General features: G+C 37.5%; 3 protein-coding genes and 1 long non-coding RNA gene across 18 annotated transcripts in view; 1 reads left to right on the top strand and 3 right to left on the bottom strand.

Moving 5' to 3' along the window:
* The window catches only part of LOC764448 (hemicentin-1), a 92,828-nt gene extending 37,613 nt beyond the window's left edge, over positions 1-55,215 (bottom strand). For 7 of the 10 annotated variants that reach the window (XM_030973536.1, XM_030973538.1, XM_030973539.1 and 4 more), the window contains exons 1-23: positions 55,145-55,215; positions 45,300-45,476; positions 42,167-42,284; positions 40,795-40,973; positions 39,924-40,229; positions 30,717-30,822; positions 30,069-30,250; positions 29,538-29,678; positions 28,814-28,972; positions 27,125-27,221; positions 26,340-26,527; positions 25,095-25,197; positions 23,712-23,890; positions 22,620-22,925; positions 16,847-16,952; positions 15,620-15,807; positions 15,093-15,233; positions 14,260-14,418; positions 9,437-9,573; positions 5,805-5,964; positions 3,869-3,983; positions 3,089-3,267; positions 2,252-2,554 (exon numbers count right to left, since the gene is read on the bottom strand). In XM_030973536.1, coding sequence (XP_030829396.1) covers positions 2,252-2,554; positions 3,089-3,267; positions 3,869-3,983; positions 5,805-5,964; positions 9,437-9,573; positions 14,260-14,418; positions 15,093-15,233; positions 15,620-15,807; positions 16,847-16,952; positions 22,620-22,925; positions 23,712-23,890; positions 25,095-25,197; positions 26,340-26,527; positions 27,125-27,221; positions 28,814-28,972; positions 29,538-29,678; positions 30,069-30,250; positions 30,717-30,822; positions 39,924-40,229; positions 40,795-40,973; positions 42,167-42,284; positions 45,300-45,357 — 3,610 coding nt within the window. In that variant the 5' untranslated portion in view covers positions 45,358-45,476; positions 55,145-55,215. Of the gene's footprint in view, positions 1-2,251; positions 2,555-3,088; positions 3,268-3,868; positions 3,984-5,804; positions 5,965-9,436; positions 9,574-14,259; positions 14,419-15,092; positions 15,234-15,619; positions 15,808-16,846; positions 16,953-22,619; positions 22,926-23,711; positions 23,891-25,094; positions 25,198-26,339; positions 26,528-27,124; positions 27,222-28,813; positions 28,973-29,537; positions 29,679-30,068; positions 30,251-30,716; positions 30,823-39,923; positions 40,230-40,794; positions 40,974-42,166; positions 42,285-45,299; positions 45,477-55,144 lie in introns of those variants that run through there. The other 3 variants (XM_030973542.1, XM_030973545.1, XM_030973546.1) reach the window with 3 other exon arrangements.
* Positions 9,437-27,391, top strand: LOC115919507. The gene is made up of 2 exons (XR_004061883.1): positions 9,437-9,474; positions 27,293-27,391. It is a non-coding gene; the product is annotated as an uncharacterized LOC115919507 (long non-coding RNA).
* Positions 55,216-59,919: 4,704 nt separating the features above from the next.
* Positions 59,920-133,035, bottom strand: LOC105441352 (neurofascin). 4 transcript variants are annotated; one of them, XM_030973465.1, is made up of 29 exons: positions 132,941-133,035; positions 118,437-118,613; positions 114,826-114,928; positions 113,853-114,031; positions 108,286-108,591; positions 102,885-102,990; positions 101,485-101,672; positions 100,894-101,034; positions 95,840-95,998; positions 95,098-95,234; positions 91,155-91,314; positions 84,261-84,375; positions 83,496-83,674; positions 82,656-82,961; positions 77,173-77,278; positions 76,382-76,569; positions 75,843-75,983; positions 74,737-74,895; positions 74,008-74,144; positions 73,203-73,362; positions 72,642-72,790; positions 68,957-69,089; positions 68,333-68,493; positions 67,248-67,469; positions 66,508-66,763; positions 65,371-65,531; positions 62,179-62,397; positions 61,573-61,828; positions 59,920-60,104 (listed from the first exon to the last, which is right to left on the bottom strand). In XM_030973465.1, the coding sequence occupies exons 2-29, from the start codon at positions 118,492-118,494 to the stop codon at positions 60,088-60,090; spliced, it is 4,602 nt and encodes a 1,533-aa protein (XP_030829325.1). In that variant the 5' UTR covers positions 118,495-118,613; positions 132,941-133,035; the 3' UTR covers positions 59,920-60,087. The 4 variants fall into 4 exon arrangements, with proteins under 4 accessions (XP_030829325.1, XP_030829328.1, XP_030829327.1 ...); XM_030973468.1 differs by lacking the exons at positions 65,371-65,531; positions 66,508-66,763; positions 67,248-67,469; XM_030973467.1 differs by lacking the exons at positions 66,508-66,763; positions 67,248-67,469; positions 68,333-68,493.
* Positions 133,036-140,835: 7,800 nt separating this feature from the next.
* Positions 140,836-144,179, bottom strand: part of LOC100892522 (protein SSUH2 homolog) — a 19,617-nt gene continuing 16,273 nt past the window's right edge. For all 3 annotated transcript variants that reach the window (XM_030973462.1, XM_030973463.1, XM_030973464.1), the window contains exons 10-13: positions 143,592-143,684; positions 142,710-142,812; positions 141,870-141,974; positions 140,836-141,214 (exon numbers count right to left, since the gene is read on the bottom strand). In XM_030973462.1, coding sequence (XP_030829322.1) covers positions 141,068-141,214; positions 141,870-141,974; positions 142,710-142,812; positions 143,592-143,684 — 448 coding nt within the window. In that variant the 3' untranslated portion in view covers positions 140,836-141,067. The remainder of the gene's footprint in view (positions 141,215-141,869; positions 141,975-142,709; positions 142,813-143,591; positions 143,685-144,179) is intronic.

Here is a 144,179-nt window from a genome sequence, read left to right as displayed (position 1 = left end):
GTCTGAAACCACCCATCTGTGACTGGAGGGAGTTGGCTCCCGAGTTATCAAGGCTGCATGGGGTGCTGCAGATTTACTAAAAATGAACAGATTACCGGCTGGAGCTATGCCAGTGATCGGTGCTCGAATGTCAGTGGTCAGAAATGAGACATCATTCTTACCCCGGGGTCGAACGTCAGTGGTCGTTAAGCCGACAACGCCCTTGCCCAGTGTCGGCGGGGGCTTGTGGCCGGAAAATGTGACCCCCTTGCTGGGACCACAGGTCCCAGCAGTAGCCTTAATGCCAAGTTGAGTCGACAAACACCGGCCCCCCCACTCCGGGGTCGGAATGACCGCATGCGTGTTACCAAAATGTCCGGTAAAGGGGTACTTTTCGTGCGACAATGTCCGGCCCGAGAATTGTAAAAAAGGGGTGTATTTGACTTTTCACCCGGAGATTTCTTTAAAAAAGGGGTGTTTTTTCTTTGTTCTCTCATCTCTTTGGACTCCTGAGAAATTATTCCGAATTTAGGGGGGTACATTGAGAATTTTTCCGTATTTAGGGGGTCTCCAAGGCAGGAAAAGCCCGCGAAAAGCCTGCGAAAGGGGGGTTTGGAAATGTTGGCACTCCTCAGATAGGGGGTGCTTTCAAAAAGAGCATACGCGTACCCTAAATAACACTGAGTGGGGGAGCCGGGCGGCAAACAGCAAAGAAGTTGTCGGGGAGCCGCTACCAGCGGTCCCTAACCTATCCACTGACATGCCCGGGTAGACAACACCTGAGCAAGTAGTCGGCTCGCCACTCACACCACCGGGAGCGGCATTTGTGGGAGGAGAGGCACGGGTACCAGGTTCAGAGGCATCCATGACAACATGTAGACAAAGAGAAAAACCAAACAAAGAGTAAATCCAAACAAAGAGATCAAGAGCAAAATAAACTCAGCGCTCACTTTATTTCCAGACAAAACAATCTCAAATAAAATGTTTCACAAAATAAAACTCAAACCCAAAAAGTATGCACGAAAATAAATCCAAACAAACACGAGCAGACAAAGGCCGCACCGCAGCTAGCTGTGACCAGCGGAGCGAGCTAAGGTGGGACGCTAGGCAGATGAATAAATTTTCTGCCTCACCCAACAAACAAAAAACCACCAACAAAAGGGCGCTAAGCCCGAGACAGAACGCACAGCCCAGTGGCGTAACAAAGCCTGCAAAAACGGTCGCGAAAGAGGAAATTGCGAGGCAGAAATGAAAGTTTAAATTTTACCTTAAATATAAAATGTGACCGGGAACCTGTACAACTAAATTAATTGTAATTAAATGACGGAATTAAATGCACAAAACTAACTAAGCCGTGCCAAAAAGGACAAAAAATCCTCAAATTTGAACAGTGACTTAGCTGTAAAGGAGTTCTCTCGGTGTGCGAGAATAGAAAGAGGAAGATGGCGGGTGTGTGGTTTCGCACATGCACCCTGGTAAGGCGATGTATTGGGGTGGAGCATGCGCGAATGTGACGTTTTAGTTCTCGATGGCTGCGTAGTTTAGGTAAACTAGCAAATAATAGATAGATACATCTATTGTGGTAAATACACAGGCTGGCTATTTGTACTTATTATAACCAACACAAAAAAGCCAACAAAAAGCTAATAATAGCATTGACTGGAATAGAACGTATAAGGTGCTATCTTGTTTTTCAACGGCTGGTTCAAAATTACTGAATATTTGTGGGGCCCTACAAATATTAGAAATGGTTATATTTATGGATATTACAGCCGTCTCTGAACTGAGTTTGATCAAACAAAGATGATTTTATCATTATCATAGCAAAGAACGAGAAGAAGCGGAAGGGAAGGGATAATGCAGAATGTAAATGGATTTTTTTTTTTAATGGAGGGAGGGGGCCGGTTATCTATAAACAATTAAGTATGTATGAATTGAAGAAGTTAAAGGATAACAAAAGGAAAGAAATGCATTTTTAATGGAAAAACAGGGATATACAAGACAGGAGGGTTGTAAATCTAAATCTTAGCCTCCTTTTGTATTATCAGGTACTCTAAAACCATAAACCTTTGTGGATTGTAAACAACATCCATTCATACAGCAAGCAATTTTAGCAAATTGTGAATATTCAGTGCTGTGTCAATTGTGATACCATGATACACAATCTTTGGCGAATCTTAACCACTCCTGAAATTCATGAAAGAATTCATGAGTGCAAAAGTTTCTGGTTTAATTGTGTCTATGTTAATAGGTACATCAGCTGTACACCTACCTGTAACACTCAGCGTGATTTTTGGTGACCTCTGGAACGACCCTACGTTATTGATGGCTAGACAGTAGTAGCCTTTAGCGTCGCTTGCAATTACGTTTGAAAAGACCAGGTTCCCTTCTAGATCCTGGTTAATCCGTGCGTCATATCCAATGGGTGTGGGTTTGGGAGCTGCATCGGTCCAGTAGATCAAGGGAGCAGGATTGCCATTAGGGACGCCGGGGGATCCACCACAACGGAGCTTCAGGGGTTGTCCCTGGCTCATTTGTACCATTGCAGGTGCAGTGTTAACAAACTGTTCCATGACTGGAGATAAAACACAGAGACAACAGAAACATGTAGGTTTTATAACTTGGTACTCTATGTCAAAACTGACCAACGATCCTAGATCTATAATAATACTAACATCCCAATTCTCTATTTCACAGAGTATAATGACAACAAGTTTGTGACCCAGAACATGAATGAGACTTGATACTTGGCTTCACCAATTGATTTTTCAATTAAAAACTTACTGTAAAAGTAGAAATATTTTGTCGTACATTAATTTTCACGTATTTTGCGCGAATATCGGAAAGCGGGAATTTGAGAACTCGCAAAAATATAAGCATGATTTCTTATGCATGTTTTGAACAGGCTGAATTCCATGCAATACTAGTACAAATGCACCGATATGAATGAAAATAATAGAGTGAACTGTGCAACACAAATTTAAGAACCTGAGAATATGTTTTGGGGTCGCTCAGCGCTGAAAATGACTCATGCGAAGTAACAGCTTTACAGTACTAGGGCTTATCCGTTCCATACGACACTATACCAACAATGAAGGCATCAACTTACATGCCAATGATGTCCTAATCTTCTGGGACATTGCTGTTCCAAGCCTGTTGTTAGCAAAACATTGGTACTGTCCATCGTCTGCTGTTGTTAATGATTCGATCACTAGGTTTCCCCCATCTAGCCTAGTGCGATCATTGCTGTCCACGTCAAATAAACTACCATCCTTCTCCCAGTAGTACCTGGTATTGAAATAAATCATTGATACATAATTAAATACTATATTATCACTTTCATCCTACCAATCCCCATTCCACCCCATGGTGAGCATGGTTGCATGGGTCCTTGCTAAGGAAATGTTCTCAAAATACTATCTCATTCTTAACCGAACTGTATGCGCTCTCCGACCTCTAGCAGGCGATACTTTGAGGCATCCCAAATGATAGTGTGTCCCTCAAGTTGGCCTCAAGTTTTGGTTAAATCACTAGCTAGGCTACCCCATCCAGGCGAATGAACGTGAGCGTTGCCTTCCACATCGAATATTAAAGCACGATCCTTCTCCGAGTAGTACACTTTCGTACACACATTCAATAGAAATTCCACAGAATCTGGTGTTTAAAAAAATTGTGATGCATTGCACATAGGAACTACCCCAAACTTATCTTCAAGTAGCTACAGTCATTTCAAGCATTTGCGAGAGATTAAGACCCTCTGGAATGTTGTTTGCAAACAATATGTTTTACCTACATTTTTTCCTTGACAAAGTATATGTTTGAAAATCTACCAATCATACTTGAGAATCTACAACTGCAGTGTTAATATTCTTCTATGTCTGCAACTTACGTAGGTTCTGGTGTTCCAATAGCTCTGCATGGTAGAGTTAATGGGATACGTTGGTCTCCAGTAACCGATTCAGGCTGTTCCACTATGGAAGGTGGAAAATCATCTAGAAGAGTACCTAAAATAAATTATTTAAAAAATCAATTTAACATACTGGACAAGAGACATAACATGGTTATTTGTGTACGTGCTTCTGCTGCTCAATCATGTTTCTGATTTTTGTCCCTTTCGTGGTCCCTCTTTCTTTTTTCTTTGTCTATATATGTACCTATCTCCTCTCACTCTCTCACTCTCTCACTCTCACTCTCACTCTCTCTTTCTTCTCTTTTCTTCTCTATTTTATTTGCTCCCTCTCTTCTTTCAACTTCTCTCCTCTCTCTTTGCTTAATGCTCTCTTTCATTATTCTGCTACCAGACCACTGAAAAATATTGCATTTATTAAAATCTATAAAAGTAGAAGACATGTTTATCCCAAGACTACAAAACCCTTTTTTCACAACTCCACACTATGAACATTCATCATAACACTAATAATATCACCGACAGTCCTTATAAAATCATAAAATTACTTTACAAAATTTGATTAAAAAATGTAATTAAAAATAAAAAATTAAAACTGCTCTTAAAACATATTCATGTAATTGATTAATTGCTATTTTAAATATATGACTTCTTTCTTACTTTTTCCGAAGTGCATAGAGACTATTTCAAGGGTATGTGTTATTTAAGAACTGTTCTATCATTAGTGTTATTATAAAGTTGGCAGCATTTTCATGATAAATTATCATGCTCCACCCCCTATATTAATGTCATATTGGCCTGGATCCAAATACAAGACATGTGTTCTGCCTGGGTCAAACTGTGCACTATGCAATAGTGAAAAATTCTTCAAGCAATGAGAAGTTACTCCTCTGGGCTTTCTCAATAAATTTTTCTCTTTTGTTTGCTACGCTAACAGCAGGTAGCGTACATATGGGTGTGAAGTTGTGAACATTGGCACTTTGCTTGCAGGAGACCTCATTATAGAATAATCATTAAAGTGGATACTTATTTGCACTGGACCTGAGGTGCAGGACATTTACTTTGCATTGCCGGAAGACACTTCAAATATACAAAGGTACAACTTCGGTGGAAGGAGGGGAAAGAGAAAGTCAACAGGATGAATATGCTAAAGCAAAGGCGAAACTAAACAAATATTTCGCGACAAAACTCAACATCCCCTATGAGTGTTACTTATTTAAGAGCATTAAGCAAGAGGATAATGAGAACATTGAACAGTTTGTAACAAGACCTCGGCAGAAAGTGTCTATTCCAAGATTCCAAGATGTGGATGAAAATATCTGGGATCAAGTCATCGAAAAGTGCAGGTCGTCCAAAATCCATGCTAAGTTATTGGAAAAGGGGCACAGTTACAGACAATTGCATCCACGACCTAAATTAAAGAGAGTCAGATGAGGCAGATAAATGCAGCAGGTGAATGAGAGCATGATCCAGGAGGCATCCATGCTGTGACAGCGAGTCAGGACCCAACAGCCTACTCAAGGAGAGAACGAGATGGTCAGCAACAAGAGGGTGGTGCTACGGGAGGAAACAGCAATTATGTTTCAGATGGGCACTTTGCAAAAAGACTCCAAATGCCCTGCAAGGGACAAGACGTGTGAGAAGTACGAGAAAAGGGGACATTTTGCAAATTGTGGCAAAACAAAGGACTTCAAAGCCAACAGGTACTCTGAAAACAAGAACTTGGAAGGACATGTTAATAACGTCAATATAGGCAGTAGTGAGGATAAGTACAGTTTTAATGAAGGGAAAAAAGAAAATGGTACTTGCAACCCTGTGGAAGAGTAATAAGAGAAAGGATTGTAATTAAGAAAATCTAAATCAGAACGAAAAAGAAGCCAAGAATAAGAAAATTGAAATTAAAAAAAACCCCTCTCACCTAGCACTATCAGGGTTGCACTACCCGTTGCCTCATGATCTTGTCCATCGATTGAGTTTTCTGCTGTGCATTCATATTCTCCGCTATCCACTTTCTTGACATTGTTGATCATTAGGCTTCCCTCAGTTTCATTGATGGTGTATTTGTCTCTGTTGGTCAACTGGTACATAATAATAATAATAATAAGAAGGGGAGAGACAATGGCATTGACCTAAACAAAACTAATAAAAGTTCTTCTAAAGCACATTTCAGGACCATAGGCCTGCACAATGCGCTTTACAAAGTGCAATTAACAATTCAAGGTTATCAACAACAAATTTTAAGGACCTTTTTGAAAACTTCGACTAACTGATACAGAGCATTCCACAGTTAAGGGCCTCCACATGCCAGTGCTCTGTCACCATAGAGTGTATAATACTGACCCTCTGTCGCCATTATATTGGACTGAATTAGACTGAAGATACTCACACTCATCTGGGTCAATATTATACATACCTTCTGGCGACAAAACTCATGGTACTGCAGCAGTACGGCTGAGAGTGCTTCTTCTTCTGAAGAAGCGTAGTTTGGATCACAATGACCTAAGGAACTATAGACCTGTCATATGAACAAATTTCGGGCATCTGCTCATGCGGTCTCGCTCCGCGGTCTACAACACGTGAAATCGTCTTTGAAAATGCGCTAATTGTGCAAAGAAATGCTCCTACAAGGAAAACAAACTTTGATTACACACAATCTCGGGTGGAAATCACATTTTCAAATACTGTTCTTTCCACTGATACCAATTTCGAACTGATTTGTAGACTGGAAAATAGGGCCTTTTCGTCTTCAAAAATGGACAACAATCATTCAATTTGTGATTTCTCTATGGAGATCACAGGAAAATTCGTCTTTTTCACTGGGGTTGTGTACTTCAAGGAGATAATGCTCGTAACTACTACTGGTTTTTGGGTGGTCTCGGCCGCGAAAACATAGAGTATATAATCCCCTTTCATCTGATGTAACACATAATTTGATTGGTTGTCAAGAAAGTAGGGCCAATTTCAATCCAATAAAAAAATAGCTTTTGTAAACTTACGCATCGACCTCTTTAATACATGCAAGTGCGTAAGCAAAGTTTTTACACAGCTGACAATGAGGCTTACACATGCTCGCAGCCTTGCGTATTTCTACCACCAAATTTGACTCGGCTCCGGCGATGGAAAAGACACATTTTACGTTGATTTCAGCAATTTACTGAAGGGAATTTAGATATTATGGACGATCTTTTACGAAATAGGTGTGTAGGGATTAGATTATATCTCTTACGAGACACTGGATTCTTTAGTTTTCCTGAAATTTAGCAACTTAATGGCACTCTGAACTCGCTGGAGAGCAGATCTAAATATTCATGGTCGATCTGCTAGTGAAGGAATCGCGTATTCATATTGCAGGGTGATCCCGCCCATCTTAGACAGAGGGATGACAATGGACGTATGCATTGTGATGTGCATCTGCTAGACATACATATATATATATATATATATATTCGTGATTTGTTTTCCTTTTTTCGGAAGAAGAGGGGAGAGAGAGAGAGGGAGAGTGTTGACAAGTCACACACGCACAGCGGTGCTGACATTCACACACATTCACACCAGTTTTATACGATAAACCCCTATTTCATAAAAATCGACGAGTCCGGTACCTTGGTGTTACGCTCTAGTGCACTCGAACGTTCGTCGTCTGTGTGGGAGGTACACAAATGACTCATTGATTTTTTGGCTGAATGTGGGTCAAATTTGTTCATGTGTTCTAACCTGATGTTCCTTGCGAAAATTCTTGAAAGAGTTGCTAGCTTCCAGTTGAAAGCATATCTAGAGAAGAATTGCTTGTTTTCCAAGATGCAGTCGGCCTATCGCTCGTCCTACTCAACTGAAACAGCACTGTTGAAAGTGATGAACCATCTGTTACTGGCTGTCGACAGGGGTTATGAAGCAATACTGGTTCTACTGGATTACAGTGCTGCTTTCGATACCATTGACCATGTGAATTTGATTGAAATCCTTGAACGTGACTACGGCATCAAGGATGTAGGGCGACAGTGGCCGGTCGTCTCCTATCTAAAAAATCGGAGACAGAAGATCATAGTTAACGATGCTGTTGCCAAGTCTTTTCCTCTCTCCCATGGTATTCCTCAGGGATCAGTCATTGGTCCTTTGGCGTTTGTTCTGTACACTGGCCCTCTATCGCAAGTCATCAACGCCCATCAAGGAATCCTGCATACCATGTAAGCAGATGACACTCAGTTGTATGCCGTCATCAGACCTGAGGAACATGACGTCAGACTTCAAAAGCTACAGCAGTGTATAGCAGATGTTAAGGAATGGTCACTACGGAACAATCTTCAACTCAATGGCTCTAAGACTGAGGTCATCCATGTATTCTCCAGGTTCAGAGGTGCTTAGACTCTCCCTGTACTGCAGATTGGCGATGGAACGTCTATTGGATGTGTTCAGGCCTCTCGTGATCTCGGTGTCGACCACATACGTTCAAAGTTTCGGGCAGCAGCTTTTGGAATCTCCAAGAGAGGTAAAATAAGAAAGTACCTGACGGCCAGCGCAACTGAACGATTAGTTCACGCATTCGTTTCATCACACCTTGACTACTGCAACAGTTTATTTTACGGTCTACCAGACTCTCATGTTCTGCCTCTTCAACGAATTCAGAATGCTGCAGCTCAGTTAAAAACCCGTTCCAGAAAGTATGACATTACCCCTGTCATCCGCTCTCTTCACTGGCTTCCCGTCTCTCAACTGAATATCTTCAAAATCCTGATCCTAACCTACAAAGCCCAACGTGAACTTGCTCCAATTTACATCACAGATCTAATCTCACCAAAGACCCCGACAACCTCTTTAAGACCTTGCTCATCCACCTATGCTCATCTGCAACTGGCGCCGGGTCCAAGAACTCGAACACGATATGGAGACCATGCCTTCAGCGTAGCTGCTCCGAGGCTTTGGAACAGACTTCCTCTTGAGATTTGGGATGCTCCTTTGTTAGACTCTTTTAAATCCTCCCTTAAGACATTCCATTTTGATTCTCCCTGTTAATCCTTCCTGTTAGTCTGTAGCTTTATATATGTGTTATTCACGGTAGATGTAATGTAATTGCCTTAATTTGAATTTGTAATGTTTTGCCCTAAAATTAATTGTATTCTATTGTATTTATATATATTGACTAGATGTATCTGTGCTTATGTATTTTGAATTAAGTGTAGGTTGATTAGTATATATTAATTATAGTTTGTAAATATGATATTGATTGTATTATTATCTAAGTATTTCCAACTTTGTAAAGCGATTAGAAACATTATGATAAGCGCTATAGAAATTAATGTATCATTATTATTCTTCATAGTGACTGATTTCCACCAGAATTGAATATTTTCACACTCATCTGGGTCAAGATTATTAAAGCCACAACAAAATCCACCTGAACAAAAACAGAGAAAGGTCATATTTTTTCCTCACAAATCTAGCATCAATGCAAACATGAATGCTCTCATTCTTTATGTTGATAACTGATATGAATGCAGTGTGCAGATATGCGAAAAAAGCAACAGTGTTAAGAATGTTGAGCAGCCTGCTTACCACTGATCCCTTGAAGGTCCATGTTATGGTTGGAGTAGGTATTCCTTCATCATGGCAGGTGAACTTGGCAGAGTCATTCTGTACAACACTCAGTTTCCTTGTCAAAGGCGTGAAACTAGGTATACTAGCAGGGATTGCTACAGACATAATGGGGGGAGAGACAGAAAAGTCATGTAAGAGATAACAATAAATACGCAATGTTAGTGACAGAATACAATACTGGTATACAACTATCACTTGACTCCCTATTTATTTAATTTACTCCCTATTCTTGGTGTGTCCAATGAAGTCACTTCATGACAGTACCATAATGATCTAATCAAATAACCAAAATAAGAGTGTAAGGCTAACAATACAACTCCTCCCATAAACACCCCCACCCCGAACCAAAACCCTGCCATAAAAGTAGCATGAAAAGAACATCATTCATTCATGCATGCCTTAATTTCCTCCATATAAAGACATTTAATAATTGATGGCTGGTTATTGTTTTATCTGACTGCTATGAAAGCATGTATATGCTTGTAAGTAAGCAACTTGGGCAATGATGGCTTTAGTTGGTAATGAGGATTGATGGCTTACCAAAGGGGACAAGCGCATTGACTTGGATTGAACCAGGACCTCTCGGTTACGAGACCACTGCTCTACCACTGATCCATCTAGTAGACTCTCAAGATTGTTTATCTCTCTCTCTATCTCAATGAATACAGCTCATTAATAGCTGGTGCAAATCTAGTCGATACCAAATCAACAAATTCTTCTATCGTGAACCATCAAATAGAATTGCTTAAAAGAGCAGAGACACATTGAAACTAGATTTGTAATACTTGTTTGGAACAAGTATAGGTGGGCTGGTCGAACTAAAATTTGAGACAAAATAAAGGGTACATTTGAGATAGTTATTGTCTCAGCTACAACATACTCAAAGTTCAGCGTAAACGAAGCTAAAACGACAGAGATATTGCTCGCGAAAGACGGGAATGTAGAATCCATTTTTTGAGAAAAAATCATGTCCCATAGAGAATACACGCAAAATGTGCAAAATTGACATGCCTCCTTTAATCGCAAAAATACGCCATGATGCCTTTGTCAAAATGAAGAATAATAGCAACTGGATTTGTAGAAAATTATCTCAGCTAGAACATATCAAAATTTGGAAGAAAATTGACCGATATTTACGGAGATACAATCAATTTTCCAAAAATATGATTGAGTTCGGAGGCCATTATGATGACGTCATGAGTTAATTGAGGGTCAAATGAGACATGAAACATTATCTCTGAATCATACTCTATTGAAATATGAAAAAAAAATGGGGTCACATTGCATCCTAAAGAGCTACAATGGATTTTGTATAGGCATGTTTTTTCCCCATATATGATATGTATTACAAGAGCACGTGCGCACGGAAATTTATGTTAAACAGTCGATCATTCCGTTATTAATAGTCATAAAGAGACAAACATGATATTAATTTGTTTGTAAAAATTTGTGAAACATTTTGAAAGAAAAAAAATGGCGATTCTATGTTGGGTAATTGTTTTACATGCGAAAACGCGCGCGCATGCGCGTGTGAGCGATTTTGTATAAAATGCTTAAAATGGCCTAAAACGTATGCAAAATGATTTTGAGATAATTTTGAGCATTTCAAAATTTTGCGCGCGCATTGACGCGCGCTTTTTTTTTTACCTGAAATTGACCGGACTGGTATTGACCTTGATCATGATAAATATGAATGAGAAATACTTTTTGGTTATGAAGATATGATCATGAGTTGATTTTCGTAAAATTTTACAAAATGGCGCCTAGATGACGTCATCAGTGAAGGTCAATGTTGAAAACGTTATTGTGCTTTGTACATATGCCTATACATATGTGTGCCAAATTTCAAGGCTTTTGATTGAGCCATTTTCAAATTATCCTGCCAACAAAAAAGTGGTTAGAAATAAGCAAGATAAACTAGATTTGTAATACTTGTTTGGAACAAGTATAGGTGGGCTGATCCAACAAAAAATTGAGACAAAATGAATGGTACATTTGAGATAGCTTTTTGTCTCAGCTACAACATACTCGAAGTTCAGTGTAAAGGAAGCTAAAACGACGTAGATATTGCTCGCGAAAGACGGGAATGTAGAATAAAGTTTTGAGAAAAAGTCATGTCCCATAGAGAATACACGCAAAATTTGAAAAATTGACATGCCTCCTTAAATCGCAAAAATACGCCATGATGCCTTTGTCAAAATGAAAAATCGTGACGATTGCATTTGTAGAAAATTGTCTCAGCTAGGACATAACAAAATTTTGAAGAAAATCGATCAATTTTATAAAGATACAATCAATTTTCCAAAAATATGCTGACGTCATAATATGCAAACTAAAATTTTGAGTTCGGAGGCCATTATGATGACGTCATGAGTTAATTGAGGGTCAAATGAGACATGAAATCATATCTCCGATTCATACTAAATCAAAATATGAAGAAAACTAGATGGAATTCGACTGCGCGCAGTCGAAAATGATGCCTCCGTTATAGAGCAATTTTACAAACCAAAACAGAAAAAAAAAATTGAATTCACGTTCAATGGTAATCCATTGACAGGTTCTCAGAATATTGTGATTACAAGCAATTTCTCATATACATATATGACCCTTTGATCTTTGACCTCATGACCATAAAATCTACTCAGTTCATTGGCTCTGCAAGATGTTCTGAGTTAAATAGTAATCCATCTGTCAGTTCTAATGAGAATGCGTTCACAAGCTATTTTTGCATACATAATGGGCCCATGACCTTTGACCTTTGACCTTATGAACCAAGAATCTACTCAGTTCATTGGCTCTGCAAGTAACAAACATGACCTAATTTTGGCATGAATCCATCAATCGGTTCTTGAGATAACGCGATCACAAGCTGTTTTTGCATTCATAATATGCGCTGTGGCCTTTGACCTTTGACCTACGTGCTCCAAAATCTAATCAGATTGTCTTCTTATGGTGATACACACTATCATTAAGTTTGAAGTTTAAATCTCCAGTGGTTCTTGAGATATGATAACAATCTCAATGTATGGAATTTCATAAGTTGACCTCTATGACCCTTGACCTTTGACCTACGTGCTCCAAAATGTAATCAGATTGTTTTCCTATAGTGATACACACTATCACCAAGTTTGAAGTTTAAATCTCCAGTGGTTCTTGAGATATCATGATAACAATCTCAATGTATGGAATTTCATAAGTTGACCTCTGTGACCCTTGACCTTTGACATACGTGCTCCAAAATCTAATCAGATCGTCTTCCTATGGTGATACATACTATCCTTAAGTTTGAAGTTTAAATCTCAAATGGTTCTTGAGATATCGCGCTAACAAACTCAATACAAGGAATTTCATAAGTTGACCTCTGTGACCTGTGACCTTTGACCTACGTACTCCAAAATCTAATCAGATTGTCTTCCTATGGTGATAAATACTATTCCCGAGTCTTAAGTTTAAATCTTAAATGGTTCTTGAGATATTGTGATAACGGTCAAACGGGACGGACGTACGGACGGACGTACGGACGGACGGACGGACGTACGGACGGACGGACGGACGGACGGACGGACGGACGGACGTACGGACGGACAACCCGAAAACATGATGCCTCCGGCACCACCTTCGGTGGCGGAGGCATAAAAATTGGGGTCACCTTGCATCCTAAAGAGCTACAATGGATTTTGCATAGGCATGTTTTTGCCCATATATGCTATGTATAACAAGAGCTCGCGCGCATGGAAATTTATGTTTAACGGTCGATCATTCCATCATTAATAGTCATAAAGAGATAAACATGCTATCAATTTGTTTGTAGAAATATGTGGAATATTATGAAAGAAAAAAAATGGCGATTCTATGTTGTGCAATAGTTTTACTCGCGAAAACGCGCACGCATGCGCGTGTGCGCGATTTTTTATAAAATGCTTAGAATGGCCTAAAACGTATGCAAAATGATTTTGAGACGATTTTGAGCATTTCAAAATTTTACGCGCGCATTGACGCGCGGACGTACGCGCACACACGCGTTTTTTGACCTGCAATTGACCGGACGGATATTGACCTTGATCATGATAAATATAAATGAGAAATACCTTTTGGTTATGAAGATATGATCATGAGTTGATTTTCGTAAAATTTTACAAAATGGCGCCTAGATGACGTCATCAGTCAAGGCCAATGTTGAAAACGTTATTGTGCTTTGTACATATGCCTATACATATGTGTGCCAAATTTCAAGGCATTTGATTGAGCCATTTCCAAGTTATCTTGCCAACAAAAAAGTGGTTAGAAATAAGAAAAATATATAATAATAAATAAATAAATAAAGGCAATTCTAACGAAATTATAAGGTGGTCTGTACGATATACAGCCCACCTGATAATAAATAAATAAATAAATAAATAAAGGCAATTCTAACGAAATTATAAGGTGGTCTGTACATTATACAGCCCACCTGATAAATAAATAATAAAGGCAGTTCTAACGAAATTATAAGGTGGTCTGTACATTATACAGCCCACCTGATAAATAAATAATAAAGGCAGTTCTAACGAAATTATAAGGTGGTCTGTACATTATACAGCCCACCTGATAAATAAATAATAAAGGCAGTTCTAACGAAATTATGAGGTGGTCTGTACAGCCCACCTGAAAATAACTAAGTGATTGATTCATCTGAAATCACTCAGGTGAAGTCTTAGACATGCCTTGTGAAAACTTGCAATATATTCTTGTTAAGAATTTGGGGCAGATTTCAAAGTGACCAAGGTAAAATGATTACTCACAAATTACATTGAGTACAACACTGGTGAGTTCCTCTTTGTACATGTTGGTAGCTATACACTGGAACACACTGCTGTCCGTTGTTTGTAGGTTTGTGATAGAAATGGATGCTAACTGGGGGTCTCCAGTCACCACTCTCCATCGTTCTGTATCTCTGTTGGCTGTCAAAGTAGAAAGAAAATACTTTGTCAGATTACCAATCTTCCAATCCATCATTATCACAATTTCGTCACTGTATACTACTTGATGGCGTGAGCTAGCTAGCTGTGCTGCACTGCGTTGCATGCATGCCTAGCCTACATGTCAATAAAATCTTGTCGAATTTGTTGAATAATATTTTGGTGAATGTGTCAAATGAAATTTGTGTCGAATAAGCTGTCAAATAATTTTTTTGTCAAATAAGATACACTTTTGCTGTGCTGAGCGGCGCGTAAGCTAGATTCCAGAATTATTGATGATTTCTAAGAAAAACAATTTTCATACTAGGAATCTCCATCAAAAACTCTTCTACATGTTTTTCTTCAATTTTAAGCACATTTTGATAGGAGGGGCCCTTTATTAGTACTACTGGTAGTTTGCTACCTATACTTATCACTTTAACTTCAGTCTATTTTTAACTTTCAATATCATGACATAATTTGTATCATACAAAATAGGATGAATTCATCTCTTTGAAGCTAGAAGGGTGTTAACTCATATACTTTAAAATAACGCCCTTCTGTATCTGAACAGACAAACTGTTCTTTTTACATTAATAATAAATAAAACTGCAGCCAGAACAGAGGAAGTCCTCTTGGTTCCACACTGAAATGGAAAGCCCTATAGCTGCTCTTACATTCAAAATCAGCCCAAGGTTGTCCGTTAACAAACCAATCGACAGTGGGTGCTGGAACACCCTCAGAACGGCATTCAATGTCTACTGATTCACCAGGTCTCTTGGATTCATCGGAGGGTGGGGATGGGAAATATGGCGCAGCTAAATAAGCAAAAATGAAGAGAAAAGTAACAAAGTGGTTTGGTTAAATGTTTTATAAAAGAGAAACATTTACTCAAGTTCATGATTTTTATGATATCGCTGTAATACTTCATTTCCTGTAAAGTCAATTAGACCCTTAAAAAAGTATTCATATCCCACACCACTTATGCAACTGGTTCAATATATAACAGAGTAGAAGAAAATGAAATGAACTTCTACAGAAGGTGTCAATACACAACTACTAACATTGTATCCTATTCACTGGATAGAGTAGGACTTTATAAAAGCACAGATGTTGTTACTACTATCAGGATATAGTATTAAACTAAGCATTTGCAAGCATGATTTGTTTCCTCGTCTACATCATTACTTGACTTTCAACTTACATTCCACAGTAACTACTGTGCTAAATTCATCATCTCCTCCTGTGTTTGATGCAACACATGTATACGTTCCCTTGTCACTGTTCTCGACAGCGGAGATGACCAGCTCCTGCCCGGATTCTTCGATAGAAACTCGTCCTCCAGACTGTAGCTGCTCCTCTCCTCGCTTCCATGTAATTACAGGGGTTGGGCTGGAGATAGAGAGAAAGGGAGAAAGCGATAAAGAGACAGGGAGAAAGAGAGAGAGAGAGAGAGAGAGAGAGGAAAATACATATTTTCAGGCAATAGGCCATTTGTGTAATGTAATCAAATTTAATGCACAAATCTTTGTTAAGTGCCTTTTTATACATTATTTCAATAGTCAGCATGCGAATTGCACACATTAAATGTTGTGCAAACAACTAATGTATGCAATTTTCATTCCGATTACCGGGGTATTGAAATACAATTACTCAAAATAGGTGCATTGAATAATTTGTAACATGACACTTAACAAAGATATGTGCTTTAGATTTGATTGCATTATAAAAATGGTCTATTCACTATGTTATAAACTCACTTGTAACTCACTTGATCCAGGATTATTCAGTCTTTAGACTGTTGTTCCTATCCATGGTTTCGTTTGGTTGGGGTTGTCATCATATTTATCTGGGGCATCTTTCCACCATTTCTCAAGCCCAGATTTGAAACGATTGATAGTGGTACTCTCCACAACATCGCCTGAAAGACCATTCCACACATTGATTATTCTCTGGCTGAATGAGTTTTTCCTTAGTGTCTTCCGGTATTTTAGCTTGTAAAGCTTAAGTGAGTGACCACGTGTGCGACTGCAATTTGTTCTGCTAAAGAAATGTTGTTCTTGAAGATTATCAAACTGGTGCATTATTCTGAAAACTTGAATCATATCAGATCGTTTCCGTCTGAACTGTAGAGTGGGGATTTTCAGTGCTTCGAGTCTGTCTGAGTAGTTTAAGTGTCTCACACTTCAAAAAAATTTTTTTTGAGCCATGGCATTAGAATTGCGACTTTTTTTGGAATTTGTACCAATATTGTTCCAAAAGAAGACACAGGATAAAGGAGCTAGAAAAGTAAGGACAAAATATCTCCCTTATGGAAGAGGGTAGTTGAACAAATTAAGGAAAGGGGAAATTTGTCTTCAACTAAAGCAATGTAATAAGAAAAGGAAGAGAGAGAGAGAGAGAGAGAGAGAGGGGATAGAAACATACTTACTATCCATAAGCAATGCATTTCAGCTTTAATAACTGAGTTCTGATGGCAATTTTGGTTGCTGCTGGTTTAGTGACTAAGCTGGCTCCACTTTCAACTGCTGGCCTATCTGAAATCGTACAGTAAATGATAAACAAGTTTAGTCATACTCCAACATGGAAATATTGATGATTGGTAAGTCATCTACCGGTAAAAGCAAGTACAAGCTCATAAATGAGGAACATGTGAACCCACAGCTTTAAATCCTATCCAAGGGACTGGGTGATTGAAGATCAATGCCTTCCAAGAGACACTGGTACATCAACTTGGACTCTTCCACTGAAAAATCATAATGGTGATGATGGTGATGATGATAATAACAATAATGGTTTTGAAGAGTTAACTCCCTTTAAACCATCCCAGCAAACACAAAACGTTTTTAAAACATTTACAGAACGTTCTTATCAGGTTCCGTACGTCTTCGTCCATATTAAACGTTTAAAAAACGTTTATATAACATCTAAGTTGGGACCTTACATTCCCTGCAGAGCTCGGTCTTTTGAAGACGTTCAGAAAACGTTTTTTGGACATTACAAATAAAACGTTCTTGGATAGGTCCTGTAAAACTTTACAAAACGTTTTATTCAGACGTATTTTGTTGAATTTATTTTTAATGTCCACATTAATATTTCTTAAAAAATACCAGCTGGCGAAATTAGGCCACATGCATACGTATGGGGGGGGGGGAGGTCGAGGTATGTCAAACTGATGCACTCCTGTGGCATGGCGATGGGGGGAGGCACGTGCCCCCCAATAATTTTGAGGAAAAAAAAATAGAAAACATAAGGTGACATTATTTGAAGAAAAAAAAAATACATAAGGAGTGACCCCTTCCCCTCACATAATGTTTGTGCCCCCCCAGCCCAATCAGTCAGACTGCGCTACGCCACTTATGATGCTCCATTCAACCATGTGTATACAAAGTGCGTATGTACATGGTGGGGAGAGGGGGGTCATAAGTTAAGTTATGCAGTTTATTTTCGTCTTCAAATCAACAATGCAACATAAAATTGTTGGTAAGTTGTGTGGAGTTATTCTAGAAATGTCCTGTACCATTGTATAGTCATTGTAGTCCCATATGTTCAAATGGACATGCTGTTTTGACTGCTGGATTTTGTAGTTGTTGTGCAAAGCCAAAGGTCTAACTTAGTTCACAAGCACTTCAACTGTGCCTTGTAATAAAATGAAAGTATTTCCGAACTCTGAAATAAGAAATGAGAATGCAAGACAAGTTATAGGTTCTGTAAAGAACTCAAATTGCTTTTTGTGTGTTACCAAAGTTGCTATATGTGTGCTGCCAAATTCTTGACGTGAAGATATGAGTATTCATACTTGCCAGTTAATGACATATCTTCAACTCATCTATTAGATTATTATGTATTATTTGTAGATTGTTCATGTGTTATGTATCTATATTTTTAAAGGGATAGTTTAGTATTTGTTAAACTTAACTTTAAAACCAAAACCTGCACAATCACGGTGCAAAGTAATAATAACAAACAACCAAGTAAAACCCCTGTTATTATTCAAAATGACCCGTTACTTTCAGTTTCTGCATTTAATGTTTGTTTGAAATAATAATTAAATATCTATATCAATTGATTTTTAAAGAACTATTCAGATTGTTTTTCTTCAAAGTAGTCTTCAAGCATTTTTCATATTTTTAATAAAAATATATTTATGAATATTTCAGCCATTTGTGAACCGATTTTGATCAAATAACAATTTATTCTGAATATTAGAATTGTATGTTCTTTCAGGGGCACTTCGGGAAATACCAATACTCTTTTTTTCAAATCTACATGATGTACTGCATTGCCAAGCCTTTGTACATATTTTGTAAATATGTTTGATAATAAATTCATCAAATCAATCAAATACATGTATGATTTAGCGTTTGATAAAAATACACTGTATGTTGGACGTTCTTAACTCTTTTGCTGAACGTTCTCACAACGTTTCCAGTACATTCTAGACGTTCTTAAAAGGTTCTCTGAGTGTTTTTAAAACGTTTCCAGAACGTTGTAGACGTTTTTAAAAGGTTTGTTGAACGTTCTTAAAACGTTTCCAGGACGTTCTAGACGTTCTCAAAAGGTTTTCTGAACGTTCTTTAAACGTTTCCAGGATGTTCTAGACGTTCTTAAAAGGTTTTCTGAATGTTCTTAAAACGTTTCCAGGACGTTCTAGACGTTTTTAAAAGGTTTTTTGAACGTTCTAGACGTTCTTAAAAGGTTCTCTGAACATTCTCACAATGTCTGTAGACATTTTAGACATACTTTAAAGGTTCTCACAATGTTTTCTTGACGTTCTAGACGTTCTTATAAGGTTTGTGCACGTTCTCACAACGTTCCCAGGACGTTCTAGACGTTTTTAAAAGGTTTTCTGGACGTTTTTAAGGTTCTTAAAACATTCTTAAAATGTCCCACACGTCCGACAGGTTTTCTGCAGGTCCTTGCACCTTAAAACAAATCTATGAAAGGTTTTTTATTGGTTTTATAAACGTTTAGAAAACGTTAAAAAAACATCCATTTGGAACGTTCTTAAAACGTCTTGAACCTACCACAAATCAACGTTTTTAGTAGAAAACCAATTTGGAACCTTTTTAGAACGTTCAGAAAACGTCCAATTGTTAGTTGGGATGTGATCCCCCCTCTCTCTCTTTCTCTCTCTCTCTCTATCTTTGTCTCTCTCTGCTGTATCTTTCTTTGTCTTAATCGGTTATAGACGTATTTATAAAATGTGCTGGCATGTCTCCATCTATTGAAGCTATCTTGTTCCCACGCTAGGGTATAGCCTTTATGACCCTATTGCCATTCACAGTATTAATCCATCCTGTTAAAGCCATTCATAAATCTGTAATAATGGAGATTAAGCTCTATGAAAGGGGATTTAGATATCAGATGGGCTCTTTGTGGCCATTCATGTTTTAATTATGACCATTCTTTAAAATAGGCTCTTTGAAGAACACTTCAAAGGACTGTGTTTTGGCCATGAGTGGTGACCTCGAACCAATAAGAGTAACGTCTAAGATTTAGACCCCTTCCCCCTTTTAGAGTAATGACCAATAAGATGATCCGAGGAAAAGCCGAGTGTGAATGTTTAATGAGGTATAAAAGTAATTTGCATCAATGTTTTGATGACTTGGAATCCCCCTAACTTGGAATCCCCATCACTTGGAACCCCCTCAGCTGAAACCTTCACTTAGATTCCCCCTCCATCTCCTCACCTGGAATTCCAACTTCTTCTAATTACATCTACTAATAATTATCTACCCTAAAAGATCCAGTGTGCAAGTTCGGACTTTGGGAAATTCGAAGCAACAGTTTCACAAAGTGTAACAGTCCCCAGTCAGACTGACGGCTATATAGGGGTACCCATCCCCACAGGTGAGGGAAGGCTCCAGCTACGCCAGAGGCTCAACAAACATGACTATGGGAGCTTCTGTGAGACCGGGATCATAGAGGAAAGTAAGACCTAAGAACAGGTGGTAGCCATCATTACCAGTAGTTTTTTTTTTTTATTACTCTTGCCGTAGAAAGTCCATTCTTAGTACCGGTAGGTCCCTGGAGAAACAGGATCCTGAGTATCAGGTACCTGTAAACAGGTCCGGATACTCGAAGGAGAGATCCGAAAGATCGGACAAAATCCCTGCAAACTGGTACCAGATTGAGCCACAAGGTCGAGTCTGATCCAAACCCGGGCAACCCTAGACAGGGTCAAACTGGACCGAGGTCCTGGACACAGGAGTCCAAATACTGGAGAGGGTCGACCGCTTACGAGGAATACCCGTACCACCAGAGGTCAGCCGAGAGGCTGGGGGCTTAGCCGACCAGCTTTCCTCAGCAAAAAGCTTTAAGCATTCGAGAGGCTCAGCTCGATTGACCGCAGCAGAGAAAGGGTTGGCGTCTGAAAAGAGGCTGTACCCCTCCTCCCATCCTTGATCTAATGTGTGCCCAAGGCAGGCATCGACTTAGAAAGAGACGTGGCCGAAAGGTGCTTTAATTTACGTCTGCCTGCCAACGGGCCTGTCGGTAGAGAAGTCAGCACCTTGGCCTCACCCGACAGTTGGTGCTCAGCAGAGCTGGCGGAAGGTCTCTCAATGCTCCCAAACACTTGTCTGAGACGGGGGGACCGGCCTCTGAGTGATTGTAGCTGCAAAAACACAAGCTGAGTCACTGAGGGCTTTCGCATAAACTCTCACGGTTCTCAAACACCCATGACGGGTGACCGTGAGCCAGATCTCTGAATCAAATATATCCGAGGACCGGATCCGAAAACCGAACGGGTAATCATGGACCGGATCCGAAACCGAACCGGTCACCTGGACCGGATACAGATAACCACCGGGTCCGGATCAAATTAACAGACAGTCCATGCAGGCCCTAAATTATCTGCCTATCGTAAAAACCCAACCAACAAAAGGGCACTAAGCTGAATCAGAACGCCCAACCCAGCGACGTAACAAAGCCTGCAAAAACGGTTGTGAAAGAGAAAATTGTGAGGCAAAAATGAAATTCAAATCTCCGCCTAAAATTAAATATGTGACAGGGAACCTGTACCACCAAATTAATAGTAATAAATATGAGGACGGATTTAAATGCGCAAAACTAACTATAAAGCCTTGCTAAAAGGACGAAAAATCCTCAATTTTGAGCAGTGACTTGGCTGTAGATGTTCTCTCCCGGCGTGCGAGAATAGAAAAAAGAAGATGGCGGGCGTGCGGTTGTGCACGAGAACCCTGGGAAGGCGATGCATTGGGATGGGGCATGTGTGAATGTGACGTTTTTAGGTAAACCAGCAAATAATAGGTAGATACATTGATTTATTGTGGTAAATAAACAGAATATTCAAATATAAAATGCAAATCAAACATTAATCATTACAGAAGAAGAGGATTAATGATTTGGAGAGAAACAGTCACACTGTCATTTCATCAAGTGTTTCTGGTGGGGTTTCTTTATGAGTTATCTCAGAATCATTGTCATAAGTGTTAGGTACATTTTTTTCTACATTACTTTGACATTTCTTTTGTTTATTTCATCAATAATTGAGGGGTGTTTCTAATACTTTGTTTACCATGATATGCACTGCAGTAATGTTATAATAGATTTCCCTGAAGTAGAAATTTGTATCATGAAGTCAATTTGCAGCGAGTGATAAATAATATTTATTGAATATGTATGCATAGACCGTTGGTGCTTCAATACATAATAAGGGGTGCATGGGGTTGTTTGTTCCGATCTCTGATTATTATCCCTAAAATTAATCATTTTGAATGATTTTGGTCTCATTTTAAAGTTAGGAAAATGGAAGGTGCTTTGTCATTGCCTTCTGTTATTCCATTCTGCCATGACAACTGAACATAATGCTGTCTATCGTCACAAAAGCAGGACGCTAGAAAATAACCCTTACAATCACGCTCATATTATATATATTCGAAGTAAATCATTCAAGATAGCGATCAAGATGCTGAATTTGTGGTGTCAGCTGGACCCTACAACGTTGTTGAAGGCTTGTATTACTCTAAAACAATATACTTTCTTGGATTGTAAACAACAGCAATTCACACAGCAAGCAACTTTCGAAAATTGTGAATATTCAGTGTTGTGTCAATTGTGATATGCCATAAAAATTGTGAATCTTAACCACTCCTGAAATTCACAAAAGAATTCATGCGTGCCAAAGTTTCTGGTTTAACAGTGTCTATGTCAATAGGTACATCAGCTGCTACACATACCTCTAACTCTCAGCGTGACTTTTGGTGACCTCTGGGACGACCCTACAACGTTATTGATGGCTTGACAGTAGTAGCCTTTAGCGTCGCTTGCAATTACGTTTGAAAAGACCAAGTTCCCTTGTGGATCCTGGTTAATCCGCGCGTTGTATGTGATGGGTGTGGGTTTGGGAGTTGCATCGGTCCAGTAAATCAAGGGAGCAGGAGTGCCGTTAGGGACGCCTGGGGATCCACCACAACGCAGCTTCAGGGGTTGTCCCTGGCTCACTTGTATCCTTGCAGGTTCAATGTTCTCAAACTGATCCATGACTAGAGATAAAAAATGCAGACAGCAAAGAAACAAGCAGGGTTTTATGCATGACTTGGAACTCTTTGTTTAAACTGACCAATTATCTCAGATCTAACAATCCTAACATCCCAACTCTTCTATTACATAAAATATATAACAATCCTAACATCCCAACTCTCTATCACATAGAGTATATAACAATCCTAACATCCTAACTCTCTATCACACAGAGTATATAACAATCCTAACATCCCAACTCTCTATCACATAGAGTATATCACAATCATAACATCCCAACTCTCTATCACATAGAGTATATAACAATCCTAACATCCCAACTCTCTATCACATAGAGTATATAACAATCCTAACATCCCAACTCTCTATCACATAGAGTATATAACAATCCTAACATCCTAACATCCTAACTCTCTATCACACAGATTATATAACAATCCTAACATCCCAACTCTCTATCACATAGAGTATATCACCATCATAACATCCCAACTCTCTATCACATAGAGTATATAACAATCCTAACATCCCAACTCTCTATCACATAGAGTATATAACAATCCTAACATCCTAACTCTCTATCACACAGAGTATATAACAATCATAACATCCCAACTCTCTATCACATAGAGTATATAATGACACCAATTTTTAACCCAAACATGAACAACACCTGATAATTGGCTTCACCAAACAACCATAAATATGATTTTTCAATAAAAAAAAACATTAGGACGTATTCATCCATTCTATATGACACTATGCCAACAATGAAGGCATCAACTTACAAGCCAATGATGTCAATATCTTCTGGGACATTGCTGTACCAAGCCTGTTCTTAGCAAAACATTGGTACTGTCCATCGTCCGCTGTTGTTAATGATTCGATCACTAGGTTCCCCCCATCCAGGCTAACGCGATCATTGCTGTCCACGTTAAATAAAGCACCATCCTTCTCCCAGTAATACCTGGTATTGAATTAAATTATTGAAACATGATTACATGTACACTACTATCACTTTCATCCTACCAATCCCCATTCCACCCCCATGGTGAGCATGGTTGGCTCCTGTGATTGCTATAAAGGAAGTTTTCTCAAAATTTTGTCTCCTTTTTAACCAAACTGCATGCTCTTTGATCTCGTGGCAGGCCATTGTTTGAGGGATCCAAAATGATAGTGTGTCCCTAAAGTTGGCCTTTTGAGTGTTGGTTCGATCACTATACAGTGCGACCCAGAAAAAACGAAACCAAGAATTATCGATGTTTTATCATAACTTTATCACAATCACAGTCATATATTTGTAATCCTCCACTTTCATTTGATGCAACTCACTGGCTGCCTGCCATAGCAACAAGAAGAATTGACAAAAACTTAACTCCGTTTCATTGACAATCAGCCATGCAATGAAGTCTTTCGTCTATATCTGATCGTCAACGAAATGGAGTTAAGTCTTTTGTCGATTCCGTTTGTTACTACGGCAGGCAGCCAGTGAAAACTAATTTGTTTAATCAAATTATGGAAAAGCAAGCATCACTTTAAACAAACAGAACTTTATTATTCCTGGCTCATTTTCCTGATTGAGGTGTCACATGAAAGAGCAGAAAATGAACTTTCTAAAAATGTGAATTTTTTTTCATGTGAAAATGTGGTTTCCTTCCTTCAAATTGCTTTAAATCACTCATGTGTGAAATATGCATCATATGAGTTGCATCAAATGAAAGAGGAGGATCTAAGCTTTACAAATATGTTTCATTTATTAATTTTAATTGTGATTAAGTTATGATAAAACATTGATAATCTTCAGTTTCGTTTTTTCTGGATCGCACTCTAGGTAATTACCCCCATCGAGGCGAATGCAAGCATTGCCTTCTACATCAAATAAAGCACAATCCTTCTCCCAGTTGTTCACTTTTGTACACACTTTATATAGAAATTCCACATAGTCTGGTGTAAACAAATTGTGACGCATTAATTGCAATAGCTAGCATTACCCAAAACCGATCTCCGAGTATCTATATACAGTCATGTCAGTCATTTGCAAAAGCTTAAGACCATCAGGAATGTTGTTTGCATACAATGTTCTACCTATATTTTTTCCTTGACAAAATGTGTGTTTGAGAATCTACCAATCATAAATGCAGCGTTAAGATTCCTCTATCTTTGAAACTTACGTTGGTTCTGGTGTTCCGGTAGCTCTGCATGTTAGAGTTAATGGTATACGTTCGTCTCCATTAATCGATTCAGGCTGTTCCACTATGGAAGGTGGAACATCGTCTACAAGAGTACCAACAAACAAAAAAATGCTTTTGCTGCTTTCTGCACGAGTGACTATATCTACTTCTACCTATTTCAAAAAGCTCTCCATATTCCTCCTAGAAACTTCCACCACTTTTTCAACCAAATCTCTGATTTTTGTCTTTTTCACGGTCCCCCTTCGTGCCACTGCATCGTTAAAAAATAAAACAAGGGACCGTTATGGAGCTGCCGCGCAACGCTATTAACTGCACATCCCGCCGAAGTTGATCCATTTCATGCAATTTCGCATTACACCATACATTGTAAAAAAATGCTTTTGCTGCTTTCTGCACAAGTGACTACATCTACTTCTATCTATTTCAAAAAGCTCTCCATATTCCTCCTAGAAATTCCACCACTTTTTCAACCAAATCTCTGATTTTTGTCTTTTTCACGGTCCCCCTTTCGTGCCACTGCATCGCTAAAAGGTAAAACAAGGGACCGTTATGGAGCTGCCGCGCAACGCTATTAACTGCACATCCTGTCGAAGTTGATCCATTTCATGCAATTTCGTATTACACCATACATTGTAAAAAAATGCTTTTGCTGCTTTCTGCACAAGTGACTACATCTACTTCTACCTATTTCAAAAAGCTCTCCATATTCCTCCTAGAAACTTCCACCACTTTTTCAACCAAATCTCTGATTTTTGTCTTTTTCACGGTCCCCCTTTCGTGCCACTGCATCGCTAAAAGGTAAAACAAGGGACCGTTATGGAGCTGCCGCGCAACGCTATTAACTGCACATCCTGCCGAAGTTGATCCATTTCATGCAATTTCGCATTACACCATACATTGTGGTAGGGCCGCGCCCTATATCGGATAACAAACCTGCCTGTGATACAGTACTAGCTTATTAATTAAAAATTGATGAAGATTTGCTAAATAATGATCATTGTTTAGGTAAACTTCCTGTAAATTTCTAAGAATATTGATGAATTTGGTATCAGTTTGTAGAAAAAATAAAGTTCTATGAGAAAATTATGATTATTATGTTTGGTTCGTTTTTTCCTTTTTTTTTCTTCCCCTCTACAAAATGTCAAAGTTTGGGGTGCGGCCTATGTGGCGCTACGGCCTTATCGCCGGCAAATACAGTACATCATTATTTGACTTTCAACTTACATTCCACAGTAACTACTGTGCTGAATTCATCATCTCCTCCTGTGTTTGATGCAACACATGTATACGTTCCCTCGTCACTGATCTCGAAAGCGAAGATGACCAGCTCCTGCCCAAATTCTTGGATAGATACTCGTCCTCCAGACTGTAGCTGCTCTTCTCCTCGCTTCCATGTGATTACAGGGGTTGGGCTGGAGAAAGAGAGAAAGAGAAAAGGAGAGAGAGAAAGAGAGGTTTTCACGCAAAATAGGCCATTTTTGTAATGTAATCAGATTTAATGCAAAAATCTTTGTTAAGTGACTTCATACAAGTTATTTCATTCACCCCTTACAATTAATTGTATTTCCATAATGTTTATCCTACTTAGCAACAACTAATGCATGCAATTCGCATTTTGACTATTGAAATACAACTACTAAAAAAAGGTGAATTGAATAATTTGTAACATGACAGATTTGTGCTTTAAATTTGATTACGGTACATTACAAAAACGATCTATTCACCATGTTATGCCCTACAAGATATTTTTTAAAGCCATGAGAGTTGATTTTTTTTTTTTAAAGAATTTGTACCAATATTGTTCCAAAAGGAGATACCTACATGCATATGCAAGAAAAGTAAGGACAAAATCTCTCTCCACCCTTATGGAAGAGGGACCTTGGAAAAATTAAGGAAAGAAAAAAATTGTCTTCAACTAAAGCAATGTAATAGGAAAAGGAGGAGATAGAGGGAGAGAGAGAGAGAGAGGGGGGGGGGGGAATAGAGGGTAAACCTGAAAACATACTTACTATCCAAATGCAATGCATTTCAGCTTAAATGACTGAGTTCTAATGGCTACTTCACTTGCTGCTGGGTGACTGTCTAAGCGGGATGCACTTGGCAAATCTGAAATTATACAGTTAATCATAAACAAGTTTAATCATACTCTAGCACAGAAATTTTGATGATTGGTAAAGGTCTTCCTTCAACATGGCAGGTGAACTTGGCAGAGTCATTCTGTACAACACTCAGTTTCCTTGTCAGAGGTGTGAAACTAGGTATACTAGCAGGGATGGCTACAGACATAATGGGGGGAGAGACAGAAAAGTCATGTAAGAGATAACAATAAATACGCCATGTTTAATAGTAACAGAATACAATACTGGTATACAACTACCACTTGACTCCCTATTTATTTAATTTTCTCCCTTTTCTTGGTGTGTCCAATGAAGTCACTTCATGGCAGTACCATTATGATCTAATCAAATAACCAAAATAAGAGTGCAAGGCTATAATACAACTCCTCCCATAAACACCCCCACCCCAAACCAAAACCCTGCCATTAAAGTAGCATGAAAAGAACATCATTCATTCATGCATGCCTTAATTTCCTCAATATTAAAACATTTAATAATTGCCGGCTGGTTATTGGTTTACCTGACTGCTATGAAAGCATGTATATGCTTGTAAGTAAGCAACTTGGGCAATGATGGCTTTAGTTGGTAATGAGGATTGATGGCTTACCAAAGGGGACAAGCGCATATCGACTTGGATTGAACCAGAACCTCTCGGTTACCAGACCACTGCTCTAGCTATAACTGATCCATCTAGTAGACTCTTAAGATTGATTATCTCTCTCTCTATCTCAATAAAAAGTGAATACAGCTCATTAACAGCTGGTGCAAATCTAGTCTATACCAAATCAACAAATTCTTCCATCATGAAAAAATCAAATAGAATTGCTTAAAAGAGCAGATATTGAAAAAAAATGAGTGATTGATTGATCTGAAATCACTCAGGTGATAGACATGCCTTGTGAAAACTTGCAATATATTCTTGTTAAGAATTTGGGGCAGATTTTAAAGTGACCAAGGTAAAGGCCGCAGTATTTGTGGAAGAGAAAATATTAAAAAGTCGAGGTGCGGCCTTTACGGCGAAAGAGTAAAAAAAAAAAAAAAAAAAAAAACGAAAGTCAAAACCAGCACGAATTTGCACATATGGGACTGGGAAGGGTAAAATAACTATACCACTATGGTACAGGACATTTCTACACATCTTACCGACAATTTTATCTTGCATTGTTGACATGAAGACGAAAAAAAACGTCTTAACACAACATTTGCCGATAGATCTTGATCTAAGTTCATGCCAATGCATTGCAAAAGTAAAGGAAGGGACCGTTTAACGGAGCTGATGTGAACATCCATCCGAAGTCGCCATTTTGTTTTCCATTTCATGCAGTTTCGCATTATACACCGTACATTGTGGTAGGGGGTATAAATCTGCCTGCGATCACTTTTTTAGCTAAACTTCCGATAAATTATAAGAATATTGATGAATTTGGTATCAGTTTGTAAAAAAAATATAGTGTTTTTGAGAAAATGATGATTATTTTGTTTTGTCCTCTTTTTTTCTTTTTTTTTCCTCTTTGAAATGTCAAAGTTGGGGTGCAGCCTATGCGGCGGTGCGGCCTTATCGTCGGCAAATACGGTACTCACAAAATACATTGAGTACAACACTGGTGAGTTCCTCTTTGTACATGTTGGTAGCTATACACTGGAACACATTGCTGTCCGTTGTTTGTAGGTTTGTGATAGAAATGGTTGCTAACTGGGGGTCTCCAGTCACCACTTCCCATCTTTCTGTATCTCTGTTGGCTGTCAAAGTAGAAAGAAAATACTTTGTCACATTACCAATCGATCCATCATTATCACAATTTCATCACTGTATACTACTTGATGGCATGAGCTAGCTAGCTGTGCTGCACTGCGCTGCATGCATGCCTAGCCTACATGTCAATAAAATCTTGTTGAATTTGTTAAATAACATTTTGGCGAATGTGTCAAATGAAATTTGTGTCGAATAAGCTGTCAAATATTTTTTTTGTCAAATAAGATACACTTTTGCTGTGCTGAGTGGCGCGTAAGCTAGATTTCAGAATTATTGATGATTTCTAAGAAAAAAAAAATTCATACTAGGAATCTCCATCAAAAACTCTTCTACATGTTTTTCTTCAATTTTAAGCACATTTTGATAGGAGGGGCCCTTTATTAGTACTATTGTTACTTTGCTACCTTTTCTCATATACTTTAAAATAACGCCCTTCTGTATCTGAACAGACAAACTGTTCTTTTTACATTAATAATAAATAAAACTGCAGCCAGAACAGAGGAAGTCCTCTTGGTTCCACACTGAAATGGAAAGCCCTATAGCTGCTCTTACATTCAAAATCAGCCCAAGGTTGTCCGTTAACAAACCAATCGACAGTGGGTGCTGGAACACCCTCAGAACGGCATTCAATGTCTACTGATTCACCAGGTCTCTTGGATTCATCGGAGGGTGGGTATGGGAAATATGGCGCAGCTAAATAAGCAAAAATGAAGAGAAAAGTAACAAAGTGGCTTGGTTAAATGTCTTATAAAAGAGAAACATTTACTCAAGTTCATGATTTTTATGATATCGCTGTAATACTTCATTTCCTGTAAAGTCAATTAGACCCTTAAAAAAGTATTCATATCCCACACCACTTATGCAACTGATTCAATATATAACAGAGTAGAAGAAAATGAAATGGACTTCTACAGAAGGTGTCAATACACAACTAGTAACATTGTATCCTAGCTATTCACCGGACAGAGTAAGACTTTATAAAAGCACAGATGTAATTGTTACTACTATCAGGATATATTAAACTTAGCATTAACAATCATGAATTAATTGTTTGTATACATCATTATTTGACTTTCAACTTACATTCCACAGTAACTACTGTGCTGAATTCATCATCTCCTCCTGAGTTTGATGCAACACATGTATACGTTCCCTCGTCACTGTTCTCGACAGCGGAGATGACCAGCTCGTGCTCGTGGATAGATACTCGTCCTCCAGACTGTAGCTGCTCTTCTCCTCGCTTCCATGTGATTACAGGGGTTGGGCTGGAGACAGAGAGAAAGGGAGAAAGCGATAAAGAGACAGAGAGAGAGAGAGAGAGAGATACATATTTTCAGGCAATATGCCATTTTTGTAATGTAATCAAATTTAATGCACAAATCTTTGTTAAGCGCCTTGTTATAAATTATTTCAATAGTCAGCATGCGAATTGCACACATTACGTGTTGTTAGGTAGGACAAACCATGTTTGTCCCACAAACAACTAATGTATGCAAATTTCATTCCGATTTTTTGAGCCATTAGAATTGAAACTTTTTTAGAATTTGTACCAATATTGTTAAATAACATGTATATGCCAGAAAAGTAGGGAAAATATATCTCCCTTATGGAAGAGGGAAGTTCGAAAAATTAAGGAAAGGGGAAATTTGTCTTCAACTATAAAGCAATGTAATAGGAAAAGGAAACGAGAGAGAGAGAGGGGATAGAGGGTAAACCTTAAAACATACTTACTATCCATAAGCAATGCAATTCAACTTTAATGACTGAGTTCTGATGGCGATTTCGCTTGCTGCTGGTTTAGTGATTAAGCTGGCTCTACGTTTAACTGCTGGTAAATCTGAAATCGTACAGTAAATGATAAACAACTTTAGTTATACTCCAACATGGAAATATTGATGATTGGTAAGTCATCTACCGGTAAAAGCAAATAGAAGCTCGTAAATGAGGATTTCGTGAACCCACTGCTTGAAATCCTATCCAAGGGACTAGGTGATTGAAGATCAATGCCTTCCAAAGAGACACTCACTGGAATATCAACTTGGACTCTTCCACTGAAAAATCATAATGGTGATGATGGTGATGATGATAATAATAATGGTTTTGTAGCGAAGCAGAGTTACCTCACTTTAAACCATGTGACCCCCTCTCTCTCCCTCTCTTTCTCTCTCTCTCTTTCTCTCTATCTCCCTCTCTTTTTCTCTCTCTCTCTTTATCTTTGTCTCTTTCTGCTGTCTGGTTTATTTGTCTGGTTTATAGATGTATTTATAAAATGTGCTGGCATGTCTCCATCTATTGAATACTATTTCCTATCGGTACCTTAAGTGGGTTGGAATTTATGTAAATGAGGAGGCACTCATGCCTGAGCACTCACAGGAGTTTTCCACGTTGAGTACGTGGCGTGAGACGCCCTTGACCTTTTTCGACGATGAGCGAGCTAGACGCCGTTTAAAAAATAAACAAATAAATACTTTTGTAACATAGGGATGGGTGAGTTTAGAGGTTATGGTTCAGTTCTGTCAATTTAGTGGAGGTTGAAAGACGTGAATTTTACGTTTTTCAATACGTTGTTAATGTATTGATGTTGTCTTGCGTTACTTTACGGTGTCAATGCTCGACACATATTTACTTTTGTAATAAATTGGACATCACAGACATGATTCATGAATTTGATTTGTTTATTTTATCATGTGTTTGTTCACTTGGAGGGTGACGCGGGGAGGCAAGAGCGTATAGTGCTCGTCGCTGAAGTTCGGTGCTCCCCAAAAGGTAATAAAGATTATATGTTTATAAACATAGTTCTAACACATGGCAGGTTAAATAGGACAGTATTTATTTCCTTTGAGCCTGCTATAAGCTATCCTGTTCCCACTCTGGGGTATAGCCTTTATGACCCTATTCCATTCACAGTATTAATCCATCCTGTTAATGCCATTCATAAATCTGTAATAATGGAGATTAAGCTCTATGAAAGGGGATTTATATCAGATGGGCTCTGTGTGGTCATTCATGCTTTGTGACTATTCTTTGAAATAGGCTATTTGAAGAACACTTCAAAGGACTGTGTCTTTGGCCATGAGTGGTGACCTCGAACCGATATAGTAAAGTCTAAGATTAGACCCCTTCCCCTTTTAAAGTAATGACCAATAAGATGATCTGAGGAAAAGCCTAGTATAATTTTTTAATGAGGTATAAAAGTAGTTTGCATGAATGATTTGATGACTTGGAATCCCCCTCACTTGGAACCCCCCTCAGCTGAACCCTTCACTTAGATTCCCCCTCTCCTCACCTGGAATCTCAACTTCTCCTAATTTCATCTACTAATAATTATCCGCCCTTCAAGATCCAGTGTGCAAGTTTAGACTTTGGGAAATTCAAAGCAACGGTTTTAGGTTGTGAACATTTCAGCGGAGAACAACAATTGAATTGCAACAAAGCTTTAACGTTAATTAAGCTAAAGGACTTTCAAGAAATCATCAAAGTTAAATCAAAGGCAAGTTCCAGTTTTGTCCAAGTCACGTTCCTGTTTCATTCAAGTCAAGTTCCAGTATCCTCCAAGTCAAGTTCCAGTTTCGTCCAAGTCACGTTCCCGTTTCGTCCAAGACAACTTCCAGTCCTTCAAGTAATGTCCAGCTCTGTTCCCATATCCGTCAAGTTCCAGTTTCCTCCAAGTCGCATCCGTCCCATGCTCGAGTCCGTGATCAAAATATACGCGATGATAAAGTGGCCATAATTACTAACCTCATTTCCTTTAACCTATATATCCCTTCCCTTCCCCGTTAGACTGTAATTAATTAAGTAAGAAATAAGTCGCCCTTTAACCCTAAAGAATACTTTGCAATTATTTGCAAAATATTTATTGACATTTATATATAAGTAGTATTTTTTTTCATTCTGATTAGATGAATGAGATTTGTCATTAATATCAATTAAATAATTGCCAAGTGACATCGTAATTTAAATCGTGCCCAAGCACTTTGTTTCTGGATTTGTTTGTTTGTATTTTATATTTTAATAATATAATTTCATACACGGATACGGTGGTCTATTTGAACTAACCCCTCCCCCGAGTGGAAGTCATAGCTAGCGGACCAATACCTAAACCCGATTTCACTCAGAGCTCGATTCTATTATTTCATTATAATAGAAGGCGGCGTGGCGTGGGCGTTGGAGTTTGTATAGAGTGTAATCTCTAGATTATTACTAGAAAAACCCTGTGGTTAAAACAATTCTTGGTTGCAAAGTTTTAGAGCAAGTCATATATTCAAGTTGAATTCATCAAACAGTGTTTAATTGAATAAAGACATTTTAAAAGACAGTTTTTCATAGACATAGGTGAGCAAAAAATGCAAATTAAGCACCTGTCAAAGTCAGTTGAAGGTCATACAATACATCTAAAGTGACAATCCAATATTGAGGTTTTATGCTACGGTCACAAAGGTTCGTACGAACGATAATTTCCTACGAATCTCCCTGTTTTTCCACTGTCTTCCTGAATTTCCATTGTCCGAAAATTGTTCATACGGCGTTCGTAGCAGTTCGTAATGGCATTTGTGACCGAGGCTTTAGAACAAATTTATGCTGTGCAGATAGATCTAAATAATCAAGCTTGTGTATGGATTCACGATAAGGATATTTAGGTTCATGCAAATTGCCAGTAATTCGTTTAAAGGAAGGTCAAGTTGGTTTAAAGAAAGATCTGAAATTATGAGTTTATCAAAGTAGTGCATATTAGGAAATGCAAAAGGTTTTGTAGCCAATGCTTACTCTGAATTTGTTATACCGGTTGTTAAAGGACGAGGTCAAGATTGACAGTTTAAAGAACAAAGCAAAATGTGTTTAAATGAATCTTTATAGATACAGTTACTTGGTTTATTCAGATATTTTGTATTGTATCTTGTGTAACATGAACAATGTACTAAATCTGTCATTGTTATTTTTTCTGTATTTGCAGATCAAATAAAAGCTTTTAGAGCTTTATATCTCCTTTTACGGCTGGACTCCCAAACTTCTATTTTCCCTTTCTTCAATTATTTAACTGTTATCACTACTACTACTACTACATGTACTACTACTACTAGGAGTCGGGCTAACTCGGACAGGAGACAACTCGGCCCAGCTGCAAAAACGGTTTTTGCAGCGCGGCCGAGTTGTCCCTAGGTCCGAGTTAGCCCGGATTCTACTACTCCTACTACTATTATTACTACTACAACTACTACTAATACCAATGCCAAAGTATTCTTATGCAAGAAAACAAATCTATATCCAAATGCTATATCTTGATATAGTTTTGTTTCAAATATGTTCATTATTACTACTTGATTAAGAAGCATTCTTACAACAAAGGGTAAATTGCTATGTACATTGAAAATGTAATGAAAATGCACAATTTTTAAGACTTTAAGGAAAGGGTGACAAAAAACAAGGGGTGGTATTTGATTTTTTTTTTTTTTTTTTTTTTTTTTGGGGGGGGGGATTTTGTTGTTGATTTTTTTGTTTACAATGTTATAAATTTCATAGGTACAGATTTAAATTGAATTTCCAACAACATATGATGCGCTAATGAACATGGGAGTCAAAGGGGCCGTTTGAATAATAAACACAAAATAGATGAAAAGTAAAAAACTTCAACAGTCAAGTTTACATTATATTTAAAACTCTTGGTTGATCAGGTCAATTTGCAATAAAATATTTGAGAATATAAAAGTTGGTGCTACAAGAATATATGTTGACATGAATAAAATGTTTGTAAGTAATTTGCAGACGACATGATTCTCGCAAAAGCCCATACAGTATATAGTTACAGGCAGGGCATATCAACCAGTATGACGTAAGAATGGTAAGAGAGATTGAATTAAAAAAGAGTGGGGTAGAATAAAAGAGAAGGACTGTGGATGGAAGAGGGTCATATCAAAGAGAAAGAAGAAATTAGAAGAAAGAAGAATGCCATTTGAAATAAACCATTTTACGATCAGCATGAATAATCTTAATGTTAAGCAATCGGTAGATTGAATATTAACACATTCCATTAAATATTTTTGAAATATATTAAATTCATGGTATATTAAGACATGCAGTTTGCAGGCTAGTATTACGTTTTTTTAAATACACAATGCAAAGGAATGCAACTATAAAAAAACAAAAATAAAAACAACATTATTTTAAGGAAATAAATCAAGAGGGGACTGACACACATAAGAGAAAAAGATAGAAAGAAAGAGAGAGAGAGAGAGAGAGAGAGAGAAGGGGAGGGGGAGGGAACATAAATCAGAAAAGGGATCAATTACGGTAGCTCTTTTTTATTTATAAAATCCCGTTAAAATAGGACTCAGGCCCCTAGACATGCAATATTAGTATACAATGCTAGCATGCTCTGTTAGTCAAACATGTGTGAATATAACAAGTGAAGCAAAGAAAATTGGTTAAATATTCATATCATGTTTATTAAATTCGTTTAACTTTTCTTTTAAGAATGAATGTTGGTCAAAGGATGCATCACATCAAATCTCTTTCCTAGATGTATACGTGTATATCGGTAATGAATACATCTATACATTGCCAATTTGCAATCTTATCAAACTTCATGAACTCAAATAATCAAATAAAATCGAAAGGGGAGAGTTAGGGCATTCAACAAAATGCATCATGAAGGCCTATTGGTCATTCCTTTCTTGCACCTGCAGCTCGCTGGTACCTCTTCTTGAAATGCGTAATGTTGGCGTTTCATAATAACATTTTCAGAAACAGCCCACATAATAAACAGAGAATTCTGACGGTATAGAACCTCTGCAATTTTGGGGCTATTTCTTTGATTTCGCGGTTGTTCTAAATCTTTCCGTCATCAGCTACACTCAAGAAACGAGGGCGTAATTAACAAATATCTAGCACCGTGAGAGAAGAGATGGAAGGCTTTGGGATTAGTTCAGAAAGGAGGCACGTCAAACAATCAATCTTTTGAGAAAGAACAACATTTGTAACAGACTAGGATCAAGTGATTACTATTGTAGAGCTATATTTTGAACAGGACATTGTACCGTAGAATATGTATGAAAGCATCCTATCTTGCCATATGTCTATAATAATAATAATTCAGACATTTATTACGCGCATCATATCCACCCAGAGGGTGCTCAAGGCGCTTACAATGAGCTACATAATATACTAAGATATAATTTTGTTTACATTACATTACACATGGTTATGCATTCTTCTATCATCAAACTCTATTTTGCTCATTCCATCACATTCAATCACCGTCACCATTCCCTCTACATGCTCTCGTGCTATGTTCACTCTCCCCAACTTTAGTCTCTTTTATTACTCCTTTCACTTTTATCCCTTTATGTTCATTCTTTGGTTTATTGTTCTTTACAGTATGATTGGTTAAGCTTTATTGAATATTCATAGCAGCTCATTGATATGCATGGAAACTATGATTATTCATGTACCTCCTTTTATTAACCAGCTCTGTTATTTGCATATGTATTAGATACAGTTGTTATACAATGGACAAATGGTAAATAAACCCTCGGGTTGCAAGCATGCAATTCCAAGGCAGTTTCCCACATGCAAGCATGGAATAAAGATGTGTGTGTTTGTTGATCTGCAAGTTAGAGTCCCGCCGTGCCTTCGCCATGCCTTAGCCGTATAGGCCACCCTACACTATTTAATACAGATGTTTAAACACAAACAAACAATTAGAGTATTCTGGGTTGTAAACAGATTGTGGAAGGGAGAACATTGCAATGTCAAACCACGTTTCTGAGATTAATAATTGATGTATTAATCTTCAAACTACTAAAATATAAAATACCAAGTCAAAAGATGATTTTCATTGTCATACCAATGAAGACAAATGGATTATGTCTACACTTTAATAATTAGCTATAAATTATTTTTTGTTTGGACCCAATTTATGCTGCCCTGGTCAAGGACTCTTGCACCCACGTTGACATATATAGCCATCTCTATACGTGGGACATCAGGGGAAATTTTGTGCATATCTATAGCTCTAGCTCACACAAGTAAAAAATGTTTGACTTTTTACACTGAGTCAAATTTCCAGCTTAAAATCTTTTCTGCAACAAAAGATACATGTACTTTTTGTATTCAAAGATGTTTGTTAATGGATATTTTTTTGTGTCGGAAAATGTCTGTTTCGCGTTCCAAATTTTGATTTTATTCTTAAAATTCTATGAGCATACAAATTTTCAGAAACTATACAAGACAAAAACCAACAATTTTGAATCCAAATGTAAACTTTCATCACACAGGTAGACATTGTGTGTTGGCCGAATAAAAAAGTGAATCACAAGTCAGGGTCTGGTTTAAGGTATGATTATCTCAAAGTTATCCTCTTTGACCAACATTAATGCTGTTATTAAATCTCTCCTCCAAATAACTGTATTACTTATCAATGATTGTTCTTACTTATTTGTTGAAATGTTCTGATCAAGATTTGGGTGAATTTTTAGGTAAAAAACTGGTACACGCACCTCTACCCCTAAAAATATTTTTTTAAAGGGGGAAAAAGGACACACATTTATTCAAATATAACATGCAAATCAAACATTAATCATTACGAAGTAGAGGATTAATGATTTGGAGAGAAATAGTCAAACAATCATTTCAACAAGTGTATCTGGTGGGGTTTCTTTATGAGTTATCTCAGAATCATTGTCATAAGTGTTAGGTACATTCTTTTCTACATTACTTTGAAATTTCTTTTGTTTATTTCATCAATAATTGAGAGGTGTTTCTAATACTTTGTTTACCATGATATGCACTGCAGTAGTGTTATAATAGATTTCCCCCGAGGTAGAAGTGTGTATCATAAAGTCAATTTGCAGCGTGTGATAAATATTATTTATTGAATATGTATGCATAGACGGTTGGTGCTTCAATACATAATAAGCGGTGCATGGGGTTGTTTGTTCCGATCTCTGATTTTTATCCTTAAAATTAATCATTTTGAATGATTTTGGTCTCATTTTAAAGTTAGGAAAAAGGAAGGTTCTTTGTCATTGCCTTCTGTTATTCCATTCTGCCATGACAACTGTATATAATGCTGTCTTACAATCACGCTCATATTATATAATTAGAAGTAAATCATTCAAGATAGTGATCAAGATGCTGAATTTTTGGTGTCCGCTGGACCCTACAATGTTATTGATGGCTTGTATTACTCTAAAACAATATACTTTCTTGGATTGTAAACAACAGCCATTCACACAGCAAGCAACTTTCGCAAATTGTGAATATTCAGTGCTGTGTCAATTGTGATATGCCATAAAAATTGTGAATCTTAACCACTCCTGAAATTCACAAAAGAATTCATGCGTGCCAAAGTTTCTGGTTTAACAGTGTCTATGACAATAGGTACACCAGCTGCTACACCTACCTGTAACCAGCACTCAAAATACACAGGGGCGATGGGCGATTCGCCCCCGTGAGCTCCATAATCGCCCCCGTCAAGTTGCTCATTGGGACGATTGCAAAATTGAAAATCACCCCCGTGGAATTATAAAATAAAAATTATCTTTTCTGATATAACTTCAACACAATATTGAGTATCAATTTTCAAACCTTAAACCAATGAAATGGAACTTAGATGGCGCTATCTCTCCCATCTCTATGAGTATTACCGATATTACCATTAAAGATGCCACATAGGGATTGAGCAATATACGGTGCAGCTAATTTAAGTAATTTAGTGTCAAAGTCTAAGACATCTAAATTGCTATTAGAAGCTAAGTTAGTTAAATGTTTTAGAATCTTGGAACTATCAATTAGTTGAAAATACAAACAACGGAAGCTCGCAGTGCAGCTAGTGCAGCCGTCACCAGCAATGGTGGATCCAGGGGGGGCCCACCCCCTTGAGAAAAAAATCATGCAAAAACACATGATTTTTACCTTTTTGGGGGATTGCCCCCCCCCCCCCCCCTGGCGCTCAAGGGGGGGGGGGGGGTGCAAATTTTTAAATTTTTGACGAACCCCCCCCCCCAAAAAAAAAAAATTGTGCTCACTACCCCCCCCCCCCCCCCCCCCCCCCCCCCACCCCACTGAGCAACTTTTCGGCCGACGCGACTTTCATATTTTTGGAGCAAAGAAAAAAAAAAATTGGGCCCCCTCCCCTAAGAAATCCTGGATCCGTGCCTGGTCATCAGTGGCTATACTGCGCCGCGGTGTGCACGCTGACATCAAATATCTGCTAGAGCTGGAAATGCAAGGACTGAAACATGGAGCAGTTTTTTGTTGTGAAAAGTGTGAATCCTCTGAAATCTGATGATTCTAAAAGGCCAGCAAATAATGTACCTGGACCAGTAAATCAATATTGAGAAGAAGAAAAAGAAGACCAAAGATGTTGCAGGGGCGTATCTAGGCAGTTTAACCCCCCCCTCCCCTTGGGCTGCCAAGTGAAAATTTGATGTGCATAGATAAATGCCATCGTGTGTCCAGACCTACTTAGTATTAGTAGATGTTAGTAGATGCCAGGAAAACATCACTTACGGGGGTTCAAAATAAAAAAATAAGCAACAACAAAAATCGCCTCGCCGCTATACGGCTCGTGGACGATGCTCCACATCATATTTGGGTCCCCCACCCTTAGTGAAAAGCTAGATCCACCCCTGTGTTTGGAAGGATATAGTAACGACTAAAAGTACAGAAAGAATGTAAATAAGGTTGCTCCGAATAATGAGGAGGAAATTATGTGTAGAACGGAAGAAATGGAGTGAATGTCATCACGGGGATAAAAGTCAATAACAGCTAACAAGTAAATTTCTAAAAGGGAAAATGCAGACTTAAATAAATGATAATGATGAGATAACAAGGAATTTAGGAGTTTCATGGGTACTTATTCAATGGAAATTTGTATTAAAATAAGAGCCCCCGTCAGTACTAAAAGAGCCCCTGTGGACAAAAAATTGATTTGAGCCTTGCCTGTAACACTGAGCCTGATTATTGGTGTCCTCTGGGATGACCCTACAATGTTATTGATGGCTTGACAGTAGTAGCCTTGAGCGTCGCTTGCAATTGCGTGAGAAAAGACCAAGTTCCCTTCTGGATCCTGGGCAATCCGTGCATTGTATGTGATGGGTGTGGGTTTGGCAGCTGCATTGGTCCAGTAGATCAAGGGAGCAGGATTGCCGTTAGGGATGCCGGGGGATCCACCACAAAGCAGCTTCAGGGGTCTTCCCCTCCTCACTTGTATCCATGCAGGTTCAGTGTTCTCAAACTGATCCATGACTAGAGATAAAAGTGGAGACAGCAAAGAAACAAGTAGGGTTTTATGTACGACTTGGAACTCTATGTCTAAACTGACCAATGATCCCAGATCTAACAATCATAACATCCCAACTCTCTGTCACATAGAGTATATAACAATCCTAACCTCCCAACTCTCTGTCACATTGAGTATATAACAATCCTAACCTCCCAACTCTCTATCACATAGAGGATATAACAATCCTAACATCCTAGCTCTCTGTCACATAGAGTATATCACAATCCAAACATCCCAACTCTGTATTACATAGAGTATATCACAATCCTAACATCCTAACTCTCTACTACATAGAGTATATCCTAACATCCCAACTCTCTATCAAATAGAGAATATAACAATCATAACATCCCAACTCTCTATCACATAGAGTATATAATGACACCAATTTTTAACCCAAACATGAACAACACCTGATAATTGGCTTCACCAAACAACCATAAATATGATTTTTCAATAAAAAAAAACACTAGGACGTATTCATCCATTCTATATGACACTATGCCAACAATGAAGGCATCAACTTACAAGCCAATGATGTCAATATCTTCTGGGACATTGCTGTACCAAGCCTGTTCTTAGCAAAACATTGGTACTGTCCATCGTCTGCTGTTGTTAATGATTTGATCACTAGGTTCCCCCCATCCAGGCTAACGCGATCATTGCTGTCCACGTTAAATAAAGCACCATCCTTCTCCCAGTAATACCTGGTATTGAATTAAATTATTGAAACATGATTACATGTACACTACTATCACTTTCATCCTACCAATCCCCATTCCACCCCCATGGTGAGCATGGTTGGCTCCTGTGATTGCTATAAAGGAAGTTTTCTCAAAATTTTGTCTCCTTCTTAACCAAACTGCATGCTCTTTGATCTCGTGGCAGGCCATTGTTTGAGGGATCCAAAATGATAGTGTGTCCCTAAAGTTGGCCTTTTGAGTGTTGGTTTGATCACTATACAGTGCGACCCAGAAAAAACGAAACCAAGAATTATCAATGTTTTATCACAACTTTATCACCATCACAGTCATATATTTGTAATCCTCCACTTTCATTTGATGCAACTCACTGGCTGCCTGCCATAGCAACAAGAAGAATTGACAAAAACTTAACTCCGTTTCATTGACAATCAGCCATGCAATGAAGTCTTTCGTCTATATCTGATCGTCAACGAAATGGAGTTAAGTCTTTTGTCGATTCCGTTTGTTACTACGGCAGGCAGCCAGTGAAAACTAATTTGTTTAATCAAATTATGGAAAAGCAAGCATCACTTTAAACAAACAGAACTTTATTATTCCTGGCTCATTTCCTGATTGAGGTGTCATATGAAAGAGCAGAAAATGAACTTTCTAAAAATGTGAATTTTTTTTTCATGTCAAAATGTGTTTTCCGACCTTCAAATTGCTTTAAATCACTCATGTGTGAAATATGCATCATATGAGTCACATCAAATGAAAGAGGAGGATCTAAGCTTTACAAATATAAATTTTAATTGTGATTAAGTTATGATAAAACATTGATAATCTTCAATTTCGTTTTTTCTGGATCACACTCTAGGTAATTACCCCCATCCAGGCGAATGCAAGCATTGCCTTCTACATCAAATAAAGCACAATCCTTCTCCCAGTTGTTCACTTTTGTACACACTTTATATAGAAATTCCACAGAGTCTGGTGTAAACAAATTGTGATGCATTAATTGCAATAGCTAGCACTACCCAAAACCGATCTCCGAGTATCTATATACAATCATGTCAGTCATTTGCAAAAGCTTAAGACCATCAGGAATGTTGTTTGCATACAATGTTCTACCTATATTTTTTCCTTGACAAAATGTGTGTTTGAGAATCTACCAATCATAAATGCAGCGTTAAGATTCCTCTATCTTTGAAACTTACGTAGGTTCTGGTGTTCCGGTAGCTCTGCATGTTAGGGTTAATGGTACACGTTGGTCTCCATTAATCGATTCAGGCTGTTCCACTATGGAAGGTGGAACATCGTTGTAGCCTATGTACCCTGCACATAAAAAACAAAATACAATAACAAAGTACTACCCATGCACTAGCCTTTTGACAAGGCCTCATGACAAGGCCTCATGACTGGCTATTTCCCACCCAAATCAGCGGCTGAGATGAATCTAGAGACCCAGGGTGAACGCATAGATGGAGTGGCGGTAGCCGTGAGGCCTTTTGCAATCTAGCTTTTACTGCTTGCATGAATTATTCATGACTTTGGATTTGTTGACCAATCAGAATGGCCATCTCCCAGTTGATTTTGTTCGTGATTCGTTCATTATCAAAACATGTAAGAAAAGGTAAAAGACATAAACTAGTTTTGCTTATGAGATGAACATATAAACGATTAAAGATAAAGACCAGTTATGGTCACGCGATTGCATTGTGAAGGAAACGTTGTGGAATCAATCAGAAAAGGTTGATCATCTAGCATATAAGTATTGGTAAGTACTGCAAGGTTCTGGAATCATCAAAATGATAAGAAATTTGGCCCAGTCTTGATAAAGTTACAAGCACTACACACAAAAAGATGTATATAGGACTACCGCCACACGTGGGCGACACGTGCATTATATCTATCAGTTCCAAATAGATATAATAATTTACCAAATATATCAATTAGTAGGCGGTTTCTCGGCAAAATTTGTAAGATCACATATTAGTCAAAACATATTCTTTCACATGATTGGTAATAAGAGCTTCCACTTTATTTTTGAGAGGGGGCCATTTCCAAAACTGGTCTTTACCTTTAATACAAAATATCACATCCAAATCTATTTTACATGCAAAATTACAATAAAATAGGAAGCATTTGATGACTTGAGCTAACAATTGTAAGTGAGATAATTGGACTTTCCCTGTATATAAAATGAATTAGTCCAACTCGTTTTCGCTCCGTACGTCATTCTTAGTAGGTCCATAGGCCATATGTTTGTACTACGTACGTACGTAGATTTTACCGTGTGTGTGTGTGATGGATACTTATATGCGGACGTAATGCGAGGATACGTTCGAAAAATTGGATGCTACCATTTCGGTAGAGAATTCCAGTCGGAAACAAGGGTTAACATAAGAAATCCAAATCAGATTACTGAAGGCTACTTGGCTGGGCCATTCGCTCTGCCGTTCACTCAGGTTTTCGCGATTAGTCTCTTTTTAGTCGCTCGGTGTCTATTAGACATGCAGCCTTGTCTAAAGGCTACCCACGCACCAGCCACGCAGTAGCCGCGTGACAAATCATTGCGGACCAAAAATTGTATATGTCCAATTTTTCTCTTTATAGGAAAATGAAGGCTGTGTGGGCTACTTGCTTTGTGCGCAAGGGCCATGCACCTGCGAATGTACAACCCAAAAATCTATGTGGACTCCCTCGCTACACCTACGCAGGTCGGATGAGACCACTCTTGAATAACATTTCGGGTAATGTGTTGCAATGCACAAAATACAAGAACAGCATAGTTAAGAAGTAGCCCTCGCAACTACAATTTTGATTTGGGCCCTACAGGTCTTGTTGCATTACATCAATAGAAAGGATTGCATTTTGCTTTTCTTTTCTTATTTTTCTCTTTTACAGGGAGCTGCTAAAAATATTTGTAAAATATGTCTTTTAGATGCTGAATGAATAGCAATGATTTTTTACCACTGTTCGAAAGTGAAAAAAACAAGAATGTTCAACTATCCATTTTATTCTCATCCTATTTTATGCTTTCAATAAACGGACAAAAAAAAAGGGAGTAACAAAGAGAGAAAAGGGTTATAGAAATACATTATTTAAGAAATAGGAAGATGGAGGGCAGGAGATATTCTAAAAAAACGAGCGGAACAGAAAGAAAAAGAGACTGACTCACAGACAGAGAGACAAAGCTTAGAAAGACCGAGGCATACAAGCATACACTTTGGGCGGGAGAGGAGAAGGGGTATATAGGGAAAGACGGTGGAAGATAAGGCAGACATAACATATCAAATGGATCCTGATCTAATTCAATCCATGAAGAATGATGTGGCTTTTTGGCTCCACTGAGATAGTGCATTGATGCTCTTGATCTGGGCTCATTTTTGTCATAATAAATTCTAGACCTATAATTATTTAGAAGTAATTACGAAAAAACAATCTAAAGTTGTTATATATCTTTCATATTTCAAAAGTCGCATTTAATTGGTTTTCTGTGCCTGAGCCCATAGCTACATTGATAAATAACCTAATGTGAAGGATGAAATGTATGTATATATTTGAATCTAATCATGATTTATTTTGAAATATTACTGCAGAAGTTGTACGTATGGAATATGCACAATTTACGTACAACTTACATAAGCTAATCCTGTATTCTGGAATTACTCAGTGGTCTTCTTTCAAGTTTTCTTTTCTTGGTAGGGGGGGGGGGGATTCGTGGATCTATTTTTGTAGAATGATTTTATTGTACATGTATGAATATTTTCAACCAAAGTGGCCTTACAAGTGTGATAACACTTTTTTAGGTAATAGTAGTATATTTATTTGTTGGTATACAGTGTACTGCCATGTTTTTCTAAATAATATTTAGAGAATTAATATGTGGTTTTAGCAGTTTTTCTTTTTCTCTCCATAATTTTCAGCTTTGAATTTGTAAAAATATGCCTGATATAAAAAGGCGACCAACAGTAGAAATGCCTAAAGGAGAAAAAAATATGATGACAGAATACTTGTGGAATATTTTTTCTCCTGCATTTTGTAGTTTAAGACCTATTTGTTTGCAAATTTATGTATAGAGACATGGGATTAATGAGTAGATTGGCTTATGTATACAAGAAATGTTGATTTCAAAATGTACATCTTGATAATTCTATAAAAGCCAGAAAGAATAATATCAAAAGTTTTTATTTGCTCACTACACTCTAATAAGATGTTGTGATCAAAGCAGCCATTCAGCAACATCAAGAAAACTAATCAACAATTTTTTTATTAAATAAAAGGGAGAAATATATTCAAATAATTTGTTTTCAACGCCGAGAAGTGGAGAAAACATGGATTACTTACATGCAAATGTCAGATTAGCCAGGCATAGTAGCAGACAGGTGGGATTGAAAGTGTTCATTTTGTGTTGTGATAGTTATTGATCCAATCAATAAATCGAGGTGTTGGACACTTCTGTCTATCTCAGGCTCTGGCTCTTGCTCTCTTTGGCAGTAGAAAGCTCCTCAGCTGTATTAAAACCTGTAAGAAAATAGAGGAATTTGAGTTAATGATAAGAAATGTTATAAATAAATTGTTTTTTCAATCACGTTGCTTTCTATTATAGCAAATACTCATAAAACGGACATAGCAGGAAAGTGGAAAGCTGGTTTATTTATACAGTTAGACGAGCACAGTACTTGATTCAACCTTAGCATATGCTTTTTGTTTTTGATTTGCTTGATTGTCTTTTTTTAAACTGACGTCTGAGCTTTAAGTGTAAAAATCAAGTACTGGTAAAGCTGTGTAGGAAAAGGCCTAGATGAATACAACTATCACTAGTCTGCTGTATATCTCTCTAAATTGGAGTTTTACAAGAGTAAGATTCAGAAAAAGGAGTAAGGAATACAGAGAAAATCTAGAGAATGATAAATTGAACTAAAGCTGTTTAAATGGTAGTGGCGTCAGGGGGGAGAGGTCCCATGACAAGCAAAATTGGGGGGAATTTAGAAGAAAAGAGAAAATTCTGGCAAAATGGGAACAAACATTTGGAAATATCGCAAAGGAAATAGGAAGAATCTGGAAGAAAAAAATGACACCAGGAAGTGCATGGCTTGCCCCTGCCTACATGAACGCAATGGGTGATGGGCAGCGCAATACAAACAATCTAACTCGTACCTAGGATTTTTTTTAAAGCTTATTCCCCCCCCCCTCAATTTTTTTTTACCTGCCAAAAAGGTGAGGGAGCACAGACTGCCTGTGCCCCTACCTAAATCCGCGCCTGTGTTAAAAGCATGACACCTAAAACATGTTTTGCAAAACATACTTATATCAATCTTTAAAAAAAAAAAACTTTTTAACTTTTAGCTTTTTTTGTATGAATGGGTTTGTTCGGTCAGATTGCTATATTATACGTGCGTATATATATGAGAGATAGACTTTCTAATTTATTCGGAATATGCTCAAAATTTAATTGACCTCTTCCTCTCCTCTTTTTGCTTCTGTTTGGCCAAATAAAAGAAACAACATATTTAGCGTCCTGACTTTTTGAAAAATAGGAAGGAGGATGCTCTTTTTTATTCTTTCAAAACGGCCGCTCAAAAAGGCTGTTCGGTAGATTTTCCCTGACAGTCTGGCCATTTTTTAAGATGGCCGCCAGCATTTTTTATTGTCTTCAAATCAGAAATAGATCCATTTTAGCAGTGTTTTTCAAGCGGGCGGGGATGCTAAACATGTACATTTTTTTTAATGGCCTTAAAATCAACTTTATATCAGGGTGGACTACCCCTGGACTATAAAGGTTTCAATGCCCCCAAGACCTTTTGTAAACATCTTGAGCACACTATGGCCCATATTTTCTGAACAATTTTTCTTTAACCACTTGACTGCTATTGGCTTAAAACGCGTTTATAGTCCCTGTGCTACAGCATTTTTGTAAACTACACTGTACACAAAAAAGCCGGATTTTTTTTGGAGGAGCGCCATCTACTGTTTAAGACCTGTGTAACGTCATTGCAGTGCTAATTATACGGTAGGGCTAGGCATTATGCAGTGCTACGGCCTTGAAAGTACAATGCCCCAAGCAGTGCATGTACGTGGTACGCACAGGCATGCGAGAGCGAGAACACGTACGTGTTCGTGGTACGCAGTCAAGTGGTTCAGCATTTGAAACTGAGTGTTAGTTTATGCTTTTGTTCAAAATAATCAGAAGGTAGTCTACGCTCTAAGTTTTCCCTTAATTTGTTAAACAAGATTGTACAGTGTCTGGTTAAACTGAATTAGTAAAATGTGGTCCAATAATTTACTGGGTCTACATTCCCGTCTTTTGAAGCTTATTTTCAGGTGATCTGCTGGTAGTGTAAGCAGAGCACCTATCAAATTCGTCAGAATCTAATTTTTTCTTCTTGTTTTTCCTATTCCACAAAAAGGGCACTTTCTTGAGGGGGAACACGCACCTGCAAATGGTAACCTCAAAGTGGGAAAAAAACAAACAAGGGAAACGCTCTCGGCAGTCTCGCCTGAACTTTGATTACGCTATTCAATACGATGAAAAATTGAGGTTGGGACATTATTCATAGGTAGGGTGGCCCATTAGGAGCCCCCCCCCCCAATGAAATCCTCTGAATATAATCAGCATTTTGAATTGAATATTGACCAAGAGTCATCGGAAGAATTATTTACTATAATTTGTACCAAGATTAATAGCTTTAATGGAATATGAAAAAATAACAAAAAATGTTTTTTTTTTTTTTTTTTTTTCTTTTAATCCTTACATACTGAACTTAAATGACCTTTGAGCTTGACTTTGTGACCTGGAATTTGCGTCATAACATTTGCGATACTTGATAACCCTTGTGTACAAGTTTCATGGAATTTGAAAAAACTCTTTTGAAATTATGCTAAAATTTCAAAATCTTGATGTTGATGCCGCAAAAGAGTCTAAGTTTGTTGACCTGAAATGACCTTTGACCTTAACTTTGTGACCTGAAATTCTACTCGCATGATTGGGGATACTTTATAACCCTTTAGTGCAAGGGTGTCGATTTGTATCCGTGGTTGGGGGGGGGGGGGGGACGATAGGTGCCAACATATTTTCGGCAATGGATCAAAGCAACCAAGAGGTAGAAGCGTGTGGCAAGTTGCACCCCTCCCAAGCTCATAGCCAGGATTTCATTTTAGGGGGGCGGTAGTGAGCACGCGAAGCAAGAAGAAAGAAGACGATTCGTTGGACCGTTCTCGACTCTTAATCCTTGTGTGATTCAAGTTCCCCTTCCTCCGCGCATAGCGCGGAAGCTCTGATGTTTCATTAGATTATTAAAGAAAGAAGACGATTCGACGTACCATTCTCAACTGTTAATCCTTGTTTGAATCAAGTTCCCCTCCATCCGCGCGAAGCGCAGAAGCTCTGACGTTTCGTTAGATTATTAAACAAAGAAGACGATTCGATGTACCATTCTCGACTCTTAATCCTTAATGTTTCAATCAAGTTCCCCTTCCCCTGCGCGAAGCGCGGAAGCTCTGACATTTCATTAGATTATTAAAGAAAGAAGACGATTCTATGTACCATTCTCGACTCTTAATCCTTGTCTGAATTCACTTTCGCCCATTCCTGCGCGAAGCTCGGAAGCTTTCACATTTTATTACATTATTAGAGAAAGAAGACAATTTGTTGTATCGTGTCCTTCATGAATTCAGTTTCCCCCCTACCGCGCGAAGCATTGAAGTTTTAACGTTTCAATAAATTATTACTCTTAATCCTTGTCTGTATTCATTTTCGCCCATTCCGCGCATAGCGCGGAAGCTTTTACGTTTCATTAAATTATTAGTAAAAGAAGACGATTTGTTGTATCGTGTACTTTGACGTTTCATTTGATTATTACTCTTAATCCACATCTGAATTCAGTTGCCCCCCTAACAGCTTTGCCCTTTTCATTAAATTATTAGAGAAAGAAGACGATTCGTTGTACTGTTCTCTATATTAATCCTTGTCTGAATTCAGTTTCCACACTGAAAATAAGTTGTGTCACAAATAAGTTGTGACATAATCTTTCTTCAAAAATTAAAAATGTTTTAGGAAATATCAGGAAATAAAATGAGTGAAAAAATAAGAATTAAGATACAATGACGTGAATTTTAAAAAGGGTGAATGGAAACAACATAACATCTAGTGAACTATTTTATAAGTCATACTAATGTCCGAAAATCTTTCTCCTTGTCTCTGATCTCATCACGAAATCGTCACAGAGTTCATCTATGTTTACACTGTCCAGGATTGGCTGATGTGCATTGCAGATTGCTACTTTTGCGCTTCGCGCTTAAAGAGAAGGTTGAGTTCTGGGAAGAGGTGAAAAATAATTTCTGAGCATTACTCATTCTTTTCAGGCAAGTGTGGAAGAACATCAGTTAAGACATGTTCCCTGAAAAGCATGGCTCTTCAAATGTCTTCATATTCTAAATATGCATGTAACATCGTAAAAATCGGGGGGGGGGGGGGGGAAGGCTTTTTACGCCACGTGTTCGTGTAGTCCCATATATATCTTTCTGTGCAAGTGTTTGTAACTTTACCAAGACTTGGCCAAATTTCTTATCATTTTGATGATTCCAGAACCTGGCAATACACACAAATTCTTATATGCTAGATGATCAACCTTTTCTGGTCGGTTCCACACCGTTTCTTTCACAATGCAATCGCATGACTTCATCTTTAACATTTAGCTTGTTGCTTTTTGACGCAGCGTCTTTGCATTTGGTGCACTGCATTTCTATGATGCCGTTTGTTGAACAAATTGAATAAATTCATCAATTCCTGATGAAGCCGTATGAGCGAGAATTCAATTTATTCTTGTCTCATATACGGTTGTCTTATTTACTTCGTATATATGTATGTATTATGAAAATGAGATAGCAAAATGTGTATATTGATGGTCATCTTGTGAGTAATAACCATTAACTACTCTCATCAGGCTCTCATCATTAATTTTTCTCTTCATTTTTTTTTCTTTGATGGTGAATTATTGGGGGGGGGGGATGATTGTACAGGCCATCCCCCACCTGAAATATTGGGGGGGGGGGATATATTCCCCCCATCCCCCCCGGGATCTACACACATGCTTTAGTGTAAGTTTCATTGAATAAGAACTTATATTTTCAAAATTATAATAAAAATTCAAAAACTTAACCTGAGGTTAAGTTTTCAATGATGATGCCACAACCTATACTGCTTTCAAACTGGCTTCTATCGGAGTCACACCGATGAAAATACCGATTGAATTTTCCTCATGTAAACAAAGGCGAAACCGCCGTTTTCTCCCTGTCGCATACTGCCGGTGAAATTCACTCGCTGTGGCGAGCCCTTGCCGGGAGTGAAGAATTATTGCGTAATTATTAAGCCCGCGCTCCATCTAGCTAGCATGCAGCATGTTCAATCGCGCGTACACTGCGACCTTTGACCATTTTAATCGCCTTTTTCTCCCGAACGCTTTCATACTGGCCATTTCATCGGGGTCATACCGATAGAATGAGAATTTTTCCTGCTCTTGAGCAGGAGAATTTAATCGCCTATTTCTCTTCTTTTCATCGGCTATTTAATCGCCTTTTTCTCCTCTGTTGCTTTCATACTGGCCGTTTCATCGGATGCGTCCGGATGCATCCAATAAAAATTAGGACAGTTAGAAAAGAGTAATAGTCTAAGTCTGTTGACCTCAAATGGCCTTTGACCTTGATTTTGCTCACATGATTGGGAATACTTGATTGATAACCCTTTATTCCAAGTTTCATTGAATGAGAATTTATACTTTCAAAATTATACTAAAAATTAAAAAACTTAACCTTAGGTTAAGTTTTTTATGTTGACGCCGCCGCCGCCGCCGCCATCACTGGAAAAGCGGCGCCTATGTCTCGCTTTTTGCTATGCAGGCGAGACAAAAATGAAACATTGGTATATACCCCTACTACATTATCAGGAATGGCTTTTAAAATGTGCTCTTTATGTGGTTAAAGATACTTTGAAGTTAATCGAGTGTGATGATCTGAGTAAAGTGAAAGTCTATTAAAGGGGCTGTAGCACGGGAAATACTGGTTGACGCCATCTACGCCTTCTTTTGGACGACTGCACATAAGAGAATGGACTTGACTAACTGTACTGAGGGAGAGGTCAGTTATTAACTGGGTGAGCGCGGGCTAGCATTCACGAAAGGGCGCGAAACAGACCGAAGTTGTCCTCACACTTCGGTTTCGCGTATGTTTGAACGCACGTGAATACTGCGGTCGCACCGTCTGTAGTCGTATTATACCCGATTGGACCCGAGGGCCAAGGGAAAGATACATAGTCTCGTCATGCTACAGCCCCTTTAAAATAAAACTTGAACCAGAGGGATTTTGAGTCTTGATTTATATAGGCCTACATCAAGAGTCAAGACAGAGTACTGATGCCCTTCTCACTCTCGTCATGGTCAAGGAATCTACTCAAGAAAACCAGTCTGCACGCACAAAATCTGATTTGACACTTTACTGCAACTAATAAAGCATTGAGAAGAGTTTAACTCTGCCAGTCTCTGGCTGCATTAAATCAGCTAAGTGGAGCCTTTGCAGTATGCCTTCAGCCTTCTCTCACTGTGCAGACACTGTTACACACAGAGACTGGCAAGGCTTTGCATGTGTTCGTAAACTTTCGGGACATCTGCCTAGTACAAGTAGACCTGCAGCAAAGATAGTATACTTTGTTTGCGAGATCATGTTTGGGGACTTCCCCCATATTTTCGCAAAGTAGGCCAAAGCTGAAAACAATGTGGGTGTTATTTCCTGTTATTTGAACTCTCATGATCTTTCTTTCCTCATGCAGAATGATCTTGGGGACAACAGACTCTAGAAAAGTCCCAGAGAACTATTTAAAAGGTATACATTTTAATTTTTTTTCAAGAGATAAAGAGAGAAATTGAGAGAGGGAGGGGGAGAGAGAAAGAGAGAGAGAGAGAGAGGAGGGGAGAGAAGGGGAGGGGAGAGAAGGGGAGGGGAAAGGGAAATAGAGAGAGAGAGTGAGAGAAAGGGGAGAGGGAGAGTGGGGGAGATAGAGAGAGAGAGAAAGGAAATTACTCTGACAAGGTCTACGCGTATTCAGAGCAAATTAATATTGGTTGTATTCCTCCAATTGTTTTCATAATTCAGTTTATTTGGCATCTTAAAAAACATTGCAAATCATAAATAACGAATAAATACAAGGCCAGGACCTCAAAAAGCAGCTTGTGCTTGTACATGATGAGGCCCCTATTAAGGTAAACACAATATCAAATTAATTAGTGAAATAAATAAAACTTAACTAATAATACGTATTGTTTCCCTTTTGCAGCCAACATCAAATTCTGTAGAACTTTGCAGGAATTATGAATACGTCACATACATGTTTGTCCTATTTGTGAAATTTAAATGTTAGCAGTGTCCTAGTATTCAAATTATGCAAGGAAACCTGTTAGTTTCAAGACTTCACAGTCAGACACTATTGATTGACTGAGTGACTTTTTTTCTTTGGTAATAATATAAATAAATTGAGCTGTAAAGGGTACATGAGCATTTTTCTACATCAATAACCCCCCTTCATGTTGGCCAAAATTAAACTTATTGAATCTTTGCGCAGCACAAAACGTACAACCATTCTGTACAAGGGTCTAAAAATCGGACTATTTAATTGAACAACCGCAATCGCAAAATTTGATTTGACAACTAACAGTCATTTTCAAGCCCTTTTGTTTTGAGGAAAGTTCTAAATTAGTAAATTTTAGTATTATTTGCAAATGCCTTTTGAAGTTAACCTTCTAATTTTTGGCCTGCAAATGGGACATACTACCATTAAGAAGAATATAACCCAGGCATATGCATAACCCACAATAACACACAAACACACAAAAGCCATACAAAAGAGGAAGAGTTCAGAATGAGAATGACAAACAGAAGAAAGGGAAGAGGCGAGACAGAGAAAGAAAAGAAAGGAAGGTGTGGGAATGAGAAAGAGTTGAAAGGGAAGAGGTGAGAATGAGAAAGATAAGGGTCTACTCAATTAATTAAGATGACATTGTTTAAGAAATGTAACATTTGAATAGAGTTCTAAAATGAGAAAGTGTGAAGCGCACCACGTACCCACCCCCCCCCCACATTCAGTGTTATTTAGGGTATGCGCATGCCTGTGTTCCCTCCCTTCAAAAGCTCCCCCTATCTCAGGGCTGCCAACATTTCTGAACCCCCTTTCGCTGGCTTTTCCTGCCTTCAAGACCCAAAGAGAGAGAGATTTTTTTTGTTGATATTTGATAACCCAATTTTTAAATTTCTCAGCAATCCAAAGAAAGAGAGAGAAAGAGAAAACCCTTTTAAAAGAAATTTCCGGGTAATGAGTCAAATACACCCCATTTTTTACCATTCTCGGCTGGACTTTGTCGAGCGAAAAGTACTCCTTTACCAGAGATTTTGGGAACACGCATGCGGTTCCTACGACCCTGTAGTGGGGGGCCAGGGTGTGGAGCTGGATTGAAGGTTATTACAAATTGAATTCCATTCATGTACTCCTGTAAAATGGATAGAATGGGTTCTTATAGTTGAACGGGTAATGGGAACACAAACATTATCCCTTGTACAAGTGTGATACATATGGAATGAAGAATTATAGTAGAAAAATACTAGGTGAACCCCTTTGTGATACTTAAACATAAAAACTGTATAAAGTTTACAAGTTCAAATACTGGGGGTCATTTTAATTTAACAAATAGTGGTAGACTGGGACTATACGAAAGTCACTATTATTTTATTAGTTGATTTGCACGTTTTTGAAATATATGGTTTATCAAAATAGATTGGTGGGTATTAAATATATGAGTTTGGATAAAAAACCTATACTTCTTAAAAACTTAAAAAAATATATTAGCAAGGTGAAACTTCCAGTCAAGTGATCGACTTATGAGAATGCCTTAGAAAATTAAATACTTAGTTCTCTCAATATCAGTATTTTTCAATTCTTATCGGGTCAGTGTTTGATGGAATTGTTTTTTCCTTTTAGAATGGAATAATAGCTTGTTACATCTAGACCGATAGCTTCAGTCTCTGATATCGACGGTTGTTCCAATGAGATTACATCTGGCTCCTCTGACTGCCTCTATACACTCTTTACGTCTTCATATATCCACTTTACTTTGGCTGCAATATTACACAGAATCTTATCAAAAATTAAAAAATAACACAGAAATATCTACTTTGACTTACGATATAGCTAGCTCATTAGATCCTAAATTAATGATTAATCCGAGAAAGTCTTGTAGTCTACATGATTTGTTGTCAGCCATCTTGGTTTGAGTTGATGAATATTCATTTTTTCTTTTCGAACGTCAAATAACTACCTACGAGTCAGCCCTGCTTGACCCAGTAATATATGAATATTCATTAACATATGAATATTCACAAACCCAATAGTCAACGAGTGCTCTGATTGGCCATTGGCTATGTTTTGGTAAGTTGACCCGGAAATATATTGGCCCGGTCATGTCATAGATTACCAGTTCGAATGCATGTGAACATACCGTTTCAATGGTTCCGAGATAAAATTGGATTACTCGCATAAGGTAAGTTTGTAAATTTCGTAATTGAAAATAGCTAGTAATACAAACTTTGATAATTGTACATGGGAGAAAAATACACATTTTTTTTTCTTCCATTTGATTTATAAATCAGGAAATTAGATCTAAATAAAGAAAATTGGGGCAGAAACTTTTTGTAGCAAAAGTGATACAAAATCGGCTTAATCCACCCCCCCCCCCCCCCCCCCCCCCCATTGTGCGAGTCATATGGGTTACCGTCTGTGTATGGGGAATGTTGACAAATATGAGTTTTATTACAGAATGACCCATACCAGAAGGATAATTATTTCTGTCTAGTTACATCTGAACCAGTCATTTAACATTTGTAATTAGGTGATCTGCATATAGCGCGCAGCAGAGCACCTACCTTGATTTCATCAGAATTTATCTTTTTCAGGTGTCCTGCTGCGTAGTATGTATGAGAGTATGAGATGGTAGTTGGTACGATCTGATCGGATGGAAATCATTTTTAAAAATTTGTGCACCAGCTAGCACAAAACAAGTCTTATCTAATTGTCATGAATTTAATTATCAAAATACTTCTGCATGCGTCAAAATACTTTTGAAGTGTAAAATATACAAAAATGTTTGACTTACGGAGATGCAAAAGCTGGTGACCCGGCAATCGCAGCTTAGAGAGTCAAAGTGTGGCAAAGCTCTGTGTAATATCGGCATGCACGCACGTCGTCTGCTATAGTGGCATTGTGCATTGTGCTTAAAAAGCATGAAAACGCCCGGGGGTGCATGTACTCAGATTTTGTTTGGACGGGGATGTGCGGCTGCAGCGTCTAATCAGGGAGGTGAAAGAAAGGAGTCGAAACTCTCGTTCAAACGCATTCGCGAGTTCAAACATTGGCTTTGATCGTTCCATGTTCCGAGCTGCGCTTTGACTGCAGGGAAATTTGGAGGCCAGGCACCAGTTTAACATTTATTACTAACTTTATAAGGGGACAGGGGTGGTGTACGCAGGATTATTTCGAGGGGGGGGGGGTGGTTTGAAAATTTCGCAACGACTCATGCAGCCTGCCGCTAAATAAGCGGGGGGGAGGGGGGGGGGGGTAAGAGGACATTTTTTTTTTGGGGGGGGGGTGTCCCAAAATTTGATTTTTTTTTTTTCCTCCATAACATTCACATAAAAAAAGTTAAAGGGGGATTAACCCCAAACCCCCCCCCCCCCCTGCGTACGCGCTAGCTGTATGGGGATAATGGTATCATTGTTGGGAATAGTGCATCAAACAATTTTTCAAATTCAGAACTTCGCCCTTCGTATAATGTGTGTGCCAGAGCTGGTATAAAAAAAATTAGATCCTGACAAAAACTCAATATTTAAGAATAATGCGCTAATTTGTGCATGTTTTAATGTCCCGTTATTTAATCCATGATTTACAATCTTCGATAATTTTAAATTTGCTAATGCGTACCACAGAACTCTTAAGTATTTGAGAGTTCTGTGATTCGTACGTGTTTTCGCATTTTTGGGGTATTTTTGCAGTTTTTTTAGTGGAAAAAAAGGATGAAATTACACAAGTTTGTGCTCGCTTGCTCTACTTTTTACACATTCAACAATCAGTGAGAAATCACCTCAAATTATTAATATTCCAGCCTCTCATTTTTCAGGAAACCTCTACATTGACCAAAAAATGATAATAACCATCCATTTATCACAGATCTCAAACTTGCTTGGCTACGCCCCTTGAAAAAAAAGGTAATACATCACGTGGCTTGATGACGCATTATACAGCATATATCCTAATTAGGCTATTTAATCATGTGCGACTTGCGGTTTTGCATATATGACACATAAACGGTAGAGTACCTACATAAATGTACCTTTATGTAGTAATAAACGGTATATATAATAGCGCCATCAACATTACAGTAAAAAACAGTACCGTAGATGCTTGTTTGCGTGTTTAGGGTTGCTGTATTCAACGTTGTGGTATTGCACCATCTCTTTTTATCAAACGACTGGGCAATCAAGTGCACGTGAAATTACAAAGCATATCTTTGCTACTTGTGCAAGACATTGACTAAAGCTATGTTTCAATTGTTAAATAAAAATTGAAGAAGAAGCAGAGGAAAAAAAATATTGCACCATCAGCTAGGTCATATACTTCTCATCATGAAGGAATTTTGAAATATAATTTCTTGTCATTTTCTTGAAAATTGAACCAGTCAATTAATATAAAATTTAGAATTCCTTGGGATAATAGCCCAATGTGTGTTCCAACTGGCATACATCAGGTGATTAACATATTGAAGTATTTTTCTTACTTTTTTTGTTTACTGGTATATATGACACCAAAAAAAAAAAAAACATACAAAAAGCTTTAAAAACAAATATTTTAAATATACCCGGTATGTAGTTTTTTTAAAATGTAGAATGACCCAAACTGAATATTTATTACGGTACTAATATTCTTGAATGACAAATTATAGCTCATGATGATGATAATGATCCACAGCACTTGTATGGCACCATTTATATGTTTCAAGCATTCAAAAGTGCCCACTCCTTAAATAGATATGGACTACACAATTGCTTGTAATTAAAGATGCGGGTTTTGAGGTCTGCTAAATATAATGTGAAGCACTGCAAATAATTGACATTTTTATTCCATCCATGTTGCCAGTGATGGTCCAATGGTAGAGCAGTGATCTTGTAACCGGGGGTGGGGGGGGGGGGGTTCCGGGTATAAAACCGAGTTGATATGTGCTACGGCACTTTGGTAAGTCCTTTATCCTCAATACCAAGTCCCTCAGAGAGGACTTAAAACAGTCAGTTCCCTGGTTCCTTGTTCACAAGCATACACATGTATTTTTAGAAGTCAGGTAAAAAGGAGGGGAAAAAAACTCTAGATATCATCTCTTATTTAACCATCAAGAATTTTGTTCTTCTTATATTCCTACATTTCTACAAGAAATCAGACAAACAAAATTCTTTAAATTATGATTGTCTTGCAGATTCATATGTTTCTGAACCTAATACCTCAAATGAAGAGTGATACACATGTAAAAACCCGAGAGAGAGAGAGAGAGAGAGAAAGAGAGGGAGAGAGAGAGAGAGAGGGGAGGGGTAGCAGAGGGTAAGGGCTTGAAGCACATTCACAGTGACTCAGAGGATGACATATACAAGAATAAACATCATACATAATGGTATTGATGTACAATATGATCAACATTTTATTCAATCAATTAGCCATAACAGCAGAAAGAAAATACTGAAAATATGACAACTGAAAATTAGCAGCATTATATAACTAGCACTTGATCATGGCTTGTAATTGAGAAGGCAAGATTAAAGGACTAATAGTACACACATTATAAACATGGTAAATACATTTTGGAATTATTGATATAATTTGCAAAATCAGAAAATTTACATTTTGTCATCCTCATTCTTTGATTCATGACTTATAACGTTTAAAATCAAATGTTACAAAATCGTTCTACAGAAATAAGTTGAAAGTAGTAAAACATCTTCTGAATTAGAACTATGACTTATAGTAGTACTACAAATAACTTGTTGCCAACATGTCTAAATCCATGATTTTCCTGCAATAAAAAGGGGCGTGTGTAAAGGGGGGGGGGTGGAAGTAGAAGCAGTTTAGTACCCTCAGCAAAGTAGAGTTGGTTATTTCCCTCAAATCTGACTCATAGTCTACGCACTTTTCTAAAAATGAATACTGAAAATTAGTGCCCTTGTCCAATATTTCTTATGCTGAAAGATTTGATGTCACTAAATTTTCAAAGAAACCAAAAGTGTCACAATGAAATGTCTGGTTAATTGTAACAAAATATGACAGATTTTTAAATTTTATATTCGAGGGGGGGGGGGTTCCCCTTCTATAAAGCAATTTAATGTTCCATGGTGAACCTTTGGGAGATACAAGTATACATGAAATAAAGATATAAACAGTTGCCAAGGAAACATTTTTTTTTTAAGGTGAGTTTTGTAGGGTCTTGAATGTCTTAAAATGGTAATTGTTTACAACAGCGTTTCTAAGGAACTTAGAATTTAGATATTAAAAAAGGACGGCATGGTACAAATATTTACGAGAAAAATTGATAAAAAGATCCATTGTAAACCTTCTTCTTACAATCTGATACACAAGCAACGCATACAAGGTACAATTGGACACGAAATAACATAATCTCGCTAAATCCAGTGATAATTCCAAATTTCAATACAATAGTCAAATTCATAATTATTAATAATTATAATACACTATTTTCCAACAAATTTCATTTATGGTCTTTTAAGTCTAGTTATGAAGCTAAATCATTGAGTTATCTAGGTCCTAAACAGTGGAATATGATTCCATAAGTAAAAACGAAATCACAATTCATACCTGGTATCTTCCTTTAGAAAACAATATAAAATCTTACTACTAAATAATTATTAATCAGCACAGTTGATTTTTTAAAATTTTTATATCTGAACCCTCTTTCATTGTTATTTTGTTTTCTTTTCTTTTCCCCCTTTATATATTTTTGTTCTTCTCTCTATTTTACTTTCTCTTGTCTTATAGATAGTTAAAGTGTTTGTACTTTGCTTATTTAATTTAATTTATTGTTGTGTGCTTACAATATTTTATATTTCTTTTTGTATTGTTTTTCATTCTTTAATGGGCGATCCCACTTCACAGGTTTTTGCAACCTTCATGGAAAGCCCGGCATATAACCTTTGTAAACATAGTTAAAATTTACCGTTACTTTGCATATTTTGATTTTTATATTGCGAAATAAAATTCAATTAAATTGAATTGAATTACTCTTATTAAAAACAATCCAATTCACCTCGTACTGATTACAAATTTAAGGCATAAATTTAAGTTGAAGACGTTTGACACATCTTCTTTCTGCAAAGGAAAGGAATAAGACAGGAAACTATCAAATTGCTTACAGCCAAAAACAATGAGTAAAATACAGACATACATACCGGTAATATATTGATATCAAACTGTTGTGTAGCCTTAAAGATAAAGACCAGTTATGGTCATGCGATTGCATTGTGAAAGAAACGTTGTGGAATTGATCAGAAAATGTTGATCATATACGTATTGGTGTGTACTGCAAGGTTCTAGAATCATCAAAATGATAAGAAATTTGGCCCAGTCTTTGTAAAGTTACAAGCACTGTGCACAGAAAGATGTATATGGGACTATATCTCTCACAGGCCAATAGATAAACTAATTTACCAAATATATCAATTAGTAGGCGGTTTCCCGGCAAAATTTGTATCATCATGTATTAGTCAAAACATATTCTTTCACATGATTGGTAATAAGAGCTTCCATTTCATTTTTTGAAATTGGGGCATTTCCAATACTGGTCTTTACCTTTAACATTTTAATATGGAGTTGATAAGAGTAATCATCACAATGGTAATATATGCCTTGTACAAAGATTAGTATATAGCTCGAAGTCTACAAGTATTGTTACCAATTGTAGGATAGGATGCGCATTCTTGTTGGAAGGCACCAGAATGCTGTTGGACAAGCTCCCTAGAGGCTTGGTTGATGACCTGGTCTGGGAAGTCACTGATAGGCCAAACCTGGACAAAAAATTGCATATATGAGTTTGAATTCATTGATAATGGTAGCTGTTTTCATCTTTAAATTCAGAGTTATCAAAAGACCAAAGCAGCCAAAATAAATTCTTACATTAAATAACAAAATTGTCGGAAAGTTAAGAAAAGATAGTTTTGAAATTACTGTACATGTATATATATATATGTATGTGTCATCAAATTAGCAGGAGGAAGGTCAATTGTTGTCTTGGTGAAGGAATGGGAGGGAGAGATCACTATTTTTTTTAGAAGGGTCAAGTGAGTGTCTGTAGATAATGCCCCTTTTGTATTCAACAGAAAATTAAAATAAATTTTTGTTTTGGTAGAAAAAAGGTACTTGCAACCCTATGCAAGAGGAAAAAGAGAAGAAATTATGATTAAGAAAATCTAAATAAAACCTAAAAAGAAGCCAAAAGAAAAATGAAAGAAAAAAATAGAAGGATGTGACGGGGGTTTAGTCCCTGAACTGTTATTCTTTATGGCTTGGTGTATAAACTTCAGTATTCCATTTTGGCACCATATAAATCTTTTGAGCAGGGTTGAGCAATATGACAAAAATATGATGGAGTGTTCAGGGATTTTTCGTGCAGAAGGGGCATTTCTCCATCAAACATTTACTTCAACGATGTAAAATTAGAATATGGAGGGAGGGAATCTATGCGGGAACTTTCTGCAAAGCTCAGGATCCTGAGGGGTAGGTTATATACCTAATACATTAATGAATCTTATGTACAAGTAGATTCAACAAATTTATAGCTGTAGTTTGAAAATGCTTATGCTTACAATGAATCGTCTTCTTTGTCTAATAAAACGTCAAAGCTTCTGCGCTTCGCGGAGGAGGGGGGGGGGGAATGAATTTAGACAAGGATTAGGAGTTGAGAACGGTACTTCGAGCCGTCTTCTTTCTCTAATTATTTAATGAAACTTCAAAGTTTCCGCGCTTTGCGCGGGAGGGGAGGAAACTGAATTCAGATAAGGATTAAGAGTCGAGAACGGTACATCAAATCGTCTTCTTTCTCTAATAAATTAATGAAACGTCAAAACTTCGGCGATTCGCGCGGAGGGGGACTGAATACAGGTAAGGATTAAGGGTCAAGAAAGGTACAACGAATCATCTTCTTTGTCTAATAATACGTCAAAGCTTCTGTGCTATGCGCAGGAGGGGCGGACTGAATTCAGACAAGGATTATGAGTCGAGAAAGGTACAACAAATTGTCTTCTTTCAAAGCTTCCGCGCTTTGCTCGGAAGGGGGGTGCACCCATCCCCCTAGGGAGCGCGCTATGCACGCTCTTTAAGTGATTCGCATGCTTTGCGTGCTCACCACCGCCCCCCTAAAATGAAATCCTGGCTACGCGCTTGCGTGCAGACGGACAATCCGAAAACATAATGGAGGCATACAAATAATAAAATGACACAAATGACACTAATGAATGAATGAAGAGTGCAACTTACAGGCTACTCCAGGGAACCCATAATGAATCTCTGGTTCGGGTCCTGGTCCCTCACTATTCATTGATCGTACAGAAAACTCAAACTCCTCGCAAAGTTTACTAGCATCTACGATGTAATTCTGGATGATTCCAGTAGGATTATCATCAGTGTTTTCTGGGTATACTGAATCCTTTGTGAATGGTTCACTTGAAAGCCTGGGTCTGTACGCAACCTCGTAGTGGAAATCATCCCCACCGTAGTAGAAGGGGTGAATTGCCTGAAAACACAGAATTCAAGTTATGCTCAAGTTATGCTCAAGGAACGCTCAAGTAATGCTCAAGTAACGCTCAAGACACATCTCTCCAGTTGAAAAACTAGCTAAATTTGATGTAAACTGACTCCTGAATAAATACTGCAAATGAGTCTATCTTTAACTATTACAATTGTATTTGCATTGTTTGTTCAAAATAGGAAATAAAAATAAAATAAAGCAAATAACTGTACATTCTTGATTTCTATATCTTTATATTAAATACCTTGATCATTATAAATAGAGACTGCCAAATAGTCGGTAGAAATGTTAAGAAAAAAAATAAATTAGAATCTCATCATCTTTTGAGTACCTACCTGCCATCTTATGACCGTCGATGTTGGGGTGGTACTTCCGTTGACTCCGCTCGGGTTTATAGAGGGTGGGGCAACTTGAGGATCGACCCCTGAGGCTACCTCCGCACTTGGTTCAGACTCCCCAATCTCGTTCACAGCAATGACACGGAACCGATAGTCTACGAATGGCTGCAGGTAAAGCACTTTACGATAGGTTGCAAGGCCACTCGCTGTCTCGTTCTGTGAATAAGAGAGAGAGAGACAGAGACAGAGAAATACCAATTAATAACTGAATTCAAAATCACAACAGAATTTATGATCAGTAAGTGTGATAACAGCATTAGGAACAAGGTGATGATGATGATGATATTGATGATGATAATGATGTTGACAATGATGATGATGATGCAGCTGCTGCTGCTGATGATGATGACCCTCGTCAAAATGGGCTGTGGAAAAATATATTTTTGCTATTTTTTACTATTTATTTCCTATTTTCATGTGAATGCACCGAATTTAAACACCATATTTTATTTTAAATAGTTTTAAAATAGCAATTGACCGCCTATTTTGTTCCTATTTCCTAGGAATTGGTGTTTTGATTACTATCGATTCCGTGTCATTGCTGTGAACGACATTGGGGAGTTTGAACCAAGTGCGGAGGTGTAGCCTCAACGGTCTGCAATAAAATTTATGAGGTGTAGCCGAGTGTATTCTGTGCCATTGTGAATACCTGAATAGCGCTGCATTGCAATAATGTCACGAATGAAAACCTGTGCATTATTTGTTCTATAAAATGGGTCGACAATCTTAAGGTGTCTCCCTGCAACCTTCATCCATGGTTGTCATCACCAAAATGCACCCCATGCAGATGGTACCATGAAAATAGTATAGTAATAATGACTGCTTTGAGACATAGTTTTTTTTATACGCTCAAGGGGAGGTTAAAATTGCACTATTAATATTAAAGCACTCATTATTACTTTTATATACCGAAAAAAAGAGTCAACTTATGACACCACCTTGGCTTTTCTCTAGTTTATCTGCACATGTATCAACACAAAATTATGGCATCTGCCATAGACTTTTGTCTCAGAAAGTGAATGCGTAACAACATTCAAGAACAAAAGGCAGCAGGGTTACAAGTTCCCCAGAAATGATTTCTACTCCACAAAATAGCAGATATTTTGTGCTTTCAAATGCGTTTCGCACTAATTTATAACGTTAATGGTAACTTAAGATATGGTCAAATTGATGCACAATTACGTGTTGTAGCTGTAGCGACGTACACGTCGAATGCGCACACAATCACCCAGAACAAATGTCCAACAGTTTTCATTATGAATTTCACATACCCTTTTGGTGTTCATGCTGTCAGTAGAATTAATCAAGTCTTGCAATTGATCATCATCGAGGAGTTGAAATCTAGGAAGAGTTTCTTCAGCCATTTTTGCCTTGTTTGGAAACTATAAGTAGAATCTAGTCCGGATTTAGTAGTACGATCGACATTAAAAAAAAAAAAAAAAAAATTAAGCTAGCCACCAATTCGCACACACACAATGTATGGTATCTGCGCTCGCTCAAACCAGACTTTAACACGTGAACCAATGGGTATTTCAGCAAGATTAAACTATTTTCCTGGTAACTGGAATTTAGCTGGGATTTTTACTGATTTACTCTAGAACTATTACATAGGTTTCGCATTTTTCGTTTATTTACGAGAATGGCTAAAACCACGACTGCAATTTCGACCAATCAGATGGCTGGATTTCTAAGTGAAGCATATAATAACAAATAATGCATGGTCACTTGATCCAATCGACGCTTCTCATTGGCTACATTCTTGAACCCATTTTATAAAATTTCATTAGCAAAATTGTAAAAATGCATGTTTAAAATTGCAATATCTAACATTCAAATTAGATTTATATTACAATAGATCGTTAATACACAACTGATATTTCTATATATATATATATATATATGCAAAAAAAATTGCCAGCATTTAAGACTTTCCATCTATTTAGGAATTCATGATTAAGTTGTTCAATATTGATTCACATTTATCTGCCAGTTTTACCAGTGTTGTTTAAGCAAAAAAAGGAAAATGCATGTTTTAATTTTTCATCTTGTTGTATACTTACATTCAGATTAGATTCCACAACTGATATATACCAAACAATTTGCCTCCATTAGTTGTTAGTACTCTTATCATTATTTAGATACTAAATAAAGAAGATGATGTTTATTTAGATTTCCTATCTAATACAAAATTGCAATTTCTTCAGAAGTCTTTTGTTATCTTCTGTTGTATCTTCCAGAGATAACACAGCGCTTATATTGTTGTAAGTTGGTATTCTGAACATTTTTTTATCCCTGTGTTATCTCTTGAAGGACCGCCTCTATCTTATCTTTGACCATTGATGACACGCCCATTTTTATGGACCCTACCAATCAAAATCTATTTTATATAAGCATGATAAGTAGGTCAACCAATAGGAATACTTTATGCCATATCTGAAGATGCGCCTAGCGCATACTTATCTTGGGCGTAATTAGTTATTTGAGCACTTATTACACGCGTCATCATTATGCGCTGTTGAATGTGGATCATGAAGACAAATCACACTTTCACTATATTGGTTAAGATGAGAGCATTAATATCCTAGCATGTAATATCTTAGAAAGTTCTCATCTGTGATGTTTCCGGTCAACACACAATCTTCTTCTAACTCGTCTATTGGCACGAAGTTGGTTCTGTGCAAAAAATATTGCCGCCATTATATCACCATGAAAGATACAACAACCCCCTACCTGTTGTAAATATTGTTGTAAATACCATGCAAGATAAGATAAGATAAAAGATACAACAACTTTCAGAATACCAATTATCTCGACATATTATCTCCCATGGGCATATGCAAATGAGGATTAAATGCCACTTTATTAATAATACGCACAATTACAAGCGCACCAAAGTATGAGCGCAGGCCCGGCCAATAAGATGAGAGAAAAGATACAACAAAAGATAACACAAAAGTTACAACAATGTTCAGAATACCAACTTTATCTTATCTTCAAAGATACTACAATATTAGAGATAACACAGGGTTCAAAATACCGTCCCAGGACCATCATGTAGTGTGCGGTGGACTCTAGAAACACGACCCTCAACAGTGGCAAGTCTGTCCCGTGATTTCAATGTGAACTTACTGCTTGGAATTGCCAGTGCATATCTGCCCACTTGGTGTCGTACTGGATGATGTAATATTGGATAGGAGCGTTGTTGTCATTGCCAGGCTCCCAGAAAAGGTCCATTGCAAACTCCTGTTGCTTGGCCAAAAGCATCAGAATCTGAGGAGATTCAGGCCGACCTGGGAAAAGCACAATGCATCAAATATTAAATAAAGCTTCTCATCAACGTTTTTTTTTTTCCACACCAAAATACTGTATAAACATGACATCTGTTGTTCTTTATGCCTATACTTCAGTATTCCAATATGGCATCATGTATATATTCAAGCAGGGTTGAGTAATATGATGAGCTTTTTCATGCAAGCAAACATCAAGAAGTTTTAAATGGTTAAACGCGCTATGTCGGCTTCAATTTCAATGACTACCGCAGGGCAAGCAGCGTAGCAGCCATGCTGAACCCGCTCAAGTGGCCAAGATTATAGGAACGCAGGGCACAGGCTAAGGTGGTGATGATCTATCACATCACCAACTTGCTGATAGACATAACCCACACACTTTCCTCACTCCATCTACATCCCTGCACAGAGGGCATTTCAAGAAGATCATAGTTCTGTTTGCCAGAACTCTGGTCCACCAGAGGAGCTTCTTCCCGGATGTAATAAGTCTCTAGAACTCTCTCCCTCAGAACACCATTAATTGTACATCTGTTAACGGCTTCAAGCAAGAGGTATCGGTACAAAAGACCCAGCTCCGCTAAAATGGTAATTGTTTTTACTCGCACTTGATCAACCGTACCATTTATCAGACATTAATGTACACACATCTGCACTGTGCCTCGACAGTATCACAATACACCTGACGGTGAACTATGCAGGCATTTACTGCAAAGCTTAGGACCCTGTGAGGTAGGTTATACCTTATACATTAATGAATCCTATATATACAAGTAGATTCAACAAATTTGTTTATCTTACAATGATCATATATTTTTTTTTGTGTGTTCAATTTGTGTACATTTCTTTTTAATCACACGATTGTAATCCATGTCAAATTCGTTTGTATGACTGCAGTTATGGATTTAACAAAAAAATAAAAAATAAAAAATAAAAAATAAAAAATAAAATGGCACTATAATGCATGAAGAGTGCATCTTACAAGCTTTTCCAGGGAACCCATGATGAATCTCTGGTTCGGGTCCTGGTCCCTCACTATTCACTGATCGTACAGAGAACTCAAACTCCCCGCAAAGTTGACTAGCATTTACGATGTAATTCTGGATGATTCCAGTAGGATTATCATCAGTGTTTTCTGGGTCTACTGTAGCCTTTGTGAATGGTTCACTTGAAATCCTGGGTCTGTATGCGACCTCATAGTGGAAACCATCCGCACCGTAGTAGAAGGGGTGAATTGCCTGAAAACATAGAATTCAAGTAACCATCAAGTTATGCTCAAATACCGCTCAAAACATGACTACTGAGTGAACACTGCCAATGAGTATTTCTTGGGCTATTTATGGTTGTTTCAGCTGTATATACCACAAGCAGTGCATCTACAGAGTTCAGGTAATATGTATATCATATTTTGGAGCAAGTGCCATGAGCGCCTGAGCTGGCGGATACCAGACCTAGAAGACATCGTTATTATTAATGTCGAGAACCAACAAATACACATGAATATGCAATCATTGTCTATATTTAACTACTACAGTTATACAAAGTATTTGTATTGTTTATTTAAAATAGGAAATAAAAATGTAATAGAGCAAACAACTGTACATTCTTGATTTCTATATCTATATATTAAATACCTTGATCACTGTAATAGAGACTGCCAAATAGTCAATAGAAATGTTCAGAATAACAAAATTAGGATCCCATTATCTTTTGAGGACCTACCTGCCATCTTATGACCATTGCTTCGGGTCTCGTGCTACTTCCGCTGACCCCGCTCGGATTTTCAGAGGGTGGGGCAACTTGAGGATCGACCGTTGGGGCTACCTCCGCACTTGGTTCAGACTCCCCAATCTCGTTCACAGCAATGACTCGGAACCGATAGTCTACGAACGGCTGCAGGTAAAGCACTTTGCGATAGATTGCAAGGCCACTAGATGTCTCGTTCTGTTAAAGAGAGAGAGAGAGAGAAATACCGGTACCAATTAACTGAATTCAAAATCACAACAGAAATTAGTCCCGAGTTGAAACTGGTCCCTGACCATCGAGCTGAAACCCAGTTTTGTGTTATCGAGTTTTCATCACATTAACAAGTCCCCATAAATTCCTGCTTATGCATTTGTTTTGTAATTTGAAATATTGACATGCTTATTAAATTATTATTATGTACATTGCGATCCTTTTCTCACTTTTATGCTCTTGCAAACTTCAGACCAGGAGTGCGTGCGCGACACACAACAATGGTCATTAATGCTGATCTACTCACTCCATTCCAGCGAGAGTAGTCGCACTAAGGAATGGTAGCACTCGCACTATAGGCTGAATTTGGATGGGGATCGATAACTCATCGGCTCACTCAATGCCCTGACAGCCTTGCATGTCAGCAGCGGCAATTTATTTTATATTCAATTGCGAGAGCATTTGATATCAACATTGAAACATGTAAAATCTTAAGGACAGAGGTTCTGAACATTTATTTGATTAATGAAATGTAAATTTCAAGGGATTTCATGGTTCAGAATTGTGGTGACGTCAGTTCAGTAGTGCCCATTGTCAACGATATGAAGCCATGCATTCAGCTTTTATTTGACTAGAAGAGTTCAATGCACTAACATTCTGGTTGGTAGTACTGTCATCTATATTTAGATAATAAATTAAGAAGATGTTGTTTGTTTAGATTTCCTATCAAGTACAAATTTGCAATTTCTTCAAAAATCGAATCACAGGACCATCATGTAGTGCGCGGTGGACTTCAGAAATACGACCCTCAACAGTGGCAAGTCTGTCCCGTGATTTCAACGTGAACTTACTGCTTGGAATTGCCAGTGCATATCTGCCCACTTGGTGTCGTACTGGATGATGTAATATTGGATAGGAGCATTGTTATCATTGCCAGGCTCCCAGAAAAGGTCCATTGCAAACTCCTGTTCCTTGGCTAGAAGCATCAGAATCCGAGGAGATTCAGGCCGACCTGGAAGAAGCACAATGCATCAAATGTTAAATAAAACTTCTCATTAACTTTTTTATCTTCACAAAATACTGTATAAATATGAAATTGAAAACGATATATAGATAAGGCCTGAAATTTTTTTAATACTTAGCCATGTCATATAATGTGTTGAATGATATAATTTATCAAAAAATGAATCAAATAAGGGCTTCTAAGCAGTGGTGTTAGTAATACACTTCAGAATTGCTGATGATTCTTGGAATTGTATAGTGCCATATTTCTGTTAAAAACATTCAAAGTGCTGGCTGCGCCAAAGATTTCAGTATTTACACATTTACTGAAATGGTTATTAGTTTTGAGGCATGATTCGGAAGAGTTATTTCCATTTGCTACATATTCTGTGAATCAGTTCAACAGCTCTTGATGGTACAAGCAATAAACGGGACCTAAGATGTCACTGTAGATGTCATTTTCTAAGTCGTACCTTTTACAATGAGTTTAGCAGAGGCATTCACTGAATGAACTGTGCCTGCACTCTCATCAATGGTTGCTTCCAAAACACATGTATAGGTTCCTGAATGAGTACAAAAGGCATTCTCTATTCTCAGGGAGTTGTCCTATATCGAGGAAAGAAAAAGAACAAATTTTAGTACTGGTAATGCAATTTCATTGAACTTTTTCATTTCTTTAATCCAAAAGGCTATTCAGGCTTTTAAAAATGAGCAATACTAAATATTTTTATAACTATATATAATCTCTATAATAAATTAACCGAAAAAAACATTGAGCAGAGCATTTTGTTTAAAAAAATCTGTGTATGCAATAATAGTGCGTTTTTTTAAACCCAACAATTTCTTAAACAACTTTGGAAGAATAAAGTACATAAAAACAGCCCAAAGATACTAAACAATATCAAGATACTAAAATATATCACTTTACCAACAAACAGTGATTTAGAGTAGGATTTATATCTACAGTAAACAAGCAAGCTTTTGTTTTTCGGATTTAAACCCTCAGATGGATAATAATCATTTCCTTTCTCTGACAAGAAACACAAAAAATAATGAAAAATCAATCAAAATGAGAGAAAGATATCTTCTTCTTAATTTCCTCCAGTTTTGGAGTTATATCTTTCCCAGAGTGATTTAATGGAGAATAGGCAGACAATATAATAGGGGTACATAAATGTTAAATATTTACATGATGTGCTAATGACAGCTTATGCAGCAGCTGCTTTGTTCACAGAAGATTGTTTTAAGTGCATTTCCAGGATAAATTTTAGGGATGCGGCACGGTAATCCAGGGTCTGGGCAGTAATGGTTGGGTCATCATTGACTCCACACCTGTCCAAGGAGGATGATATTTGTGGTGACTTTGGACACGGAATTGGGAGGAACTGATTGTAGTACATGTACGTGTTGAGTGCAAGTTAATATGGTCTTGATGAGTGGGGGTCATGCATGCTCCTATCAGATGGTTGACTGTTTCATCTGCTGTCAGGCAGGGACATGCTGGACTCTGAGCTTTTTGACAAGGTAGCCAATCAGAAAAATCAGAACTGATTTTATTATTTACTATATAAATCTATTGTATCCACCTATTATTTGCTAGTTTATCTAAACTCAGCAACCATCAAGAACTTAAAACGTCACATTCGCGCATGCCCCACCCCCAATACATCACCTTCCCAGGGTTCACGTGCGCAACACACGCCCACCATTGCCGGGCAAGGAGAGGGGATGGAGAAGGGGAGAGGGGATGAAGGGAGGGACATAGGTAGATACATAGATTTATATAGTAAATAATAAAATTAGATTTGATTTTTCTGATTTACCACAATAAATCAATGTATCTACGTATTATTACAGAAAGGACCGGGATGCATGTCCCAAACATGAAGGAGATAACTGGGGAACAATGCAGACGAAGCCGCCCTTAGGGTTGCAAACAAAGCCTGCCCAGAGGGGACGTCCCTAAGATAAAAGAACAAAATGAATTGGGAGACCGGCAAAAGGCGGCCTTCAAAATGCCGTCCAAACCCACTCCCTGGAACAACGCCCAGGAAATAATGATACTTCTTGTATCGTGGGCCCTGGTCCTGCCCTCTGGGAGGAGGCCCTCAGGTCCAGCCGCCTGAATAGCTTCCACTATCGATCTTGAGATGGACTCTCGAGAAGCTGGAGAAAAGGGCTCACGAGAGATGAGAAATAATTGTTCATCCTTTCGATGACCCTTGGTCTTATCTAAATACCACTTAAGTGCCCACACTGGTCACCAGATCTTGTCCTTCACGACCGAGGAGAATTCCGAAAAAGGACTGAGGGACACCTCCACCGGCCAAGAGGACGCCGATTGATTTTTGGCAATGAATGAAGGCTGTGGCACCTGCCTCTCCCACCTGATGTGGCCAGGGGAGGTAGACAGCGCATGAAGCGTACTCCTCCGCTGTCCAGAAACTATTGCCATAAAGAACACAGTTTTCACCGTCAAATGAAAAAGTGAAGCCTCAGACAAAGGCTCAAAAGGAGGCTTTGCTAAAGCCGGGGCCAGCTTCAGTTAAGCTGGCCGGTGTAGAAAAAAGGAACACAGTAGCTTGGACACGAAATACGAGTTAGACACCCCCGAACCGTCTGGAAACTCGACATGATAATGGCAGCAACGGCTGAACGGTAACCACTGATGGAGAAGGGCTCCAAGCGAGAATTGTAAAGAGCCCTCGGAAGTGCCCCCAATGGAGGGAGAAGGCATCCAATGCCCAGTCCTCAGGATCCTGAACCCACGAACAATACCTTGGAAGATGGTGGTTGCTAGTGGTGGCAAACAGATCGATCGCTAGATAATCCCAAGCCACAAAACTGGCCGAACACCTCTAGATTCAGCAACCACTCCGAGGGAAGACACTTGCCCCGAGAGAGAAAGACTGCTATCGGGCCATCAGGACAATGTTGTTGGCCCGACATCACCTCCACAGCTGGGCCGGCAAGAGCGTTCGTTTTCACTGGGTGCCTGCCGTAGCAAATAGCAGATTTGACAAAAGACTTAACTCCGTTTCGTTGACAATCAGCCATGCATGAAGACTCTCGTCTATGGCTGATTGTCAACGAAACGGAGTCTTTTGTTAATTTCGTTTATTGATACGGCAGGCAGCCAGTGAAAAAGAATTTGTTTAATAAAATTATGGAAATGCAAGCACTACTTTAAACAAACAGAACTTTGTCATTCCTTGCTCATTTTTCCTGATTGAGATGTCGTATGAAAGGGCAGAAACTCAACTTTCTAGAAATGTGAATTTTTCTTCAAAATTCAGATACCGCCCGCCAAATTACTTTTTGGTTTCCTTCCTTCAAATTGCTTTTAATCACTCATGCGTCATCTGAGTAGCATCACATGAAAGAGGAGACTCTAAGCTTTCCAAATATGTATCGTTCATTAATTATAGTTGTGATTAAGCTATGATAGAACATCGATACTTCTCGGTTTCGTTTTTTCTGGGACGCACTGTTTAACAACCACAAACAGGAGGGGCAGCTAGGGTTTTACAGGCGTGCAAGCACGATTAAAGGTAATACAAAGTTTTGGGAAATTTTGAAAATCGGGTGGATAGTGATTCTATACAATTTTGATAGATTTGGATGCCCCTGTGGATGTAGTATGCCCCTGTGGATAAGCACTACAAAATTTAGCCCCTCAAACACTTCTGCTTTCAAGACAAATTGAATATAAAAATTTACCCGTACTCCCGGTAAATTTTGACAAATTTAAAATAGCACCTATGGCCGTACAATGGAAGCTACGACCATGAAAATCTCAGAATATGTAGTTGTGATACATAATTTCCAAACGGGAATAGCTAATTGGTCGATTTTAGTCAAGAAACATTGTTTTATAGCTTAAGTAATATCTTGACCTTGAGAGGGAGCTATACAACATGAAGAGTTTATTATTTACAATTTCATAACCTTAGACTCGATATCAACCACAACAACGATCACTAAATATTGTAGGATCGCATTTGCTTCTAATATGTTCATTTGAACCAAATTCATGACCCCGTACCAAAACTTTGTATTACCTTTAAGGGTGCCCACAGTGGCAGATAAACAAACTAATATCCTACTTTTCAAAGACAAATGAAGACCTATTTAAATGTCTGGTGTATGCATATTGACCTGATTAGCCTCGAGTCTCTGACCATCTTTCATCCAGTAGACATAGGGTTCAATCAGCTCCTCGTCATACGTTATTTCACACTGGAAAGTGGCTGTATTGCCCTCTCGAATCATCAAATTAGCAGGAGAAAGGTAAATTGTTGTCTTGCCTGTTCAGTGGTCATAGGAGGAATGTGAGGGAGAGATCACACATTCACAATGAATATCATCTCTCTTTATCACCTTCATTGTGCAATGCACAGATCAGCATAACATTTTTCAAGTCTTGTTTAGAATTGGTTACATGACCTATTGAAGTAAACATTAGTATATTGGGGCAAATACGATACATTTTAAAATCTTGCAAACACTTGTCCAAACATTGCTTTTGTAGGAGTATATAGCAATATGACACAAGCGAGTGTCTGCATATGTTGCTACTTTTGTATTCAACAGAAAATGTTTTGGCAGAACTATTAAAAAGTGGTATTTGCAACCCTATGCAAGAGGAACAAGAAAAGGGATTATAATTTGAAACTAAAATAAAGCAAACAAAAATGAAAATTATAAAAAAACTCTCACCTAGCATTGTCAGGGTAGCACTACCTGTTGCCTCATAATCTTCTCCATCAATAGCATTTTCTGCTCTGCATTCATATTCTCCGCCATCCACTTTCTTGACATTGTTGATCACTAGGCTTCCCTCAGTTTCATTGATGGTGTATTTGATCCCATTGGTCAACTGTAGTTCATAACAGGGGCAAAAAAAGGGAGTGTCAAAGAACTAAACAGAACTAATAATCATTATAAGTTCTATAGCACATTTCAGGACCATAGGCCCTCACAACGCACTTTACAAAGTGCAATTAACAATTCACGATAACCCTTATCAAAAAGATAACTTTTAAGGGCTTTAAAAAATGTAACGGAGTGTAGCGATACTGAAATAGCGTTCCACAGTTTAGGGCCTCCACATGCCGGTGCTCTGTCACCATAGAGTATATAATATTGACCCTCTGTTGACATTTTGTTAGACTGAATTAGATTGAATAAAGTCACACTCATCTGGGTCAATATTATATACCTTCTGGCAACAGAACTCATGGTACTGCAACAGTACAGCTGAGAGTGCTTCTTCTTCATAGTGACTGATTTTCATTAGAATTGAATATTTTCACACTCATCTGGGTCAAGATTATATACTTTAAAGCCACAACAAAATCCACATGAACAAAAACGGAGAAAGGTCACATTTTCTTTTCACAAATCTAGCATCAATGCAAACATGAATGCTCTCATTCTTTATGCTGATAACTGATATGAATGCAGTGTGCAGGGATGCGAAAAAAACAACAAAAGTGTTAAGAATGTTGAGCAGCCTGCTTACCACTGATCCCTTGAAGGTCCATGTTATGGTTGGATCAGGTCTTCCTCTAGAATGGCAGATGAACTTGGCAGAGTCATCCTCTACAACACTTAGTCTCCTTGTCAGAGGCGTGAAACTAGTTATCCTAGCAGGAAAAGCTAGGGAGAGACAGCAAAGTCATGTCAGAGATATCAATGCACAATGTTAGTAACATATTACAATATATAACTATCACTTGACTCCCTATTTATTAAATTTACTCACCAAAAATAAGTGTGAAAGGCTAACAATATATGCTTGTAAGGAAGTAGCCTGGGGAACGATGGCTTTCAGTCCTTCCCGAGGTAATTGATAATGAGGATCGATGGCCTACCAAAGGGCACAAGCGCATCAACTTGGATTGAACTAGGACCTCTTGGTTATGAGACCACTGCTTCAATTACCACTGAGCCATCGAGCCATTCAGTAGACTCTCAAAATTTGTATCTCTCTCTCTCTCTCAATAAAAATAAGTGAATACAGCTCATTAGCAACAAATCTAGTCTATACCAAATCAACAAATTTCTTCCATCATGGACCATCAAATAGAATTGCCTAAAAGGCCAGAGAAACATTGAAATAACTGAGTGATTGATTGATCTGAAATCACTCAGGTGAAGTCTTAGACATGCCTTGTGAAAACCTGCAATATATTCTTGTTAAGAATTTCGGGCAGATTTCAAAGTGACCAAGGTACAAATGTATACTCACAGACTACATTGAGTACAACACTGGTGAGTTCCTCTTTGTACTTGTTGGTAGCTATACACTGGAACACATTGCTGTCTGTTGTCTGTAGGTTTGTGATAGCTATGGTTGCTAACTGGGGGTCTCCAGTCACCACAGTCCATCTTTCTGTATCTATGTTGGCTGTCAAAGGAGAAAGAAAATATTTCTAAACAACCGAAAGTTCAGATTTAAAGGTCTTATTCATAAAGTTTTGGTAGGGCTTCAGAAAAATTTCATAAGATTTCTTTGATTTCAGATGACAATTAGCAAGAGACTTGTAATACTATGCTGCTATCAAGTTTTTCCTCAAGAGAAATATTCAACTAATAAGACGGAAGACATAGTTTATACACCTGGCCTGGCACATAAATTAAAATTAAAACAATGTCAATTTGCACTAGGCAATTATGAGGATTGTGTGTCTGCCACACACATGCCTTCTTCACTTGAAATGCTGAGATTGTTGTGCAGGCATGCAGCCATCAGGTTGGTAGGGTTCTATTGAAGGGTAGTATTTAGCTGTGATCTAGCATTCCTTCTGAATATTTATAATGAAGTTTACTACAAATAATGGATGGAATATCAAATAAAAATCTGACATATCACTTGTGATACAAGGAGAACATATATACTATATGTTACACATTTCACTCCAAATTTCTTTCTGCTATCAAAACTGTAAATGAGCTTTTATTAAAAAAAAAATTAAAAAAATTAGTTGACTTCACTTTCACATTGTCATCCTACTACACAAATTCCACAATTTGTACTATTACTGCTAATTCTACTAACAGGTCTGTTCCTCTGTAGTACCAGTACTACTGCTGGTACTTTGCTACCTATACTTATTATTTTAACTTCAGTCTATTTTTAACTTTCAATATCATAACATAATTTGTATCATACAAAATAGGATGAATTCATATCTTTGAAGCTAGAAGGGTGTTAACTCATATACTTTAAAATAACGCCCTTCTGTATCTGAACAGACAAACTGTTTACATTAATAATAAATAAAACTGCAGCCAGAACAGAGGAAGTCCTCTTGGTTCAACACTGAAATTAAAATGCCCTATAGCTGATCTTACATTCAAAATCAGCCCAAGTTTGTCCATTAACAAGCCATTCAACAGTGGGCGGTGGAACACCCTCAGAACGGCATTCAATGTCCACTGATTCACCAGGTCCTTTGGTTTTATCGGAGGGTGGGGCTAGGAAATATGGTGCAGCTAAATAAATGAAAAGGAAGAGAAAAGTAAAATGAATGTTAAATGAATCACTATGAACTTAGTCTATCTCAATTTGTTTTATAAAAGAGAAATATTAACTTCAATAACTGTTTTGTATAGTATATATCCTGAAGGTCAATAGCCTACAAAATTATATATATCCCACGTACACCACATTAACAATTGGTTCAATTTATAACATAGTAGAAGAAAATGAAATGGACTCCTACAAAAGGTAACAATACACAACTACTTAACATTCTACCTTATTCATTGGACAGAGTAAGACTTTATTAAACCACAGATGTTGTTATTATTATCAGGATATAGTATTAAACTAAGCATTTGCAGGCATGGATTTTTTTCTTGTTTACATCATTATTTGACTTTCAACTTACATTCCACAGTAACTACTGTGCTGAATTCATCATCCCCTCCCGTGTTTGATGCAACACATGTATACGTTCCCTCGTCACTGTTCTCGACAGCGGAGATGACCAGCGCCTGCCCGGATTCTTCAATAGATACTCGTCCTCCAGACTGTAGCTGCTCCTCTCCTCGCTTCCATGTGATTACAGGGGTTGGGCTGGAGAAAGGGGAAAAGGGAGAAAGGGAGAAAGAGAGAGGAAAAGAGAGAGATATTTTCATGCAATAGGCCAATTTTGTTATGTAATCAAATTTAATTAAAAAATCTTTGTTAATAGTGCCTTGTTACAAATTATTTAATTCACCTGTTTTGATTAATTGTATTTCAATTGTGGGAGTGCGAATCGCATACATTAATTGTTGTTAGGTAGACAAACATTATGGCTTGTCCTACCTAACAACAATTAGTGTGTGCAATACGCATGCCGACTATTGAAATACAATTACTACAAACAGGTGAATTCAAGAATTTGTAACATGAAAGATTTGTGCTTTAAATTTGATAACATTACAAAAATGGTCTATTCACCATATTATGCCCTACACAATAACTTTTAAAGCCATTACAGTTGAAACTTTTAAAGAATTTGTACCAATAATTTTCCGAAAGAAGATACAGGTATATGCAAGAAAAGTAAGGAAAAAAAAAATTAGGAAAGGAGAAATTTCTCAACTATTAAAGGCAATGCAATAAGAAAAGAGAGAGAGAGAGGGGGGGGGGGGGGAGAGAGGGAATAGAGGGTTAACCTTAAAACATACTTACTATCCAAATGCAATGCATTTCAGCTTAAATGACTGAGTTCTATTGGCAACTTCGCTTGCTGCTGGGTGACTGTCTAAGTGGGCTGCACTCGCAACTGCTGGCAAATCTGAAATTATACAATTAATCATTAACAAGTTAAGTCATACTTTAACACAGAAATGTTGATGACTGGTAAGTCATCTAAAAGCAAATAGAAGCAAATCCATCACTTGGTTCTCGTGATAATGCGATTACGAGAACGAGATGTACAGACGGACGTACTGACGGACAACCCGGAAACATAATGCCCCTGGCTACTTTGTTTGCAAAGGCATGAAAACAAGGGTTGTTAATTTATTTTTTTAATTTTTCTACAATGTTATAAATTTGAATTGAATTTCCAACAACATTTATGATGCACTATAATGAACATTGAAGTCAAAGAGAGCTATTTAAATAATGATCACAAAATAGATGAAGATTAGAAAGCTTAAACAGTCAATTTTACCTAGTTGTATTTAATTTGAAACTCTTGATTCATAAGGTTAATTTGCAATAAAAGTTTTGAAAATAAAAAAGTTGATGCTACAAGAATATACGTTGAAATGAAAAACATGTTTGAAAGTAGAACTGTGTCTTTTTTGCAGTCGACATGATTCTCACAAAAACCCATCAAGTATATAGTTACAGCCTGGGCATATCAACCAGTATTAGGTAAGAAACTACCATTGCAAGAAAGTTGCAATCAATTGCAAATCCCTAAAATCAAGCATAAGTCTTGCGATTAAGTGCAAATTTTCACTTGATCACAACACAAAAGCAGGACGCTAGAAAAATAACCCTGAAAATCATGCTTAGTTATATAAATTGCAAGTAAATCATTCAAGATATTGATGCAGATGCTGATTCTTCACTGTAAAACCTCATTCCAAATGCGCTGGGGTCTGACTGTATAGTGCATTAAGGTATAAACAAGATTGAGTTAGGCCTAACTTTTTTTGTAAAGCTGAATATATCAAATGCATTTGACTACCTTAAGAGGATAGTTGAGTTCTTGTTTTAGACCTACCGCAAATACCTGAATAAAGTGCTTGGTTTTGCTCTTATTCTTATTTATGACACTTCTAGTTCCCTTTTAGAACCTAAAATTGTTATGCAGGTAATTTTAGACCCCAAAATGTGTAAATTTAAATTAAAATATGATCTTACCGATTCTACTTTACTTAAAAAATAATATGATGGCTGTTAATTAATTAATATTATAAGACAGGTTCTAAAATCTAAGCAATCCGATTAGTCAATTGACATCACGTGGGCGTGCATTAGTTTTTCCCACCGTGCAAAGATGCCCTCCCACATTGTAGAGCTTTTTTTATTTTTCAAGGTGAAATGTGTGATCTGGTGCATACTTTATAGAGTATTTTAACATTATAGCTAAAGGCAATTATATGGAGAGAGAAAATCAGACTAACAGATAGATAAAGAAAATTATTAACATGGAATATCTGATTGTTCACCCACGAACATGGGCTGCTGAGCTAGGCGTAGAGCGAGGTGCTGAGGGCCCCACGCGCTCACTCTCTCACAGGCAAGGTTTCGTTCAACTTTAAGTTGTTACATAATCACAAGTCATTTTTCACTCTCAAACTCACTTTGTATTTTTATAATCCCTCTCATTCTATTCTACTGTATGAAGTAATATCAGGCCCTCTTTAAAAACAAAGCACAGCACCGTGAAATCTTTGCTGTTCTCAATCAATTGAATTGTCAACTGTTACTGATGATGTACTGGAGCTCGCTGCTGGTTCGTCCGAATCCAAATTCGGGGCCGGGGCAGGCCTGGGCCGAGCCGGCTAGCTGCACATGAATATGGGTACGGTGCGAGGATACGTACATCATCAGGCTAGCTAGTTATATAGGCGCCGATCTTACACACGCACGAGCGCGAGAAGTGAGATCAAGGCTTTCGTCTTTGATAAAAGGGGATAAAAGGCGGGAAAACTTTCTAAATTCTTGATTTTGGTGGCATAATTCATTCAAATTTATCTGTTTTTATTATTATTTAGTTTTTTAAAATTTGTGCGTGAGGAATTTCATTGTTAGCCTGAGAGCGTGAGAATTGAGTGAAATGCGTGAGTCTCACGCTCAATGCGTGAGTGTTGGCAGCCCTGTAATAACAATCAGGAAAATCATAACTGATTTTATTATTTACTATATAAATCTATGTATCTACCTATTATTTGCTAGTTTACCTAAACTACGCAGCCATCGAGAACTAGAACATCACATTCGCTCATGCCCCACCCCATAACATTGCCTTCCCAGGGTTCATGTGTGCAACCGCACGACCGCCATCTTCCTCTTTAACAAGCAGCCAGAGACAACGCTTTGGACATGTTGCCGGGCAAGGAGAGGGGACGGAGGGAGGGACATAGGTAGATACATAGATTTGCATAGTAAATATTAAAAACAGTTATGATTTTTCTGATTTACCACAATAAATCAATGTATCTACCTATATTTTTGCTAGACCAGCACAGATAAGACCAGGAGGCATGTCCCAAATAGAAGGGGATTAATGGGGAACAATGGCAGACAATGTCGCCCTTATGCCTGGATTACATTTGCCCCAGGCGCCGTACGTTAAATTAGTCTACGATTTTTCGTAGATATCGTAGGAGGCTACGGGCTACGATTTTTCGTAGATATCGTAGGAGGCTACGGGCTACGATGTTTGTGTTTACATTATCTACGAGCATCGTGCCATTTATTGTATTGGCCCTCGGTGGCAGGCCGGGGCAAATCCGTACAGAGGCTGCTCGGATATTGTACGGAAATCGAGCAATTTGAATGCTCAATATCACGGATAGTGCACGCGGGCAGTGAGCAACAACCTTGCGATAGCTGTGCAACGGCCGTGCGAATGCCCCACGAGTCTACAATATCTCTGTACGATTTTTGTTTGTCCCCATGTTCACCGAAAAATCGTACGTTTGCTGCACAATCAGTGTGAGGCCTCCGGGCAATGCCCGTGCGAGGATTGTGCAATGCCACCTACGACATGTATATAGGCTTACAATTTTTTCAAATTTGTTTAACTTCTCGCGAAACAAAATCGTAAAGGCTGCGGAGCCCGTGAATCCGTACGAAAATCTCAAGGCCGCCTCCTGCCTCCGAACAGAAGCCGCACTGAAAAGGGGATACGGGCAGAATACGGGCTCTGTAGACTAATCGCAGGCCAAATGCAATCCAGGCATAAGGGACGAGGTTGCAAACAAAACCTGACCAGAGGGGATGTCCAAGATAAAAAGAAGTAATTGAATAGGGAGAATGCCAAAAGGCGGCTGTCATAATATCGTCTAAGCACACTCCCTGAAAAAGCTTTGTGTATAAGGCACACCCCTACTTTGAAGACAATTTTTTTTATTTTAAATAAAAATATCGGGGAAAAAAAATTCTGGAAAAAAAAAATTCTGTCAGCTATAATTTTAAAATTTTCTAAAGACAAAATAAATATTTATCTCTTATTTTAAACACTGCATGCTTTTTCTTTAAGCGGAAAATTACTTGTTAATCACATAAAGTTTCGATACTGATAGCTGTTGCAAGGCAAGTTCATGCTAGTCACAGAAAAAATGCGCAGGGCACCTCCTTAGCTGTAATGCGTGCCCAAACAAACCCAAACAAATATACGTGATCGTAACGACAAATCATTCAAAACTACGAAAGCACAAATATGGAAAGACAACTACTGCTCAAAATTACCATAATCAGATACATAACTTGGACAAAGAATTCAATAGTCGTCTAAAAAATGCCACGGAAGTTGTGATAATCGAGGAGTAACTGGGTACATTTTTATCGAAAGGGGCCTGCGGCTTGTTCTACTGCGTTTTACCGTAGAGGGCAGTATATTGGTTCTAGCCTCGTGGCTCAATTTAAACACATGTAATTTAGCAAGAACATTGCAGCAGGCCCATTCCGATAATAAATTTACCTATAGTAACTCCTTTAATATCACTATTTCTGTGACTTTTCTTGGACAACTATTGTATTCTTCCTCCAAGTTATGTATCTGCTTACAGTAATTTTGAGTACCGGTAGTTGTCTTTCCAATTGTGCTCTCGTAGTTTTTAATGATTTTTTTTCTTGTTGCTATCACGTATATTTGTTGGGTTCGTTTTGGCACCATTACAGCTAATGAAGTGCACTGTGCCTTCTGTGACTGATCGAACTTGCCTTGCGACAGCTATTAGTATCAAAACTTGTTGTGATAACCAAGTCATCTTCAGCTTTTAAAAGAAGCATGTGGTGTTCAAAATAAGAGAAAAATATTTATTTTGTCTTTTAAAAATTATTGGATCGGTATGGTGTAAAGAAGTATTGTTAAAAAGCCGTTTTATTTTTCGAACATGCTTCTTTCAACCTGATTTATTCATCCTGCTGAGAGACCCGGCCAGTACAGTAGCTAGCTAGCTTTGCTGGCAACAACAACCCCATATGCAGCGAAGTGCTTTGCAACCCATATTTATAACGGCAGTTCGGATTGATTCAGGATGAGCTAGAATATGATTGGTAAAAGTTAAGTACTTTAGTTTTAAGGTGGATTAATTTTAGTGGTGTGCAAAACTGCAATTTCTTACATATTTCATTATTTTTTTTGGAACATTTTGAGGACTCAAAATATCCTGTACCTGGGTATAAGGCGCAACCCCAACTTTTGATTTTTGCAGACGGAAAAAAAGTACGCCTTATACACGGAGATTTACGGTATACATCCAACTTAACCTACAACATGATCCTAATTAGTTACACATGTAGTTCTGAAATACCATTAGAAAACATTCCAAATTAATACTTACCGGTATATGACTTGTTCTTGGATTACAACAAATCATAATAAAAATGCATTCATATTTTAAAAACGGAGGGATTAAGTTGTGCAGTATTTTGAACTACGGTCAATATAAATTTGGAACTTATTAAAATCCTTGAATTATAAATTTATCTTAATATGCCTCAGTCCACTAAATAATATCAAAGAACGAGAAGAAGAAGTGGAAGGGAAGGGATAATGCAGAATGTAAAGGATTTTTTTTTTTTTAATGGAGGGAGGGGGCCGGTTTTCTATAAACAATTAAGTATGTATGAATTGAAGAAGCTAAAGGATAACGCAAGGAAAGAAAGGCATTTTTAATGGAAAAACAGGGATATATATATATATATATACAAGACAGGAGGGTTGTAAATCTAAATCTTAGTCTCCTTTTGTATTATCAGGTACTCTAAAACCATTAACTTTTGTGGATTGTAAACAACAGCCATTCATACAGCAAGCAATTTTAGCAAATTGTAAATATTCAGTGCTGTGTCAATTGTGATACCATGATACAAAATCTTTGGCAAATCTTAACCACTCTTGAAATTCACGAAAGAATTCATGCGTGCTAAAGTTTCTGGTTTAATTGTGTCTATTTTAATAGGTACATCAGCTGTACACCTACCTGTAACACTCAGCATAATTTTTGGTGACCTCTGGAACAACCCTACAACGTTATTGATGGCTAGGCAGTAGTAGCCTTTAGCGTCGCTTGCAATTATGTTTGAAAAGACCAGGTTCCCTTCTAGATCTTGGTTAATCCGTGCATTGTATGTGATAGATGTGTGTTTGGGAGATGCATCGGTCCAGTAGATCAAGGGAGCAGGATTGCCGTTAGGGATGCCGGGGGATCCACCACAACGCAGCTTCAGGGGTTGTCCCTGGCTCAATTGTACCATTGCAGGTGCAGTGTTCTCAAACTGTTCCATGACTGGATATAAAAAACGGAGACAACAGGAACATGTACGTTTTATAACATGGTACTCTATGTCAAAACTGACCAATGATCTTAGATCTATAATAATCCTAACATCCCAATTCGCTATTTCATAGAGTATAATGGCAACAATTTTGTGAACCAGAACATGCATGACACTTCATACTTGGCTTCACCAATTGATTTTTCAATTAAAAAACTTACTGTAAAAGTAGAAATATTTTGTGGTAAATCAATTTTTCGCGTATTTCGCGCTAACATCAGAAAGCGCGAATTTTTGGAACTCGCAAAAATATAAGCATCATTTCTTATGCGTGTTTTGAACAGACTGAATTGCATTCAATACTAGTACAAAGGCACCGATATGAATGAAAATAATAGAGTGAAGTGTGCAACGCAAATTTAACCTGGGAATAAGTTTTGGAGTCGTTCAGCGCTAAAAATGAATCACGTGAAAATAACAGCTTTACAGTATTAGGACTTATATTCATCCATTCCACTATGCCAACAATGAAGGCATCAACTTACAGGCCAATGATGTCCATATCTTTTGGGACATTGCTGTACCAAGCCTGTTATTAGCAAAACATTGGTATTGTCCATCGTCTGCTGTTGTTAATGATTCGATCACTAGGTTTCCCCCATCCAGGCTAGCGCGATCATTGCTGTCCATGTCAAATAAAGCACCATCCTTCTCCCAGTAGTACCTGGTATTGAAATAAATCATTGAAACATGATTACACACAACTATCACTTTCATCCTTCCAACCCCATGGTGAGCATGGTTGCATGGGTCCTTGCTCAGGAAATGTTCTCAAAATACTATCTCAATCTATCGAACTGTATGCGCTCTCCGACTTCTAGCAGGCGATACTTTGAGGGGTCGCAAATGATAGTGTGTCCCTCAAGTTGGCCTTAAGTTTTGGTTCAATCACTAGCTAGGTTACCCCATCTAGGCGAACGAACGTGAGCGTTGCCTTCCACACCAAATAATAAAGCACAATCCTTCTCCCAGTAGTAAACTGTTGTACACACATTTAATAGAAATTCCATAGAATCTGGTATTTAAAAAAATTGTGATGCATTGCATATAGGTACTACCCAAAACCCATCTTCAAGTAGCTACAGTCATTTCAGTCATTTGCAAAAGCTTAAGACCATCTGGAATGTTGTTTGCAAACAATATGTTTTACCTACATTTTTTCCTTGACAAAATGTATGTTTGAAAATCTACCAATCATACTTGAGAATCTACAACTGCAGTGTTAATATTCTTCTATGTGTGCAACTTACGCAGGTTCTGGTGTTCCAATAGCTCTGCACGTTAGAGTTAATGGGATACGTTGGTCTCCAGTAACCGATTCAGGCTGTTCCACTATGGAAGGTGGAAAATCATCTAGAAGAGTACCTAAAAAAAGTTATTAAAAAAAATCAATTTATCATACTGGACGAGATACATAACATGGTCATTTGTCTCCTGACGGTCTCCTAACAACGGATAGTCAACCTTTTTTAAAAGTCGAGCCACTCCCGCCACTCATCCTCTCCAAGCGCTATAGTGCTCCTTAGAACTATAAGCTACGAAAGATAACCAACATTCTTTTTCAAGACTATACCAACAGTCCTTTTCAGGACTACACGCCCTCAAGAAAGATAACCGAGAGTCCTTCTTAGGACTCCTCAATCCTCCCTCTCTCTCACATGGTGCACCCGCAAGCCTATATGGTCATTTGTGTATGTGCTTCTGCTGCTCAACCATGTTTCTGATTTTTGTCTCTTTCATGGTCCCTCTTTCTTTCTTTTTTGTCTATATATGTACATCTCCATCTCTTTCTCTTTGTTTTTTCCAAGGAGGTTCAGTTTTCTTCTCTTCTTACTCTCTCTCTCTCTCTCTTCTCTTCTATTCTCTTTTCTCCCTCTCTCCTTTCAACTTCTCTCCTTCTCACCTCTCTCTTTGCTTAATACTCTCTTTCATTATTCTGCTACCAGACCACTGGAAAATATTGCATTTATTAAAATCTATAAAAGTAGAAGACATGTATATGTCCAAAGACTAAAAAAAAACTTTTTTTCACAACTCCACACTATGAACATTCAGCATAACACCAATAATGTCACCGACAATCCTCATAATATCATAACATTACTTTACAAAATTTGATTAAAAAATGTAATAAAAAATAGAAAATTAAAATTATTCATTTAATTGATTATTTTTTAATTTTATGACTTCTTTCTTACTTTTTCCTAAGTGCATAAAGACCGTTTTAAGGGTATGTGTTATTTAAGAACTGTTCTATCATTAGTGTTATTATAAAGTTGGCAGCATTTGTATGATAAATTATCATGCTCCTCCCCCTATATTAATGTCATATTGGCCTGGATCCAAATACAAGACATGTGTTCTGCCTGGGTGAAACTGTGCACTATGCAAAAGTAGCATCAAGCAATGAGAAGTTACTCTGGGCTTTTTTCAATAAATATTTTTATTTTTTTTGCTACGCTAACGGCAGGTGGCCTACATATGGGTGTGAAGTTGTGAACATTGGCAATTTGCTCGCAGGGGACCTTATTACAGACCAATCAGTGAAGTGAATACTTATTTGTCCCTAAAATTGCAATGACGATCTTCGTCATTGCTTTGTTTTTGTTCACATTCAGCCCTATTAATATTCTTCTCGTCAGGAAATCCCATTCATTTTGCATGTAGCGCTTGTTATTCCTAGTTAGGTCCTTTATTCTTGCCAGATTCCTTTCAAATTTTGTAGGCATAATCTCAGATATCCAATCTAGGTCACCTACTTTTCATTTTTTTTTCTTGAAATCACCCATGCGTGACTATCCAGGCCCCATTTTGTCCATTCTGTTCCACTATCCTGGATCCTACAGACTTTTAACAAATTCCTCTAGTGGTCCATGAGATGTTCTTTGATCTGCGATGTAAAACTTCCCTTTAAAATACCATCTTCATACTCGAAATTCAAATCAGAAACCGACTCCATCAAAAATCTCAAAAGTTCTTGAAAAATAGACCCATAAAGATAAAAAAATTGCCATCACTTTCCCGTACCAATTCCGCTTTGTCTCAATTTCTCACAGTATCTTTATCTCATAATTACACATAGCCACACTAAATTCCATGCTCCAATGGCTTTGCAGAAGATAAATAGCGCCCTCTAAAGTTATGGGAATTTGTTTTCTTTATGTGGACGTATACCGTAGCTCCATTGCTTCAGGACAAACCTGTACCCTTTTTTGGATTTAAATACTTGAAGATATGCCTTTTCCAGCCAAATAAAAAAATATATACCCTATCGCTGACAAAATTTGAGAAAATTGAAACTCTTCATACGCAGTTTTCAAGAAAATTGCGAAATAACGATCCTTATACCTACGTCAATGAAACTTAGCAGGCGTATGTAGTGTCTTGACACTTGACCAAAGGTTACTGGCGGACAGCCTGGTAGTAGATTCATGCTAGCACCAAACCTAAATCAGTAACGGTCATAATAGCCCAGAACATTGTTTGCATGTGTTACACCTGTCATGTATATATCACTCTCAATGTTATATATAGAAAGCAGCCTGTTTGTAAGTCTAAATTGAACCTCAATAAAGTAATAATAATAATAATGATGAACGTTATTTGTATAGCGCATATCACTAACAAAAAGAAAGTCCCTATATATGCGCTTAGAAAAGCAGGAAATAGAGATAGGGCGGAATAGAAATGAACATTTATGCCTGATACATGAAAATAACAACAATAATGATACGCAATTCCTATATAGTTTATACATGTAATAGATTGTACATTCAGGTAATACAAATTTAAAAATGAAAACTAGATGAAAATTAAATGAAATACGTACATGATACTATAAGCAAGGAAGTCAGAAAAATCAGAACTCATTTTATTATTTACTAATAAATCTATGTATCTACCTATTATTTGCTAGTTTATCAAAACTACGCCACCATCGAGAACTCTTTAAAAACGTCACATTCGCGCATGCATGCCCCACCCCCCATACATCGCCTTCCAAGTGTTCACGTGCGCAAGGCACGCCTGTCATTCAACCTATTTCACGAGCCTCCAAAGACAAAGCTTCGGACATGTTGCCCGCAAGGAGAGGGGACGGAGGGAGATACATAGGTAGATACATAGATTTATATAGTAAATGATAAAATCAGTTCTGATTTTCCTGATTTACCACAATAAATCAATGTATCTACCTAATATTTGCTAGACCAGCACACATATGAACCGGGAGGCATGTCCCAAACCAGTATGAGAACAGGATCCTGAGTATCAGGAACATGTAAACAGGTCCGGATACCAGAAGGGGACATCCAAAAATTCAGACACTATCCAGGAAATTGGTACCAGATCAAGCCACCATGACGGGACGGGTCCTGGAGGCCCGTGTTCAAAGCCCGATCACGTAAAAGGAAGGCCTGTACCACCAGAGGACGGCCGAGAGGGCTGAGGGTTTGTACCCTGCCAGCTTCTCTCAGCAAAGAGCTTCAATTAGTCCAGGGCTCAGCTTGATCGATGGCAACGGAAAAGGGTTGGCGTCTAAAAGAGGCCGTACCTTTCCTCCCAGCCGTAGTCTAATGTGTGCCCGAGGCAGACATCGACTTAAAAAGAGACATGACTGAGACATGGCTGGGACATGGTTATACTCCACGACTACCTGCGGACGGGAGCAAGAGCTAGCAAGAGTGTACTTCTGAGTTATCAAAGCAGCACAGGGTGCGGCGGATTCACTTGAGTAAACACTCGAGACTGACGGACAGTACCCTGGACGGGAGGGTCGGACACTCTCTAACCGCAGATACGAGGTAGGTCTCCTTGTGGACGGGAAATGTCAGGAAAAGAGCCCCACCTGAGCATTGTCGGACGTACCCTGGACGGAAGGGTCGGACAGTCTCTTTCAACCCATCTGTGACGGGAGGAAACCAGCCCCCGAGGATTCAAGCCATTATCAAATTGCACATGTCACTGGCTGGGCAGAGCCAGTGATCAGGTTCCGAGTGCAATGGATGCAATGGCTGCACTCTTCCCCCGGTTACGAGTGTCAGTGGCTGCAATGACGACACTCTTCTCCAAAGCACGAGCGTCAGAGGTCGGCGAGCCGACGACGCCCGCCTTCATCCTGCGGTGGGGGCTAATGATCGGTAAACCGATAGCCCCCTTGCTGGGACCCGGGTCCAAACAATGGATGTCATACCGAGCTTGACAGAAGTCGAGCCGGCAAACAGTAACGAGCTTGTCCGAGACGCTAGTAGAGCTCCTTAGCTCACCCGCCGCCACACTGAATGAACGAGTGGTCGGCTTGTCTAACACACCTCCAATAGCTGCACTAGCTGGGGAGAGACGGGTACCAGGCTCTGACGTATCCACGAACCTGCATACAAAGAAAAAGTAAACAGAGAGAAACGCCAGACAAAGGGAGCGAGAGTGAAATAAATTCCACGCTCACTATATTTCCAGCCAAACAGTTACAAATAAAATGCTTTTATTCCAAACTAAACCAAACAATCACGAACAGACAAAAGGTCGCACTGCAGAAGCGGTGATCCGCAAAGCATAACGAGCTAAGGTGGAAGGTTAGGGCGATGAATAAATTAACCGCCTAACCACACGTAAGAAATCCCAACCAGCATAGGCCGTAATGCCAGGACCAAACTCCCAAACCTAGCGGCATACCGAAGCCTGTAATTTACGGTCGTGAAAGTGGAAATATGTGGAGCAGAAATGATACTCAAATTTCCACAAAAATAAAAATGTGACTTGGGAACCTGTACCACCAAATTAATAGCAATTAAAATGAGGACGGAATTCAATGCGTAAAAAGAGCTAGGCCAAAAAGAAAAAAGGACAAAATCCTTGATTTTAAATGTAACTCAGCTGTAACGATGTCTCTACCGGTAGGCGAGAATAGAAAGAGGATGAATGAGGGGCGTGCATTGGGAAGAGGATGTATTTGGGGATGTATGGGGGCATGCAGGAATGTGACAATTTTAAAGAGTTCCTGATGGTGGCGTAGTTTAGATAAACTAGCAAATAATAGGTTGATACATTGATTTATTGTGGTAAATCACTAAACAGCTGGAACAAAATTAACAATTTACAAAAAGATACGTCTTCAACAGAGTCTCAAAGATTCTGTTGTGCTTGCCTGTTTGACAATATCAGGCAAGCTGTTCCACAATTCGGCCAAAGAATTTTTGAAAGAGCAAGTGCCATAATATTTTGTTTGAGTGCTTGGAGTTACCAGGAGGTATAATTTACCATTTGATCTTAATTTTCTTGTAGGGGTATATTGTAGAATGAGATCTTGGAGGAAAGATGGGCTGTACCGTTTAGGCATTGATATGTTAGTAAAAGGATCTTATAATTAATAACGAACTTAACTGCATTTTGTTCTAGTGATTAGTCTGGCTGCTGAGTTTTGGATTCTTTGTAATTTATTGGTGAGAACATCAGGAAGAGAATAGAGTAAACTATTGCAAAAATCTATATATATAACCAGGGCATGAACCAGCTGCTTAGTAGCTTCTTTGGTTAGGAATTAGCAGATTTTTCCAATTTTGTGCAGAGGAAACAAACTGGTTTTACATACATTATTGATTTGAGCTTTCATTGTAAGATTTTTGTCTAGCTGCACGCGAAGATTTCTAGAGGCATCGACACATTTGATAATGGTATTGTCTATTTCTATGTCATCCATCTGGGTACTTTTCCTGAATTAAAGACATAACTTTCACATCTCTCTCAAACTTGCATATACTTTGTAAAGAGTTGCTTGAATGCTACAAGTGGCGACAAGTAATAAGTTAAACTGAAAGTAGAATAACAGCAAGGAACTGCATTACTTCTTTTCAGTTGTAAAGGAATAGTGTGCAACAATGTTAGTTTTTATAGAGGTTGAGGTACAATTAAGGATTGGGTCAGTTCAACCCACATGGAGATCCGGCTCAGATTTCCCAGTCATGGATTTGGTGGCGTCAATCTTTCAAACTTAATGTAACAGGGAAAGGAGTTTCAAAGCCAGAACAAAAGAAAGCACTTTTGCTACGTACATTGCACTGGACCTGAGGTGCAGGACATTTACATTGCATTGCTGGAAGACACTTCAAATACATAAAAGGTACAACTTCGGTGGAAGGAGGGGAAAGAGAAAGTCAGCAGGATGAATATGCTAAGGAAAAGGCGAAACTGAACAAATATTTCGTGACAAAACTCAACATGCCCTGTGTGTGTGTGTGTGTTGGGTTTTTACAGACGTGTATCAATCAGATATGATTTTTACGTCTGGGGACCGACCTTTAAACGTCACCATCCAAAAAAATCAGAAGTGAATCAGTTTCGAACCTGCGTCCTCGGCTGAATCAGTTTGTAACTTCCACTGTTAGCTGGATTACAGGCGCACGCCACAACGCCTAGTTAGAGTGCATGAGTGCAGCTACTTATTTAAGAGCATTAAGCAGGAGGATAATGAGAACATTAAACAGTTTGTAACAAGACCTCGGCAGAAAGCGGCTATTCCAAGATGTGGATGAAAATATCCGGATCAAGTCATCAAAAAGTGCAGATCGTCCAAAATCCATGCTAAGTTATTGGAAAAGGGGCACAGTCCGACTCTTGATCAGTTACAGACAATTGCATCCACGACGTAAATTAAAGAGAGCCAGATGAGGCAGATGAATGCAGCAGGTGGACGAGAGCATGACCCAGGAGGCATCCATGCTGTGACAGCGAGTCAGAACCCAACAGCCCACTCAAGGTGAGGGCGAGATGGTCAACGACAAGAGGGAGGTGCTACGGGAATAAACAGCAATTATGTTTCAGATGGGCACTTCTTAAAAGACTCCAAATGCCCGGCGAGGGAGAAGACGTGTGAGAATTGCACGAAAAGGGGGACATTTTGCAAAATGTGGCGAAACAAAGGACTTCAATGCCAACGGGTACTCTTAAAACAAGAACTTGGAAGGACATGTTAATAATGTCAATATAGACAGTAGTGAGGATGAGTTCAGCGTTAACGAAGTGAAAAAAGAAAATGGTACTTGCAACCCTGTGCAAGAGAAATAAGAGAAAGGATTATAATTAAGAAAATCTAAATCAAAACTAAAAAGAAGCCAAGAAAAGAAAATTTACATTAAAAAAAAAACTCTCACCTAGCACTATCAGGGTTGCACTACCCGTTGCCTCATGATCGTCTCCATCGATAGCATTTTCGGCTCTGCATTCATATTCTCCGCTATCCACTTTCTTGACATTGTTGATCACTAGGCTTCCCTCGGTTTCATTGACGGTGTATTTGTCTCTGTTGGTCAACTGGTTCATAATAATAATAATAAGAGGGGGAGAGAAAGTGGCATAGACCTAAACAAAACTAATAATTAAAAGTTCTTCTAAAGCACATTTCAGGACCATAAGCCCTCACGATGCGCTTTACAAAGTGCAATTAACAATTTGTGGTTATCAAAAAGATAAATTTTAAGGGCCTTTTTGAAAACTTTGACTTACCAATAATGGGAAAGCATTCCAAAGTTTGGGCCTCCAAATGCCAGTGCTCTGTCACCATAGAGTGTATAATATTGACCCTCTGTTGCCATTATATTGGACTAAATTAGACTGAATATACTCACACTCATCTGGGTCAATATTATATATACCTTCTGGCAACAGGACTCATGGTACTGCAGAAGTACAGCTGAAAGTGCTTCTTCTTCGTAGGGACTGATTTTCATTAGAATTGAATATTTTCACACTCATCTAGGTCAAGATTACATACTTAAGAGCCACAACAAAATCCACCTGAACAAAAACAGAGAAAGGTCACAATTTTTTCTCACAAATCTAGCATCAATGCAAACATGAATGCTCTCATTTTTTATGTTGATAACTGATATGAATGCAGTGTGCAGAGATGCGAAAAAAGCAACAGTGTTAAGAATGTTGAGCAGCCTGCTTACCACTGATCCCTTGAAGGTCCATGTTATGGTTGGAGTAGGTATTCCTTCAACATGGCAGGTGAACTTGGCAGAGTCATTCTGTACAACACTCAGTTTCCTTGTCAGAGGTGTGAAACTAGGTATACTAGCAGGGATGGCTACAGACATAATGGGGGGGGGGGGGGGGAGGAGAGACAGAAAAGTCATTTAAGAGATAACAATTAATACACAATGTTAGTAACAGATTACAATACTTGTATAAAACTATCACTTGACTCCCTATTTATTTCATTTACTCACTTTTCTTGGTGTGTCCATTGAAGTCACTTCATGACAGTACCATAATGATTTTAATATTCATATATCCCCAAGCCCTTTCTGTATAAAATGAGCAAAAGATCCATTTATTCTGTTTGGTTCAATTTCTCTGTTTTCTCAAATCTTGAAAATATGACTTAGGTCATTATTTTAAGAAGGTGACTATATATAAATAAGCTCTGGAAAATTGTTAAAACTCAAGTCATTTCTTTAAGCTCTTTCTACTGTGTTGATTGACATAATTTATCATAACATTTATCAAATAAGGGCTTGTTAGCACATTTGCTGTTTCAAAACCACTTCAGAATTGATGATGATGATCAGAATTGTATAGTGCCATATTTCTGACAAACTATCCAAAGCACTGGCTCCTCCAATGAAGGCAGTATTTACATATTTACTGAAAACATTATTAGTTTTGAGTCATGATTTGGAAGAGCTACATTTATTCGCTACAGGGGCATCTTGTGAATCAGTTCGACAGCTCCTGATGGTACAAGCAATAAACAGTACCTAAGGTGTCACGATAGATATCATTTTCTAAGTCATACCTTTCACAACGAGTTGAGCAGAAGCGTTCACTGATTGAACTGTGTCTGCACTCTCATCAAAGGTTGTTTCCACAAAACATGTATAGGTTCCTGAATTAGAAAACATGGCATTGTCTATTCTCAGGGAGTTGTCCTGTTGAGGAAAGAATAAGAACAAATTTTAGAAATGTGATCTCATTAAACTATTTTCATTTCTTCAACCAAAAAAGCTATTCAGGTATTTAAAAATGAGCAATACTAAATGTTTTTATAATTTTAAAAACTACCAATTATCTCTATAACAAATGTATCTGAAATGAATATTAAGCAGAGCATTGTGTTTAAAAAATCTGTGTATACAATTATAGTGTTTAAAAAATTTAAAAAAAAACAATTTCTGAAACAATTATGGAAGAAAAAGGGCAATAAAAACATCCCAAAGATACAAAACAATTATCACTTCACCAACAAACGGTGATAAAGAGTAAGACTTAATACATCTACAGTAAACAAGCGAGCTCTTGGTTTTCAAATTTGAACCCTCAGATGGATAATAATCATTTTCTTTCTCTGACACGTAACACCAATACAATAATGAAAAATGTGAGAAAGATATCGTTGTTGGCAAAGACAAATGAAGACCTATCTAAATGTTATGTCTAGTATATGCATGAGATTCCTTGAATACAAATCTGGGGGGTGTTTCACAAAGCCTTTTTCAATGACAAATGACAAAAATCAGTGACAAATTTGCTGTTAACCAATCTGAAGGAAGGATTTCAGTAGCTTATAACAAAAACTGTCATTTGTCCCTGATGACAAGTTTTTTAAATGGGTCCCTGAAGTAGCATGCATATTGACCTGATTAGCCTCGAGTCTCTGACCGTCTTTCATCCAGTAGACATTAGGTTTATCGAGCTCATGGTCATACGTGATCTCACACTGGAAGGTGGCTGTACTGTCCTCTCGAACGGTCAGGTCAGCAGGGGGGAGGGTGATTATTGTCTTGCCTGTTCAGTGGTTGTAGGAGGAATGGGAGGGAGAGAGAGATCACAAGTTTCATTTTTTCATCTTTATTGCCATCTTGTACTTGTTATACCTGTCAGTTTGGCTCACTATTGTATAGTTACTGTATCTATAACTTTATTGTATTACTTGTAAACATGATCAGTTTTGGTCCTTGAACTTTGAATCATGTATTTTATGTCTTTTTAAACTGAAACAAAACAAAAAAATTCAACAAAAAAAAACAACAATTCAAAATGAATATCATCTCTCTTTATCAACTTCATTGTGCTATGCTGCAGATCAGCATAATATTGTTCTTTTTTTTTTAAACGGGTTACATGACCACTTGAAGTAAACATTAGTATATTGGGGTAAACACATATATTTCAAAATCTTGCAAACACAGGAGTCTGTAGATATTGCTCCTTTTGTATTCAACAGAAAATTAATAATAAATTTTAGTTTGGGCAGAACTAAGAAAAAATGGTACTTGCAACCCTATGCAAGAGAAATAAGAGAAGGGATTATAACTAAGAAAATCTAAATCAAAACTAAAAAGAAGCCCAAAAATAAAAATTGATATTAAAAAACCACCTCTCACCTAGCACTGTCAGGGTTGCACTACCCGTCGCCTCATAATCTTGTCCATCGATAGAGTTTTGTGCTGTGCATTCATATTCTCCGCTATCCACTTCCAAGGCATTGTTGATCACTACGCTTCCCACCATTTCATCGATGGTGTATTTGTCCCGTTGGTTAACTGATTCATGATAGGGGTGAAAGAGAGAGAGTGTGTCATAGACTTGATAATAACAATAAGTTCTTCCATAGCACATTTCAGGACCATAGGCACTCACGATGCGTTTTACAAAGTGCAATTAACAATTCATGGTAACCCTATCAAGAAGATAACTTTCAAGGTGTTTTTGAAAACTTCGACGTCTGTAATAGAGCGTAGCCATACTGAGAGAGCGCTCCAAAGTTTTGGACCTCCACATGCCAGTGCTCTGTCACCATTTTATTAGACTGAATTAGACTGTATATACTCACACTCATCTGGGTCAATATTATATACCTTCTGGAAACAGAACTCATGGTACTGCAACAGTACAGCTGAGAGTGCTTCTTCTTCGTAGGGACTGATTTACATTAGAACTAATTATTTTCACACTCATCTGGGTGAAAATTATATACTTTAAAGCCACAACAAAAAATCCACATGAACATAAACAGAGAAAGGTCACATTTTCTTTTCACAAATCTAGCATCAGTGCAAAAAAACTGATGCAGAAAAAAAGCCTGCTCACCACTGATCCCTTGAAGGTCCATGTTATGGTTGGAGTAGGTCTTCCTTCAACATGGCAGGTGAATGCGGCAGAGTCATCCTCTACAACACTCAGTCTCCTCGTCAGTGGCGTGAAACTAGGTATCCTAGCAGGGATGGCTGCAGGCATAATGGAGGGAGGGAGAGAGACAGAAAAGTCATTTAAGAGATAACAATTTATACACAATGTTAGTAACAGATTACAATACTTGTATAAAACTATCACTTGACTCCCTATTTATTTCATTTACTCACTTTTCTTGGTCCATTGAAGTCACTATATATGCTTGTAAGGAAGTAGCCTGGGGAATGATGGCTTTCAGTCCTTCCCGAGGTAATTGATAATGAGGGTCGATGGCCTAGTGCATCAACTTGGATTGAACTAGGACCTCTTGGTTATGAGACCACTGCTTTAATTAACACTGAGCCATCGAGCCATTCAGTAGACTCTCAAAATTTGTATCTCTCTCTCTCTCAATAAAAATAAGTGAATACAGCTCATTAGCAACAAATCTAGTCTATACCAAATCAACAAATTTCTTCCATCATGGACCATCAAATAGAATTGCCTAAAAGGCCAGAGAAACATTGAAATAACCGAGTGATTGATTGATCTGAAATCACTCAGGTGAAGTCTTAGACATGCCTTGTGAAAACCTGCAATATATTCTTGTTAAGAATTTGGGGCAGATTTCAAAGTGACCAAGGTACAAATGTATACTCACAGACTACATTGAGTACAACACTGGCGAGTTCCTCTTTGTACTTGTTGGTAGCTATACACTGGAACACATTGCTGTCTGTTGTCTGTAGGTTTGTGATAGCTATGGTTGCTACCTGGGGGTCTCCAGTCACCACAGTCCATCTTTTTGTATCTATGTTGGCTGTCAAAGGAGAAAGAAAATATTTCTCAACAACCGAAAGTATATATTTAAAGGCCTTAATAGGTACAGTTTTGGTAAATCAACAGAAAAAATATCATGAGATTTCTTTGATTTCAGATGATAATTAGCAACATACTTGTAATACTATGCTGCCATCAAGTGCTTCCTCAAGAGGTCATCTGACAGAATGTAACGTCCCCGAGAGCCAGTATAGAAACAGCTATGCTTTGAATATCAAAGCAGTCGATATATCTGTTATATACCAAATTCACAAACAAATCTACAATGAATTCTTACCTGATCCTTTTCTTGAGAAAATTTTTACACGTAAACCAATGGGAATCCCAGCAAAATTTATTTACGACGCCAGTTACCCGGGGGCAATGGGCATCTTTAAAAAAAAACTATTGACCAGTAGGCGGGCATGCCGGCTAAAATCACAACTCCAATTTCAACCAATCAGATGACTAGATTTATTTTCATGATACTAAAGAGAGGTATATAAATATTTTGTTCGCCTCCCCCACCCCCCCCCCCCCCCCCCCCCCCCCCCCCCCCCCCCCCCCCCCCCCCCCGTCCCTCATCTCCTTCTGATATTCATTTTGTCGAATAGGGCCGGAACGACTGTCCACTCATTTTCAAGTCGTACAAGAAAAGAAAAAAATTAAAACTTTTTAAGACTGATAATCAGAAAATTTAGTAGTCAGTCTCAAATATACTTGGCTTTGGAGCTGGCATCGAATAGGAGGGGGGGGGGCCAATTACATGTAAATTTCCAAGCGGATTCTTAGTCCTCGACCACCCCTGCGCTATAAGCTCATCTCTAAAGCAGCGTATTTAATTATTGTGGTCAAATGTGTAAATTTGAGGATCTTTTAACCCATGACTTTCTTGGCAAATTTGATATTTTTTTGTCTTTTTGTCTTTTTTTTTTCTAGTTGTAAAATAATCTTAACTCTTTTCAGTAGAGTATTTTCTCAGGGTGGAAAAAAAACCTCCCACACATATTCCGGGTGTTTGATATTTATGCAATGTTTTATCCATCAATTTGCTTTCAAAATGTAAAACATTTATTCATCATTCATTTTTTTTTCAGTGTGGGGGGGGGACGCCCTCCCACACCCACTCCCAGATGCATATCCATTGTTTTATTTATAAATCTTCTTTTGAAATTAAGGACGTTTACGCATCAATCAAATCATGCTTGGGGAGATTTAAAATCTGTAAATGTTCTCAGGGTGAGAGGGGGATCCCCTCCCACAACCACCTTGCTTTCAAAGCTAAGAACTTTTATGCATCATAACATGCCTTGCGAGGTAGAAATTTCAAAAATTTTCAGGGTGGGAGAGGAAACTCCCTCCCACACCCACCCCCAGGTGTATATATACAGCATTTTATCTGTAAATTTGCTTTCAAAATTATGAATTTTTTTGCATCATATCTAAGTTACCTCAGCCACAACTATAAGTCAAACACATGCTGTTTCCTTTCATTTCATTTATTTTCCACACTAAAAACCAGAAAAATATACAAGGTAACAGAATACAATGTAAAAATTTGACACATAGAGCAAATGAAAAACAGATACATAAGCATAAAAGAACAATGAAAATCTACATCAGTAATCAACAAAGTTGATTCCATCTAAAAAATGAAGTTAAGAATGCTCTTTTATATTACAAAGCAAAAATCACAACAAGAAATTTAATTAGTCTTTGGGGCAAATTAGGCGATCTGTTATTTAATCTGGAGGATGCTGCTCATGTTAAGAATTGTCACAGCTACAACATATTGAAATTTGGAAGAAAATTGATCCTTATTTATAGAATTACAATCCATTTTCGATAAAAATGGTGATATCATAATATGCAAATTTGTATTTTGAGTTCCAAGGCAATTTTAATGATGTCACAATATACTTAGAGGCAAAATGAGACATGAAATCATATCTACAATATATATAACCTATTCAAACATGAAAAGAAAGATGGGGTCAAAGGGTCAAAAAACGCTGGCAATAAAAAAAAAAAAGAGAAAAAAAAAAAAGAAAGAAAGAGGACGTAGGAAGAAAAAGGATTAAGAGTCATGAACGGTACAACGAATCGTCTTCTATCTCTAATATTTTAATAAAACGTCAAAGTTTCCGCGCTTTGCGCGGAAAGGGGGAACTGAATTCAGACAAGGATTAAGAGTCGATCGAGAATGGTACAACGAATCGTCTTCTTTCTTTAATAATCTAATGAAACGTCAGAGGAGGAAGGGAAACTTGATTCAAACAAGGATTAAGAGTCGAGGACTGTACAACGAACCGTCTTCGATCTCTAATGAATCGTCAAAAGAAACTAAATTTAGATAAGGATTAAGAGTTGAGAACGGTCCAACGAATCGTCTTCTTTCTCTTATAATTTAATGAAACGTCAAGCTTCCGCGCTTCGCAAGGGACGGGGAAAACTCCCCCCTCCTTTCATCCACCTCCCTAGGGAGCGCGCTACGAACGCTTTCGGTGCTCACTACTGCCCCCCTAAAATGAAATCCTGGCTACGCACTTGGACGCTCATTCCGTTATTAATGGTCATTAAGAGATAAACTTAGTATCAAATTGTTTGGAAAAACAAAGGGAATAACATGACAATAAAGAAATGGCGGTTGTATATTGCGTAAGGCCATGACGAAGAAAAACGCACGCGCATACAAGATTTTTTTATAAAATGGCCTGAAACGTATGCAAAATTAATTTAAGACGATTTAAAGCATTTTAAAATTTTGCGAGCGCACTGACACGCATACGTACGTGTGAGCGCTTTCATTGACCTGTAATTGACCGGGTGGATATTGACCTCTTTCATGATAAATATGATTGAGAAATGACTTTTGGTTATGAAGATATGAACTTAAGTTTGTTTTTTTTAGAAAATTTCACATGACGTCATGATGACCTGATGAACTTGTAAATGTTGGAGACACATCTTCTGACATTGACCAATAACTGTGCCAAAATTGAAAGAAATTGACTTGACCGATCATAAAGTTATGCTCTGCAAAAAAAAGTGGGGGTGAAAAAATAAAAATAAATAATAATAATAAAGAGAGAAAATTCTGACGAAATCAATAGGTGGTCTATCGATGACAGACCACCTAATAATAATTTTGTTTCTTTATAAATCACTACCCGATGTGGCATAACTGAGGAGGCGAGTTGGTTCAGTTGGTAAAACGTCTGCCTGTCGAACCAAAGATCTCAGGTTCAAATCCCCGGCACCCAGGCAGATGATTGAATCCTGCGTTGTGTGTTAACGTGCCCCTCCCCTTGTCTATGTCTATGTCTATGCTGGTACTCGTCAAATGCCTTTTCAGCAACTAAACGAGGATATTGTGGTGTGGTACTGTCTCTCATAGTGGTCATGATTGATTAGTGCATATTGCGTATATACAAGTTGTGCGAGTAAAAACAGTTCTTCCTATGATTTAGGCACTGATGGCTCCCTTGAACTTCTCCACAGAGGGCAGTTCAATGAAGTGTAAAACACTCCGTCCCTCAGATAGAACGTTAAAGACCTATGACATCGAAATACAAGTGTATTCCTGTTGGTGTGCAGTCCTGCATACATTTCATATTTTGATATGTAAACTTCTGAATTTATTTCATAGGTTTTTAAATATTTTTTTTAATATTTGTTTTTCAAACTTGCTAAGCTCCACCCCAAAACCCGCCAGATCTCATTCCCCTTGTGTCATCATCTGTCAGTCATCAATGAGCTAACTTGAGAAAGTGGTATGTATATCTTTGCCGAAGTCGACCACCTGTTACAATACGTAATACAATAGCAACATACAAGTGCTATGTCAGACATGCTGCAGCATCACAAGGAAGACAAAGGCAATGATGATGTATTGTACATATGTATGGAAGCATGCAATTTTATTATGAACCTGTGCTAATTAGCTGGGGAAATTACATACCATTGTCTATTCTAGAATATTAGTTTAGTCTAACATGTCTGAAATAGCAACTTATATGTTACCGGAATTAATGATGTATAAACCGCACCTTTTTGCCGCCGAAAAAAATTCAAAGTCGGGTGTGCGGTTTATACACGGTACACCAAAAAACAAAACTTTTTTTTTTTTTTAAAGTTTCGATTTATTCCCCTCCACCTGGCGCTATGCCTGGCAATGTCTCCCAGCTCAGTAATCGGTGTGTTGAATCACCACTTGGAAACTAGAACAACACTCAAATTTGTCTGTCATCTTGGTTTGAAAGTAATCTTTCTGATAGATCTCAATATGAAGTATATAATAATAATTTTCTTCTATTACACGGCGTACCACAAGGTTCTATCCTAGGTCCTCTACTGTTTTTTTAACACGGACCTGGATTGCTGCAGACAAAGTTGGTCCAAAAATTTATTTTTTTGTTAAGGCGAAAAAGAGGGGTGCGGTTAATACACGAGGGCGGTTTATACACCGTTAATTACGGTATTATAGTGTTCCTCCCACTGTAAAACCCCCTGATTTCTGGGGAATAAATCTGGACGCCCAGTACAAAGCTACGTCTGTTCACGGATCACCGCCAGTCAGTGCTGGATGGGTGGCATTTGCGGCAACATTGGGCCCTCTGTACGTGGGCGGGCACTGGGCTTTGCAGGTCGCGAGCCATCCTAGCCATTTCTGTGGATGGTGCCATGATGTAAAATCATATTTTGTGACCATGCACCTGCGACCCTGCGGCGACGCTCTGCTCCCGCACGCCGGCTGCAATCCGGGGGGTGGAGGGGGAATAACTGACACGTTCCAGTGGCCCAAATTTGTATTACTATTATAATATAACTGCAGCTAGAACAGAGGAAGTCCTCTTGGTTCCACACTGAAATGAAAAGCCCTATAGCTGCTCTTACATTCAAAATCAGCCCAAGGTTGTCCGTTAACAAGCCAATTGACAGTGGGCGCTGGAACACCCTTGGAACGGCATTCAATGTCCACTGATTCACCAGGTCTCTTGGTTTCATCGGAGGGTGGGGCTGGGAAATATGGCGCAGCTAAAAACACAAAAAGGAAGAGAAAAGTAACAAAGTGGTTCGGTTAAATGTTTTATAAAAGAGAAACATTTACTCCAGCAAATGATTTTTATGATATCGCTGTAATACTTTATTCCCTGTAAAGTCAATTAGAGCCTAAAAAAATATTTCAGTACGAATACAGACCGTGAAAGCGTGGCCTATCGATCCTTTTGACCGTCGGATTTCATATCCCACACCACTTTATAAGCAACTGATTTAATTTATAGCATAGTAGAAGAAAATGAAATGGACTACTACAAAAGGTCTAAATATATAACTACTTAACATTGTACCATATTCATTGGACAGAGTAAGACATTTATAAAAGCACAGATGTTGTTACTACTATCAGGATATAGTATAAAACTAAGCATATGCAGGCATTCATTTTTCTTCTCCATATACATCATTATTTGACTTTCATCTTACATTCCACAGTAACTACTGTGCTGAATTCATCAATTCCTTCACAATTTGATGCAACGCATGTATACGTTCCCTTGTCACTGTTCTCGACAGTGGAGATGACCAGCTCCTGCCCGGATTCTTCGATAGAAATTCGTCCTCCAGACTGTAGCTGCTCCTCTCCTCGCTTCCATGTGATTTCAGGGGTTGGGCTGTGAGAAAATTTTCATGCAATAGGCCATTTTTGTAATGTAATCAAATTAAATGCACAAATCTTTGTTAAGTGCCTTGTTACAAATTATTCAATTCATCTGTTACAAATAATTGTATTCAATAGTCAGCATGCGAATTGAACACATTACGTGTTGTTAGGTAGGACATGCCGTAATGTTTACCCTACCTAGCAACAACTAATGTACACAATTCGCATTCCGACTATTGAAATACAAGTATTCAAAACAGGTGAATTAATTAACTCATGATATGACATTTAACAAAGATTTGTGCTTTAAATTTGATAACATTACACAAATTGATTATTCACAATGTTATACCCTACAAGGTTTTTGTTTTCCAAGCCATTATAATTGAATTTTTTAGAATTTGTACCAATATCATTCCAAAAGCAGATACGGTACATGTATAAGAAAAGTAAGAAAACTAGATGGAACTTCGACTGCGCGCAGTCGAAATGATGCCTCCATCATAGAGCAATTTTACAAACCAAAACAGAAGAAATTTTTCAAATTCAAGTTCGACTGTGATTACAAGCTATTTTTCAGATACGTGTATGACCCTTTGATATTTGACCTCATGACCCCAAAATCTACTCAGTTCATTGGCTCTGCAAGATACATACAACATGTCTTGAGTTTGATGGTAATCCATCCATCAGTTCTAATGATAATGCGATCACAAGCTATTTTTGCATATATAATGAGCCCCATGACCTTTGAACTTGACTTCATGACCCCAAAATCTAATCAGTTCATTGCCTCAGTAAGATACATACATGTCCTGAGTTTCGTGGTAATCTGTTCATCTGTTCTAATGATAATGCAATCACGAGCTGTTTTTGCATACATAGTGAGCTCTATGACCTTTGACCTTTGACCTCGTGACCCCAAAATCTACTCAATTCATCGGCTCTGCAAGATACATACATAAACAAAGTTTGGCAGGAATCCATCAATCGGTTCTTCAGATAACGCGATCACGAGAACGGGATGTACGGACAACCCGAAACATAATGCCTCCGGCTACTTCGTAACAGAGGCATAAAAGTACATCTCCATTATGGAAGACAGAGGTTGGAAAAATTAAGGAAAGGAGAAATTTGTCGTCAACTAAAGCGATGTAATAGGAAAAGGAAGAGAGAGAGAGAGAGAGGGGGGAATAGAGGGTAAACCTTAAAACATACTTACTATCCATAAGCAATGCATTTCAGCTTAAATGACTGAGTTCTGATGGCAATTTCGCTTGCTGCTGGTTTAGTGACTAAGCTGGCTCCACTATCAACTGCTGGCAAATCTGAAATCATACAGTTAATGATAAACAAGTTTAGTCATACTCCAACATGGAAATATTGATGATTGGTCAGTCATCAAATATAAAAGCAAGTAGAAGCTCGTAAATGAGGAACTTGTGAACCCACTGCTTGAAATCCTATCCAAGGGACTGGGTGATTAAAGATCAATGCCTTCCAAAGAGACACTGGTACATCAACTTGGATTTAAACTTAAGATCTTCTGCTTACAAGACTACTACTCTTTCACTGAAAAAATCAGAATGGTGATGATGATGATAATGATGATAGGTGGTGTTTAATACTACAACTGCTACTACTACTCTTCCAGTTAAAAATAATAATAGTGATGATGATGGTAATGATGATGGAGGCGGTGATCATACTGCTGCTGTTACTACTACTACTACTACTACTACTACTCTATCTACTTACTTCTTATTACCTACTACTTACTACTAACTACTTACTACTAACTACTTACTATTAACTACTAACTACTTACTACTAACTTCTAACTTCTAACTTCTAACTTCTAACTACTTACTACTTACTACTAACTACTAACTACATACTACATATTACTTACTACCTACTACTTACTTAAAATATGTGCATTATTATTCCCTGATTAAGATGCATTTTTACAATGAAGGCTAGAATAATATGTACATTAAAAGGGTAATGCAATTTAAATTGAATTTCCAACATTTATGATGCGCTTATGAACATGGGAGTCAAAGAGAGCTGTTTGAATAATGAATAATGAAGATTTTAAAACTTCAACAGTAATGTTTACATTATTTAATTTAAAACTCTGGGTTCATAAGGTCTTTGCAATCAAACTTTTGAGAGTATACAAATTGATGCTACATGAATTTACGATTGACATGAATAAAATGTTTGGAAGTAGTTCTTTGGCTAATTTGCAGTTGACATGATTCTCATAAACAAAGCATCTGGTTATAGTTACACCCTGGGCATATCAACCAGTATGTGGTATTAAAGAATGGCAAGACAGAAGGATAGAAAAAGAGAAAGATAGGGAAAAGAGTGGGATAGAATGATAGAGAAGAACTGTGGATGGAAGAAGGGGGTCGTATCAAAGAGAAAGAAGGGATAGAGAATAGAAATTAAAGAATTTTTTTATACAAGTACAATGTCATTTGAAATAAATTAGTTTAATCATCAGCATGCACAATCTTCATGTGAAGCAATACACTAAGTAGATTAAATTTTAACACATTCTGTTATATATTTTTTTAATTCATGGTTAAAAACATGCAGTTTGCATGCAGGCTTACATAATATGTTACACATGCACAATAACAAAATAAAAAATAAAAGAAAGGATGAAAGTTTTATTAAGGACAGGACTGACAAACATATAAGAGAAAGAGAATGAAAGAGAAAACACAAAAGGGAGGGGGGGATGAATCAGAAAAGGGAACCAATCGGCCATTTAAAAAAAAAAAAATCCTGTTAAAATAGGTAGGCACCTAGACATGCATTATGAGCATGTAGTGTTAGCATGCTCTGTTAGTCAAAAGTGCATGCAGAATAAACGGAACAAAATAAACAAAATTGGTTAGATATTCACATCACGTTTATTAAATTCATTTGAAATTTCCTTGAAATCCTCATGAATGTTGGTCAAAGGATGCATCATATCAATTCCATCTCTCTCTCTTAGAGGTATATGAATATATATGTTTATAATGAATACATCTAAATTGCCAATTTGCTATCCTGTTAAACTTCATAAACCAAAATGCATTTACTGAGTACCACTGTGACCTATAGAGGACGCTACTAATAAAACAGTGTTAGAAAAATATTGAGTATTAGTATGAGAGGTTAGAATATTCGAAGGAAGGAATTTTCAAGTACTAAGTTAGTTTTAAATATACATCAGGCATCAAATAAAAACAAAGGGGAGAGTTAGGGCATTCCACAAATTGGATCATGAAGGCCCATTGGTCATTCCTTTCTTGCACTTGCAGCTTGCTGGTACCTCTTTTTGAAATGTGTAATGTCAGTGGTTTATCATAAAAATTTTCAGAAACAGCCCCCAACGTGAACAGAGAGTTCTGACGGCGGAACCTCAGCGATTTGGGGGCTATTTCTTTCTTGTTGCGGTTGTTCTAAATCTTTTCCTCATCAGCTACACTCGCAAAACAAGGGCGTAATTAAGAAATATCCAAGCACCGTGAGAGAAGAGAGGGAAGGCTTTGGGATTAGTTCACAAAGGAGGCACGTCAAACAATAAATCTTTTGAGAAAGAACAACATTCGTAACAGACTATAGGATCAAGTGTTTACTATACAATACAGACATTTAAACACAAACAAACAATTAGAGTATTCAGGGTTGTATACAGATTGTGGAAAGGAGAACAATTCAATGTCAAACCACATTTCTGAGATTAATAATTGATGTATTAATTTTCAAACTACTAAAAAGTCAAAAGATAATTTTCATACCTTGTCAATGAAGACAAATGGATTATGTCTACACTTTAATAATTAGATATAAATTATTTTTTATTTGGACCCCATTTATGCTGCCCTGGTCAAGGACTCTTTCACCGATGTTGATATATATAGCCATCTCTATATGTAGGACATCAGGGGAAATCTTGTGCATATCTATAGCTTAGCTCACACAAGTCAAAAATGTTCTACTTTTTACACTGAGTCAAATTTCCAGATTCACATCTTTCCCGCAACAAAAGATATATGTACTTTGTTTTTTTCATTAAAAGATGTTTGTTAATGGATACTTGTGTCTACAAAGGTCTGGTTTGCCTTCAAACTTGTGATTTTATTCTTGAAATTCTGTGAGCAAACTAAATTTCAGAAACTATACAAAGACAAAAACCAACAATTTTGAATCCAAATATAAACTTTCATCACTGAGTGAAAAAGTAAATCACAAGTCAGGGCCTGGTTTAAGATATGATTACCTCAAAGCAATTCTCTTTGACAAACATTAATGCTGTTATTAAATCTCTCCTCCAAATAATTGTATTACTTATCAATGTTTGTTTTTACTTATTTTTCGAAATATTCTGATCAAGATTTGGGTGAATTTTTATGTAAACAAGGGAAACGCTCTCGGCGGTCTCGCCTGCATTACGAAATTCGATATGATAAAAAATTGAGGTTGGGACATTATTTATAGGCAGGGTGGCCCATAATTAGCAGGCCCCCCAAAATGAAATCCTCTGTATATAATAAGCACTTTGAAGTGAATATTGACTGTGAATCATCAGAAGAATTATTTACTATAATTTGTACCAAGATTGATAACCTTAATGGAATATGAATAATTAAACAAAATTGATTTATTAATACTCATATTAAGCTGTGAAAACATAATCTGAAGTCTACTGACCTAAAATGACCTTTAACTTTGACTTTGTGACCTGGAATTTGTGTCATGTGATTTGTGATATTTGATAACCCTTGTTTCATGGAATTTGAACAAACACTTTTAAAATTATGCTAAAAATTCAAAATCTTGATGTTGATGCCACAACAAAGTTTATGTTTGCAGACCTGAAATTACATTTGACCTTGACTTTGTTACCTGAAATTCTACTCACATGATTGGGGATACTTGATAATCCTTAAGTCAAAGTTTCATTGAATAAGAACTTATACTTCCAAAATTATACTCAAAATTCAAAAACTTAACCTTAGGTTAAGTTTTTGATGTTGACGCCGCCACCGCAGTCACTGGAAAAGTGGCTCGCTTTTTGCTACGCAGGCGAGACAAGAACTGGTATTCACCTCTACCCCTAAAAAGATTTTTTTTAAAGGGAAAAAAAGACACACATTCACATAAACAAACATATTTGCTATCATATCTATTTGGACCTGATAGATATAACGCATGTGTCGCGCACGTGTCGCATAGTCCCATATACATCTTTCTGTGTACAGTGCTTTTGACTCTACCAAGACTGGGCCAAATTTCTCATCATTTTGATGATTCCAAAACCTTGCAGTACACACCAATACTTATATGCTAGATGATCAACTTTTTCTCGATTCCAAAACGTTTCTTTCACAATACAATCGCATAACCATAACTGGATTTTATCTTTAAAATCACGCTCATATTATTTAAATTGGAAGTGAATTATTCAAGATCACGATCGAGAAGCATCACTGTAAAACCTCATTAGCATATGCGTTGCAGTCTGACTGTAGAGTGCAAGATATGAACAAGATTGAGTTATTTTCTTTTGTAAAGCTGAATATATAAAATGCATTTGACTACCTTAACTAAATCTAACCAAGCCTACCATTATGATCCTAAGTTATAGTTCTATAATACCATTAGAAAACATTCCAAATAAATAGATATATGACATTTTCTCGGATTACAACGAATCAGAATAAAAATGCATTCATATTTACAAAATGGAGGAAATAAGTGGTATAGGAATATAATCTATACAGTCGATATAAATGTGGAACTTATCAAAATCCTTGAATTATTGATTTATCTTAATATGCTTACAACCACTAATTAATAGCAAAGTACATGAAGAAGAAGGGGAAGGGAAAGGATCATGGAGAATTTAAATGTCTATTTTTAATGTAGGGAGAGGGGGGGGGGGTATCTAGGAGTGATTAAGTAATTATGAATTGATGAAATGAATTTAATGTCATGAAAGAAGATAAAGGATAACACAAGGAAAGAAAGGCATTTTTAATGATATAACAGGGACCTACAAGACAAGAGGGTTTTCAGTCTAAATTGCCTCCTTTTGTATTACTCTAAAACAGTAATCTTTCGTGGATTGTAAACAATAAACAGCCATTCACACAACAAGCAACTTTTGCGAATTGTGAATATTTAGTGTTGTGTCAGTTGTGATACCATAATTAAAAAATTCATGAGTCTTAAGCACTCCTGAAATTAACGAAAGAATTCATGTGTGCGAAAGTTTCTGGTTTAACAGTGTCTATGTTAATAGGTACATCAGCTGCTACACCTACCTGTTTTAATACACTAAGTGTAATTTTTGGTGTCTGCTGGGATGACTCTACAACATAATAGAGGGCTTGTATTACTCTAAAACAATAAACTTTCATGGATTGTAAACAACTGTCATTCACACAGCAAGCAACTTTTGCAAATTGTGAATATTCAGTGTTGTGTCAATTGTGATATACCATAATTTAAACAAATTGTTAATCTTAACCACTCCTGAAATTCACAAAAAATTCATTTGTGCAAAAGTTTCTGGTTTAACAGTGTCTATGTTAATCAGCTGGTTCGCCTACCTGATACCATCAGCGTGACTTTTGGTGACTGCTGGGATGACCCTACAACGTTATTGATGGCTTGACAGTAGTAGCCTTTAGCGTCGCTTGCAATTACGTTCGAAAAGACCAGGCTCCCTTCTGGATCCTGGCTAATCCGCGCGTTGTATGAGATGGGTGTGGGTTTGGCAGCTGCATCGGTCCAGTACATCAAGGGAGCAGGATTGCCGTTGGGGACGCCGGGGGATCCACCACAACGCAGCTTCAGGGGTCTTCCCTGATCCACTTGTATCGTTTCCCATGCAGTGTTCTCAAACTGATCCATGACTGGAGATAAACATGGAAACAGCAAAAAACAAGCAGGTTTTATATGACTCTATACTCTATGTCAAAACTGACCAATGATCCTAGATCTTATGGTGCTGTCACATAGCAAATGACAAGCGGTAAAAATCTTTCTTTATTTTTGTTAAATTTTTCCACCGTGTCCTCAACATTTTCATTCCGTCTCCATACCGGGTCCTTTCCACTTACAAAGTCCTTGTACCAGCTAGTACGTGTCACGATGTCCGGCCGCTTACCGCCCAGAACACACCCATACCGATTGCTAAACGTTCGCTCCGCCTTGAAGAGGTCACACACCGTATATAAAAGCTGGGCACTCACCCGGCCGGTCACACTTCAGTTCTTGAGTTCATGGATGTACGTCCTCCTAGACGTTCTTCTAAAAAATTCTTTATAATTCCTCATTATGCTTACACATGGAAGAAAACAACTGGCAGGGGGAGTGGGTAAAGCTAGGAAGCTTCCCGATCCGCAGGAAACAACAGAGGAATTAGCACTTTTAAAAAGTAAAATATGGAGTCATGGTGTCTGGACAGTTTCTGAACGGGCACCATGTAAAACAATTAACAGCAATTAACAGGCCAGTATGGAGGCGTAATAAGGACAGTGGAACTTAAGAGGTTGTATTAGGTCATTAAGAGAATGGTTGAATGTTATGGGCCGCGGTGAGGGACTGGTATGTAGACGGTATGAGGGGGTAATGTCGCTATTCATAGGGACCACTTTTCATAATCAAAGAAGAGGGTCGCTATTCATAATATAAATGGGGGTCCCTATTCATAATACCAGAAAAGGGTCCCTATTCATAATACGAGAAGAGGGTCGCTATTCATAATAGGAAAAGAGGGTTGCTGTTCATAAAACAACGACAGCTAGGGCTGCTTTTCATAATGTTGAATGAGGGTAGCTTCTCATAAAACGAGAGTGTCGCTATATTCATTATACAAAATGAAGGTTGCTATTCATAATAGGAGAAGAGGGTCGCTATTCATAAGATAAGAAGAGGGTCGCTATTCATAATACAAAATCGGGGTCCCTATTCATAATACCAGAAAAGGGTTGCTATTCATAATACGAGAAGAGGGTCGCTATTCATAATAGGAAAAGAGGGTTGCTGTTCATAAAACAACGACAGCTAGGGCTGCTTTTCATAATGTTGAATGAGGGTAGCTTCTCATAAAACGAGAGTGTCGCTATATTCATTATACAAAATGAAGGTCGCTATTCATAATAGGAGAAAAGGGTCGCTTTTCATAAGATAAGAAGAGGGTCGCTATTCATAATACAAAATCGGGGTCCCTATTCATAATACCAGAAAAGGGTCGCTATTCATAATACAAGAAGAGGGTCGCTTTTCATAAAAAGGAGAAGAGGGTTGCTGTTCATAAAACAACGACAGCTAGGGCTGCTTTTCATAATGCGGAATGAAGGTAGCTATTCATAAAACGAGAGTGTCGCTATTCATTAAACAAAATGAAGGTCGCTATTCATAATACGGGATGAGGGTTGCTTTTCATAAGAAATGAAAATAAAGTAAGCAATAAATAAAACTTTTTATGCCTCCGTTACGAAGTAGCCGGAGGCATTATGTTTTCGGGTTGTCCGTCCGTACGTCTGTACGTACGTACGTCCCGTTCTCGTGTTCGCGTTATCTGAAGAACCGATCGATGGATTCCTGCCAAACTTTGGTCATGAATGTAACTTGCAGAGCCGATGAACTGATTAGATTTTGGGTTCACGAGGTCAAAGGTCACAGGGCTCATTATGTATGCAAAAACAGCTTGTGATCGCGTTATCAGAAGAACCGATTGATGGATTTCTGCCAAACTTTGGTCATGTATATATCTTGCAAAGCCAATGAACTGATTAGATTTTGGGGTCACGAGGTCAAAGGTCAAAGGTCACAGGGCTCATTATGTATGCAAAAACAGCTTGTAATCCCGTTTTCTCAAGAACCGACTGATGGATTCCTGCCAAACTTAGGTCATATATGTTACTGGCAGAGCTGATGAACTTATTAGATTTTGGGGTCATGACGACAAGGTCAAAGGTCATGTGGCTCATTATGTATGCAAAAATAGCTTGTGATTGTATTATCATTTGAACAGATTGATGGATTCCTGCCATACTTAGATCATTTATGTATCTTGCAGAGCCAATCAATTAAGTAGATTCTTGGTTCATAAGCTCAAAGGTCAAAGGTCAGGGGCTCATTATGTATGCAAACATAGCTTGTGAACACATTCTCATTAGGACTGACAGATGGATTACTATTTAACTCAGGACATCTTGCAGAGCCAATGAACTGAGTAGATTTTAGGGTCATGAGGTCAAAGATCAAAGGGTCATATATGTATATGAGAAATTGCTTGTAATCATGATATTCTGAGAACCTGTTATTGGATTACAATTGAACTTGAATTTAAAAAAATTTCTTCTGTTTTGGTTTGTAAAATTGCTCTATGACGGAGGCATCATTTTCGACTGCGCGCAGTCAAAGTTCCATCTAGTTTTCTCTTTCTTTCTCTTTTTTCTATTCAAGCTAAAAGGAAAATGAAGAAGAAGAAAATAACGACATGACAGTAAAAAAAAAAATATATATATATATATATATGCATCATCAACGAAACGGAGCAAAGTCTTTTGTCAACTCTGTTTGTTGCTACGGCAGGCAGCAAGTGAAAACGAATTCTTTTAATCAAATTATGGAAATGCAAGCATTACTTTAAACCAACAGAACTTTGTTATTCCTGGCTCATTTTTCCTGATGGAGGTGTCATATGAAAGGGCAGAAAATGAACTTTCTAGGAAAGTGATTTTTTCTTTGAAATTCAGATACCACCCTAAAAATGACTTTTTAGTTTCCTCTCTTCAAATTGTTTTTAATCACTCCTGCGTGAAATATGCATCATATGAGTTGCATCAAATGAAAGCGGAGGATCTAAGCTTTACAAATATGTGTCATTTATTGATTATATATATAATTGTGATTAAAGTGGCATGTTCCCCATATTCCAGAGGGCGTTCAAAATATGTACCCGCTGGCGAACGGTGCTAGCTGCCTATTGACACCAACAGAATACGGCTCTTACGCAGATGGCATGATCCGAATGCCCGCACAATGCCGACTATCGCATACATGTGCCGAAGTAATACCAATCGCAGTTCGGCTCTAAGATTCGGCTGCTGTTTCCGCCCACTTTCATGACGTCAGGATTGGCAGCGATCAGCTGGCTTGACGAAGGCAGGCCAGGCCGTGTGTACTTTGATTGACAGCTGTATGCAAATTAGAAGTCAATCTTCGGAACCAAGATGGCGATGACTAGAGCAGCGATAACTACAATGGCGGGAACATGCCCCTTTAAGTTATGATAAAACATCAATATTTTTTTAGTTTCGTTTTTTCTGGGACGCACTGTATATATAGAATCATGCTTTATAATTACCAACCTCTCCTACGAGATGACCCGGACAATAAGACCAAACTAAATGTTTGGTTCGTATTCGGATTGCATTACCTCTTTGTACATTACATGACGCGAAAAACCTTCGAAGAAAAATGTTCAAGCCCCCTATCCCCCCAAAGTCCCAAACAAAACACAATTCTAAAGTACCCCTCCCCCCCTCTCACCCCACTCTAGGCAGTATGGGCTCATGGTCAGGTTCAACCCACTATATAATTTGTAGGACCATATAAGTCCTACTAAAAGCTATTTTTTCCAAAACATTATTGTCGTATAAACAATTACTAGTTTCTGAAATAGCAAACTCAGTCCTTTATGCCTAGGTCACATTTGCCGCAGCGGACCTGCAGACTGAATTATCTACGAACAATGGCAATGATAGGGCCTCCGCAGCATTCCCATGGTCACATTAGGGTAGCCGCACAGCGTATTTTGAAGTTGTGGAGACAACAAAAAATGGCGGCTGCCGTACGGCCTTTGAAGTGATGATGCACGCAGCTGCCTTAAGGCTGCCCCAGGGCCGCGCATGTGGAATTCCTGTGGCCGCCACCTTTTTTTTTGTTCTGCAAAAGTCAATTATGATTCATAAGACCCGAGGGCAGCCGCGTTGCAAACACATGGCCACCGTACGCCCAATGTATGGTTGCTGTGGAACCGCTCTATGGCATGGCTACGGCGTGTATAATTTGCTACGCCAAACCTAGAAATGAAAAAAGTTATAACTCAGCATTATTGTCCCACGGCAACCCGTAAAGCCTGTAAAGATAGAGAAACGCCCTAGGGTGACCCTAAGGCCACCGCAGATTCTCTGCGGCAGCCGCAAGCATCTCTCGATTTCGGGGGCGTACGGCTGCCGTATCCTAGCTGCAGATTAAATGTGACCTAGGCATAAATAGCTATGATAATGGGCCTGCTTGGTCTACTGAATGTCGCGGTGGCGTAGCCTGAACAAGATCAGTCAGGGCAGGGTGATGGGCAAGATTTCCCCCCGAGGAGGACAAATTATGATATGATTATATGCATTTATGTTTAACTTCATTTTTCATCACCACAGGAGAGGCGGGTCAACATTGAGTGAACGGTGAGAGCCCAGAGAAAACCAGGCGTGAGGCCAGTATGAACGGGGTAACAACCTGTTGGACAAAATATGACACGTCTTCACTGTTCTCACCGTCCTCTAATTACCGGCCTCATAACGGGTTTTCCCCGTGTGCCAACGCTTGTATACCCACATGCCCACTAATGTGCCCCCATCGTGATCACCAGTCGCTCAACGCCCTGCCATGTGCCCTCACCCTGTTCCACCATCCGCACAAAATTTACTACATGGTGGCACAGGAAAGCCAACACCATGTGACAGCTACTTTACAATCTTACCATCCCAACTATCTATCCCATAGAGTATAATGACACCCACTTTGAACCAGAACATGAACAACACTTGATACTTGGCCTCTCTAACCAACCTTAAAGAGAAGGTTGAGTTCTGAGGAGAGGTAGAAAAATAATCTGTGAGCATTATCCTTGTCTTAATTATGCAAGTGTGAAAGAATATCAGATAAAAAAAAGTTCCCTGAAAAGCATGGCTCTCCAAATGCTAAAATATTCTTAATATGGCATAAAATATCATAAAAATTGGGACAGATTTATATGCCACATGTCTGTGTAGTCCCACAAGTTAAGTCTACTTGAAGGGAGTGTGTCATGACGAGACTATGTGTCTTTCCCGTGGCCCTACCCGGGGCCAATTGGGTATGAACAATGAAGGCATTAACTTACAGGCCAATGATGTCCATATCTTTTGGGACATTGCTGTACCAAGCCTGTTATTAGCAAAACATTGGTATTGTCCATCGTCTGCTGTTGTTAATGATTCGATCACTAGGTTTCCCCCATCCAGGCTAGCACGATCATTGCTGTCCACGTCAAATAAAGATCCATCCTTCTCCCAGTAGTACCTGGTATTGAATTAATCATTGAAACATGATTACATGAACACTACTATCACTTTCATCCTTCCAATTCCCCTTCCAACCCCCTCCCATGGTGAGCATGATTGGCTCCTGTGATTGCTATAAAGGAAATTTTCTCAAAATTCACTTTAAACAAACAGAACTTTGTTATTCCTGGCTCTTTTTTCCTAATTGAGGTGTCTTGAAAGAGCAGAAAATGAACTTTCTAGAAATGTGAATTTTTCTTTGAAAATTCAGATACCGCCCGCCAAATGACTTTTTGGTTTCCTTCCTAATTGCTTTTAATCACTTATGCGTGAAATATGCATCATTTGAGTTGCATCAAATGAAAGAGGAGGATCTAAGCTTTACAAATATGTGTCATTTATTAATTATAATTGTGATTAAGTTATGATAAAACATCAATAATTCTCGATTTTGTTTTTTCTGGGTCGCACTGTAGGTAATTACCCCCATCCAGGCGAATTAATGCAAGCATTAAATTTCCTTCTACATCAAATAAAGCACAATTCTTCTCCCAGTTGTACACTTTTGTACACACTTTAAATAGAAATTCCACAGAGTCTGGTGTAAACAAATTGTGATGCATTAATTGCAATAGGAACCACCCCAAACCGATCTTCGATACAGTCATGTCAGTCATTTGCAAAAGCTTAAGACCATCAGGAATGTTGTTTGCATACAATGTTCTACCTATATTTTTTCCTTGACAAAATGTATGTTTGAGAATCTACCAATCATAAATGCAGCGTTAAGATTCCTCTATGTTTGAAACTTACGTAGGTTCTGGTATTCCGGTAGCTCTGCACGTTAGAGTTAATGGTATACGTTGGTCTCCATTAATCGATTCAGGCTGTTCCACTATGGAAGGTGGAACATCGTCTACAAGAGTACCAACAAACAAAAAAATGCTTTTGCTACTTTTTGCACAAGTGACTACATCTACTTCTACCTATTTCAAAAAGCTCTCCATATTCCTCCTAGAAATTCCACCACTTTTTCAACCAAATCTCTGATTTTTGTCTTTTTCACGGTCCCCCTTCGTGCCACTGCATCGCTAAAAAGTAAAACAAGGGACCGTTATGGAGCTGCCGCGCAACGCTATTCACGTATCGGCACAGTCGGTTGGTCTCCATTAATCGATTCAGGCTGTTCCACTATTGAAGGTGGAACATCGTTGTTGCCTATGTACCCTGCAAATAACAACAAAATACAATAACAAAGTACTACCCATGCACTAGCCTTTTGACAAGGCCTCTTGACTGGCTATTTTCCACCCAAATCAGCGGCTGAGATGAATCTAGAGACCCAGGGTAAACACATAGATCGAGTGGCGATAGCCGCGAGGCCTTTTGCAATCTAGCTTTTACTGCTCGCATGAATTATTCATGACTTTAAATTTGTTGACCAATCAGAATGGCCTTCTCCCAGTTGATTTTGTTCGTGATTCGTTCATTATCAAAACATGTAAGAAAAGGTAAAAGACATAAACTAGTTTTGCTTATGAGATGAACATATAAATGATAAAAGATAAAGACCAGTTATGGTCATGCGATTGCATTGTGAAGGAAACGTTGTGGAATCGATCAGAAAAGGTTGATCATCTAGCATATAAGTATTGGTGTGTACTGCAAGTCTCTGGAATTATCAAATTGATAAGAAATTTGGCCCAGTCTTGATAAAGTTACAAGCACTATACACAGAAAGATGTATATGGGACTACCGCCACACGTGCGCGACACGTGCCTTATATCTATCAGGTTCAAATAGATATAATAATTTACCAAATATATCAATTAGTAGGCAGTTTCTCAGCAAAATTTGTATGATCAGGTATTAGTCAAAACATATTCTTTCACATGATGGGTAATAAGAGCTTCCATTTCATTTTTTGAGAGGGGGGCGTTTCCAAATCTGGTCTTTACCTTTAATATGTTTATTCATCTTTATTGAAGAAAGTACATAATAATAAAGATGATACATGAAACCCAGGACTGAGATTTGAATGACATTGAATGCATCTCATGCAGGGCTAAAAAATTACAATACACAATAACAAAACGGAAAATGGATATCATAACGTCAGTTTTTTTTTAATGAAAACATTAATAATTCCAAACAAAAAACAAAAACAAAACAAATATTATTTTCTTAGTTAGGAATACCTCACTATACATTTAAATACCGTAGTCATATCTATACATCGCTTCTTAATGAGTAATCAATCACAGGAACCTATCTCCATAGTGAGTGAGAGAGTTGCAGAGAGGGGGAGAGAGAGAGAGAGAGATAGAGAAAGCGAAAGAGAGAGAGAGAGCTGGAGAGGGAGGTCCCGTTACAAAATATCACATCCAAATCTATTTTACATGCAAAATTACAATAAAATAGGAAGCATTTGATGACTTGAGCTAACAATTGTAAGTGAGATAATCAGACTTTATAGAAATTGAACCAGTCCAACTCGTTTTTTGTTCCGTACATCATTCTTAGTAGGTCCATAGGCCATATGTTCGTACTACGTACGTAGAGTTTACTGTGTGTGTGTGTGATGGATACTTATATGCTGATGTAAAGCGAGGATACGTTCCAGTCGGAAACAAGGGTTAACATAAAAAATCCAAATCAGATTACTAAAGACTACTTGGCTGGGCCACTCGCTCTGCCGCGTTCACTCAGGTTTTTGCGATTAGTCTCTTTTTAGTCGCTTGGCATCTATCAGACATGCAGCCTTGTCTAAAGGCTAGCCACCTATCAGCCACACAGTAGCCGCGCGACAAATCATCGCGGACCAAAAATTGTATATGTCCAATTTTTCTCCGTATAGGAAAATGAGGGCTACGTGGGCTACTTACTTTGTGCGCAAGGGCCACCTGCGAATGTACAACCCCAAAATCTATGTGGACCCCCTCGCTACCCCTACGCAGACCATGGCTTAACTGTTGAATAATATTTTGGGTAAAGTGTTGCAATACAGGGAGTTGCTAAAAATAATTGTAAAATATGTTTTTTAGCTGTTGAATGAATAGCAATGATTTTTACCACTGTTCGAAAGTGAAAAAAACAAGAATGTTCAACTTTCCACTTTATTCTTTTCCTATTTTATGCTTTCAATAAACGGACGAAAAAAGGGAGTAACAAAGAGAGAAAAGGGTTATAAAAATACATTTTTTAAGGAATAGGAAGATGGAGGGCAGGAGAAATTCTAAAAAAACAAAGGGAAATAGAAAGAGAAGAGACCGACTCACAGACAGAGAGACGAAGCTTAGAAAGACCCAGGCATACATGCAGTGCACTTTAGGCGGGAGAGGAGAAGGGGGTATATAGGGAAAGACGATGAAGGCACACAGAACATATCAAATGGATCCTGATCTAATTTAATTGAAAGCGATGGACTCTATCCATGAAGAATGATGTGGGTTTTTGGCTCCACTGAGATAGAGCATTGATGCTCATGATCTGGGCTCATTTTTGTAATAATAAATTCTAGACCTATTAGAAGTATTTACAAAAAAAACGATCTAAATTAAGTTATTGCTGCTTTTAATGATATCTTTAATATTTCAACCCGATGATGATGATGTGCCTGAGCCCATAGCTACATTGATAAATAACCTAATGTGAAGGATGAAATGTATGTATATATTTGAATCTAATCATAATTTATTTTGAAATATTACTGCAGAAGTTGTACATATGAAATATGCACAATTTACGTACAACTTACATAAGCTATTCCTGTATTCTGGAATTACTAAGTTTCAAACTTTCAAGTTTTCTTTTCTTTGGGGGGGGGGGGATTCGTGGGTCTATTTTTGTAGAATGATTTTATTGTACATGTATGAATATTTTCAACCAAAGTGGCCTTACTAGTGTGATAACACTTTATTTTGGTAATAGTAGTATATTTATTTGTTGGTGTTAAGTGTACTGCCATGGTTTTTAAATAATATTTAGAGAATCAATATGTGGTTTTAGCAGTTTTTCTTTTTCTGTCCATAATTTTCAGCTTTGAATTTGAAAAAATATGCCTGATATGAAAAGACGACTAACAGTAGATGCCTGAATATGATGACAGAATACTTGTGGAATATTTTCTCTCCTGTATTTTCTAGTTTAAGACCTATTTGTTTGAAATTCATGTATAGAGACATGGGAATGTACAAAAAATTCAAAATGTACATCTCAATTATTCTATAAAAATCAGAAAGAATAATATCAAAAGTCTTTATTTGCTCACTACACTCTAATAAGATGTTGTGATCAAAGCAGCCATTCAGCAACATCAAGAAAACTAATCAACAAATTTTTTATTAAATAAAAGGGAGAAATATATTCAAACAAATTTTTTTCAATGCCCAGAAGTGGAGAAAACATGGATTACAGTACTTACATGCAAATGTCAGATTAGCCAGGCATAGAAGCAGACAGGTGGGATTGAAAGTGTTCATTTTGTGTTGTGATAGTTATTGATCCAATCAATAAATCGAGGTGTTGGACACTTTTGTCTATCTCACACTCTGGCTCTTGCCCTCTTTGGCAGTAGAAAGCTCCTCAGCTGTATTAAAACCTGTACGAAAATAGAGGAATTTCAGTTAATGAAAAGAAATGTTAAACATAAATTTGTTTTTCAATCACGTTGCTTTCTATTCTAGCAAATACTCATGAAACGGACATAGCAGGAATGTGGAAAGCTGGTTTATTTATACAGTTAGACGAGCACAGTACTTGATTCAACCTTTGCATATGCTTTTTGTTTTTGATTTGCTTGATTGCTTTTTTTTAAACTGACGTCTGAGCTTAAAGTGTAAAAATCAAGTACTGGTAAAGCTGTGTAGGACAAGGCCTAGATGAATACAAATACCACTAGTCTACTGCATATATCTCTAAATTGGAGTTTTACAAGAGTAAGATTCAGAAAAAGGAGTTAGGAATACAGAGAAAATCTAAAGAAAGATAAATTGAAGTAAAGCTTTTTTGATGGTAGTGGCGTCAGGGGGGGGGGGGGGGGGGGAGGTCCCATGACAAGCAAAATTGGGGGGAAATCAGAGATTTTAGAAGAAAAGGGAAGATTCTGGCAAAATGGGAACAAACATTTGAAAATATTGAGAAGGAAATAGGAAGAATCGTCAGGGTGAAGAATCACCGACTACTGGGTGATGGGCAGCACAGTACAAACAATGTAACTTATACCTAGGATTTTTTAAAAAGCTTATTCCCCCCTCCTTTTTTTTACCCATCTCAATCTCAATCTTAGAAATTACTAATTAGGTGGTCTGTCGTTTTCGACAGATCACCTATTGTTTTCGTCAGAATTTTCTTTATTATTAGGTGATACGTACGTGGACGTATCACCTTTTGATTTCGTCAAGATTTTCTTTATTATTTTTATTTTTATTATTCTTCCTCGATTTTGTTCGCAGGATATCTCAAGACTGAATAAAGCCATTATCATGAAACTTTCACTGATGATAGATCTTAGTCTAACTTAGACCTGCGTGACTTTTCAAAGACTCAAAGTTATCATGACGTCATCTAGGCGCCATTTTGTAACAAGGGAAACGCTCTCGGCGGTCTCGCCTGCATAACGCAATTCAATATGATAAACCAGAACGTCAATGACGTAGCGCTCATCCGCATCTCACAACAACAAATATCGTAAATTTTATGTGGTACACTTTTGAACTGGTCAAAAAATAGAAATTTGATGCCCTGGAAGGGACATAATTTCATTTCATTTGCATAAAGTACCATAAATAATCAATGGAGCAAAATCTCACAATTCTGTGTAGAAGTTTATTTTTCCAAATTTAGCTCTACCAGATAAGGCAAAATCGGTCAAGAAATGAGGGAAAAGAAGCAATTTTTGTTATTTTTGGAATAAATTTGCATAAATTACCATAATTAATTAATGGAGAACAATTTCAAAATTCTGTGTAGATGTTTAGTGTACCAAAGTTAGCTCTACGATATAAAGCAAACCAAATCAAAATCGGTCGAGAAATGAAGGAGAAGAAGCCTTTTTTGTGATTTCGAATAAATTTGCATAAATTAGCATAGATAATGAATTTCACGATTCTGCGTAGAAATTTTAAATTCCCTCCTAGCCCTATCATATGAAACAATCAGAATCAAAATCAGTTGAAAAATAACGAAGAAGAAGCATTTTGAAAATCTTAATGTTGATGCCACAACAAAGTCTAAGTTTGTTGACCTTAAATGGCCTTTGACCTTTACTTAGTGACCTGAAATTCTACTCACATGATTGGGGAGACTTGATAACCCTATAGTCCAAGTTTCATTGACTAAGAACTTATACTTTCAAAATTATATCAAAAATTCAAAAACTTAACCTTAGGTTAAGTTTTCGATGATGATGCTACAACATAGTCCAAGTCTGTTGACCTGCAAATGACCTTTGACCTTGACTTTGTGATCTGAAATTCTACTCACATGATTGGGGATACTTGATTACCCTATAGTCAAAGTTTAATTGACTAAGAACTTATACTTTAAAAATTATACCAAAAATTCAAAAACTTAACCTTAGGTTAAGTTTTTGATGTTGACGCCGTCGCCGTCGCCGTCGCCGCCGCCGTCACCGGAAAAGCGGCGCCTATGTCTCGCTTTTTGCTACGCAGGCGAGACAAAAATCAACTTATGATCATATCTTCATAACGGAAAGGCAATTCTCATTTATAATTATCAGGATTAAGATCAATATCCGTCCGGTCAATTTCAGGTCAATAAATGCGCGCAAACATGCGCGTACGCTGATGTGCACGCGTTGACGCGCGCGAATTTTTTTTAAATGCTCAAAATCATCCCAAATTTGTTTTGCATACGTTTCAGGCCATTATAAGCATTTTATTAAAAATTGCACAAAACACGCATTTTTGCGCGTTTTCGTTCGTCACGGCCGAACGAAAAATAATTCCTCTGCAATAACCATTGACAGAATATTCCTCATATTTTTCTGAACAATTTGATACCATGTTCATCTCTTTATCACTATTAATAATGGAATGAGCGTCCGTCCAAGATGAATATACGCGCGCGCGAGGTCATGTATTACATAGCATATATGGGCAAAAACATGCCTGTAAAAAGTACATCGGGATGAATAAGGACTGCCATTCTTTTTTCATATTTAGATAGAGTATGAGTCGGAGATATGATTTCATATCTCATGTGGCCATTAAATACATCTTGACGTCATCATAATGGCCTTGGAAGTCAAAATACAAAATTACATATTATGACGTCATCATAGTTATGGAAAATTTAGTGTATTTCTCATAATATTGACTGATTTTCTTCCAAATCTCGGTATCTTTTAGTTGAGGCAATTGCTTCATTGACGTCATTTTTATTTCATTGACGTCATCATTGTACAAAATTCAATTAAAGGCCACATGTCAGAATTTTCTTAATTTGCGTGTTATGCCTATGGAAGGTGAATTTCGTTTACATCATGAATCTACATGACATTGATCTTTGAGCACTATCTAGCTTATTTGTACTCTATGTTCTCCCAAATTTTGATACGGTGTAGCTAATAAATTATCTACAATATTGACGTACATCATTTATCATTTCGATGACATCATCATAGTGAAAATTTCAATTAAAGGCGACATGTCAGAATTTTCTTAGTTTGCGTGTAAGGCGACTTTTTCTGAAATCCTGATTCTACAAATCTCCATCGAATACCTGAAGGGGGCGCTATACCACTCTTAATCATGGTCTTTATCATTTAAAACAAAAAATCTTTCGTAGTTATGAACATTATCATTAGATCATTATCGGCACACTTACATGATAAAAAAAATAGCATACGTATCACCTAATTCGTCAAAGTGAAGAATTAAAGTCTAGTTATTATTTATTTATTTATTAGGTGGTCTGTCGTTCGACAGATCACCTATTGTTTTCGTCAGAATTTTCTTTATTATTATTATTATTTATTTATTTATTTTTATTTATTTCCCACACTTTTTTGTGCCTAGGATAACTCACGTTCAGTTTGATCAATTTCATTCAATTTTAGCACAGTCATAGGTCATTGTCATGAGACGTGACAGGAACATTTTCAAGGTCATCAGGTCATCGTGACGTCATCCATGCGCCATTTTGTGAAATCACGTTATCCATCATATCTTCATGATGCATAAGCAAAAGTCATTCATATCTATATCACATATATTTCAGGTCAAGGGTCAAAAGGTCATGTCATTAAAGGTCACATAAAGGTCACGACGCGCGCGTACGTGCGCGTCAAAATTTTAAAATGCTCAAAATCACTTAACTATTAAACGAGAGTACGAATCAGGTCATTTTAAGCATTTCAAAATTTTCTGTCCGTACGTGTCCACGCGCGCGTTGCGCGCGCTCACAACGCGCGGAAAAGGTCAAATTCATTTTTTTTTACATGATTTAGATTCCTCTTAACGTAATTGACAATTTACATCAATTTCAGTCACTCTTCATATTTCATAAGGCCGTGAGCGTGCGTCAAAGTTCAAAATCCGCGCGTGCTGCTATAGGCAATATAATGCAAATTTCATCAAAAACATGCCATTTTAAAAATCGATATAGCTCTTCAGATAGTCCATCGACCCCCAATTTTTATATCATGGTTGGAAAAAGCATGAGTTGGAGATATGATTTCATACCACCCTGACTCGTACAAAGTGAAACAAAGTCATCATATTGGCATCTAAACTCAAACAAATGTATTTTGTTGATGACGTCATTTTTGTCTTTGTTTAATTGAGATTATCTCACTTATCGGTGATCAATTATCTCCCAGAATTTAATATGTTGTAGTTGAGATAATTCTCTATCAAAAATATGCCATTAATTTTTCATTTCGATGACGTCATCATAGTTAAATATTCCATTAAAGGCGACAATGCATAATTTGTCATATTTGCGTGTTATGTCTATGGGAGGTCACTTTTTTCAAAACATGAATCTGCATGACAAGGTGTTTTGACCAGTATCTCGGTTGTTATTCAACAGTTTTCTCCCAAATTTTAGTATGTTGTAGCTGAGACTATTTGCTATCTAAATATTTCCTTATTTTTTCAATCAGATGTCAGGATCATGCTTATGCTCATCATCATCATTAACATTATCGTTTTTATAATCATATAACATTATCATTATCATCATCATCACCTTTACTATCATGATCATCATCATGGTCATCATGATCATCATTGTTTACATGTCTATATAACTTCTCCCATTCTCAATTCTATCAAAAGACTTAGACAGACCACCTTATTCGTCTTCGTGACGAATTAAATTTCTAGTTTATTTTTATTTATTTCCTACACTTTTTTGTGCCTAGGATAACTCAAGTTCGGTTTCGTCAATTTCATTCAATTTTGGCACAGTCATAGGTCATCGTCACGAGACGTGACAGGAACATTTTCAAGGTCATCAGGTCATCGTGACGTCATCCAGGCGCCATTTTGTGAAATCCCATTATCCATCATATCTTCATGATGCATAAGCCAAGGTCATTCATATTCATATCACATATACTTCAGGTCAAGGGTCAACAAGTCATGTCATCAAAAGTCACATAAAGGTCATGACGCGCACGTAAGCGCGCGTCAAAATTTTAAAATGCTTAAAATCACTTAACTATTAAACAAGAGTACGAATCAGGTCATTTTAAGCATTTCAAAATTTTCCGTCCGTACGTGTCCCCGTGCATAATTTTTACATGATTTAGATTCCTCTTACCGTAAATGACAATTTACATTAATTTCAGTCACTCTTGACCTTTCATCAGGCCGTGAGCGCGCGTCAAAGTTCAAAATCCGCGCGTGCTGCTATTGGAAATATAATGCAAATTTGATCAAATACATGCCATTTTAAAAATCGAAATAGCTCTTCACATAGTCAATTGACCTCCAACTTTTATATCATGGTTGGAAAAAGCATGAGTTGGAGATATGATTTCACTTCTCATTTGACCCTCCATTAACTCATGACGTCATCATAATGGCCTCCGAACTCAAAATTTCAATGTGCATATTATGACGTCAGCAGATTTTTGGAAAACTGATTGTATCTCTGTAAATATTGATCAATTTTCTTTCAAATTTTGATATGTTCTACCTGAGAATATTATCTACAAATGCAGTCACACAATATTTCATTTTGACAAAGGCATCATGGCGTATTTTTGCAATTAAAGGAGGCATGTCAATTTTCCACATTTTGCGTGTATTCTCTATGGGACATGACATTTTCTCAAAACTGGATTCTACATTCTCGTCTTTTGCGAGCAATATCTCAGTCGTTTTATCTTTGTCTACGCTGAGCTTTGAGTATGTTGTAGCTGAGTCAATAAGCTATTGCAAGTGTGCCCTTTATTTTTCGATCAGATGCCGGGATCATGCTCATATTTCACTTACAAAGTGGGATTTGAGAATTCCATTTTCCGTTTATGTGTAATCTCTATGGGAAATGTTTTGGTATATCGGTAACGAACTTGACTTTCGACCTCAAGGTCCCTGGTTCGAGTCCGGGCGTCCCCAACAATTTTTTTTCTTCACTTTTTTTTCTTTTTGACCTTTCACTGTACCATCTCCTTTGAATATTAAAACACGTACAATCGCAAGTAATGTAATAAATAACCATATTTACTTTATTATTACCCTATTATCACTTGATCCATTATTCTTCATTCATCAATTCATATCTCAATACATCATTTTACATTAACATCATTTTATTGGGTAATTGAATTGAAGATGATCTTGATCATAATTGAAGACAGACCACCTAATTCGTCCCCATGACGATTTAAATTTCTAGTTTTTCTTTTTAACTTTTAATTTTTTTTTTCCTTCATTAGTGTATGAATGGGTTTGTTCGGTCAGACTGCTATATTATACATGCGAATATATATATGAATGAGAGATAGACTTTCTAATTTAATGGGAATTCACTCAAACTTTAATTGACCTGTTCCTCTCCTCTTTCTGCTTCTGTTAAAATCAACTTTATGTCAGGGTGGACTACCCCTAAGGTTTCAACGTCCCCAAGACCTTTTGTAAACATCATGAGCACACTATGGCCCATATTTTCTGAACAATTTTTCTTTAAGCATTTGAAACCGAGTGTTAGTTTATGCTTTTGTTCAAAATAATCAGAAGTTAGTCTTGGTCTACATTCCCATCTTTTGAAGCGTATTTTCAGGTGATCTGCTGGTAGCAAAGCAGAGCACCCATTGAATTTGTCAGAATCTATTTTTTTCTTCTTGTTTTGCCTATTCCAAGTAAAAGGGCACTCTCTTGAGGGGGAACACGCACCTGCAAATGGTAACCTCAAAGTGGGAAAAGAAAAAAAAGAAAACATTGGTATATACCACTACTACATTATCAGGAATGGCTTTTAAAATGTGCTCTTTAGTTGGTTAAAGATACTTTGAAGTTGAGTGTAATAATCTGAAAAAAGTGAAAGTCTATTAAAGGGGCTGTAGCATGGGGAATACTGGTTGACACGATCTACATCTTCTTTCGGACAACTGCACATGAGAAAATGGACTTTATTAACTACACTGAGGTAGAGGTCAGTTATTAACTGGGTCAGCGGGCGCTAGCATTCACGAAAGGGCGCGAAACAGACTGAAGTTCTCTTCACGCTTTGGTTTCGTGTATGTTTGCACGCACATGAATACTGCGGTTGCGTTGTCCGTATTCATATTATACCCGATTGGACCCAAGGGCCACTGGAAAGATACATAGTCTCATCATGCTACAGCCACTTTAAAATAAAACTTGAACCAGAGGGATCTTGAACCAGAGGGATTTTGAGTCTTGACTTATATAGGCCTACATCAAGACAGAATACTAATGCTGTTCTTACTCTCGTCATGGTCAAGGAATCTACTCAAGGAAACCAGTCTGCACGCACAAACTCCGATTTGACACTTTACTGAAACTACTAAAGCATTGAGAAGAGTTTAGCTCTGTCAGTCTCTGGCTGCATCAAATCAGCTAAGTAGAGCCTTTGTAGTATGCCCTCAGCCTTGTCTCACTATGCAGACACTGTTACGCACAGGGACATGTAAGGCTTTGTGTTTGCAAACTATCAGGACATCTGCCTAATACAAGTAGGCCTGCAGCAAAGATAGTATACTTTGTTTGCGAGATCATGTTTGGGGACTTCCCCCATATTTTCACAAAGTAGGCCGATGCTAAAAACAATGTGGGTGTTATTTCCTGTTATTTTGAACTCTCATGATCTTTCTTTCCTCATCTGGGAGAAGAGGTCATCTCATGTAGAATGATCTTGGGAACAATGAACAGAGTCTAGAAAAGTCCCAGAGAACTATTTAAAAGGTATTTTTTTAAAGAGATAAAGAGAGAGATTGATAGAGGGAGGGGGAGAGATAAAGAGAGGGGAGATAGGGAAGGGGAGGGGAGAGAAGGAGGAGGGGAGAAGGAAATAGAGAGAGAGAGAAAAAAAGGGGGAGGGAGAGTGGGGGGATAGAAAGAGGGTCAGAGAGAGAGTAAGGAAATATAGCCTCTGACAAAGTCTACGCATATTCAGAGCAAATTAATATTGGTTGTATTCCTCCAAATTAAATGTTTTGATAATTCAGTTTATTAAGCATCGTAAAAAAAACATTACAAATCATAAATAAAGAATAAATACAAGGCCAGGACCTCTAAAAAGCAGCTTGTGCTTGTACATGATGAGGCCCTTATTAAGGTTAACACAATATTGAATTAATTAGTAAAATAAATAAATCTTAACTAATAATACGTACATTAAAGGTATTGTTTCCCTTTTGCAGCCAACATCAAATTCTGTAGAACTTTGCAGAAATTATGAATATGTCACGTACATGCATGTTTGTCCTATCTGTGAAATTTAAACGTTAGCAGTGTCCTAGTATTAAAATTATGCAAGGAAACCTGTTTAGTTTCAAGATTTCACAGTCAAATACTATTGAGTGACTGAGTGACTTTTTTCTTTGGTAATAATATACATAAATTGAGCTGTAAAGGGTACATGAGCATTTTTTTACATCAATAACCCTCCTTTTGTTAGCCAAAATTAATCTTGTTGAATCTTTGCGCAGCACAAAATGTATGACCATTCGGTACAAGGGTCTGAAAATCAGACTATTTAATTGAACAACCGCAATTGCTAAATTTGATTTGACAACTAACAGTCATTATTTTCCCGCCGCAAAAAGACATTTTCAAGCCCTTTTGTTCTAAATTAGTGAAATTTAGTATATTTGCAAATACCTTTGGAATTTAACCTTCAAATTTTTTGGCCTGCAAATATATAGTACCTTTAAGAAGAAAGGAAAAAAAAGACAGACCATCAACTGTCAGCAGGTATCACCAATGTATATGCATACACCCACAATCACACACAAACACACAACAGCAATACAAAAAGGGAGAGTTCAGAATGAGAATGAGAAAGAGAAGAAAGGGGAAGAGGTGAGAAAGATCGAGAAAGAAAAGAAAGGGAAGATGTGGGAATGAGAAAGAGTTGAAAGGAAAGTGAGAATGAGAAAGATAAGAAAGGGTCTACTCAGTTAATTAGGATGATATTGATTGAAAAATGTAACATTTGAATAGAGTTCTAAAACGAGAAAGTGTGGAGCCCAGCCCCCCCCCCCACTCAGTGTTATTTAGGGTATGCGCATGCCTGTTCCCTCCCTTCGAAAGCACCCCCTATCTCAGGACTGCCAACATATCTGAACCCCCTTTTGCAGGCCCTTTTGCCTTGAAGACCCAAAGAGAGAGAGAAATTTTTTTGTTTTGTTTTGTTGATATTTGATAACCCACTTTTTAAATTTCTCAGGAATCCAAAGAAAAAGAGAGAGAATTTTTTTTTATTTTTAAAAAGACTTTGTCGCGTATAAAGTACTCCTTTACAAGAGAGTTTGGGAAACGAATGCAGTCCCTCCGACCCCGGAGTGGGGGGACAGGGTGTGGAGCTGGATTTAAGGTTATTACAAATTGAATTCCATTCATGTACTCCTGTAAAATGGATAGAATGGGTTCTTATAGTCAAACGCAGAGCTACCAAGTATCACGCATTAGGCGTGACATCACGCATTTCGAGGGTCTGAAAATGCTCTTACGCTCGACGCGCACTAGATTTTGAAAAAACGCTATACCTTATACATGTGTTATACCCTCTCATGCGCGCTTGCGCGCCAAATCATGAAAATGTCACGCATTGCTGATCTTTGAACTTGGCGTCTCTGCGAACGGGTAATGGGAACACAAACATTATCCCGTGTACGAGTGTGATACGTATGGAATGAAGAATTATAGTTCTAAACATATTATCAAAAAATACTAGTACTCTTTTCACACTGGTTTTGCTTAACCCCGTACTTTGCTTAGCCCTGTACTATCCTTAACCCCGGACTATTTTTTGGGCTTTTCACACACGCTGTTTTTAGTCCCGTACTAGTGCCTATTCCGGAATAAGAAAATTCACGCTGTTCTCACTGCAACTCATTAACCTCAGATATCGTGAATGTTATGATTGGACATACCATATTGCTCCGATTGTCTCATTTTCGCTCGCTCGATCACTGCAGCACAAACATAGCTCGTTCAACGTCACTACCAAACCAGCCAATCAGCTGTCAATGACGTCATATTGAATGCGGTGGCAAATATATTTTGTGAAATTATCGAGAAATTGACTACTTCTAATCGCAAACTAGTTTTATTTTGGATGGAAAAGCAGCCATTGTTATCTTGACATTCATTGAAGTCATCAGAATAGGGTAAGTTACTTCTCAGATGATTCAAGAGGTCCATTTTGTAGATAATTTTTTAATTTCTTAGAATGTTCCACTGTGTTGCAGGGTACCCGGTGTATATGCCATTGGGTGTGATGTGTTCGCGCGCTATAAGTGCAGGCCACCACGCCGTCGGGTGTATTCTCGTACTGATGTAGGTGCAAAGCTAAAATGGCTACCACGCCCACTTCCCTCTATGCCTTTCTGAACATTCCTTTCCTTCTCAATACAATAACTTTCACCTGCCAAAGTTATTCAAACCATACCGCCTCGCCACTTCCATTACGTAATCATTAAAAGGATCCGCATATACAACATTTTCCTGCTATACGTTGTACTGCAGGACAATACAAATCTCCCTGGTATACCTTACAGTCCAAACGATAAATATGTGCCTTTAACGAAGCAGGCGACAATCGGCGTAGCAGACGACACTTGATAGTAATTTTGTATGTGAGATTGCTCTGCTAAATATAAATTACTTTGTTAATAAATATCAACTAAAATTTCTTTTACATTTCTTTAAACCATCATTGATATTTAATAATTCATGAGTGAGTAAAAGAAACATACCAAACTATATAATTATATGAAATACTTGGTGGCAATTAGGGGAGTTTGACGTGATGACCGATTGCACCCCTCTGTTAATAACCGAATAGTCCATGGTGTGTCATGAATATTCATGTTTTTGCTTACCTCGGCTAAATGTTTGCTTTTACTAAATTGAAAAATTACGGTGGGGGGCTGGATGAAATGGACATAATGAAATGGGCAGAAGTGATCTATGATAATTCATGCTTTTTATGTTTCGTGTGCTCGACCTATAATCTTCAAATCGCTTGGCAAACTGAGTTCAAAGTTAGACTTGTTTCACATGTGTATTATAGGCAATGACGAGCTTGCAACCTATTTTGAAAAATTACGGTGGGTGAACTTTCAAAAGTCAATGAGACATGAGGGCTCCAATGAAAGAGCTAGTGATAACGTATGTCGGGGTGGATGTGCTTTTTGTTTAAATAAAAAATGAATTTTTAACGATTTTTTTAAAAAACGTCCATAAAATAATAATAATAATAATAATGTTTTATTTACCCAGGGTAGCCACTTCAGTTGTGAAACTGCTCTCCCAGCGGGCCCTGCATAACATAACATGTTACTATTACCCTTCTCCAATCTAATATGCTGAGCGCCTAGCTAGAAGGCAGAAGGTCCCATTGTTATAAGTCTTTGGTATGACTCGGCCGGGGATCGAACCCACGACCTCCCGTTCATGAGGCGGACGCTCTAACCATTGAGCCACCATGCCCTAACATGTTAGGCTGCTGACTCTGACCATGCTCTGACGATAGGGGGCGTTGTGAAATGAGACTAAACGGAGCAATATGTTCGCATCTGGCCAGCTGCGAACACTCCATTGCGTAATACCGGACTATTTTTCGTTTCTGTTCTCATTCATTTGCTTGGCACCGCAATTGCGGGGTTAGCAGGAGTTCACACCACAATTGCGGAGTTATAGCCCTACTATTTTGCAGGGTTAGTTAATCCCGTACTATAGGTGGGGTTAGCCAACTTTAGCCCACTTTGGTAAAAGCCAGTCTGAACAGAAAGTGGAATAGGCTTAACCCTGTACTATAGAAGGGGCTAAGACCCTCCCCCCTTAACCCCACCTATAATACGGGGTTAAGCAAAATATTGCCAGTGTGAAAACAGTATTAGTGAACCCCTTTGTGATACTTAAACATGAAAACTGTATTAAGTTTACAAGTTCAAACACTGGGAGACTTTTTAATTTAACAAATAGTGGTAGACTGGGACTATACGAAAGTCACTATTATTTAATTAGTCGTATTTGCATGTCTTTGAAATATATGGTTTATCAATATAGATTGGTGGGTATAAAATATATGAATTTGGATAAAAAAACCTATACTTCTTGAAAACTTAGAAGATATATTAGCAAGGTGATACTTCCAGTCAAGTGATCCACTTATGAGAATGCCTTAGAAAATTAAATACTTAGTTCTATCTCTCAATATCAGTATTTTTCACTTCTTATCGGGTCAGTGTTTGATGGAATTGTTTTTCCTTTTAGAATGGAATAATACATACTTTGTTTTCTTATAATTCAATAATAGATTGTTACATCTAGACCGAAAGCTTCAGTCTCTGATATCAACGGTTGTTCCACTGAGATTACATCTGGCTCCTCTGACCGCCTCTACATACTCTTTACGTCTTCATATATCCACTTTACTTTGGCTGCAATATTACACGGAATCTAATTAAAAATTAAAAAATAACACAGAAATATCTACTTTGACTTATGATAGCTAGCTCATTAGATCCTAAATTAATGATTAATCCGAGAAAGTCTTGTGGTCAACATGATTTGTTGTCAGCCATCTTGGTTTGCGTTAATGAATATTAATTTTTTCTTTTCAAACGTCAATTAGCTACGTACGAGTCAGCCCTGCTAATTGACCCAGTAATATATGAATACCGGTATTCATAAACCCAATAGTCAACGAGTGCTCTAATTTGCCATTTGCTATGTTTTGGTAAATTGACCCGGAAATATATTGGCCGGGTCATGTCATAGGGCCCGTTTATCAAGGCTTGCCACTAGATATGTACATATCGTACCCCACTATCAAACCCCATGCACTAACGAACCCCACTATACGATCGTGATTTGCAGGATGTCGCATTTATCGTCCCTTCACGATTCAAAATAAAGGCCTTGTGTCTGCCCAGCTGTTTTGACCCGGGAAGCAGACAGTTTCTCGGAGGTCATCTTCACACACATGCTTGTACACAACACCTATTTGTATGTGAGGTTCAAAACAGCTTTGCGTTTATCGATCTTTCAGAAACGTGATTCTGGCTGTATGTCACATTCAAAACGCACCTTTTTGCGTCTTTAGATATGCCCATATCTAAAGACGTTTGAAAAAGGCTTTGCGTTTATCAACTTCTAAATTTGCCTGAAAGACGTTTGAGAAACCTGATTCTAGCCAAAAATTTGCTAGATAAACGCAACCTTAGATTACCAGTTCGAATGCATGTGAACAAACCGTTTCAATGGTTCTGAGATAAAATTGGATTACTTGTATAAGGTATAAGTTTGTAAATTTCTTAATCGGAAATAGATAATACAAACTTTGATAACTGTACATGGGAGAAAAATACACATTTTTTTTTCATCTGATTTGTAAATCAGGAAATTAGATCTAAATAAAGAAAATTGGGGCAGAAACTTTTTGTAGCAAAAGTGGTACAAAATCGGCTTAATCCACCCCCCCCCCCCCCCATTGTGTGAGTCAAATGGGTTACTGTCTGTGTATGGGGAATGTTGACAAATATGAGTTTTATTACAGAACGACCCATACCAGACGGTTAGTTATTTCTGTCTAGTTACATCTGAACCAGTCGTTTAACATTTGTAATTAGGTGATCTGCATAGCGCGCAGCAGAGCACCTACCTTGATTTCATCAGAATTTATCTTTTTCAGGTGTCCTAGCTGCCGCGTAGCGTATAGCAGAGTACCGTGCAGTCCTATTGATTTCTTCAGAATTTATCTTCCGCCCCCCCCCCTTTCTTTCGATCTGTATGGGTTTTGTTCGCTTCATATCTCATATGGTTCAACATGGTTAAAAAGAATTAGCATCAAATTTTCAAAGCAATGATTTGAACAACATCGCATATGAAACAACAAAACGGTCATCAACAAAATATTTATAACAAATGTAGAATTAGTTAGTTAATGACAAAAGTACAAGCAACGGCCAACACTTTCACATAATTTGGGACTGGATGTTTGGATACATACGTAAACAAAATCAATGACTATAAAGTGAGTCTGACTATGTATGAGCATGGAGATATAAGAAGATCTCCATGGTATGAGAGTATGAGATGGTAGTTGGTACGATCTGATCGGATGGAAATCATTTTAAAAAACTTGTGCACCAGCTAGCACAAAACAAGTCTTATCTAATTGTCATGAGTATAATTATCAAAATACTTCTGCATGCGTCAAAATACTTTTAAAGTGTAAAATATACAAAAATGTTTGACTTACGCATAATTATGCAACGTGACCCGGCAATCGCAGCTCAGAGAGTCAAAGTGTGGCTGAGCTCTATGTGATATCGGCACGCACGTCGTCTGCTATAGTGGCGAAGTGCATTGTGTTTAAAAAGCATGGAAACGCCCGGGGGTACTCAAGTTTCGTTTGAACGGGGATGTCCGGCTGCAGCGTCTAATCAGGGAGGTGAAAGAAAGGAGTCGAAACTCTTGTTCAAACGCATTCGTGAGTTCTAAAGAGTAAGTTACGCTTTAATTGAAGTTCCATGCTCCGAGCCGCGCTTCCACTGCGGGGAATTTTGGAGGCCATGCAAGCACCAGTTTCACATTTATCACAAACTTTATATGGGGATAATTGTATCATTGTTGGGAATAGTGCATCAAACAATTTTTCAAATTCAGGACTCCGCAAGCGCGTATATAGCCAGGATTTCATTTTAGGGGGGGGGGGGCGGTATCATAGTGAGCACGCGAAGCATGCGAATCACTTACAGAGCGCGCGTAGCGCGCTCCCTATGGTGGGGGGGGGGGGTTGGGTGCAGGGAGGGGAGGGGGGTTTGACGTTTCATCAAATATAGAGAAAGAAGACGATGATCGTTGGACCGTTCTCGACTCTTAATCCTTGTTTGAATCAAGTTCCCCTTCCTTCCTGCGCTAATTTGTGCATGTTTTAATGTCCCGTTATGTAATCCATGATTTACAATCTTTGATAACTTTAAGTTTGCTAATGCGTTTTTTCGCGAATTTGTATTTTTGCGGTTTAATGGAAAAAGGATGAAATTACACAAGTTTGGATTCGCTTGTTCTATTCTTTACACATTCAACAATTAGTGAGAAATCATTGAAAGGGACAGCGGACGTGAGTGATACCATTTTCTGATTCATTTTATTGATAATCAAAATTTGCTCATTATCTTTTACATGCACTCTTTTTATGAGCTAAATCAATAGGTGTTAGTTAAAAGTGAAATTAAAGTCATCATTAAGACTTTGTCGTTATATATAAATATACAGATTTTTTTTTTTAAGTATATTTTTATCAATAGGCCTACACAGTATGCCTATAGTGAATAATAACAGGATACAGCATTAACTGTATCACGAATGTTGTATTATTGTTTTTCTATGATATGTTGTATAGTTTAGTGTACCGCGTTTGTTTTCTTTTTGTTTGTAATAGTTTTTTTTCGCTTTTATGACTTAGTTGTCAAGAACTTTGCACAGGGAACTTGCTTGACATTGGCCTACATGCCTATTCATGTAGAAATAGCCAACATATCGACCAGCTCGGATCATCAACCATCAAGCGGTAATTAAGCACTCTATCATTTCTTTGATCATTATGATGAATCCCTTCGCATGGTCGAATAAGTCCGCAGAAGAGCGAGTGTTTGCATATTACGTCTAGGGGCAACTTGTCAAATGTGGTCGAGCGCCATCTTTTGTTTAAAACATTATAGGAATATCTTCAACACTCATTGCCATTGTTCTTTTCTGTTACAATATTTTAAAGTCGCAAACCGATACAATTTTCAATTCAATTCAACTTCAATTTCAATTTCAATTAAAAAAAAAAAGAACAAATATAACAGGCAACTCTTAAGTTCTCAAAGGTTTAGTTTAGTTATTGCGTAGTATATTGTATGTAATGTTTATACAGTGTATACATGAATTACATAGTCAATTAATGTAAAATTAGCTTTAAAAAAGCTTTAAAAATAAATATTTTAAATATACCCGGTACGTAGTTTTCTTTGAATGTAGAATGACCCAAACTGAATATTTACTACCAGTACTAATATTTTTGAATGACAAATTATAGCTCATGATGATGATGATGATCCACAGCACTTGTATGGCACCATTTATAATGTTTCAAGTATTTATTTATTTATTTATTTATTTTTTATTTATTTATTAAAACATCTTTTAACAGGATAACATTAATCAGCTCGCAGGCTGTTTTACATAATGGTCCTGCATAAGGATGGAAAATACAGATACAGACTGACATTAAGAGTAGTTACAAACAATAGCAGTTTTATACAAATGGTAAAAAAACGAAAACAACACAAATGGGAAAAAATAGGCTTAGGGAAAACGAAAAGAGGAGACAAAATATAAAATAATGCAATATGACATTTAGATTATGACATTTTACATTAGAATTATATACAACAATGAAGTTAATAAATATTTTATGTCGAGATTAAGCCCAATGAGTTGTAAATATGGTTTATATTGCATAATTATAAAAAAAAATGAATATCAAATTTAGGACGTAATGTAGGTATTTGAAATTTCTAGGTAATTGGGTTAGCAATCATTACAGGTTGTTGCATATAATGTTGTAGTAGTGAGGAGAAACGGCAGTGAACAAATTTTATCCATTAAAGGAATATTTTTTATATTGATATTTAAAACTCTCTACTGAATTGGCATTTTGGATATCATTGGGAAGCTTATTCCAATTAACCGCTCCAGCATACTTAAAAGATTGTTTGAATAAGGTTACGTTGGGTTTTGGCAATACTACATTAAGGGAGTTTGCATTTCTTGTGTTTAGGCCATGGCGGTCGAAATACATTTCTATTTCATTTGATAAACGAGGTGGAGCAATGCCCCTTATACATTTAAACATAAGCATAGCCAGAAAATAATCACGGCGCTGATCAATAGTTTGCCAGGACAGTTTTTTTATCAATGTGTTGCCGCTTGCAAGTTCATAGTCAAAGATACCAGTTACATATCTAGCAGCTCTTTTCTGTAATCTCTGAAGGGGCAGCTTGTAGCTGGCTGGGCAATTCCCCCATACAGATATTGCATAGTCTATACAGGGTTGGATTACACACTTATAAAGGGTGTTCAATAGTTCTGGGATTACGAATTTACTCAGCTTTCCTAGAGAATAGATTTTATAGGCAATAGATTTACATAAGTCTCTTAAGTATACATTCCACTTCAAATTTTCATCAATCACTATACCTAAATATCTAATAGATTTTACCTGTTCGATCAGTTCATCTTTTATGTATATATTTAATACTTCAGAGGATCTTAATTTTATTAACATTGTTTTGGTTTTACCTGTGTTAATGCGTAATCGATTTTGTTTATACCAATTATTAAGAGCATTAATATCTTTTTGTAATTTCTTTGTAACATCATCTACCTTACTATCTGCAACAGTGACTACAACATCATCTGCAAATATGTTGCAGACGCCTTCAGTTATACATTCAGAAATATCATTTATGAATATAAGAAACAAAATGGGGGCCAGGACACTGCCCTGTGGTACTCCGATAGAAAGCTCTCTTGTATCAGATAATTTTCCTTTGGAGTATACCACTTGCTTCCTATTACTTAAGTAGTTTTTGAACCATATGAGCCTGTTTTCATTTATTCCATATTTTTCAAGTTTGAATAGGAGAAGCTCGTGATCAACACAATCAAAACATTTAGAGATGTCTAGAAAGCATGCACCGACCATTTCTTTCGTATTTAAGGCTTCGTAGAAGTCATCTATGACACGATGTAAGCATGTTACAGTTGAATGGTTTGGAAGAAAGGCGTATTGATCGACATTAATCATATCATGTTTTTGAAGGTAGGAAAGTAACTGTAATTGTACTTCCTTTTCTATAATTTTGGGAATATGACTAGCAACCGAAATTGGTCGATAATTTGTTTTTTCATTTTTTGAGCCTTTTCCTTTGAAAATCGGTGTGGTACGTGCAATCTTCCAATCATCAGGTACTATTCCCGTATCCTGACTTGCATTAAAGATGGCACATAGGGATTGAGCAATATATGGTGCAGCTAATTTGAGTAATTTAGTGTCAAAGTCTAAGACATCTAAATTGCTATTTGAAGCTAAGTTAGTTAAATGTTTTAGTATCTTGGAACTAACAATTGGTTGAAAATAAAATTCATAAATACAATGTGGATGATTCCATTTCGGTTTTTCTTTAACAAATGATCTAGAGATATTGTTACCTGTATTAATAAAAAAATCGTTCATTTCATTACATTCAATATTACAGCTCTGGTCCTTAGACTTTGTCACTCCAGAAATCTTATTCAATTCTGTCCATAATTTCTTCGAATTATTCTTGTGTTTATTATGTACATCCCGAAAATATTCCTGTTTTTGTTTTCGTATGATACAGATAATATGGTTTTTTAGTTTTTTATACTTTTTATCAAAATCATTTCGAATTTCTTGTTCAGGAGAAGACACGGACTTTCTTTTAAGAAAATCTCTGGTGTACATAAGTTTTACAATTTCGGGAGTCATCCAAGGACAAAATCTGTCTTTTACCCTAGTTGTCTTGATAGGTGCATGTTCGTTACTTATTTTCAAAAATGTTTCTTTCCAAGTATTCCATGTTACTTCGATTGGAACATCGTTAGTTAATTGAAATATTTCAGCTGATTTTATAGAAGCAATAAATCGATTTTCATCAAATGATTTATAATCACGAAAACGACGAGTTTTATGTTGCTTCCTTTCCAGGATAGTGTTAATACAAGTATAAATCATATAATGGTCACTCATGGAAATTTGTGCAACATCACATATAATGTGCTTCTGGGGAATTGAACTTAACAAATGGTCTATACAAGTTGACGATGAAGTAGTTACCCTTGTTGGTTTATTTATCATTTGTGTTAACAGGAAAAGATTTTCTATGAGATTAATTTGGTTTTCATGGAGTGATTCGTCCATTTTATAATCAATATTCAAGTCCCCTAATATCAGTAGATCAGATGGTTCATCAGTTGCTTTTTCAAATGCATCTAGCATGTTATTAAAGTACTCAATATTCGAGTCAGGTGGTCTGTACAGGCAACATATAGATATGGACTACACAATTGCTTGTAATTAAAGATGCGGGTTTTGAGGTCTGCTAAATATAATGTGAAGCACTGCAAATATTTTATAATTGACATTTTTATTCCATCCATGTTGCCAGTGATGGTCCAGTGGTAGAGCAGTGATCTTGTAGCCGGGGTGGGGGGGGGGGGGGGGGTTCCGGGTATAAAACCGAGTTGATATGTGCTACGGCCCTTTGGCAAGTCCTTCATCCTCAATACCAAGTCCCTCAGAGAGGACTTAAAACAGTCAGTCCCCTGGTTCCTTGTTCACAAGCATACACGTGTATTTTTAGAAGTCAGGTAAAAAGGAGGGGAAAAAACTCTAGATATCTCTTATTTAACCATCAAGAATTTTGTTCTTCTTATATTCCTACATTTTCAAGAAATCACACAAATGAAATTGTCCTGCAGATTCATGTTTCCGAACCCAATACCTAAAATGAAGAGTGATACACATGTTAAACCTGAGAGAGAGAGAGAGAGAGAGAGAGAGAGAGAGAGGGGAGAGTGAGAGAGTGAGAGAGAGAGAGAGAGAGAGAGAGAGAGGGGGAGTGAGAGAGTGAGAGAGAGAGAGAGAGAGAGAGAGAGAGGGAGAGAAAGAGAGAGGGAGAGAGAGGGAGAGAAAGAGAGAGAGAGAGAGGGGGGAGGGGGCACAGAGCTAGAGAGTAGGGGCTTGAAACACACTTAATGACTCAGAGAATGACATCTAAAAGAATCAAAATCATACATAATGGTATTGATGTACAATATGATCAACATTTTATTCAATCAATCTATGCCATAAAAGCAGAAAGAAAATACTGAAAATATGACAACTGGAAATTAGCAGCATTATATAACTAGCACTTGATCATGGCTCGTAATTGAGAAGGCAAGGTTAAAAGACTAATAAAACACAGGTTATAAACATGGTAAATACATTTTGGAATTATTGATATAATTTCCATCCTCAGTCTTTGGTTCATGGTTTAAAATGTTTTAAAGCAAATGTTACAAAAACGTTCTAGAGAAAATAGTTGAAAGCAGTAAAAACAGCTCCTGAATTAGAACTATGACTTATAGTAGTACTACAAATAACTTGTTGCCAAAATATGTCTAAATCAATGATTTGCATACAATAATTAAAAAGTTTTCTCCCCAAAGTAGAGTTGGTTGCTTTCCTCAAATCTGACTTGTAGTCTTCACACTTTTCCTTTTAACAAAATACTGAAAAATTAGTCCATTTCTCCAATACCAGTATTTCTTATTCTGAAAGAATTGATGTCACTAAATTTTCAAAGTAACAAAAAGTGTCACAATGAAATGTACCGATATTAAAAGGACGGCATGGTACAAATATTTACAAGAAAAATTAATAAAAAGATCCATGTTTAAACATTCTTCTTCCAATTTGATACACAAGCAACACATACAATGTATAATTGGACACAAATCTCGCTAAACTAATTGGGTATGATCCAGTAATAATTAAAAATTTGAAGTATCACTACTAATAGAAAACAATCTATTTCATCTAGTACTGATTGAAAATGTAAGGCATAAATTTAAATTGAAAGAAGTTTGACACATCTTCCATCTGCAAATGAAAGGAATAAGACACAATACTATCTCATTTCTCACAGCAAATAACAATGAGTACAATACAGAAATACATGATATTGATATCAAATTGAGGCATAGCCTGCTGAACCAAGCCTTAACATTTGAAAATGAAGTTATAAAGAGTAATAATCACAATGGTAATATATAGTCCTTGTTTTCACGAAGTGACGGTAGAGAGGAAAATCGTCACGCAAAGTGAATGCAATTTTTGTTCACTACCGTCACTTCGTGAAAACAGCGACGATATGCCTTGTAAAAGTTGATAGCTTGTACAAGATTAGTATATAGCTCAAAGTCTACAAGCAAAACATATTATAGTGATAATATGACAAAAAGATCAATTTAATAAAATGAAAAGATGCTTGATATAGGCCTATGCCATAAAGATAATAGCAAAGCCACTGGCTATGGGGGTTTCAATAGTCTTTGTAAAAACCTTAAACACAGGACGAGAACATGCCTCATATTCTTGTCCATATTTCATTATTATCATTCTTACTCCTTCCAGAGTTAAAATAACAATATTCAACGATAAAAAAATATTTACATCATGATGATTTGATCAAAACAAACACAGACTAGTTGTATGATACAAAATGATTGGTATCAGTATCTAACAAAATTAATGGTAGAATATGAACAAAGTTGACCAAAGTCAATGATATTCACTGCTAAATATAAATTCATCTACATATACTTTGTATAAGAAAGATAATATACATTTTTATATCTAGCTGTATATTGGTTGAACAAATATGATTAAAACATTATCTTATATTTATAGATCAATAAAATCATTCTTTTCCATGTTTGAAAAATTTGAGCTCGACTCTTAAATCCTGTCTATGTGGAACACAATTGACCATTACATGAATGTCATGTCTGTAAATAGAGTTGTTTAATTAAGTATTTTTGTAAGTAGAACAATCAATTCTTTTGAAATGTATCTTCATCACGAATTAAATGGTTTGCAAAATTTCACAAATGAAGAAAAACACATTTTTTAATGACATTATTTCACTGTCACTGAATGATGCTTAACATGTATATCAATAAATGTAGGCCTACAATCTCTATGGAGAATTTAAATCATAGAAATATGTATATAATGAAGTAGCTGCGACTGCCATCTTTGTTCAACAAAATACTAGTATTTACATTAAGTAGGCTGAAAATCAATCAATGATGGATATAAACTATATTGAGTGATTTAAAGTACTCATTGTATGGTGGATAAACCTCAAGCAAGAATAACAATGTATAACAGCAATATATGTATGCATCTACAGAAAGAGCCCATACATTGCTATCTTTAATGTGTTACATGATTTTTGTTATTAACCAATTTTATATTCCTCTACTTGCAACAACATGAGAATACTGCAAAAACGTTCAAGCTTTCAAGCAAATGGTTATTCACAAATCATTGTCAATCATTGACAAGTAATGGTTGTTATTTTCCCACTAAAAGCCATTTTCAAGCCCTTTCGTTTTGAGGAAAGTTCTAAATTAGTACTGTCTTTCAAATGCCGTTGGAATTTAACCTTTTATATTTTTTATCCTGCAAATGGGACATTTAAAACATCTAGTTTGGCAATTTAATGCGTAGTTATCTCTGATGTGTAGAAGGATACCCCTTTTACAAAATGGTACAGCCGCAACAGCACTGCTGGGGGTAGTCTGGGGCGTGGACTTTACGTTCGAAGCCATAGACGAAGAAAGAAAAGTTCTTCTCCTTCCAGCGGCACAAGGACTCAGCAACAGGAATGATGCGAACCTGGTGGCGCTGTGAAAGTAAGATTAGGGGAAGATTACAATACTGCATTTCCTTGAATCAAGTTTATAAGATATTCCTACATCAGATTTCTTGCTTCTAATCAATATAAGAAAAGAAATTGATCAAGTAAATGTATAATGAAATTAAGAAAGTGCAGAAGCGTGTATTTTGGTAGTCGTGTACACGCCCGGACATAGTCGGATATACGTGTACAGGGTCATGTTCTAATTATGCACACACACACACTCTCTCTCTCTCTCACCCTCCCTCACCCTCTCTCTCTCTCTCCCCCCCCCCCCCCCTTCACGTGATCTAATTTCTCTGCTAAATCGAGCGCTCTCGCCCAATCTGGATCACGTGAACAAATTCAATATTAATGACATGTGTACATCAGTCTGCTGCCAGATTGGCCGTTCACTCCAGCTGTTTATGCATCTACAATTTCATTCGCTCAGCCTCATATCCCTTTTCTCATACAAAAGTCCCTTTGTGTACACGTGCACAAGAAATAGTACATGTGTAGTAACATTTGTTTTCACGTCGCAGCTGTGAATGAAATGGTGGTTCCGAACACAATTAAGACAAATATGAATATAACATGTACTAAAATTAAAAAAACATCCTTAAACTCCTGATTGACCAACCAATCAGTGTTCATCTTTACCTGTTGCAGGATGCGTTCTTGTTGGAAGGCACCAGAATGTTGCTGGACAAGCTCCCTAGAGGCTTGGTTGATGGCCTGGTCTGGGAAGTGATTGATAGGCCAAATCTGGACAAAAACATTGCATATATGAGATTGAATTCATCGATAATGGTAGCTCTTTTCATCTTTAAATTCAGAGTTATCAAAATACCAAAGCACCCAAAATAGATTTTTACCATAAATGATAAAATTCATAGGAAAGTTGAGCAAATTTTTGAACTTACTCTATACTTAAGGTAAAGTTAAGGGTAAAAATACAAAGGAATCTTCTCCTTTTCAGGATGTTGTGCGAGTAGTTCTGAAAGTACAGCTGCAATTCCTGATTATCATTTTTTACTTAATCATCATTTCCAAATTCACCTATCTGAATAGACAATGATTCAAGGTAGCATAATTAGGCCTTTAAAAAATATTGTATTGTCCTTTGCGACAGACCCAAAAAACTTTAAATCGACGGTCGCTTTTTAATTATTTTTTTTGTTACCATTTTTTAGAAAACGAATGTAATAAAGCATTAAAAACTGAGAAATATCAGCCCAACAAAAAAGGGGGAAAAAAGAAGAAGATTTCTGACCGACCGACCCATGTTTTGGCACCTGAAGGGCAATACAATTTTTTGTTTAGGCCTTACATTAATTTAGTTATTAGAATAATTCCAATGAATAATGACACCAACAAGAATGATTAAAGACACATGCTAACAAATTAATGACACCATGAGTATCACATTGCGGAAGCAACAAGTAATACAAAAGGATTATTGTATGAAAATCAGATTTTTGTCCCAAAGTTGTTTCTTACCCTTGCATTTTCCTCTTTGAATGCCACTTGACCTGTTACGTTACGAATGAGCTCATCAGGTAGGGCAGTACGTTCCACAATGTTGTCATTCATATGGTTTATCCTATGAAAAAAGGAAATACATTATAATAGGTGGGTTTTTTTAACAGTTAAACTTGTACATAATAGGCACTCATAGTGTTTACAAAATTTGATTAGGCAGTGTACAGATAGTCAAACCTGCTTTAGCGACCACCTGTCTACAAAGGCCACATTTGTTGTTTCCCTTGAAAATGGTTTCTCATTGAATCATGTACTAAAGGAACCTGTGTACAAAGGCCACTTTTTGTGTTTCCCTTGGGTGGTCGCTATAGACAGGTTTGACTGTATGTTCCTTTCACTATGTATTCTTCTCAATGCATTGTGATTCACACTGTATATGTATTTTTTAAATATTTATCTTTTGAATGGTGTGAGGTAATTAGTGATTCTGGAGAAAAGCTAGGATAGCAATTCTATCTCTGGTTACCCCAAAAAACATTGTTTTAGCATAAATTTGCTTTGGAAGGCCCCAGAGAACATTTGTAAATTATTTTTAAAATTTAAAGAGCCAAGTATAATTCGCTAATGACTTGTCATAATATGGGATTCACACTCCACTTTGGACCTCTCAACATGAAAAGAGAGAAATCCATGGCCCATCACCTAAACTAATCCAAGTTTGACTTGACTTTAGTGGTCAGAAATGTTAGGGTTTATATTGTTGACCAACTAAGCTTCAAGATTAACGTATGTCCATGTCTTTCTCCTAAAAATACCTATATATTGGTACCATTCTACGATAATAAACAGAAAATTACTATCCTTACTCCTACAGAGCAATTAAAAATAGTACAAACTTACCAATTAACAGTGAGTTGGATAAAAAATTTGAGGCTTCCACGTCCCTTACAGGTACAACATGTGATCTGTCCATGACCATGGCATGTAAAACACCTGTACGGTAAGAAAGTAGTTTGGTTCAGTCCACGTGTCGCATAGTCCCATATACATCTTTCTGTGTACAGTGCTTGTAACTTTACCAAGACTGGGCCAACTTTCTTATCATTTTGATGATTCCAGAACCTTGCAGTACACACCAATACGTATATGCTAGATTCCACAACATTTATTTCACAAGGCAATCGCATGACCATAACTGGTCTTTATCTTTAAAGGTAAAGACTGGTATTGGAAACGCCCAAATTTCAAAAAGTGAAATGGAAGCTCTTATTACCAATCATGTGAAAGAATATGTTTTGAATATTACATGATGATAAAAATTTTGACAGGAAACCGCCTACTAATTGATATATTTGGTAAATTAGGGTATCTCTTGCCTGTTGAGAGATATGAAATGCACGTGTCGCGCACGTGTGTGTAGTCCCATATACATCTTTCTGTGTACAGTGCTTTTAACTTTATGAAGACTTGGCCAAATTTCTTATCATT

The sequence above is a fragment of the Strongylocentrotus purpuratus genome, unplaced genomic scaffold, assembly GCF_000002235.5.
Source record: "Strongylocentrotus purpuratus isolate Spur 01 unplaced genomic scaffold, Spur_5.0 spur5_scaffold_6, whole genome shotgun sequence".
In the NCBI taxonomy this organism is placed as follows: Eukaryota; Metazoa; Echinodermata; class Echinoidea; order Camarodonta; family Strongylocentrotidae; genus Strongylocentrotus; species Strongylocentrotus purpuratus.
Note: the sequence above shows the minus strand (reverse complement) of the source record. Positions and strands in the feature narration are given on the sequence as shown.

Coding starts and splice junctions, on each gene's coding strand:
- LOC105441352 (XM_030973465.1), bottom strand. CDS start 118,494: ATGAACACTTTCAATCCCACCTGTCTGCTTCTATGCCTGGCTAATCTG. Junction 102,991..108,285: donor AGTCACGCTGATGGTATCAG/GTAGGCGAACCA, acceptor GTATGATTTCAG/ATTTGCCAGCAGTTGATAGT. Junction 75,984..76,381: donor CACAGTAGTTACTGTGGAAT/GTAAGTTGAAAG, acceptor TCATTTATTTAG/CTGCACCATATTTCCTAGCC.